General features: G+C 35.5%; 3 protein-coding genes across 12 annotated transcripts; 1 reads left to right on the top strand and 2 right to left on the bottom strand.

Annotated features, from left to right (window-relative positions):
* The first annotated feature begins 13196 nt into the window (after positions 1–13196).
* On the top strand, positions 13197–73060 carry LOC121411083 (SRSF protein kinase 3-like). Of its 8 annotated transcripts, none has more exons than XM_041603586.1 (17): positions 13197–13678; positions 27027–28223; positions 42301–42446; positions 48348–48456; positions 50791–50878; positions 56837–56924; positions 58165–58271; positions 59482–59644; positions 60625–60780; positions 60946–61173; positions 61873–62184; positions 63158–63562; positions 64274–64362; positions 65933–66040; positions 66609–66678; positions 67262–67354; positions 67770–73060. In XM_041603586.1, exons 2-17 carry the CDS (start codon positions 27829–27831, stop codon positions 67952–67954), a joined length of 2742 nt encoding a protein of 913 aa, XP_041459520.1. In that variant the 5' UTR covers positions 13197–13678; positions 27027–27828; the 3' UTR covers positions 67955–73060. The 8 variants fall into 8 exon arrangements, with proteins under 8 accessions (XP_041459520.1, XP_041459521.1, XP_041459522.1 ...); XM_041603587.1 differs by having other exon boundaries at positions 13197–13598; XM_041603588.1 differs by having other exon boundaries at positions 13197–13590.
* A 2301-nt stretch (positions 73061–75361) lies between these two features.
* Positions 75362–94653, bottom strand: LOC121411084 (protein shisa-like-2A). 3 transcript variants are annotated; one of them, XM_041603596.1, is made up of 4 exons: positions 94301–94653; positions 86317–86488; positions 77963–78123; positions 75362–76703 (listed from the first exon to the last, which is right to left on the bottom strand). In XM_041603596.1, the coding sequence occupies exons 1-4, from the start codon at positions 94377–94379 to the stop codon at positions 76210–76212; spliced, it is 906 nt and encodes a 301-aa protein (XP_041459530.1). In that variant the 5' UTR covers positions 94380–94653; the 3' UTR covers positions 75362–76209. The 3 variants fall into 3 exon arrangements, with proteins under 3 accessions (XP_041459530.1, XP_041459528.1, XP_041459529.1); XM_041603594.1 differs by having other exon boundaries at positions 77867–78123; positions 94301–94624; XM_041603595.1 differs by lacking the exon at positions 94301–94653 and adding an exon at positions 87434–87706 and having other exon boundaries at positions 77867–78123.
* An 8925-nt stretch (positions 94654–103578) lies between these two features.
* On the bottom strand, positions 103579–118771 carry LOC121411086 (dnaJ homolog subfamily B member 9-like). The gene is made up of 5 exons (XM_041603597.1): positions 118598–118771; positions 117775–118049; positions 116878–117293; positions 112098–112131; positions 103579–107631 (listed from the first exon to the last, which is right to left on the bottom strand). Exons 2-5 carry the CDS (start codon positions 117998–118000, stop codon positions 107561–107563), a joined length of 747 nt encoding a protein of 248 aa, XP_041459531.1. The 5' UTR covers positions 118001–118049; positions 118598–118771; the 3' UTR covers positions 103579–107560.
* Positions 118772–131565: the final 12794 nt, after the last annotated feature.

Consider the following 131565-nt stretch of genomic DNA (forward strand, 5'->3'; position numbering starts at 1 on the left):
CTCGATGATATACTTGCAATTAAGCCTTGTTTTACAGACTTTCTCATGAAATCAGTGTTAACTGCAACTACTGGAATTTCTCTTTAAAGGAGAAGTCCACCCTAATAAAACGTTTGTTATTTTACATCAATTTCATTGAAATGTTCAGTGTTATGCTAGTTTGATTTTCCCTATTTAATAAAGTCAACATTTTACTGGGGTGGACTTGCCCTTTAATGTTGTAAATGTATTTGCAGTGAGAAAGCAAACTATATTGTAAGAATTTTATACCCTTTTTACACAGGATTTTCTTAACCCCGGACTATCGCTAACCCCGTACTATCCTTAACCCCGTACTATTTTTTTTTCCTTTTCACACATGCCAAATTGTTATTGCTAACCCTGGATAAGGAATGCTTGCTTTTTACACACGAAACTCGCTAACCCCGGACTAGTGGTTTTTGTCGATCATTCGTAGTACAAGTACTTCACTCGTACACTTTTTACACATGCTAAAATTTCCTTAACCCCGTACTATAGATGGGGCTAAATTGCTATTTAGTCCCACCTATAGTACGGGGTTAAGCTTAGCCCACTTTCGTTTTACACAAGCGATCTTAGCCCCGTACTATCATTATTATTGTTTGGCGTCACCTGTGCCTGGGAGGCGAAAAGCGAACTGAATCACTATGACCCGCAGGTCTCTCCTCCCGATATAACTGATTGGGGGGAATGCAGGTGGACCACTACACCGGGGTTTCCCCCTATTGCTCTTAGCACCGCAATTGCTGGGATAACCCTGCTTTTTTGCAGGGCCAAATAATCCTGTACTATAGGTGGGGTTAGCCCACTTTGCAAAAATGCTGTGTAAACAGAAAGTGGGCTAAGCTTAACCCCGTACTATAGGTGGGGCTAAATGGCAATTTAGCCCCACCTATAGTACGGGGTAAGGAAATTTTAGCCTGTGTAAAAAGGATATTAGATGAGAGGCAAAATAAATACATAGGAATACAAGGGTCTGCTGCTGGTGCTTAACAGCATGAACTTTATCTGGTTTAGGAGGGTGTGAATGTATGAAATCTAGTACCAGGTGTGAGGTATTTGATGTCTGATTACAAACTACCGTAAGTAACGGTGTATTAACCGCACCTTTTTCTCGGCGGGATAGAAGCAAAAGTCGGGGGTGCGGTTTATACACGGTGACGGGTCCGAGCCAGCCCGCCGTAACCCCTCCCGTACATGTACGATGTCTGCCAGTTCACAACACGTCGAGTGGCCGGGCGTAGCCGCCCAGGCAATGTCGTTTAGAGGGGTATGAGCCGCGGGTAATGGGAAGCGAACGATCTTAATTAAATGATGTCCATAACAAACGCACCCACCTTCATGACACTAATTTTGACTTTATTCTCGATTCAAAGTAGTGAAGTTCCCTGGCTAATTTAAAAGGGACGCCAAGCATACTCGGTAATATTTTTGTCACCGATGAGCGAGAGTTGAGTGAGCTTGCTTAGAGATTGCGTTGGAATGTGGTTATAGTGCGACTTAAGCTGGCGCTATTCAAAGTCCCGTTTCGCGCCAGCTTTTTTTTGCCTTCCTGTTTGCTTTTCATAAGATACCATGTAAACCATGCACGAGAGAGACGGCACGAAGCCGAAAAAAACAACTGGACAAAATGTCAATTTCTTTGTTTCTTGAATCTTCCTGTAATCCCGTATCCAAAATTCATGCTAAGACATCAAATTTTCGAAAGTGATTGTGAGGTTGTGATGCAAGAAATGTGAATGTTTCTTCCTCCTACGCTGGGAAAGACACAGATCATAATTTGATGTACTGGCATGACTGGTACTGTATCGTAGTTTGCAATGTAATGGCAGTGCTATGTGTGTGCGTGTACACTGTGACTGTGAGGTGAGTGTGTAAGTTGCCAATATTGGCGGGACCGTTCTTTCTTTCTAACATTTGTAGATGAATTGATCAAGAACAGCAGATTTCCGCATACCGGTGATCTCTTTGGATACTGTGAAATATTAAAAACTTCGATTTTGTTTCTTCGTACCTCAAATATGCATGTAAATGTAAGATTTTTTTTTTTTTTTTTTTTTTTAGTCCAAAGTTGGGGGTGCGGTTAATACACGGGTGCGGTTAATACACCGTTACTTACGGTATGGGTAATTTTACAGGTGGGTATGAAAGCAGCTTAGAAATTTATTTGTGTGAATTGATTTTGAATTTGTAGGATAGAATCCCTCAGCATCTCGGCCTGGCAGGTGGACGACTCGCGAATCAATTGATAATTTATGAAAGGTGATATAACACCATGCTCATAGAGCATAATGGTGATCAATTTTATTATAACAGTGGATAGTGTCTAGATAATAAAATGTAGTTGTACATGCATCTGAAAGTTATATATTCAGAACTTCTACAGCCAGAATACAAGTATGGGGCACAACTGTAGAATGGAATCAGTGATTGTGTGTCACTGTATCACACATCAATTTTAATTCATTTGTTTTTATTTCTTGTAAGGTATTTGAGGTGTATGTATAAACCTTGAAACTATCCTACAATTTGTAACCTTGAACATTTTTGGTCAGAGACAGGGAGTTAACCCTTTGAACCCGATAGGCCGGAATACCGGCCTGCCAGAAAACATGCGAATACCCGATAGGCCGGAATACCGGCCTCCAGCCATGTGATTTCAAAAGCATGGATTCTAAATGTCAGGTGATCTTCTAAAATGACGTCATCTTTCTCGTACGTGTAGGAATATTTAGTCGATAATTTCAGTCAATGTCGGCAATGATTTCGGAAGGATTTAGCTTCAAAAATAGCCAAAATATGCCACTTTTTTGTGATTGCTCGTGTCGTAGGTGCGGTAATATGTGGCGAGTCACGTGCTTACTATGGGGAAGCAATTGGTATATCTCACTTCAATGGTGAAAACAGTGATTTTGAGCCCAAAACTGACACTAAATTTGATATTTCTGATTGTAGACTAGGTCTACGAGAAGCCAAACAACTTCAGCCGGCTCGGGCCGGGTACTAGTGGGGGAAGGTGCCGTTGCGTCTCGAATCATGGGGGATTGTATGAATGTGGTCGAGAAGTCATTTATCATGTTTATGTGCAAATAATTCAGGGTTCAAAGGGTTAAATCAATGTGTACATTTCAGGGTTGGTGGATTTAAATCACGTTGATTTAAATCGTGATTTAAATCGCGATTTAAATCACCATGATTTTTTTAAAAAAATCATTGATTTAAATCACTTCCATTGAAAAATGTACAAATCATGGACAAAGTATTTGTTCAATGCAGTTTTAATTCTTCAAGTCAACTGAAAAACTTTGAATTAACTTTATATCAATAAAAGATCAACAAAGTCTTCATATCTACTTAAAACAAATTAAAATCAAATTAATAAAATCAGGTAATTCCTTAAAAACTACAGATGTATGTTGTCAATAGGTACTCATTTTTTGTAAATTATGTCGAGTTTTTCTTCTGAAGTTTTACATTCTTTGTCAGTTATTATTAGTCAATTTCTTTCTTAACATAAAGTTTTCACATAATCCATAGACTTTTCAGAGAGCAGTTTGTAAAAAAAAAATATATAATATATAAAAGTCAATGAGAAAAGGTTTGTTGGCAGTTTTCCACTTTTGATCCTTCGCCTACACATAACTACTTCTAGCTGTCATGTAAAATAAAAAAAAATGATACCTGCATGTAATCAACATATTTAACATGCCTCTTATTTTGTATTGTTACATTTATCATACATTTGATGTTTTAAATAACATAATTATAAAAATCACATTAACATAATGTAGTACAGTCATAAGCTTTCTCTTATAAACCTTTTAAGTCACTGCAGCCCATTTTATGTTCAGTGCTACAAATAATGGAAGTTTTGTATCTGCATGTAATAATGGAAAGAGCTCTATAACAACAATTTGCAAAACTCAGAATAAACATTTAACACTGCATTTTAATGTTAAGATGCAGGTACTTCAGTTACAATCATTAGCAGTTGTAAGCTGTGTCTCATTTAAAATAAAATACTTCTTTTTGTAATAATATATATGTTGTAATTTAAGCAGTTTTGCAGTTTTTATCCTTTAAGTTAAAAGTAAGTAGATTCTTTTTCATACTTCATGGATCAAACAGATTTTTTGTAGAGAATATGGGAATGAAAATTGTAGATTAATGTAAAAAAATCACAGTAACAGAATGTAGTATAGTCACCCTTTGACTAAGCTATCTCCTATATTGTTCTCCAAAACTGAGAGTTTTGCATCTATATCTGTAGCAAGAGAAGAGCTTTTTATCAAAAAGATCCTAAACATATACAGTTGTAGTCTCTCTTTGACTATTGTAAAGCTGTGACTAATTGAAAAAATCATTGATTTGAATTATTTCTCTTACAATATACATGAATACTAGTAATTGGCAAAGGGTTTGTTGGCAGTTTTGATAAGGGATTTTTTCTCTTGGATTTTTAAATATTTGAATGAAAAATCCCAGAGGGGAATTTTCTCTACTCACTGGGAATTCCCTATGGAATATTCCTTCATAGGCCTATGTATGATAGAATTAAGTTCAGATACATGATTCCTCAAATTTATTTTTAATTTTCCATTTTTACTAAATTTTAATTACAAAATATGTGGTTAAGAACAATAGTAGGGGTGAAATGTATAACATCAATATTAATGTCATTGTTAGAGTAAGGGGGGGGGATAATTACCCTTTTTTTCGAAGGAACTTTTAAAAAATCAAAAAAATCTGATTTAAATCAAATAAATCCGATTTTTTTGATTTTTTAAAAAAAATCAAAAAAATCGCCAACCCTGCGTCCTTGTTAAAGGTTTACATACATACTTAGGTGGTTTCAAACCGCCTCGATCACAAGAATCCCCGTTAAATTACGGGAACTGTTTTCAGCTAAAAAATACCCATTAATTATTCCTGCATTCACACCGCCCCGAAACATACCCTTCGGGATAAGTTCCTGAAGTTACGAGCATGCGCATAGTATGGTCTGATAAGCAGGCAAGGTGCGAGATTCAAAATCACTAGCCCAGCAGCCACCCACGGCGCCGCGCTGAACGACACGCTGGGCTAAAAGTTCCCGTAATTTGCTTTCACATCGCCAAAATACCTGCGACCTTGGAAAAATCCCCGTGTAATTTCGCCAAGTACCTACTATTTCGCGGATATTTTCTTTCGGGGAAATTACGCGTAGTTTGCTTTCACATCACCAAAATACCTGGTATTTTCTGATCGGGGTAAATTTCCCGATCAGTGAATGCCTGGAACTGACGAACTTCGAGGCGGTCTGAAACCACCTCTTGACTTTGATAGGAAGTTCAAGGTATGCAGAGTTTATTGTATTTATTGCCTATCATTCCGATAATCAGGGAATATTTGGTCTGCATTACTTGTTTATTTCTATTTTTCTAGTTTTTTTCTACAGTTGTACACATCAATTATATGGTATTAAAGCTGCAATTATAAACTTCAAGTTTATCATGATGCAATGTGTACAAACATGTTTCTCATAAACACCGTTAATCTTATGTAAGCCTAATTTTTCTGGAGAACTGCGACTTATCCATGAATAATTAAGTGATACATGGAGTGCCCAAAGAGTGTTTTGAAGGACTTCATGAACCTGATCATGTGCTAAATTATTAGTGCTCATGATGATGCAGATGCCGGTTGTAATCAAAACGGACTTGGACTATTTTTAGCAAACAACACCTCTTGAGCCTGTAGCAATATATTGTGATCTATCATTATTGACGTCTATGATGCTACACTATGCATGAGATGCGAGCTTCAATTTCACATGGTCTTGGCATGAGTGAGTCCATGATCTGAGATTCCTCTGGGCTATGTCATGGATTTGGATAATATGATGTCTTGGGTGGTTCTTGAGTGCTTTGGCTTTATAACTCAAGGACCACAAGAAGGATTGAACACAGATTCTTGTTTTTAGCTAGTGCATAGCAAGAAAAATACAAGTATAAGATGCTGGAATATGTTCCTTCATGGCAGGAATTATAGTTAAGTTAAATAGAGCACACCTATACAGTCAAAGGCAGTATACTTTGACTAGGATTCAATTTAGAAATCATTTATTCAGCTGCTTGTTCAATCATAATTGCAATCCTTTATACACATTGATCATATAGATAGAGCTTTAAATGCTGTGTAAAGTGTATTAGCCCTATAGAAAACAATAATTCTTCTACATGTATAGAGACTATTTATATGGTATTATCCGTCTCTAAGAACTGCTTATTATTATTATCATTATCATTATTCATCAAGATATGATGTTGTGTCTAGTCTATTTTTTTGCTAATAGTTAATTCCTAATAACGGAATGACAACTTTCATTGGAACGTGATCTTTCTATCCAAACCAGGGAGCTGGGATATGGAGACATGAATATTATTGTTTTTTGGGCTAATTTCAAGCTGAACGTTGCAGCAGCTGCACACAAAGTCAAGCCAGGTGAAGCATGAAAAGTCTTTTGATAAATCAAGGGCACATGGTGAAGTTCATTATGAAGGGAAAGCAAAAACCCTGAGAACAGTTAGTTATTCGGATTAAATCTCACTGCCTCCATATACATACAGGTATATCTAGCAATGTACTTGGGTATCGAGCCATATCATTCATGAACACTAAAATGTATCTGAAACATTGTATTTTATGAGACATAATCTAGAAAAAAAAATCAGTTCTGTATTGGCTTTGTTTGCACAGTGCAAATATATTTCGCCTTATTGTAGTGTGCATTTGCAGTGTGCAAAGCCATCCAAGATTTTTATTTCAAAGACAGTACATGATAGGGATACTGAATATTCCTCTTCAAACAGCAGTATTATCTTTTATTAAAAGTTACATGTAATATCCGGAACAATTGCAATAGAGTGCTAGACCTTGCATTATTGATTGGTTCTAGGACTGCTACAAACACTGCAGACTGATTCTAATTTTGAAATGATAATTCATTTGAATGCTTGTATCACTCACATTCAATGCACACGGATACAGCAGTTTTTTTTACTGCATATAATGTAGATATGCATGGTCATCTGATTCATTGGATTTTTCTTTTACTTTGGTTGGCCCAGCCCTACATGTTTTCATCAGGAAATCGTAATTTTTGCATGATTGATAATAATTAGAATTGTTGATGTATCAGAGTAAAGCCAGATACAGAAACTGATTTCCATTTGGATTGTTTCACCCCACAAATCAAAATCGATACTTCAACCCGAGAACAATTGACACAAAAAAATTGGGCAAATACTTACAATATCGTTTTCACAGATATCCGTTTCATAGAACTTGTTATAATTACAAATTTGCAATAACAGTTAGAAGCTACTGAAACCCGATTGGCTGATTGTTACAGAAATTATGCATTTGTTATTGTAACAAATCTTTGTGAAACATAACCCTGCTCTGTATTACAAGTGTTCTGATGACTACCTACAGATCAATAAGATTTGAGGCATTTTCTTTTTCATTTACCATTTTTTATGCCTGAGTGGTTGGCGGAGGCATTATGTTTTCAGGTTATCCATCCGTCTGTGCATCTACACACCAAGGTATACCTATGTGTGTAACGAAGTGGACAGTCAAACAAAAGAAGTGACTTCATTCCATTAGATTTAGGTGTCTTGAATTGACATCTAATGATTTCTACTCCTTATGATATTTCTCATTGCTGTTGATATTTATTTACAGTTGTATTGTTAACGAGGATATATCTTTGGTCAGTTCGACAGTTCGTCTTTCTTTTGTTCTCTTTCATCAAATATCACCAATTTCATGCTCAAATAGATGGAGCTGAGAGAGAGAGTACCTGGTATTTTAAATCAGGTCTAAATGGTTTATTGCTGACTGCTGCTACCAACGCAACCACGCGTTTGTTCGTAGTAAAATCCAGGTACATGTACAAATTTACATCTCATTCCAACACTATATGTGTGCAGAGTCTATAGCAAAAGGCTGATGGTGGAATGCTGATGCCCTGGAAAGAATTTCACCCTGAATTTTTTCTTTAGTTATTGAAATCGAGCAATGTGGAAAGAGGGGAATGGACAAGGAGATAGACAGAAACAGTCAGGCATAACATTGTTCCTTCATCATATTATGTTATCAAGACATGGCATGAATATTTAGCTCAAGTTAGATGATTTTATTTTACCTACAGACTATATTGCATGTTACAATGAAGTATATGCACAGTCTAATCTTGTTTAATCTCGCTTTAAATTATTGTTAAAAAAGGCTAGTATTTCTCCATCTCCATCTTGATTTTGTTTTTATTTTTCAAAAACTAAATGGCATCTCACCCTATTATTTCATTTGTCAGAAAACATGCAATATAAGGTCTATACAGATTCATCCAACAACAATGAAAATTAGTTGCTGTATGTTATAACGATTGACCACCTACCATATAGTTTTCCATCAAAACCTGTTGTATTACTCTTATACTCGTTATTAGATATGCAGATGGGTTTAGGTCCTGAAGTGGCTGGATAAACAGAGAGAGTGAAGAAAGTCTAATTTTCCTAGCAGCATTAAAAATTGGAATACATTGCTTTTCAATGTACTGGTAATTACAAGCTTTAATTGAATTTCATTAGCTCAATGAAATTGGGCTGAGAGTACTATTGGTAAAAATGGTAAAAAAGAGATCCTTGTGGCACACCTGCAATGCCTTTCAAATGCCTCCTGGAACATTTAATTTTTGTCTCACTTCCATAGCAGAGCGAGATTATAGTGGCCATTTTTTCCGACGGTGGCGCCATTGTCAACATTGAAATCTTAACTTAAGGTTAAGTTTTTGAAATGTCATAACTCAAAGTATGTGGACGTTGTTCATGAAACCTGGACATAATGGTAATCAAGTATCACTGATTTTTTTTGCCTGAGTTAACGTCATTTAGGGTCAATGAACTTACTGGGTAGACCATGTTGGGGGAATCAACCTGTTCCTTTCTCTATCATGTTGAAATATCTATAAAGTTGAAGCAAAAGAAGCATTTTGAAATGAGCATTAATTGTACTTTAAATTGTTGATAGGATTTAATATAGTTGTTTGCAGAAAGTGGTAAGAAATTAAAAATTCTAAATCAAATGCATGGATTGAGATAGGGAAGCCTGTTTTGAATAGTGTCACTTATGATCTGGTAAATCACTGAATAGAGTAAAACGCATTTCCATATACATCGTGAAGTAAAAGCCCAACTTTCATGCTAATTCTAAAACAGAATGATCGTGACTCTGTACATACAGTTTTTTTTAAGGCTCATCTTTGATTTTGTCTCTTATAGCGGTAATTGAATTGCCCTCCTAGGCTCCTACTGCCTATGTAAGCATTCATACATGAAAATCCTAATTATTGTTTCCTCAATATCATATGTATCATGTATTGATCTCCATTTGCTTACACATTTTAAAAGATTGATCTGCATCGATTAATACCAGCCATTGAATAATTTAATTGAAGTTTAATATTGATTTATGTGTGTTTTTGTGCTTGTTATTGCATTGAAGATTTTAGCTGTTGTTAACAACAATTGTCAGTCTTCTTATCAGGCATACATCCCTATTTTTCCTTTACTCAACTATATTGCTCATTTGTGTTAGCCTCACTTTAGAGACATATTTATCCTTACCCCTCCTTTCACTGCAAGAGGCATGAGTAAATGTTGTAAGTGTATGGAAAGGATCCTAGTAAAGGTAGTCTATTATGTACCAGGTAATTATATGTATCGTCTTATTAATGTCCTTCACTATTATTGGCCTTTTCTCTTCTTCCTCCTGTTGTCTTTGTTGTCTTCTTCTTTTCTTACTTACAAAATTCTGCAGAACTGATGTCAAATGTTGTTTAAAATGTTGCAATAAAAGAGTATATAAATTATGTCCATTTGCATTAAACACTCATAAAATATGACAATAGATCAAAAGATAGAGAGCAGTGTGTTATGACATTATGCAAGTCCATTGCTAAAGAATCTCCATTCAAAATGAGGATGTAGAACACAGTGGGCTGCTGATTTGTTGGAATCTCTCTCAATCAAAAAGGCCAAGGAACCCTGGACATGGTACCCAGCCATGTTTCCTGACTTGAGCTGTGTTCACTTTCCACATTTACCATACATTCATGGTTTTCAAAGATGTGTTGCTCAAGCCACAGTGGTGCTTAAGTGATTTTTTTTTTATAAATGTCTTACAACATACAAACATGAAAATGCTGAAAAGGATGCAGAGATCCTCTCAATAAATCACAAAGTCTCGTTTGGATATGTACAGTGGCTAGTATACACTCCAAGTTGTTCCGCACTTATTTGGTCAATGCTTTATGTATGGTGCACAGTGGCTGGGCTGAAATGAGGAATAGTAAAATTAATGAAATACATGCATATCTCCTAATCACCATCCAACAGTATTCATGTTTGTGTTTAATCAGTTAAAGATGCATGTGTATGATCATAGTTTCAAAAATTTGATTGAACGTACCCCAATATAGCGACTGGCATACTTCTGAAAATTGGCGTGCCTGCAGAGAAAGCTATGGATACTTGCAATGTACAATATTGCAGAGAGGGGAGGGGTTGGTTTAGGTCATGGAATGGGAAGGGAGGGTGGGGGTGCAGAGCATTAGGGTAAGGGGAGAAAGATTACTCTGGAAGAGGGCACCATATTAGGCGGTGCTGCACCATCCCGAGTTTGCTCAATCTCGAGATTTTAGCCCGATCAGCCCTCTTCGCGATTAATCTCGAGATTCAAGAAACCCCGTCTCCACCATCGCACGAAGAGCGATTCTTGCTCGAGCGAGGCAACAAGCCCGATATTCCGAGCATGCACACTTTCGATCTTGGAGTTTCAACGGCCCGCGCTTTTGAATAACTTCCCGCGATATGCAATCAAGTACGTGTACTCTTTCGCCGAATTCGACCGTTGTTATGCAACAATCCTCTCAGCTCAGCCGCGCTTTAATTATAAGCGAGTGAAGTATTCTTCGTTTAATATGATGGCGGACTCCGAGGCAACGACAGAGGGGGAGAGAGAGAGGGGGAGGAAAGAAATGCTATTTGCTCACATTTTGCGAAGGAATAAGACGACAATGCTGTCAGTATTGTTATTGACTATGACCATCGTCGATAATGAGCGCCTCCCCCATCGATCTGGTCTCTCCCAAAATCCATTCACGGGGGACTTGACACCATCGTTGCTGATTGGGGAATTGATGAACGCTATGATAAAGTTGACTTTCGCATGCGTTCGGTAAAATCGCTGTTTATGTTTTTACCAAGGCGGAAATGGAACGCGAATTGCATTATGGACTGAAGGTCATGAATAAATTAACCCGAGTCCAAACCCGAGTGCGTCTGCACCTACGAATTAGCGCGATAATTCGTAAATAGCGCGCTATTTTGCAAATAAACCCGAGTTGACTTGGGATTGCAATCTCGAGATTAATCCTACGAACTAGCGCGATAATTGCGTCTGCATTACAAACAATCTCGAGATTTTTCAGATCGGGATAATTTGCCGGATCAGAAATAGCGCGCTAATTTGAAAACTCGGGATGGTGCAGACGGCCCTATTGAAATGGAGAGGATTGAAGTCAGGATGGAGATATGATTTAATAGGTTGGGGCAAAAAAGATAAAAAAAAAGTATCGAGGAACTTTTAAGCAAAGAAATTTGATCAAGAAAAAGAAAAGAGCATTTATAAAAAGAGAACAGATGAGGTTGGGAATGTGCTGGCTATGAAAAACATCTTAAATTGTATTTCTTAGAAATACATATATATTATTGGCAGTGTCAAATATGTTTCTACCAGATTTCTTCCATGTAATAGACTGTGAACAAGGTGAAGCAAGGTGAAGAGGTCCAATGAATTCAAAGGGTTCTAAAGAATTGAAAAGTAACTTTTTAATGTATGTTTCACATTTTATTTCATTTATATTTTGAATTATAGTTGTGGTCCTCTATTTTGAAGGGGTTGTGATGTTTAAATCACTTTTTTAACCATTGTTCATTACTTAAAGAAGTGGGGAACATTTTGGGAAATTATTAACTTGATGAAATCAAACTGATAATAGGAAAATGGTAAATAAAAAACTAAAATATATTTTGAAGAAAGTGAAGAAAATGTTGATGTAAAAGAAATGTATTGAAGCCTTTCTAAGGCTTCAATCCATTTCATTGATTGATTCTTTAAAATTTTGATATTGCTGTTAGCAGGGGCGGATCCAGGAATTTCCAAAGGGGGGGGGGGAAATTTTTCGAAGGGAAAAAATTTGACAAGGAAAAAAAAAGGTCTTCACTTTAAAAAGGGGGACACACCTCTGTTTTCATGGCATTTTTAAATTACATATTTCTAAGTTTGCTTCTCAAAAGGGGGAGGGGGGCATGTGCCCCCTGTGCCCCCCCCCCCCGATCTGCATCTGGCTGTTAGTTTTACTTCATTTTCATTCACCAGGTAACATTTTGCATAGTGAATGCTGAATGGTCAATTCAGAAGGTGATGTATTGCACAAGAAATTGATTATGCTCTAGCTCCCTCTTGTGTTCAAATCAACCCCCAGTGTAGGGTCCCTTGTTCAAGTGCACTAGTGTGTATCTGAGATCACATTGACTAACATGTGAGGTATGCACTGTTTTCATTTTGACAGAAAGGTGACAAGTTGAAGCAATTGTTCCTTAGATTTTTAAAGAAAATTAAACATTTTAGTCATGTGTAAAAGCAAATATAGGTGGAACAATATAAATGTGGATTTCAAAGAATTGTCAATTAAAAATGAAGAGGAGAATTTAACACTCGGGTTTAAATGCTTGCATGCTTTATATGTTGAGGACTATTAGCCTATTGGTATATCAGCTTTCTATGAAAGATCCCCATTCAATTTCAGGAATTATATTAAGCGTTTATGGTAGATTATCAATCTCTTGAATGGAGCTTTACCAAGGGAACCACATACATGTAAAATTGCAGATACTACATTATCTGTAGGAGTAGAAATAAACACCTTGTGTGTACATTTAATCCCTTTGCTATTCAAGCTGATATGTGACCGGGTCATACTATTGTTGTGTACCTCAGTGTCCAGTGTTAGCATGATATACTTATCACTGGACTATCCTTTACCTCAGAAGTACTACAAAAGGTCTTTTGGAATGCGGCTATCCAAGCATATCCAAGTAGAGCTCTATTCAAGCGCTACCTTCATCAACACACATCACGCAGTCAATACGCCTACTGCTTCTCGCTCCCCTGATTGTCCAACAATATAGAGAGCAGTTGTTGTGGAATGAAGACGCCACGAGGCATTGCATTGACACTCCACTTCTAAACTGCATGGATATGATGTTAACGACTTGGGAACATCTATTAATGGAATACATTTGATTATTGCACAAGGAGAAGCATTCATATTTTGATTGTGGATTTGTGAGCGCTTAATAACGTCTGAGGCTCTGTGCAGTGCCAGTTCGGCCGATGCTACCGTGGGCCATCAGCACATGAAGATTCATTCCACTCGATCTTCAATCTGTTTATATGCCGGTACCACAGTGAGAATTATGCTTTTGCATTGTCATGCTTCAGCGCACATTTGCACAGCTCACTCACCAGCCTTTCTGCTTTCTAACACGTAAGTTCTGCAATATACTAATATCACTATCTGTCTTTGCATGACAGTACTAATCATTCTTCACCTCTGCATGTTAAATTGATATCCTCCGGGCTTTGGTATCATTTGTCATTGCACTCTCCCTCGGGAAATATCTTTAGATCTTTTTTTTTCTTTTCATCTTCTCCTGTAACTATCAATTGCACCATAGTAATATATACTTTTTTCTGATAAACTCACATGTTCATATCAAAACTAACTATTGGTGCAATGGTGAAGGAACACTTACAGGAAGAAAACAAATAATCCCAACCCAAAAGATGATGTTACATCTAGTACCTATATAATCAAGAGCACACAATATCAAGATTTATACCAATGTGTACATACAAAATATGATTTTACCACATTATCTGCATTTTGGAGTGAGAATTAGGCCTACTTGATTTTTAAAAAAAATCCGGGGGGGGGGGGGGTAAATAAATGACAAGGTAAAACAAATTTTATTCATGCTGATCATCAGACAAATATCATACACCTGTAATGTCTGCTGACATACCTAAAATTTATCATTTTTTTAAGTGTTGCAACAGGAGTTCAAACACCTAGTAGTCACAACCCCTTCTTACACTGAACCACATCTTACAAATCAAATATTAACAATGCCATAGCTTTTGTGGAGTACCTGGGTGTAAAAGATACAGATGGAAGTTTTTATTTCCAGTTCACAATGATTAAATTTGTTATATTTTGTTCAGTCATACAAGCTTTCATGCATTCAGGTCATACATGAAATTTTGCAAATGCTATCATGTTTTGAGTGTAAAATGATACAATCTCTAATCCTTGCCTCTTTTCTATACTCTGTATATTGTAATGTGTTCATACAGTTAAAGCTAATCACAACCAACAGGACAAAAATCACCCATACCTTACTTTTGTACTCTCAGATTGTCTAAAATTGAAAGCTATAATTTGAAGGAATTACTATAATGAAGAAATAATTAGTCAAGTATGCAATTCATTGGGTTAAATGTAATCACTAATACCCTTTTCAAAAACCTATCCTCCAATTAGCCGCCTAAGAGTAATGCGGATAATTCAATAAAAATTGCGTTCATAAACTCCGAAAATAAGTCGCATTATTTTTACGAGCGCCCGTCCTGAAAAAGGCGGATAATGGCCATGACAACTGGACACGCCCCTCCGATGCGGTTGTGTTGGAAAAGGGTGACCTTGTGACCGCACCATGGCAATTATCCGCATTATTTGGAAATGCGTTCATAAACTCAAAGTCTTATCCCGATGCCGCTATTATGCGGATAATAGCAGCATCAGAGTAATGCGGATAACTCTTGTCCTCCTCCAATTTTACGACCAAATTATGCTGCTATTAGCCGCCTAATTCATAGTAATTGGGTTTATGAAAGGACTGTATGATAGCACCATGATGATACTATACACTGTAATCTTAACATCAACCTTTTCTTCATTTTTTCCAAAATATATTTTAGTTTTTTATTTACCATTTTCCTGTTATCATTTTGATTCATCTAGTTAATAATTTCCCCAAATGTTCCCCTCTTCTTTAATCTCCCCTATTCCAGAGGTATATTACATGTTTTTGTTGTCACTCTGTAGGCCTAATAATTACTTGTGAAGTTCAATTTTCCAACCTTGCCAAGTTTTTCTTCAGTTGGGTTCAGAAATCTTTTCTCTAATAAGATGTATGCCCGGTAAATTTAAAATTTTCTCTAATATATAAGAGATATACCCTGTAAATTTATGTCTGTAGCACTCAAGGAAAACAAATGTTTGGAAATCTGCTATTTTAGATTTAATGTCAATTCAATGTGTTCTTTCACCGTGAGTATCTTTCTGTAGGGCATGTTTGTCAGGCCTCCCTGCTTGTTCATACTCGAACCTCAGATCTATGCTAATACAAAGACGTGGAATGGAATAAGAAAGTCATCTTAATGCATTTTATTAAGCATTCTCTCAAGACTTCTGTCACGTACAGGCTCGGCTGCTCTAAAATGGGTCCTCAAGATTTATTTAGTCTTGTGTCGAAGACCATTTTACTCTGCAGTCTGCATTTACATGTACATGTAATTAACTCCATATTCAGATTTTGGTTTGATTTGATTTTATTTCTTTAATTGATATTGTGGATTTCTTAAAGGTTAAATTATATCGACAAAGACTCAATGTCACGTAACATGGGATTGAAAATATCTGATTTTCTTCATATTAATGATAAAAAAAGCTAAAGCTCTTTCCATTCCCCAAGGATTTTATTCATTAGTAAATAAAACTTTTTTTTAAATTAAAAGCAATAAATGTAATTTTGTGAGATAAATTTTGAAGAAAATTTACCTTTCCTTCAAGCTGAACCTACAAAAGCTTTGTCCTTCTTGTTGCATTTTCAAGCAATTGATTTTTTTTGCCTGCCTTATGATTCCTGTATGGATTGTTGTTTCCCTTAGTATTCTTCCTTTATGTATAAATATGACACTGGACAGACCCTTATAGCCCATCGAGAAAATCAATTCTTTTCCAGTGGGCTCACATGTAGGTTGCCATTAAAAGTCATCTTGGCACAAACAAAATTGCATTAGGTTCACTTTAACCAAGCCATCGGCAAGCATTGAAGATTTTTTCCCTCCAATAGGGCCCATTGCACGCTCTTGAAATATTCACCTATCTTGAGATGTATGCATGTGTTATGGTACATGGTATGTGAAAGTAGATGTTTTTCAACTTGCATGGCTATTTTAGCTAAGACAGATGCTATTGCATTTATAGAGTGATTGGTTATCAACCATGAATTGAAATAATTTTCAAGATGCTTTCCACTTTGATGATTCTTTTACATCTTTGTGATCAGGATATGTCTACTTTCCTTAAACCTTTAAAGGTAAATGCTAGTTTTGGTAACGATATCAAAATGAGTTCGTACAGAATCCAATGAAATGACCACTAAAGTGTCTGTTTGTATAAATAAAACGCATGTGCCAAAGGATTCTGGAAGAAATTGTGTAATTGCTGAGAATTCAGCAAATAAGCACGGGATTCGGGTAGGGCGTCGGGCCCGACGCCCTAAGCAATAATTATACTTTGTCCCACGTGCGCTTATCTGTGTTGGGATTTTCGGTGTGAACATTTTTCAGCGTAGATTTCAAGATTTCACAAAGTCCAGTTAATGTAACTGTACCAGATCTAGATCCTCGATGATATACTGGCAATTAAGCCTTGTTTTACAGACTTTCTCATGAAATCAGTGTAGCTGCAACTACTGGAATTTCTCTTTAAAGCGGTCGCGACATTATCAGGATTGGGGGAAAATCAACAAAGTACATGTAGCTTCTACATTCTTCACAGGCTATTTTGACAAATATTTCCATCGATTGGTCCATCATGAAGGATGAAATGGTTTGGCCATAAATTTGTGTGTAGACCCATGCATGCTTTTCTGTGTCCAGTGCATATACTCTCGGCACATTCGAGTCCAATTTTTGAGTTCCTGATTCCAAAATCTTACAGCATACACTCCTAAAGCGCTTTATGATCAACATTTTCTAATTTTCAAAGAGTTTGTCCATAATTCAGTCTCTTAGATATAACTAAAATCAATACAATAATTTAAATCTCAAGGAAAAAAATGTTTTAGTATGTATCATGTACTATGGAGATATGTGTCAAAAGTGAACTAATCCAAATTAGATTAATTGAACTCTTTCTGCCTAGGTATTTATCCTCAAACTCAGAACCTATTCTTGATGTATAGCTGCATCTATTGCAATAACAAGAGTGAAAATTGGTGTGTTTTTTTAATCAAAAGAGTGAGCTGAGACCAATATTCTAAGATTTCAACCCCCCTCGTTGTAAGGGCTCTTCAAGTTTGGTGTGAGCGATTACAAACGTCATCCTGTGCGAGCGGGAATTGCCAAGTGCCGATAGGAATTGATGAATTTTAAGACCATTGATCAAGCAGCTGCATGTGCACAGGGCCCAGTAGAGAAAGTAATCCTTGTCCCCTCTGTACCCCTTTGTGAATATTTTGTGAGATTTTAGAGATGACTGTTCATGATGGCTCAGTGGTAGAGCCCCTACCTCACGAGCTGGAGGTTGTGGGTTTGATCCCTGGCCAATTCAAATACCGAATACTAATTGGGACCTACTTCCTTATATTTGATATATTAGAATGGAGAAGGGTAATAATTACACATGTTAAGCAGGGCCCACTGGATGATCATCTAAAAGCTGAAACGACTACCCTGTTGGGTAAATGATTACTCTTTCATAGGAAGGAAGACTCTGAAACCCAGGATTGAAAAAGTAAAAGATCTTGGGGAGCATTGTGGCACAGTGGATTAGTCTACAGACTTTGAAACAAGGCTGCATCGGTTCAAATTTCAGCCATGGCGTAGCTTCCTTCAGCAAGAAATATATCCAAATTGTGCTGCACTCGGCTCAGCCCCCAGGTGAGGTGAATGGGTACCTGGCAGGAATTGGATTTCTTGAAATGCTGAAGTGCTTTGAATAACTACGGCCGCCATTCTTAAGCTTGGATGATAGTATCAAAGTCCTTTATAAGCACATAGAGACATTAAAAGCATTTTGTGATAAACGCTATCAAAGAACGGATTATCATTATTATGTTAATGTCTTTCATTTTATCTGTAAATGCAGAAGAGTGCCCAGTAACATTTTGTATGGATCCAAGTAAATTTTCATCTATGTTCTCGTTTGTCAGTTAGTTTCTCATGGAAAGACTTCAATCCATATGGTTTGATTTGTGTGATCAAACACACTTTCGCTTAGCTTCACACTGACTGTGAGGAATTAAATTTGCAATTGAACCTGAACTAATATGTTCAATGGCCCTTGGGAAACTGTGAAATTGATATGTTGACATTACATTTAACTGGGTTTATTCATGAGGTTTCAAAGTTAATCAAGCCCTTTGCTGACTCTCTCCCTTACCCCTCCCAGCCCAATAAACAATCTGTGTGCGGACCACTGCCTCTGGTGCTTCCAATTGTCTGGCCTGTCAAGTTGTCAGTCATATCATTATCATATGAATGCTTCAGAACTGGTGTAATCATCCTTTTTGATTTGGAGGATGACCCTCCCCACACACCCCAAAAATGCACATTAGAGGTTGATATAATATTGTAATATCTGAGCCATTGTACATAAACTTAAAGGTCAAGTCCACCTCAGAAAAATGTTGATTTAAATCAATAGAGAAAAATCAGAAAAGCACAATGCTGAAAATTTCATCAAAATCGGATGTAAAATGAGAAAGTTATGACATTTCAAAGTTTCGCTTATTTTTTAACAAAATAGTCATATGAACGAGCCAGTTACATCCAAATGAGAGTCGATGACGTCACTCACTCATTATTTCTTTTTTTTTTATTGTTTGAATTATACAATATTTCAATTTTTACGAATTTGATGATTAGGACCTCATTGCCTGAAGCACAAAATGTTAAAATAATGGAATTCCACGTGTTCAGGGAGGAATGAAACTTCATTTCACATGACAATGATGAGAAAATAGAAATATATTTCATATAATAAAATACAAAAGAAATAGTGAGTGAGTGATGTCATCAACTCTCTCATTTGGATGTAACTGGCTCGTTCATTTAACTATTTTGTTGAAAATAAGCGAAACTTTAAAATGCCCTAACTTTCTTATTTTACATCCGATTTTTATGAAATTTTCAGTGTTATGCTTGTCGAATTTTTCTCTTTTTATTCAAATCAAGTTTTTGTTGGGGTGGACTTGTCTTTTAACGATTAGACAAGTGATTTGACTGCTCCTATTAATAATGGTTAATGCAGACCAAATCAGCTAACCCCCTGATCTTTTGCTAATCATTGAATTAAAGGGTACTTAACTTTTTACCATAGATTAGTAGCATGTATATCTTATCTTTAATGTTTAAAATAATGGTTCTTCTTCATTAAAGCTAGATAAATAAAGCATAAATGCTATCATCTCTCATTTATCATCCAATGGCAGAAAAAAAATAAAAGAAACAGTTCTCTGTATGCTAGACCATGCTTTACTTTGTGAAACATGCATTTAATCTTTAATCACGACAATAGGATGTCATCATAGTCTCTCACGATGGCTTAGTTTATTGGATTTGATATGCCAAAAGCAGCTCATGAATTTGCACATTCATATCCACATACTAGGATTTATATCCAAATATGGATGCAGTTCAAAATTTCCTTGCACATACTTGGATCTTATCATATTTCTGGTATAATATATGGGGAGTGATGTTACAACATCTGTGGGACAATCATTGCTTTATTTCACTGCATTAACCTTTTTGATATAATTATCTTCATAAATATTTCATACATTTTAATCAGAGTGAGGCAAACAGAAGAGAGTCTGTTATGGCTTACATACAAGTATCTTGATCAAAAGTATATCTATAATGCATACATGTACAACAGGTCCAATGGTATGTAAGAGAAAGCCCAGGCCACAAAGAAAGATAAAACAGTTTTAGGGAATATAAGTGCTAAACTAAACAAGTTCATGAATTTTTCTTGATATTTCATACCTCAAAGTGTCACCATTGATCATGATGCCAATAATAGAGAGATTAAATCAATAGATACATGTAGGCCTGTATCTTTAAGAATGGTAAAGTAAGTTTATGAAGAAAAGATAATTATACACATTAAATTTCATTTTTGATTCATGTATTTGGAAACATGTCATACACTACTTTATAATCACAGACACCCTCATGAGATGCACAAAAATATAATATCACTGTTGCTGTGTTTTAAAAGGTCCATCATCGTTAGCTATCTATTCTCATCCTGATCTATTTTTCCCCTGTCTAGCAGGATGCAGGGACCTTGAAATTGATGGATCTTAAATTGGAACAGTAAATCATACCTGTTGTGAATAGTAGATATCCATTAGTCCATTTGTAGTGCCTTTTCAGTTTATTGCATTTGATATTATTTATTTCTTAAAATGTTTTATTCATCATGAACTACTTTAGAAAGTGCAAGGAATGATATAGAAACAATGTAGGCCCTATAATTCATATTTCATATTTGAATCATTGTCATAATGATGCATATTGTATTTTAATAAGAATTTTTTCTAGTTGTGTAAAAGACTTTTTTTAATCAAGTGATGAAATTATTTTGTTTCACTCTGCTTTGATTGCAAAGAAATAGGGACTCTAAAAGAAAACTCCTGAAAATCTACTAACCAAGAATTGAAATAAATCTGGTCAGTTTTACTCATAAGGTGAAGCCATATAGCTCTTTGCAGGAATAAAAGAGTGTATTTCCAACATGTTGAGTTTATTGAATAGAAGATACTTATATCATAAAAGTATGAATAAAGTGCTTTTGTTACATACCCAATGGGTTCAGCGTAAGGTCGTGGGTTGTAAACAGTGTTGGATGAATGTGCATTTTAATGCAGACAAGAGGTACAGAACTATCATACTTTATGGGGTTCTTCATCGGGGTTTATTTTCCTTAACAGAGTACAATACTTCCAAAATTTATTCACAATGAATCAAGAGATATGAAATATAATGCTGTATTGAAGCTTCAATATTAATTTGGGATTAAGTAGAGATCTGTATATCATATTGTAAAGTTAGGATTGAGGATGGGGGAGGGGTAAAGATAAGCAACAGAATAATCTCTGTCACAAATGAGATATGATTTCAATGGCATTGTTGGTTAATTTCTAGCAAGGTTCGTTTCTGTTTTACCAAATATTTTTATTGTCATATCACCTACATGTATCAGTAATTTAGAATGGCTAATTCTGCTCACGGACACTCCTGTCAGATGCCAACGGACTAGTGATTTTTGTATCTGTGATAGATTCAGGGGTTGGAACATTTCAAAGGTCATCTATAATTAACCCTAAACAATCAAAACTAGATAGACAAGGAATGGGGAGAGATGTGCAATGCATTTTGCGAAACTGTTCAGGAATTAGTCACCTGGTTTGCTGTTCCTCCGAGAATGCTGTGTTCGTTCCGGCTCAAGCATACATGAACTTCTCATTAAGTTATCTTCAAGGTTTTCATGTGTTTGTACATAGTACCATTAAATATAAGGTCTACAAGCAACATAGAACAGCAGGGGAAGTTCTACATCATTGCCTTGAGAGAGTCAATGTTCTTTCACATACTTGTATACTTTTCTCTGGTGGGGTTCTTGTCAAGAGAACAAAGTACTTTTTAATTATGTGACTAGTTAACAAAGTGGAGGTCCTGCCGAGGAATGGCAACATGGAAATCTGTGTGGAGACGGTATATGAGTATGAGATTGTCATAGAGGAGACAAAACAGCACCAGCAAAAAAATGAAAGGTCAAAGATCTCAAGGTATTTGAATTCATGCATCATTAAATCATGTTATTAAATGTGCAAAAAATAAAGTATAAACACGTCCCATGTTGTACTTTTCATAAATAGAGATTAGCTCATTTTGTTTGAATCAAGTGCAGTGTGGCTTAGGGTGTGTTTATCCGCCACTTTTTTACCCTATAATCATGATCTGAATTATGATTCAAATCTGCAGAATCACAATTGCGTTTAGTCGAAATTGAATATAATCATGATTAGAATCACAAACATGAAACATGAAAAAGGGGCGTTTGGAAAGACGTTTCTGCAGAATCACGTACGAAAATGTTCGAATAATCGATACCGTGATTTGAATCATGATTCTATGACCTCACTGTGTCGGGCTATTTTCGGTTTGACTCTTGCCAAGCTCAAGGCGCTTTATATGCTCATTGTATTTACATGATTATGTGCTATGCATGCATTTCTTGTCATGTTCGGGTTCTGTGTTGGTCATCGCATCTTCCACTACTTTTCATTTGTGGTCATGTCTTCAACTTCACGCTCTAGTAAATGAATTAACTGGACAGACAATGATCTCTGAAATTCACTTCCAAACACCATTTTGGATAAACTAACAAGATGAATAGAAGCACATGGACCCTATATGATAGAAGTAAACAAAAATGAGTTAGGGCCTATAGACTGAATTCTGGAAGCAAAAGATTTTTCGAGAGCCGAAACACGTGCGAAAAACTTCCTGTCAAACTGCGCACTAGTGATGCGCACTGGATTGGCCCGAATCTGAGGAGAAACAGCATTGGAATGAAGGTCGTCTAAACGCTGATTCTGTGATATTGTGATTCATGTTTGTGTTTTGAATCATGATTCTGGCTTGAGGTCGCATAAACGCAGCCTTAGAGGACCATCGATATTCCTTGTATTTAAATATGCCCTGTATAAATCTTTGGAATAGACAATGGTCTATGTTTTGAATAACAATGATCATAACATGTATGTACCCTGGGTAACCACTTCAGCCCTGAGCTGATCTTCTAGCGGGCCCTGTATGATATAATAGTCCTATGTGTTATTATTACACTTCTCAAAATTGATATGTTGAGGACCGAGCAATATGGCAGAAGGCCCCATGTGTAGTTGTTTGGTATGACTTGGCAAAGGATCAAACCCATGACCTCCCCATTCATGAGGCACATGCTCTACCACTGAACTACAATTGAAAAAAAGTAAACAATGAGTTTTAGAGGTAGAGTGCTTTACATTTTTTAGAATTGAAATTTTATTCAATTCTGTAAATAAAAATGTAAACTAAGTACTCCTGCTTCACTCCTTGAGGAGTGTTCTTCCCCTTGAACATGGTGCGCAACCTCCCATCTTATTGTATGAACATTACCATTGAACCAGGCTACCATTCAATACCTAGATAGAGAGAGTGAGTTGTTTAGCCAAACAAATTAAAACCAACATTTAATTGTAACTGCTGGTGACTGTAGTCTACTGACATACATGTATTCCTCTGAAAAAGTTGATATCTACATGCACCTTCATTTCACTTACAACGTTTGAGAAAATTTACATGAACTGCAATTTTAATTTAGTTTATTATCTTGATGTTTGTGTACTTACTACTGTACAAACTTGCCGTTGGCTGATTGTGATAACAGACTGTGGAAGGAGCACATTCAAATTGGAATTCAAACTTTACACAGTTAATTGTCCCTCCCTCTTTTTTGTGTCTAATGCTGCATATTTGCATTATGACGTCACATGTCTTAACTTTGTAAAGAGTGTTGAATAAACAGAAAGTAAAGTGTACATGTATATAAGATCTACCTCCAACCCATTATTCTCTATTTTTTCCTTTCGAATTGTAAGATATATCACTTATATTACAATCGTTGTGGAATCAGATAAAGAGTAGACACCCCAATTAGAGTAATTAAGCCTACCTTCAGGAACGATTTCTGTCATTTTCTTTTTCTGTCCTATTAAATCTATGAGTCGACATCTACAGGTCTCTTTATTTTAATTACAGCCTTTGAGAAATTCCCCAAATAATATGGGAAAGTTGTGTTTTAAGTTGCGTTTGATTTCAACTCTCTCTGCATTGAAGCCCTTTGCATAAAAAAAACACTTTATAGCCTTGTGTGATTGTTCTTCAAGTAAACTAGGAGGTATCAAAGCATTCCATTGGTTGTGTGATAACCATAATATAATGATTAGAAATCAGATTCGCTCAGAGTCCTTTACTCCGTGTTTACACATTGACTCGGCTCCGGGGTTGAACACGAGAGCCGTGCTCAACACGGCAATTTCATGTTTTGTGAACGCGATCAGAGTGATCCGCGAGCCGTGTCGAACACGGCTTTATCGATCTTACAAAATTGAAGGTTTCAACCCGCGACCCGAGTCAGACTCGGCAATTTTTTCGTGTTAAACAGAAAGCCGTGTCAAACTCTCTTGACCTAGGTCACTGCGCGCGCTTTCACTTTTGGCATTGTTGTTGTTCGCACGGACAAGATTCGATTCCGGCGGTGAATTTCCCGCGTTTAATTTGCGACGTCATAATTCTTCTTCCGTTCGAGATCCGAGAGCCGTGTTGAACTCGCCTTTTTATAAGTACGTATGAACGCGATCTCTGATCCCTTCTTCGCAGTGTTCAACCCGGCTCGCGGATTCAACACGCAAGGCGAGTCAATGTGTAAACACGGTATAAGTTGTTTGGAAGGAAGGCTATTATACTAAGGAATGACAAGGGAGTACACTGTAGTATAAAGCTTGGTAGATCAACAAAAAAAAGTATTTAATTGTTCAGCCAACTTTCAGTTTTTATCCAACTGCTTGTACATGTAACTGAAAGAATCACAAGTACAATTGCATGGCCCCCCTCTGGAGACATTCCTTTTGCATTTTAAAAGCTTTTGAATATTGTAGAACAGAGAGGTCGTGAATGAGACCGCATCATCCAATCTGTATTGAATAGATCACGATAGTCTGTATGTGCAGACATCACTCTACATGGAATACACATTTTCAATTAACAATATGAATGAATTGTTGCAAAATGATTGATTTTAAAAATGATATATTCATGGAATATGCAAGTCATTTGTAATTATGTGTAGTGCAGGGGGGCTTTCACCTGTAGAAAGGTGAATATGATGGACAGGAAAATAGGATTCACAGATATTTTCCATGTACTCGAGTTAGTTTTTTTTCCAGACTTTATAGGGCTGTCTGCACCAGTCTGAGTTTTCAAATAATCACGCTATTTCTGATCCGGCATATTATCCCGATCTGAAAATCTTGAGATTATTTGTAAAGGCCATGCAATCATCGGGATAGTTAGCTGGATTAATCTCGATATTGCAATCACAAGTCAACTTGGGATTATTTACAAAATAGTTCACTATTTACGAATTATTCCAATAATTCGCAGATGCAGACGCACTCTGGATTATTTATTCACGGCGTCACACCATAATGCATCGATGCTTCGCTCGAGCAGGAATTGCTCTTCTTGCGCTGGTGGATATGGGGTTTCTTGAATCTCAAGATTAGTCTCGAAGAGGGCCGATTGAGCAAACTTGGGCTGGTGCAGCACACAGCCTTTTGAATTTATTCACATATTATGTAGTTTTGACCAATTAGATGAATTAAATTTTACATAATGATTTATGGACAAACTTAAATCTTATTTCACTAGCAATTACACATTAAGTGGATACTTCTGATAAGCAATAAAAACCTACTTTCACCCTTCATTAATTTCCTTGTTTCACTTCCTTTCTTGTACTGGTATAGTTAGGCTGGGTTCAAGTTACACGTTCATGTATTTATCTTCAAAGGCGAGTAATGACTTTGTGTTTAAAGACATTTATTCACACAACCATACATGTAATTGTAATTGTGTTTAAGGGATTTTTTTTGCCATAAAACTAAATGTTATTCAAAATATGAAATATTAAACACAGGAAAACGTACATTCTGAAAGAAAGCAAATATTTTGCAGAACAACAGGTGTTTGATTGAATTCAACAGAGATCTCTTTCATGATTACATTAATAGGCTTTCCCCATGCTATTCAAGTTGACCTATTCTACCTGGGTCATCTTGCACAGTGGATGGGCTTGAAATCAGCTTTGCAGATGAAAAAGTGCTTTAAAATCGGCCCACATTGACCATCTTTTGCATTTGATCTGTGATTCTTTGTTTTTAAAGCAATTGAACGCACTCCTATTTGGAATAAAGCAATTAATGATATCCTCTACAACCTTTTAATTCTCAACAAACAATACATAGTGTGCTGTAAAATTCTATAGTTTCTTGATAGCTAAACTAATCATCCTTCCATTTAAGATTCCATTTGCACTATTCATACTAATCCCTTTTTATCTTCAAATCATCTTGCATACTAGAGCATATTAATCATTGGTGGTGGGCTGTCTCTTGATTCCTCTGTGACCTGTATGGATTATATGACCAATTCTTTTAGAAACATTCTCGGTAATTCTAAGAAAATGTTCATGAAGGAAATGCAAAATAATTGGATTTTGTATTTGAATTAGGCCTATCTATTTGGTAGTTTTCTTCAAAATATGAATCAGCAAGATATACTAGTTTCATAATTTGTTTCGATAAAATAATATATGACATCTTATCTAAAAAGTGAGCTTTCATGTACATGGATTGCACAATTTTGTGTAAAAAGGTAATGAAGCTTATGAATTGATTGAATTAAAGAGTTCGGAATTGAAATTGCTGAGATAAAGAAGTACAAGTAAATTCTATATATCTATAGAACTTTTTTTAAAAGGAAATGAAGGATTACAATTGTGTACAAATTGTTACAAAGATTAATAGTATGGTGCAGAAGTTATGAAATAAAGTTAATGTGTGGATTTTTTAGATATAAGTTTGGTTTTGAAAAAATTGGTCATATAGTACATTTTTTGTAGTGTTTTTCTGCTCTCATAAATTCAGTGTCGCTGTCGCCTAACTGGTGGGACTGAAGTTAAGCCTGTCATGGTGGCAAAATGTTGTTGGGGCTTATTAGTTTCCACATTTTGGAGCATCAGGATAGAGATAACCTGGAAGAGAGATGATGACAAGATTAGTCGGAGAAATGACAGATATTACATGTTATAATATTGCAACATGGCCATTCACAGTTTATTAGTTTCCATGGAAACTTCATATTACATATAAAGCCTGGCTTTTCATCATGTGGGGTATGCCTAATAAGAGTGGCTGCACCATGGGGTAACTTTCATCGCTAGACTTGGTGAACTGACCTTTTGTTCTTGACCTGAATCTTAAGTGGGGTCAGAGGAGCCTATCTGACTAACTTGGGAAGGAGGGAGGAGCTCAACTCAGTACTGTGGAAAAACATCAACTGCCCTGCACCAAGTGCGCTCTTGATGCCAGGGGGTCGTAAGACGTGCATGTACTGGAACCACGCTCTCCCTCGTGTTGGGGGGTACATTACCGACCTGCCTTTTTACCCCTCACAGGAGTAGCACAAAACTTGAACCCGACATCAGTTTGGAATCAGGCCAGCTTTGAGTCAGCTATGTTACACCGCAGCGCAGCCGTCTAGATATTGAAAGAGTGAGATGGAACATTGCTATGTTTATGGTAAGCAGTGATGCAAACATTTTATATTACATGCTGACTCCTTCAAGATCAGGTGGTTGTCAACCGTTGCAGCATTACGGACCTCTGAGAATCTTCAATGCAAATCCCAGTAAAGGAGTAGGAGTTTTGGAGAGGGAAATCTGCTTGAATGGAATTGGACTGCCTTTGGATGAACGAAAACAACGGGCTCCGAAAACTGGCAGCAACTGCTGCAGCCAGACTGTCCTTCATTGACAGGGAGCGTCTCCGGCGGACATTTAATGTTAAGAAAGTGAAAGCTAGGATTTCAAAGTCGACAACAAGGATGAGAGAAAAGATGCCATCTAAGCTTGCCTCTTTCAATCCAGACTTGGATCTCAGATCCAAATTCACACAGCTTGCCCTTAAATTTCGGGGAGGGGCAGGGAATGAGATAGAAGGTTGCTACCCCTATTCCTTAGGATCAGACTCTGACACTGTGGACAGTATGTCTGGGAGCCCCTCCCAATCCCATCAGGACTCAGACTATGAATTTGTTTTTGTTCGGAGGAATAAAACAAAATGGTATGTATGCATTTCATCCTTATACAAACATCAATCTTTTTCCCATCTCTGAAAAATCTCAGTCTAATTCCCTTTTTAGATAATTTTTTAGTCATATTGTTTTGTATGATTTTATGTGGTTTTGCCCTGGAAGTTTTTTGACCTTTTATCTCTATCTAAACACCATTGTTTTATTAAAGAAAGCATTGATTCTAAAATTAGTGCAAGAAAATATGCAGTCTTTATTAGCTTGTATTCCTTTCCATCTTTCATTTTTAACATTACCAATGTTTGTATTCTAACTCTGGATGTAACTGTCCTTTTCTTTATAGGATGGTGTTATGACTGTTAATTACATGTATAACAAATGAATGAAAGAATATGACCATTATGATTATGATAGAAATTGCAGACATTGATATTGTAGGAATGTTGTCAACGGAAAAATTGAGAGTTGTTACATTATATGCCGTATGAAGCTATGTATTCACATTGTTTGATATCCATAGACTCAATGGTAGATTTGTTTCAAGGGGTATGGTTGGAACAACCCCTTATCGACCACCTAATTATCTAAGCAATGTATTTGTGAAAATATTTTTCAGTTTTTACTATTAATATTTTTTTATCAGTATTTTATTTGGCAGAATATCAAACAAGTCAAATACAATGATAAAAGATAATTGTTACAATAATACAGTAACACAAAAATAACTAAACACTGGATTCACCTGGATGAGCTGTCAGGTATTGGGCAAAGTTAACCAAATAACTATAGTCCGCGGACTGCCCTACCTAGTTTTTGTTTCATTTGTGCAGAAAATTGCGCAGATCAGATTCCCATGTTTCGATCGACAACTCCGATTCTATTCGCATATATATTGGCAAACAAGGAATGCAATGATTTTTCATTTTTCAATTCATTTTTACCAGGCTAAAAATGATATGATGTGAACAGAAAAAGAAGCACCAAACAAACAAATACCTGTAATGAAAATTTCATCAAAATTAGACAAGGAAAAACAAAATTATTGCCATTTTAAGATTTGCATTATTTTGGTAAAACAGTTATATTCATGGCTTCATGGATATTCAATGAGCAAACTGAGGATGTCATATCCACACTTGTTCTTTTCATTTTATTACATGAAAAATGGATTAACAATTTATCTAATGTATTTAGATATTAACTGCTGCAAGTTATTTTATTATAATGGAGACATATCTTACACACATGTATGAAAATATGAAATAATTTATCATTTCATGTTATAAGAAAAAAGGGAAGTTGGGATGTGACATGATCAGCTGACCTAAATAATATTCATGACTAGGCCCGGTTTGAAAGTCCATTTTTGATGCACGTGTACACGGCATGTTTTTCGGTCGTGTACACGTTGTAAACACTGAGTGAGAGTGAGTGACAGTATGGTTTTCAGTGTTTCCTACATGTAGCCTAAGTCACGGTTTTAAAGCTTACCTGAGACGTTAGAAGTATCAATCCAAAAATTGGTGCAATTAAAAAGTTTACTCAGCTTAGCAGCACATTAAATTAATAAAGAATGCAAAAGTAAATCAGTGCAGGGACCTAGTTAGCGCCGACGTTCGTTGGATGCGCATTTTACATACTGTACCGTACATGCATGCACAGATCGCTGCAGAATTAAGTGTAACTGAAGTTATCGATTAATTTTCATTATTTTATTGCCAATTTGAGGAGCGTGTGTTTGTAGGCTTGTAGCATATGTTTCTGAGCGTATAACACGTAATTGGAGCAATGATCGCTGTCGCAATTGGTGATTCTCAAATTGGCTCTAAAAGTGATTGAAGAACGCTTAAGAGTCTCGTTACGTGTTATACGCTCATACACATGTGCTACAAGCCTACACACACACGCTCCTTAAATTGGCAATAAAATAATGAAAATCAATCGATAACTTCAGTTACACTCAATTCTGCAGCGATCTGTGCATGTATGTACGGTACAGTATGCAAATTGCGCATCCAACGAACGTCGGCGCTAACTAGGGCCCTGCACTGACCGGAGCATACCCATTTCGTGTGGTCCAGAATAAATGTGGATTAAATCGGCGATTTTGGAAGTAAACTCACTCTAGGTTAATTGAAATATATTGACATATTAGTGATTAAAACATGTGCAGTGTCTTAGAACTAAGAATTATGTGAGGCTGTGAGCTTGTTCACTGACTTCACAGATTACAGAATACAGTCCCACGCAAGCTTTATGCAGATGCTACCGTGTACACGGTGATGGAATTTAGTACACGTGCACTGACTTGACCGTGCGTGTACACGTGTACACGTGTACCCGAAACGGGCCTATTCATGACAACATTCATATACATAAACTCTTCTCACAAAATATTGCCAAATTTTAGAATTCAATATCTTCATTTTGATTCTCCTGATATTCTAAGGATTCAGAAACTTTTCTTTTAATCAATGTTTTCCCTTGTGAGTGTCAGTATAAAGGTAAAAAAGGATATGTCTAGTTAATAGTTTTCATTCTATCAAATCTACAATGTAGGTCACTCATTCAAACTGGTACAATGTCAAGGTTGTAATATAAATCTTTCAGAATTTTCCTTTGTTGTTTCAAGCAAGAAGTGAACTCCCTTTGGTCATTAAAGGCAAGGAGGCAACTCTTGTTTATTCTTGACGATGCAGAAAATGTGATCTTTCTAGTTCTATGACAGGTACACTGTATGCACGAACTTTCAAAGTTTATTGGTATTACCTGTGTGTAAGCTTTCATCTCTTTTCTGTCAACGCTAAATGACCTTTGACCCTAAATAACATCAATCAGCGCTTCTAAATAAGAGGTGATAACTTTGGGTTGTGTCCATACATGTCCCTGTGTTGTCAGAATTACGACAGCTTTTGAAGTATGAATTTGTCTTGATACAATTTTGGAAGATTTCAAATAACATCCCTAGACTATTAAACTAAGGTGATTGATGCTGAGTGTGATGTTATACTAATGGTATTATATAGTTAGTAAGTGCTAAAGACATGTAGATAACACTGATATTTCATTCATTATTTACAGTGAGTGAAATTTTTGGCCCTGCATAATTTTGGAATTTACTTTGTGATATAAGACCAACTGATCAGTTAATATACATGTTCTACATGTACAATATACTAAAAGTTGTTTTGTAAACAAAACTTGAATATTTTTGTAAGTATTGTAAGCATCTGTAACACTAAGTAATTTTAGTCTGTCAAAATATGTATTATCTGTTCAAAGCAGATATTCTTGGCTAAATTTGAATGTGAACATTCAAACATGGCAGCAGTTTTCATGCGCTGTTTGTTTTGGTTGGAGCTTCACTGCTTATGTTATGGGTGCAGGTTCAAGCACGTGACAGCTTTGTTTTCTCTTTGGATTTCATCAGTTATATTGAACATGTGGGTAATAGTGAATTGGAACCTGTTTAGATTGAAAAGATTGTTATTGCTTTATTTCTATCGAGAGTTCATGTGCTATGTAAGCATACAGACAGTAAATGTTAATGTGTAAATGAATATGCCTCTGGTACCACTCCCAAGAGGAGTGCGCATAAGGGAATTTTTTTTAAAGATGGGCACAATGTCAGCATGTGCCCACTGGTATGAAACATTGGACAGGGGCTGGGGCACTATTGTAGCACTTGCCATGCATTGGTGCAATTTTTCATTCATACACCACTGACCTGCAGAATGGAATGAAAACCTTCAGTTAAAATGAATATTGTATATTAATGTAGCATATTAGTACAGGGCAGGTGGAGGGCAAGAAGGGTGTTAGTCCTATGTAGATCCGTATGATTTCATGCCTTTCTGATTATTGCTGATAACAGATGCTTCTTTTCAAGGTCAGAGTCATATACCGATAGACATCACAAGCAAATCATATTTTATCTCCCAACCAGCTGCCTGGCAAATGCACATTAATGTTCCACATGGATCTGCTATTAAGTTGGCAAAAGTTTGAAATATTACACACAAGGGCTCAGATTAGGAAGCTGTCGGCGAAGATGGTGGATGAAGGATGCATTGCGACAGGAATCTAACTAGAAAGTAGCTTTGTACAGCATTTAGATAATCTAAAACAGGAAACACACTAGAAAAGCCATATGGTTTCATAATGTTTAGGTTTGTTCATTTTAAGAATTCTGTAGAAGAACCTCGATAGGATCCTGTTCACTCCAGGAAGATGTTTGTCCTGTCTTATTTCCGTATTTGGCAGGGGTAGGATTGAAGCTACGTGAGTGATGGGTGAATACCACTTACAATGTATGTTGATTCACCACAAGGAGGAAATCTTGTATTGTCTTGGGTTCCATGCTCTGAATCTGTTAAGTAGAATGTAGCATTTAGCAATGCAACAATTTGTTTTAAAAAATAACGATTACAAATATGTCAGAAAGTGATGGATGTCATGTTTTATGCATTTTAAGGGTATTTTCATACTTTTCAAAACAGGATTTTAATCTGTTTCAGATGTAAGATACTGCGCCCCTCTATTTGTTCCTCACAATAATTCTTAACAATAACATGGACTGTATTTTGTAGTTATTTTTTTTTTACATGTTCAAATTACATAAGTTTCTGGTTGTATTTCGGCAATTGAAATTGAAAATTGATGAAGATGTCTATTAAAATTACTCAAGTACATGTATATAGGTTTTTGGTTTTATATTTCCTCCTAAAGATTCCCTTCCTGGTTGTATTTCCTGACAGACCAGTACAAAGCGAACTTCCAGAAATCAACTTCAGGAAAGTAAATGAAAAGCGAACATGATTACGATAAAGATTTTTTATACACATGTACTGTAGTTCTTTCTTGATGAAGATCTATATCAATTTGGCCTTCAACTCCCAAGTACATCTTTGTAGTTTACAAGTTATTCTGCTTTTCTACGACTACTAGTCTCATGAAGATGTAAGTGCTATTTCTGTATGTTTTGAGTACTGCTTGAGTTTGTATCTGGGCTGCTTTCAATCATGGACCTATGACAATCAACACTGCTTAATCTAGCCTATAATCTCAGCAGAGTCTGCAGCTATTGTCTTTGCCTTCCAAAGTTTTTGATGCTGTTACGATTACATGAAACATCAGCAATACATCTGATGTGTAAAACACTCTAGTCTTGCTTTTCAGAGTTGTTTTCTTTTTATTGACAAATGTCCGAAAGCATTTTTTGTACAATGAACCTTCACCAAATCCTTGTTGATGAAAATAAAACAACAACTGATGCAAGACTAGTGTAGACGTTTTACTTATGTTTAGTGTGACAGCAAAGCTATACCTCCACCTAGATTATCTAGGCTATTTTGGACCTCAAAAAAATTTGGTTCAAACCAAGCTTGTGTCCAAGCGATTTTTATTCATTGGTTATAAAAATTAAACGAAATCACAAACATGAACGACTGAAAAAAGGGTGTATTTTGATAGGTGATTCTGTATCTCTATAGGTGGTGCTGCACTATCCCGAGTGTGCTCAATCTCGAGATTTTAGCCTGATCGGCCCTCTTCGCGATTAATCTCGAGACAACAGGCCTGATATTCCCAGCATGCACACTTTCTTGGAGTTTCAACGGCCCGCGCTTTTTAATAACTTCCTGCGATATGCAATCAATGTACTCCTTTCACTAGCACTTTCGCCAAATTCGATCGGTGTTATGCAATGCAACAATCCTCTCAGCTCAGCCGCGTTCAGCAAGTGAAGAAGTAATGTATTCTTCGTTGAATATGATGACGTAGAAGGAGGCAACGACAACGAAAGAAATGCTATTTGCTCACATTTTGCTAAGGAATAAGATGACGCTGCTGTCAGTGTTGTTGACTATGACCATCGTCGATAATGAACGCCTCCCCAACGGTCTGGTCTCACCCAAAATCCATTCACTGGTGGGACACCATCGTTGCTGATTGGGGAATTGATGAACGCTATAAAGTTGACTTTCGCATGTGTTCAGTACGATCGCGATGTGTTTATGTTTTGACCAAGGCGGAAGTGGAACGCGAATTGCATTATGGACTGACGTCATGAATAAATTACCCCGAGTCCATCTGCACCTATGAATTAAGATAATCGTAAAATAGCACGCTATTTTGCAAATAATCCTGAGTTGACCTGGGATTGCAATCTCGAGATTAATCCTGTGAACTAGCACAATAATTGCGTCTCCATTGCAAACAGTTTCGAGATTTTTCAGATCGGGATAATTTGCCAGATCAGAAATAGCGCGCTAATTTGAAAACTCGGGATGGTGCAGACGGCCCTTGTGGTCGCAAAAATGGCTTGAGCCCAATGGAGAACTTAACCATGGCTTATGAAAATATGTTCAGTCCAAGTTTAACTTTACTTGGTCAACCTCTGGCATATGATGCTCAATGGCTTGGCTCGAAGCGAGGGACAATCAGTGCTGATTACAATTTGCTGAAGTGCAATCCTAAACCCTTCTGCTGTAAGATGTTTTGTTTTGATTTGAGATTCATGTATTTATTAAGAAAATAATTGTTTGAACAACACTATGAACTTTCTTACAGTTGAGAGTTCATTTAAGATTGAAGATGGAACTGAACGAGTGAAGGTCACTTTCCTATCTCAGTGGAATATGAGCTATCAGAATAATATATCATTGACAGCTGGGTGGGAGAAGTTTTGATAAGACTTTTGTGAGATTTGTGATAAAGTGCAATAGTCGGTTCTTGAGGTGAAATCATATCCTATTCATAATTTCATTTTTACTAATAGGGTGCTATGTCTGTATCGTTCAGTCTTTCTAGATCTTTCTCATCGATCATAAACAGAATTTAACAATTCTGAGTTCTGGTTAATTTGAGGGATGAGTGCAAGTTTTGGTCAGTGACAGCCCAGATGAATCCATCCTTTATATTACTTGAAAATAGTTTAAATTGTTCTACTTCAAAGTAGACTGGAAACTCATTGTTCTTGGACTTAAATTAAATTCTGTAAGCTTTGAATTTTATGCCTGAAATGTTGCATTGCAAAGGTAGGTCTGGCTTTTTTTGTGATGTAATAGTATAGGTATTTTTGTGGAGGTTTGCTTCAGTAGTAGCCCATTGTTAATTTCTTCTTTGTTGTGGTTTTTCGAAAAGGTCACTGAAACGTTTAAACCATTCATGATAGTTTCCTCGTATTACCGGCATTGGTTCAATAAACCTTTTGGGGTAAAAGTCCTGAAATAGATTTAAATTCTTCAAAAGTATGTGAAGAGAAACAATGGCTTAGCAAAATATTGTATAGAATCATTGTGGATAAAAAGAAAACCAAGAACTAATGCAAGACCAGAGTATAGGCCTATAGGCAGTGGCTGCCACTGTTTGTAGATGTAGTGTTTCAGCCTCGGACTTATTGCTGAAGACTTCTAACAAGATTCCTGTCTTGGTTTGTTGTCATTTTATCGACAAGTGTCCGGTGGCAGCTCTATGTCCAAAATTTGTATTGAATCTTTGTGGATAAATAGAAAACAAGAACTAACGCACATCCAGAGTGTAAAGCAGTGGCTGCCACTGTCTTTACATTCTGCGTTTCACAGAAGAGCATCAGACTGTTATAAAAGCCTGGTACTACTGAGTTTTGGACAAATGAGATATGTCAAATAATGCATTTTACGTATATGAATCGTTTATGTGTCAATATTATAAATCATGCTGTGCACAGTCATCAGCACCACTATTGTGATTGTGATTTACAATCATTCTTTTAGTCAAGTAGAACTTTGCCTTTTATCTGTCCAGTGTACTTTTTCTTGATACAGTGAGATAGTAAAAAATATAAAACTAGTCCCCTATATGGTTTAATGACTTCTTGGATATTGGTAGGAACTGAGCGAAGGACAACTCATCCCTCCCGAGGACTAGATTCCCCTGTTAACGTCCCTGGATCAGTTCCTGTCACAACCCTCGACCTTGGCTTACAAACTCAAAATGGGACTGGTTTGTGTAGACTTCTCCTTTTGTCATAAGGCTGTGTTCATACTACTTATTTTACTCTTATTGATATTACAAACTCTCTGAATCTTTATTAAAATGAGGTCAAACTCTGCATTTCAATGCTAAAGATCTACAGGTATTTTTGAATCAGAAATAAATTCAAATCTTAAGTTTAATTTTAAATCTAATCCCAATGTGGCTGGTCACTGACTGAATTTGTTGTAAATCCATGAAATATAGGTTCTAGAGCCTCTATATGCCCCTACATAGTATGAAAATGGGACCTCCTCAAAACTGTCTTAAATGTAATAGAGCACTTCATAACCTTGCATATTAGGCCTGTTCATTAATACAGAATGAAATCCCAACATAAGTAAAATTTCTATTGATTACATGTACAAACTTATCCATTCAATGAGTAGCAAAAATTGAAATGAGCAGAGTATTAAAGGGAGCGTAAAGTAGAAAATCGCGGTGCTTTGAAGCTTAACCCAGCTCGGGTAACTTTTGGGAATCGATTGTTTGTGATAGGCGCATGCATGATTTGTGTGTACCTGTCTATGCAGCTTGCTCTCGACCGAATAAAAGGCTTTTTCACACATGAATCTTGATTCATCATTGTAATGATAATTGCAATTTGTCTTTAGAATCATTGGACCTTTCACACGGAAAATTTGTACAGTATTTTGAGTGAAACTGAAATAGAATTCACCTCCGGATTAGAATTAGAATTTGTGATTGTGATTGACGTTCTTGATTCTAGTTTAGTTTTACACATGCAAAAAATTCGTCATTAACCTTATTTTTCACTGGAATCATTCAAATTATGATTTTTTTTGGCGTGTGAAAGGGCGGTAAGACGAATCAAACAAGCCACTTGACAATATATCCCACTCTCAGTGGCAATTTTGTTTGCAGCTCCAAGATCGTTGTGATGTACGGGCTTGCCGTAGGGATAAGCGAATGAAATTGATCGTACATGGATATCGAGCAGGTGCTCCCTTTAATGTGCTATGATATGGCTTGGCAAACTTGACAACCTGTAAATTGTGAATTTACCTTAAAGTACTAGTACATCACATAGGCCCTATTGAATAATATTTTGTGATTGTAGTGACTTTTCTTTTCTAACTCCTGATTGGTGATAATGAAAAGCCTGTAATTATGCTTGTAATCCAAGTAATTTTTTCTTTGTTATTTGAATTACCCCCCCCAAAAAAAAAAAAATCAAAATTTTGAATTAAAGAAACCTACTGCCTTCAAGTTTTTCTCCATTGTGTGAATACACCTAACCGTGCCCATTTGTTTCCTGTCCCTTCCAGACCTGTGGTATATCTCAAAATCATATCCTATTTATGTCAAAGTAGACATCAGGGAAGGGCCCCAGTAATGTTCTAGGTTGCTCAGAGTTATCAAACAATATGATTCCTAAATATGAGAAAGGGGAAGCAAACCCTAGTGGAATCCTGTTACAAAAGAAAAAGAAAGAAATGAAAAGAAAAAAAAAGAATATAGAAGCAGATACATCAATTTTTTTAATGTTTTATAGTTGTAATCTCTTTAGGGATTTGTCAAGTCGTTTTTAATGGTAGGGAATAAAATGACATATTTTCCCAAAGTGTTTACTCGGATTTATATTTTTTATTTTATGAGGACATATAATTTTATGCTATCTTAATTGGGTTTTGATTATCACCCAAGTGTTAAGGTACGAGTTCAGAATAAACCCCAGTAAGATTGGAAAGTACTTCCTACCAAAAATCACATTCTACATTTAGGCTACCCATCAAAATTGCAAATTACAGATATTTGTGGTCTTTGTGATCTCATTTGGTGTGACCGATTTCTTTCAGAATTGCCATTCTGTTTTTCCTATTTTGCTTTTTTTCCACACATTGTGTAGGGAGTGGAGTGTCAGTATGGATTGGATAGGAGATTGGTAGGAGTATCCCCCAAATACATTTGAGTAAAGGCAATTCACTGATCAAATGTAAAAGTACATTAGCCCCATCAAATTGACATTGAAAAAACAGCAAACAAGTAAAATGCTATTTTACATGGACAGTAGGGAAAGAAAATATCCCCTGACTTTTCACTGGGTAGGAATGATTTGGTCCCAATATCTTGATAATATGATTATATTCTTAAGTTCTAGTTCTCTTAATTTTTCTTCAGTAGGCTCTTCCATGTTTTCATCTTGTGTAGAAGAGGTTGCTTGATTTTCTTTTGAAATCCAAGTACAAATTCAACACTTCCATTCTTATTGGCATGTTGTATCAAACTCCTCGCAGGAAATTGAATATCGAGTCAATTTACACTGTTCTGTTGATTGGTCCATTCTTATTAGAGCTACGTGCAACAATGACATGTAAGTACTAACTTTGTTGAAAACCAAAGTATGGAGCACAGAAAAACAAAACTTTTACAGCAGAATAAAACGTCCCAAAATTATGACTTCAATTTGTTTTGTAATGTATGCTCGACAGTTCACGGTAAGGCAAAAAGTTCAGACAGAGTTCGAGTGTATTATATAGGTTTTGATTGGTAGTTGGTTTGGTTCTGAGCAAATGAGTGGGCCGTGTCTAATTGGGATAAAGCTGTCAAGATACCTGTTCAATCCAAAGATGATGAAAACAAAGTCTTTTTTTTTGCAGTTTCCTTTTCCTTTAAGTTTTTTAGAAGAGAATCAGTGGTGCACAACTTATGAAAATGAATTGCATGATTTATTTATTGTTTGTATTGATTGGGAGAAGAACGTGATAAACTGTAAAGTGTTCAACTATTGGCTAAGTTGAGTCTGATATATATATGTTGACTGATTGGATGATTGATGGGAAACCTTTTTCATTGTCAAGAAAAGAGACAGGAGGAGAAAATAGAATATCCTAATACTTAAAGAGAGAGAGAGAGAGGGAAAGAAAGAGAGCAGAGGACACAGATTTTGACATATTTTTCTCCTTGGATTTGCCTTTCCAGCTACTGCCAATTCCAATAAATGTTACTGTATGCAGAGTAAACAGTTCAAGTGAAAAAACAACAACAAACAATACAGTCCTGATCAATTTATGTGGACCAATCATACACTTTGAATGGTTGCTATCACCTTGCCCTACTTTTATCACTTTGCATCTGCTGAAGATATTGCTCTGCATCCAAAATAGCTTCTCTGCAAATAGTACAGCAAGAAAGGAAGTGTTATCTAATCTGTTGACAATTTGCTTACCTATTTGGGATGATATTGATACTTGAAGAGAAAGAGAGGCTCAATCGGATATTGATGCACATCCAAGAGTATCTGGGAGTAACAAATGACCTGGGTCACTCATGGGAATGATGGGAGGAGGTATGATGTCATGGGATATAATTGTCTCCATCTGTTTGTCCAAGATGTATAGACTTTTTGACATTTTTGAATGAAATCTCAGGATGGAGAAATGTTTTATAGGGTGCTCCAGGCTGAAAATATTTATACATCAATAAATAGAGTAAAATTCACAAAGCAAATTGACAAAATTTGATCAAAATCGGATAACAAATAATAGTTATTGAATTTTAAAGACTTGCATTATTCCGGTGAATCAGTTGTAGGCATGTCTTTATGAATATTCATTAAATGGGCTGATGATGTTGTATCCCCATTTGTTCTTTCATTTCTTAGTGTATGAAATCTTTTTTATTCAATATTTTTTTACCAAGAACTGAAACAACTGAATTTACAAGTGATTAAGAGCATTAGTTATTTATTGCTGCATCTTATTTCATCATAATGGAGACACATTATTGACACATTTATGAAAAATGAAACAATTATGATTTCATGTAATAAAAAAGGAAAGTGGGATTGTGACATCATCAGCCCGCCTCATGAATATTCATGATACATGTGCTTAAAACTGTTTTCACAAAATATAAATATTGCTAAACTTTAAAATTCAATAGCTTTCTTATTTGTTATCTGATTTTGATGAAATTTTCAGCATTTTGCTCTGTGAATTTTACTCTAATTGTTTAGATATAAATATTGTTGACCCGGAGCAATCCTTTAAGGGTACTATTCTGTGGACCAATTGATGTTTGTAATTCTATCCAGCTAATATGAAAATTGAGAACATGTTGTGTAAGGTTATTAAAGGCCATATTACATGAAGAACTTATGGTCCCTTCCATAGTCAGGAGCTTATCAGCCATGGTTGTTATATTATTGCAGTAAAGGAAACTGTGATCGGTAATTCCAGACACATTAATTGACAGCACAGACAATCCTAAATACGTGCGAGATGTAATTTCTTGTTTCATTATGCTGATGTTAAACAAGTAGGAAATGTGATGAATTTAAACTTGTCTATATTTGGATGAATATAGAGTATACCCTCATTAAAGTTGATAATGGTAGATTTAATCTTGTTTGACATGCTCTTCACCAGGTGACGACAATTTGAGTCCAAACTCCAAAGGCGTGTATTCATGGAGCGGGATAAGTTCTTAACTCAGCCATTATTCATGCACAACTGAAGTTGTTTCGACCGAAGTTGAAGTAACTGTTGGATATATCTATTCCAAATCCACTTTTTTTGTTGATTTGTACTGAAATGAGACGGGACGTGTTGAATTCATTCGTAGATCGGTTTTTCGACAGGTTGCGCAATATATTTCTTAAAAAATACTACCCGGCTCTCAGAAATAGGTAGGTGATTTTATGGTGAACCAATGTCTTGCTTAGTGTTGAAACTTGATTTGTACTGTAGTTAGTTCAATTGGATGTACATTAAGTATGACTGACTATGAGTTGTTGTCTACCATTGGAAGTCAACACACTTGTTGTCTTTAGTAAGGTGATAAAGACATGAAAAGAAGATTTTCAAATTAAAGTCACAACAGGAAAGATAATTTCAAATATGCATTGTTCTGTCTGGAATGGGAACTGCTCTGTGAATCATGACATGACTTTAGGTTTATGAAGAACAAAGCTATGTCATGTTTATGTGCCTGCATTATTAGAAATATTGTACTACTTGTATATTAGGTCTTTACAAAAGATCAAGAGCAATAAATGATGGTGATGATGATTGTGCCTCTCTTTAATTTTGATGTGAGTACAAGTACATGTATATATTGTAAACTCAGTGTTTGGAAATACAAGACAATATGAAATTATTTTTGTTTAAATTTGGTATAGAGTGGTATATTTCAGTTAGTCCAAAGCAGAATGGTACATGTAGTTCATACATTGTAGGATCTATTTAGCTGCTGTAAACCATGCCATCTCCATCAAAATACAGGTCCTGTTCTTGAATCCTGTACTGCACCTTGGAGTAAAATCCCTGTAGTTTAATTAGTGTAAATGTCAATTACTCATTCATACTTCACACGGCTTGCCTAAAGCTATGGATGGCTTACAACCCTTCCTCACCTATCAGTCGTGTGGCATTTGATTGTTTGTGAGGAAAGTGATGTAAATATTTACAGTGTCTTGGTCTGGATATTCCCCTCTGCTGTCAATCAGTCACTGTCTAGTTTATTATTTTATGATATTCTATGACTGAGATCAGGAGTGGAAGGAAATGCCTGCCTAAATGCTACCTGAGTTTATGACAGAAACTGTATCTAAGGGTGTTAGAGGCTACACTTTAATGACTTTGTCAGGAGATACAGTGGGTACTTATAATTAAATTTTGAGCTGCGGAACTATACACAGAGAGATTGAAATGTATCTCTGTCTTGGGAGTCTTTGTAAAGAAAATGCCATTTTTTGCAGGTATTTTCCATTATAATATAATGTAGACATGTATATATCCTTCTATGAATTTCCTTGTATCCTTTTCTATTCTTATCCCTCTATCCCTCTTATCAATCCAATTTATCATTTATTCTGATCTGAACTTTAGCAATGACCTACAATAGGAAGTGTGAAATATGTTTCATACCCTTATGCGACTATTAAATTTGTCCCCCCCCCCCCTCATACCCACATACTCTTCACACAATATCCAGCTTGTTTTATAAACCATGTATCCCCTACCCATGTTTATTTACCTCTTGTTTTACATAAAATAGGTCAATAAACATGCCCCCATTAGAAATAAAAACAAAAAAATATGTCAATTATTGAATGTACTCTTATTCTTACAGTGCCCATAGCAACAAGCCTCCACCCAAAGTATCCATAGATTCTGAGGATGAGGAAGAGGAGGAGCAGGAAGATCGCGAAGGGGAGGAGCAAGGAGCCTATGGATCTGACGAAGATGAACAGGAGGATCCTCAAGACTACTGCAGAGGTGAGGTGTTTGCAAGATTATCTTAAAAAAAAAACACTGGCAAATAACAGTAATGCAAAATGCATTTTTCATTAATACTGTATGGTAAAAGAGAAGTGCATATAAATGCCTTGCCTGAGGTGCCATCAGTGGGAATCGAACTGGTCAATTTTCATATGTCAAATCAGGTTCCTTAGACCACTTGACCATGACATCTCCACTTCTCTTTTTGATAGAGGTTACCTCCCAACAGAGAGATAGAACCTGGGGGTGTTTCACACTTTGTTTAATTATTTTCGATTTTAAATAATTTTAAGTTTTGTAAGGAGGTTTTTTTTTCCAGTTTAACTTACAAGAATTTTGTACCTCCAATATAGCATTGGTGGTATTACCAAATGTTTCTTCAGATGAGGGAAAATGCTATAACTGGAAAGTCCAATGAGTATCTCTCCAACACTCATTTTGTTCCAGTTCCTCACTAATTTCCATCATTTTTGCCACATCTTATCTTGAAAGATTAAAAAAAAAATTAAAAAGACAAATACATTCTTGTCTGAAGAGGGACCATTTGAAGCTACTGGGTTGGAGTCTCTTTAGGACAGCATCCAAGCAGTAATAGAATGTTTTGAGGCTCAGCTTTTGTTGTGTAGCTGGAGACAGTTTAACAGGGGATATGGATCACCCTCTCTGATCCTTAAAATATGAGATCAGTCCCAGGAAACGTCGTTTGGACAGACAATCTCGTGAATATTTTTGTGTGTCTGGGATATGCAAAGAAAAGGATTCTATGCTGCATTGTGTACATTTAAAGAGTATTGTTGTTTTTGGACTTGGAACACAAGCAGTAGCATCAAGGTAGTATAATCCTGATCATTATTTGGCCCGATCTTATTCATAAATTAGCAGCTGCAACTTGGCATTAGCTAATTATTTGCAAAACCGAAATGCTTTTAGACACGACTGAACCCTATAAAACTATGCTTGAACCAAAGTTATAGACTTTATTGCCCAGGATTATTTTGTTCTCTCAAAATAATTACTTTAACCTGGAAGGTTTTGTCCGAGGATTGAACCTATTTTTATAAGTACTGATATTTGATGTGCACTGTTAACCTGGATTTAGAGTGGTAAGCCTCAAGATACATATTGTAAATGTTTTATATTTGACAATATGTCAATTAGTTGTTGCATCCTTCAATAAAATATGCTGAAGTGAAATATTTCAGAGACCTATCGCTTGTCAAACAAATTCCTCCTTACTTGGAAAGAATAATGGTATTTGACCCATCTTTGATGCCCTACCTAAAAAAAAATGAACTAAGACACAAGACCCTGGGGTAAACCTAAGGTTATGAATGTGAGTGGATTAGATTAGCAGTCTAATCTCACCTGTTACGATCCCCATCATTTCTTATTTTCCCTTTGTAGATAAAGTTGTAAGAACCTGTCATCTATAAACTAACCCAGAAATGATGGTATTTGCTCTGTCTGTGAATTCCTATTTCATGTGAAATGTTGTGACTGCAGATCTTCTAGAGAAAAGAGATTTTTCGTTCAGACAACAGACATTAGGGAAATGTTTAACAGATTATAACAACTGTTTTATAAGAAACCTACCTCCAGTGATTTAGATGATGACATGTTCACGTTGAATAGTAGCCCCCCCCATTAAAAAATCAATGAAGATCTCAGGAAAAACTTCAGAACTTGATAAATGTAAACAAACTGGAGGGTAATACCGCTGAAAATGATTTAAGTTGGTAAGTATGATTGCATTTCAGCCTTTTTTGTAAGTTCAGTGATATTGATAGCATTGTTGTTGAAATGGATTGATTTGGAATTTTTAAGCATTCATCCCAACATAGATTTTGAGGCAGTCTTTTCTCTCATTACTTACCATTTCCTGAATTCAAATATCTTCTTTCTCCTCTCGAAAAAATCTAAATGTCAGAGTGATCGGGTGATGCAAACCAGAGAGGAAAACTGCTTAAAACCAAAATTTATACTACCCGTTTGTGAGAGGTAGTGTATTGGGAAGTGTTTTTTTATTCACAATCGGTTGTGTTGCATGTCTTAAATAGAGACAAGCAGTAAAAGTGGACTTGGTAGGATCTGTGAAGGCAAGTCTCTTTGGGAACCTCAAACTTGTAATTGAAGTATAGTTATAGCTTCAGGTCATTTTCATGTATAATGGAAGAGGGTATGGTGTTGGGGTGGTAGGGTTACTAGTATTGTAATAATTTCTCTTGGTGTAGTCCCACCTTCACCAGCCACAGTTTTTAACTTATCCCGATCAGAGCAATTTCAAGATTATTTGTCATGGACTTGCAGTTATCAAGATTTTTTTTTAAATCTTGGGATTAAAATGGCAAGGCAATTTAGTATTGGCAAAAATAGCTTGTTATTTTGTGAATTATCCAGATAATTCGCAGGTTAGACTTGAAACACACTTTTGATTTGGCTTGGCATATTTGATGGCACCATACCATCACACACCACAAGCTCAAATGCTCCACAGTCTATACAATGTATATTCCAATTGAATCCGTTTTCATTTCATTGAAATGTGAAAATGGTCAAATATCATTCCTTGGAAGATATAAACCCTGCATTGACTCAGCCTGCACACGCAGCTGTATGATGGAAAGGGGAAAAATGAACCATTTATTAGGACAGGAATTAAAATATTGTAACGAACTTCATTCTACAACAATGCAAGTGTCCTAATTTAAGATGCAATAATTGGATTGTTTGTGCAGATGACCACTGGTAAACTCACTCAGGTGGTGGAAAAGTACCAACTCTGGCTACGTGTATCATGGATGTGATGTCGTGAGCTATATACCTTTGATGCAATCACCCTAAATACGATAGGCCTTCTTACCGGGGGAGGCATTAGGTTTAGGCATTTTGGAAAATCCCTCCCCGTGCAGACGATGCATTAGGTAGAGATTGGATGATGGTGTGGGATAGAGAGAGAAACCCTCAATTTAGCTGTAAAAGCTGTCTGCTCACGGCAGATAGTCGTGCAGAATTTTGCCAGATTTGTGATTGTTCAGCAATCACTAGTCCAACCTACTCTCTTCATTAGGGGTGCATTACCTTGGATTGCCTGTAGTTTTGAGGGATGCCAATAATGCTTGAGGTGTGCATGTTAATTTCCATGTCACTTTATCCCAGATTTGCAGAGATAATACCTGAAAATAGCATTTTTTGAATAATTTTTGTATAATTCAAATGAGTGTTCTAAAGATTACAGGCATGTTGATATTCATCACAGTGTCTGAATTTTAATTTGATGAGGGCCTGAGAAATATGATTGGTAATCAATCCATCTGCAGGCAGATTAAGAGGATCAACTATGTAGGTTTTCGTCCTTGATATGTTATCATGATCTCATCTGGTATAGGTTTGGGAAGGAATATTTTTTTTGGTAGTTTGCTTGAAAAGAATTTTGCATGATTGAATTATCTCAAACATTCAATAATAGTATTACACTCAAGGGCCATTTATTTCCCTATCTAAGATTTTTAGAATGTTTGCCACATAAGAGGAAAAATTATTCAGATACCCAAAAGTTTAATGTATTCCTTTCACATGATCAGGATTTGGCCGACCAAAACCTCTCGCCATCATCAATATTTTGGTCAGGCATAACAAAGATCTTTTTCAACTGTGCTTGACAATGCTTTTTGCTGGCATAAACTCTGTATATCCATTCAAACCAAAGTTACTTGCTCTGGGCGTGTTCCATATATAATAAGGCCTACATTTGCACTTTATGGAAACTTAAAAAGGCACAACAACCATTCAAAATCAAGGTTTCCATGGTAACAATGGAAGTTATAATTGATTGTAAGTCATCTAACATTTGGGCCCCAGGTCACATCTGAATGGATCTTGCTGTGGGTATGCATCTATCGATACCATCACCACATAGTAATGATCTTTCTACATTTTTTGGACAGTGATGATTGTAAGGATGTTATGATATCATCAAGCAGTATGACTTCCATCTTTTTTTGTTTGGGGGGAACATAAAAAGTTACGACTGTTGTTAATTTGTCATTATGGCAACTACCATGTTAACCTTGATTTTGAATGGCTGCTCAGCCCTGTTGCCATGGTAGTTGCCAAAGTTACAACAGTTGTAATTCTATGAAAGGAGGGAGGGGGGGGGGGCTGGTCAGGGGTCCATTTCATAAAACTTGTTATTGTAACAATATTAGATTTTAAAAGGTAAAAGTTACTGAAATCATTCAGTCTGATTGGCTGATAGTAAAGTTGTTTGTGCATTTGTTATTATAATAGACAAGTCGTTATCAAACAGGACTCTGATCTATTTTTGAAACTGATATATTGAAATTTACATATTGATCAACCATGTCTGTAGACAACTAATTTCAAGTGCATTGATATTTCAGAATAAACTTGTTATTATGGTAATCAAGCAGACATGAAAAGTTCAGGAACCTTTGCAAAACATCAGATTTTCAAAGTTCAAGAAAAGGGCAATTCCTTTGGAGAACCAGAGTTAATTTGAGACCGACCTTCAGTAGCAATCAGGCGTGCATATATCTGTCTGTCAAAAACTGCTGTTACACTTGAAAGTTGTAAATCTATATTTACTTTGTACCAGTATAATACCAAAGTGCACACTGTAACTTACACCCCCTCCCCTTTCCAGGGCTCCACACTAACCCTTGTTCGACACGAACAGGTTGGACCAGTAGATACAGTTTTTCAATTTTTTACAGGTCAAAACTGAAAATCTATACTGGTCCCCAAATATAAAGAAAAACATGAAAACAGACTGATTTTATTTTGCTGTCCTGTATTACTTTAATTGCCTCCAAATAAAAACATACTTGTACAAACAAAGAGTACACAACCTAATTCATGAAAGCCATTTCTCAAGTTTAGATAGCCATTTTTTAAGATGCCAGACCCATTTTTACAATTTACAAAAGAAGAGGAAATATCACTTGTATCAGTTTGATATACATTTTGACTGGTCATGTTGGACTAGTGAATCTGGCAATTTCTTAAAAATAACTCGCCCGTCAGCAATTTTTACTGGTCTGGGACCGTCGGACCAGTGCCAGTGTTGTGTGCTGCCTTATCAGTCTTTTTAAAGGACAAGTCCACCCCAACAAAAACTTGATTTGAATAAAAAGAGAAAAAATCAACAAGCATAACACTGAAAATTTCATCAAAATCGGATGTAAAATAAGAACGTTATGGCATTTTAAAGTTACGCTTATTTTCAATAAAGTAGTTATATGAACGAGCCAGTTACATCCAAATGGGAGAGTTGATGACATCACTCACTCACTATTTCTTTTGTATTTTATTATATGAAATATTTTTATTTTTCCGTCATTGTCATGTGAAATGAAGTGTCATTCCTCCCTGAACACGTGGAATTCCATTATTTTAACATTTTGTGCTTCAGGCAAGGAGGTCCTAAATCGTCAAATTCGAAAAATTGAAATATTGTTTAATTCAAACAATAAAAAACAAAAGAAATAGTGAGTGAGTGACATCATTGCCCCTCTCATTTGGATGTAACTGGCTCGTTCATATAACTATTTTGTTGAAAATAAGCGAAACTTTGAAATGTCATAACTTTCCTATTTTACATCCGATTTTGATGAAATTTTCAGTGTTATGCTTGTTCAATTTTTCTCTTTTTATTCAAATCAATTTTTGTTGGGGTGGACTTGTCCTTTAACTTAAGAAAATGAAGTGGGGTGGGATATAATAGAAGGGGACATTGTGTGTTTTCTTTTGAATGTTGTATTGTTAGCACTTGAATCAGCAGTCCAATTTGTACTTTCAATTCACCCACTTCCCATTGAATTCATGAAAATGAGATGATTATTTTTTTAGTTTCTTTTCTATTTTCTCATTTGTTTTTAGGTGGTTATCATCCTGTGAAGATTCTTGATCTGTTTAATGGGAAGTATCATGTTACACGTAAACTTGGATGGGGGCATTTCTCTACCGTGTGGCTGGCATGGGACCTTACGTAAGTATCTAAGTGACACATGGTATCCTAAATTTGAGATCTTGGACCTACATGTATTTCGTAAAGGATTATGAATCTTCTCATTTATGAAGTAGAGATAAATCTGATCTTTTCCTACAAGCTTGGACTACTTTCAGAAAGAAAACCTCAATCAGAAGGCCAAAAAAGAGCTGGGAAATTCAACCATATTTTAATGGTTATTTTACAGTAAATCAGAACGATATAGATAATGTATTGCATCATCTTCTACATGAAAAATTGTATTTGAAGCAACCCCTGTTATGAATGTTTGGATGTGTCTAAGGTGTAAGGAAAAAAAAAGAGACTCCCTCCTGTGATGTTTGTAAAGAATGTTAAAGTTCACCTGAGCTTGTATTCTCAAGCTCAAGGCCTTAAAGCTTGGTGTTAATACCTGTATGCAGCTCAATTACATGGTGGAATGCAGGAAATTTATTGTCAAAACATGCTAGAGAATGAAGGGTATAAAACACTAAAGTGTATGTTTTATTTGAATTTAAATGATTTTCTAGAGAGTCCCTCCAAGAGCAGTATGATTTTCGACTCTCGCATAAACCTTCTTGTACTCCAAGCCTGTATTTGGATTTCCTTGATAAACTTTAAATCTGTCTTTGATTGTGACATATAAATGTTGTTCACAAATTCCTAAAGCTCATTCAATGAAGTAAATATTGTCATTTAATGTGCTATCCTTCTAAACTTTCAGAAAGTAATGTAGGAGTTATAATTGTCGATTAATTTGATATGTGTAAGTCACATTCTATAATACTCTGTAGGGATAGTAAAATCAATAGCCTATTTCACATAAGAATAAAAAAAGGCACATCATGTGGGGGGGGGGGGGTTAAGTTAGCAGTCAGACTAGATGTAGTTTTTATTTTGATGAAATTGATATTCTTGTTAAACATTTATCTTAATTATTTTATTCATGAATCGTAAGTCACTCATACATGGATTGCCTTTGTTGAAAAAGTAACTTTTACAAATACATGATGGAAAAGAGAGATTGTTTTGTTTCAGGGAAAAATCTTCCTAGTTCAGTGAGTGAACTGTTCAGTCAGATGTTTAAACAATAAATGGCACTGTTTACATATTTCAATTGTTTTGTTGGACACTGCATTCCTATAGAGTTAGTCACAAATTCATTGAAATGAATATACAGATCAATAACTCTTGTTAATTTTTTCTCTGATATTCCTCCTCCCTCAAATGCAAATCAACCAATGTTTACTGACACGTGGAACTTTGTTCAAAGTTTGCTTTTAATTAGAGAAAAAGATATGTGTAAAAAGTTAATTTCAAAAACCTTTCAGAGAGTTTGTAAAAAGCAAAAACGCATTCAAAGTCTCTAATGATACAAACGACATGTAGATGATACTCAAGTAATTTTTAAATCATGGTGATAAATGGTTGAGTCCTAAATCTTGAAATTATATAATGTCTGGATATTTAAGCCTAGGCAAAAGGTATTCTTGATTTAGCAGCAAGGTGGCAGTTGTCTTGTTGACATGCTAGCTGGGAACGTGAACCTGACATACGAAACGAATAGCACTATGCAAATATTGTCATCTCAATCCTATGCCACCATCTCTGTTAGTACATGATCAGACACACAGCCATAGAGCCGGATAGAGTGCTTCATTATGTGGTATAGCATTGGAATCATACCACCACTCGAAAGCACTTTGAAAGACAGGGAATTAGTGCCTACTTAAAACAAAGCTTTATGTAGATTGAACTTTACTCTGTCAATACAGTAAGACTCTTTGTTTTAATGGAAAATATCTGTTGGGTAGACAGATAATAATGCATCATTTAATGTATTAACCAAATATATTTATTATGCTGTCACTTCCTTGATTTCTACAATTAGTTTTTGTGTTAATAGATTTAAAAAATATTGTTTGAATCTTGCAATCATAGTTATATTCTTTAATTCATGAATAATGTTATTATGTTGTAATAGGAAATAACAAAAAAATGGGGCCTGGGGGTTGTGGCGGATCCTTCAGTTTCTAAAGCGAACAATATACATGTACATGAAGTTCTAATTAAGTGACCAGCAATATAATCTATTACTCAGAATTTCTCAAATGAAGACATTCTTTCAAGGAAAATAAGAAAAGATGGATTGTTTTTTTTTTAAATAAAATTAATCATTCTTTGTTCTTCAGACATTGATTATTCTGTACATTTTTTTGTTTCGTTTAAGCCTGCCAGCTCTCTCTTATTGATTTGTTTTATATAATCTTTATCTTGTATTGCATCTGAATCTTACCGAGTTTTCTTTTTCTCTTTCTCTTTTTTTTTAAACAGGGGAAGGAGATATGTTGCACTGAAGGTTGTGAAGAGTGCAGAACACTACACAGAGACTGCTCTGGATGAGATCAAACTTCTCAAATGTGTAAGCAAACTCATTATAAATCTCATGTTCTCATAAAAATAGAAAAAAAATCTGTAATATTCCGGCCTCCGGACTGATGCCTATTTGTATAGGCAAAATGGCTTGGTATACATGTAATAGCAATATTGCAAATAGTAGGATAAAATGGAAATTTATAGGGTCAAGGGGGGTCTAAAGTAGAAGATCCTTTTAGGGAGATGTTGATGATTCCAAATTATTGATTCTTAAATTCATTTCAATTTATTCAAGTCCATAAAGGAAATTTGTTTTGGGATTTACATACATACATTTCATGACAACATCTAAAAATACATTAGTGAAAGACATGCAAATGTTTAAACGGCAATTATGAAGAAATAGTGCACCATTACAAATATATATATATATCTATATATATATATATATATATATATATATATATATATATATATATATATATATTTATATATATATATATATATTTATACAAACATAATATCAAAAAAGAAAACTCCAACAAGGCACCATCTCCTCCCCCGTGCTCACCCAACAAGAAGGTGAAACAATGTGTCAGTGTGAAGAGACAGAAAAAGAGAAGAGGAGAGAAAAAAAGAGAGAAAGAGGGGCAAAAAGTGCAGAGAGAGGAGATTACCCCGGAGAGAAAGGGAGGCAGCGGGAGGGGGGCAAGACATAGCACTACCTATATTGCACACTGCATTGAGATAATTTGATATTGCATTCATTTGAAGTATAGTTCCGTACACCAGCGACTTCCAAGCATAGATCCCAAGATACAATACAAAGCACGAATAAGCTATGACCAAGGACCTATATGTAGTATAGTAGTAGAAAAATAAAAGTGAAGTAAAGTATGACCATGGACCTATTATAGTAATATAGTCATAAATAAAAGTAAAATATGAAGAGGTCCATGGTCAACATCTTACAATCTTATGATTGCAGATGCTAGCGACATTTGCATAATCTCTGTTTTTCTTCCCAGTTGCAACAACGTTTATAGATTTAGAATAATTATTACAGCAAACATGACTAATCCAGAGCAGAAGAAGTAAAATACGAAGAACAAGAGGAATGAAGAGGAGAAGGAGGAGGAGGGGAGAAAGTATTAAATGGGGGCACAAGGAAAAGTACATACTCAGAACAGTCATGATATAAGAGTTTCTATAAGAAAAACTCTGGGGGTTGTTGGATAAACTATTAATTGAAAAGAGGCGATACCATTTAATGTGAGCTGTTAAATGCCCTAATCGCAAATGGTACAAAACTATTCAGATAGCGGTTCGTCCTACATCTTGCAGACTGGAGTCGTTTCCCTGATCTCATCCAACAAAAATATTGATTAAGAGGGTGTTGTTGATCTTTCATGATATTCTCAACTTTCTTAAGGATGCGGGCAGAACAGATTTCATCAAGTATAAACCTATCCCCAACTATTTTTCCTGCTTGATTTAACAACCTCTGAATTTTTGTTTGGTCACATTTCCTCAAACTGCAATACCAAGAGAGGCATCCATATAAAATGGGGCTCTCAACAACTGAAGAGTAGAAGAGTTTGCGGATGACATTGTCGACATGGAAAGACTTCAGTTTGAATGAAAATAAAATCATAGGTTTAAAAGACCTTCAGCTTTTTTCTGTCCAAATACATTTTTAAGTTTATCAGGAGAAGCGGCATGTAGTAGAGTTGTCTGGGTAAATGAATGAAACTGAACTTCATTTCATTTGGTTTGGGAGTAATTAAAAAAAAAATTATTTTTTTAAGCATCTCTTGATTTTCATTTGCTTATTTTTGAAATGATTAGTTCCATTTGACAATGAAATTATGTGCAGTAGTCCACGCAGGATTTTTCTGAATGAAAATTTGACAAGCAAGAGTTGCAATAATTTTTTAGGGGAGCTTTGAACCCCAGTAAAACACCTCCCTGCATACAAAAAGGGTTCAAAAAGAAATGTAGGGGGGAGGGACACCTGTAACCCCCCCCCTGCATATGTTACTGTGGATAGCCATGTGCTCATATTATTGTTTTCTCCATATTTTGTTCACTCAAGTCACATGGTACAAGGACAGGAAAGATACATGTGCAGTTCCACAAGATATATCGTGTCTGATTGTTGAACCATTAGCTTATTCGGGCATTCAGTCTGTCTGTGGTGTCAGTGCTCCAAGGCAAGAACCTTTATACAAAACCTTTATGTTCTTGTAAATCAATGGATTCCCCTCCAAAAAGTTTTCATGTAGATTCAGTGAACCAATAAACAACCTTCAGCATCAAAATGCCTACCTACCAAAGAAGAGAGATATTCTCCAGTAGAATGTATGCTGCATTTTGTGTGGGCATTGATATGAACGTGTCAATATGGAAGAAAGCAAATACAAGCAGTATGGTATAATTGTCCTAAGACTCTTGTTATTGTCTATTTGGATGTTCTGGCATGAAAATGGATGCATGAAGATGTGAAAACATAGGCCCTGTCATACCAAGTTTTACGATCAGTTAAAATTTTCATGCAATTATTCATATAAATGGTTCATGGTTGGTACAAAAATGTATGTTATAAAATCGCAATGATCATGATTTGCCATTATATTTTGCACTGACAAGTTTAATACTCTCTTTCTGTCTCTCTCTACCTTTCTCTAACTGTTGCTGCAGTTATTGACCCATTGATTCTCTACCAATTGTAAACAATACTTTTATAATTGAAATTAAAATGTCAAGGTATACCGTGCTGTTGAACTCCATTCCTTTAAAAGAAATATACTTCTCAGGGGAAAGGAAAAAGGTAAAACGGGGAGGTGGAGATGTCTGATAGAAAGCGAGGTGTGATGTTAATGACAGCAGAGGAAATGAGATTGACATAGATCTGGAGTGTGACATTCTAGATGACAATGACAAGAGAGGGGGCTGGGGATAGATGTACTATTTTTCAGGAAATGTGATGAGACTGTGTTGACACCCTAGTTTTACCAGTGAGACCAACATCAGGACCTCATACCACAAGCCTTGAGGATTGATTGAGTGTTGGTAATGATTGATTTTTTCTTGCAATTAACTAAAATTTATGGTATAACCCATTGCTAAGTTTTGTGTTATGGGGTCCAGATGAATACTGAACAAAAAAGACCTAAACAAGCTATGGCAATGTCACGAAGGACACATTTTTTATCAATTTCAAATGGGTTTTGAAATAGGTGGTGATATCAGTAAAGTATAGGCCTACATGTTTAAGGGTAATTAGGTGCCCATTCAGTTTGAAACCCAGCCAGTGCACTAACACCCTTTGGCAAGGCAGCTTATCCTCCTTGCTAGCCCTTTCAGTAAGCCCTCAGACGGCAAAGCATTTTTTTTTTAGAATAAAAAGGCAAAGTCTGAGGACAGCCAGGTGATTGAGGTGAGCTCCAAAGGCAATTACCTTCACAGCCTTTGGTTACCAAGTCTTTATGACAAGACCCGAAGTTAGCAGTCAGTCATTTAGTTTGTAACTAACAAGCATTTGCCAGGAACAACTAACCCACATAACTACACCATCACCTGTTTGGTAAACAATTAGGTGGTAATTAGTAAAAAATTGCAAGAAATGAATGATTTGAATAAAAAATATGCTGTCAAGAACTGAGTATTAAATATGAAAAAAATAAAATGCCTTTATTTACTGTGTACCTCCTGTCAGCGATGTTATTCTACGGCTTCAATCCAGATACGTGCTTTGATATAAACAACATTTGATTGGATGCGGGTTCCTTGGGGATCTCCCTGGAGGCAACATACCATTTAATCATCTCTTAATGTAATTACAATGACAGGGATGATCACTAGCTTGGCTGTCTACTGTCTTGGTTCAAATGGCAGTGGGTGCTTTCATCAAACATGAATGAAGAAGTGAAAAGTTGGAATAAGAAGAGAGAGAGAGAGTGGTGGAATTTATAGAAAGGATGGAGTTAGAAGTAAGAGAATAGAAAAGAGAGGAGAGAGAGAAGGTATGAGAATCACGAGAATTACTTGAGAAAAGCTTAGAAGAAAGCATATTTCAACTTTTGTCCTGCTTTGGTGCATTCATGATACCCCTCAATTTGTAAGAAACCAAAATAATGGCCATTGAAAGGTCTTCATCGGTTATTCTCTCTTCCGAATTGACATCTAAGAGAGGCTGGCGCCATTAGAGCAGCTCTCCTATGATTAGGGATGCATGCATTCAGCACTCTTGTGTTGTTTGCAAGTGTTGGGTTACCCCAAGCCTTTCTCAAGGAAGCAGGCAGTGCAAGAAGTTGGCTAAAGGCAGTGTCATCCTCATTATGAATACTGGCAGAAGAGACTTGAGGGATCACCCATGAATGACTGGTGTTAAAGCTCCTCGTCAGGCATCCAGCTGGATCTGTATTCACACCATGTTAATGTGAATTTGATTTAAGGAGTGAGATGTGGTGTTCACATTGCAGGAAGATTTATCTTGTACTTTTTCAGGAGATGAGCTCCTGGGGATAACCTTTTAAATGACTGGTGTTAAAGCGACCTTGTCAAGCATCGTTGTCAAGCATCCAGCTGGTTCTCTGTTCACACCATGTTAATTTGAATGTGATTTTCAGCAAATTGGGTGTTTGCATCAGAGAAAGTTGTATATTATACCATGTTATCTTCATTATTAATACTGGCAGATGAGACTTGAGGATTCACCTTTAAGTGACTTACCAGTGTTAAAGCACTTTGTCAAGCCTCCATCTCGCTCTGTGTTCACATGGTATAAAAATAAGGTGTGCTTTTCAGTTGTTAGGATGTGAGGTGTTTGCACTTCACACAGCAGAAAGTGTCATCTTGTACCTCATCATCTTCATTCTGAATATTGACCTATAACTGACCAATGCTATAGAAACAGAGATTACCATTTACAGTTACACTTTTATAAAAGTGCACCTTATCATGGCAGAATATGATGATTATGAGCATCCAGTCACCATTTTGTAAATGGCCTGTGTTCACACTTTATAGAATAGATAGTGGTGTGAATCCTCATTATGGATACCGCCAGATGGGACTTGAGGGATCATCACTCATCACTGATGTTCAAGACCCATGTCAGCATCCAATAGCTTGTGTTCATATAACATGAACGACCATTGCAATGAACTCAACCAAATGCAGTGATATATTCATTATGAATGCTGCCAGGCAGATGGGTTTGGGTGGATTATCAAATTTAAATGGTATTAAAGTGCTATAAGCCCTCCACTAGAAAACCATTGTCACTTCATAGCTATCACTTTCAGAGTGCTGTGGAAGAGATGAGTACTTTTATTATTATGCAGGTAGATTGTGAGATATAAGGATATTTTAAAGCTTTGTCTTTTTTTCCAGTGACTGATTTGAATTATATGGAATAAATGAAATGAAGATATGTTCATAGATCTTATCTTTAATTAAGGGGAAAAAATGGAATGTATTTCTTTTTTATTGGTCACCGAAAGATGCGAGCTGATTGTAAATAGACAATAAGAATTGAATTATTTTTTTTTTTCAGATTTCGGGGATTATTACACCTGTTGATATATAGCTTCATAAAAAGATTTTTGTTTTCAATACAAGTATGGTCTAAATACTGTACTATCATATTTTGCTTGAATGTATGTTTATCACAAAGAACACTAGTCTGATTCTTCATAAGAATCAACAAATATGCTGAACCAATGTGTTATTTCCAGCCATATGACTATGAATTACAGTCAATCTTAGTTTACAATCTTTGCATTTTGTGAAACTTTGACGAAAATAGCTGTCAATTATTTAATGAGAGCTTTGTATCACATTAACAGAACTTGCTTGTTTTGCAGTGATGCTGATTGCTTCCAATAGAACTTTCTATCACAGAATTTTTTTTTACATTGATATCAATGCAGATTTTTATTGCCTTATTTTAGTGTTTCTGGTAATTAGAGAATTAATAATAATTTTTTTCCATATTCAGGTACGAGACAGTGATCCTACTGATATACACAGGGAGAGAGTTGTTCAGCTCATTGATGACTTCAAGGTTACTGGCGTCAATGGAACACGTATCCTTTCATTAAAACAACTTAACATTATTTTACATGGCCATGAATAGACGAGAAAATGGCTGCTGAAACATGACATGTGGGTGGTATACTCTTAAAGGGGTAGAATAGCAGAGGTGATGGCGAATGAAACCTTGATGAAAGTAATATCATATTACCCTGCATGCCTTAAAAAAAAAAGAATTCTGCAGAATTCAGTTTTTTTGTGAAAGATGAATATAATATAGTGATAAAATTCACTAATAGTCTCAGATTCCTCTATGCATGTATTGCTTAGTGGTAAATGGTATAGTGCTTCCATTATTTGTATGGGCAATGGAATTCACATTGTGGATACTTGTGTGCATGTAGTTGAACTCAAATAGCCATCTTGATCAAATTTGCTCTGAAATAAATGGAGAAAATATTCTAATTTACCAATTCAACAGAGTGTGTGTATGAAGACAACGTATTTGGACAGAGGTGGATTACGTTTTGAATATTGTGTAAAGAGAGAGAGAGAGAGATGGAGAACATGGATGAAGGGGACAGGAAAGGAAGGGAAATCCCCTATGTGCCCCTTCCCAAGAATAAGAGAAACAAGTTAGAGTTACCATGCAGAGGATAGTTCTGTTTTGCTTGATCTATGAGTCATACACCGTCCATTTTGTCGCCTTGTTATAGTTTTTTCCTCCGATGGGAGAGAAATGAATTATTCTGTTCAAGATATCCCATCCTTAAACTGGGGCCATCTATACATTGTTTTTTTTTCAAGGTAGCTACAAACAGATGGCAATGTCGTCGTTAGAATTCAAATGTGCAACATTACCCTTTTAAAAGTAATTTCAGCCTCAATTTTGTGGAGTTCTTGCAACAACATTAGACTTTCATATTTCATTTACTTGATCAAAAAAGCCACAGCAAGTTTTATTATTATTGTGCAGCATAGAGAAAGCAAGTTCTTGAGCAGCATATAATGATACATTGCTACCTCCCCCCGATATTTTTATCTAATAGGGCGTTTCTACTGCTTTTTGTATTTATAGATTTGAATTAGGAACATGCAAGTTGAATAATAATTTTAAAAAATCTATCCTGTTAATTGTAATTAATGAATCATCATAAAAAAGAAAGGGGATGGATTTATTTTATATAATTTAAACCAAACTTCTTCCCTTTCCCCATTATTGGAGAGACACAGGTAACTCATTACCCCTCACTTGGTGACATTGTTTTACCTTAACCTGTATTGATATCGCAGATGTATGTATGGTGTTTGAAGTACTTGGTAACAATCTTTTAAAACCCATCATCCAATCAAAGTACATGGGACTACCCATCAGACAGGTCAAGAGCATTATTAGACAGGTATGTAATCCTCACTGTAAAGCCACAATAAGGTGGCCAGAATGAGTTTTGTAATTTTGATTAGAGGTTGAAAAGGCAGATCTTGAGCTTTAAAGTGGCCTGAAGTTTAATATATAAAAGGATGGAATAAATCTGAAATAATTTGATTCAATGCAATCCTGTGCTTATTTGCTGATTTCTCAGCAATACACAATTTCTTCCAGATCCTTTGGCACATACGTTTTATTTATACAAACAGACACTTTGGTGGTCATTTCATTGGATTCTGTACGAACTCATTTTGATATCGTTACCAAAATTAGCATTTACCTTTAAGATAATTTCGGACACGTGATTTTGAAACACAAATAACTCTTGGCTTATAAGAACATTCCTTGTCTTGCTACTGATTGCAGGTTTTGAGCTGAGTGCTTGTATACAGGGAAGGAAGATTGTGGCTGTTGGAATATCTGCCTTTCCAAGCCCACACATTAATTTGCATATATATTAAAAACACGGTTCACATGAAACATGTGTGATCTTGCTATGGCTTTGTAGTGAAGTGAAGTAAATAGAGCAAACCATGTTCAGAATTATTCTATCCCTTTGTATGATAATGCAGTTATGAATAAGGATCTTTCATGAATTTTCTTTCCACTACACTGACTTCTCCAAATTTTGATGTGGCATTTTATAAATATTTTTCTAAAGGATTGTTCTTGGATACAGTTTTTTATAGAGAGGTCAGATTCTATTATTAATAAATTGAAGAATAAACATTTTTTGCAGTTTTTGGTTTATGTAAGATAAACAGAAAATATTAAGATGTATCAAGCAGGTTTATAAGTTATCAAAGATATTAACAAAATAAAAAAATAAATGAATTAATCATTACTAGATAAATCAGAAAATAAATGAATATATGAGAAAAAAGATGAATAGGTAGAAAAATTGACAATGTTTTCAGCAATGAAAACAACAATTTCGTCAATAAATTTATAGTCACCAGGAAAGGAACATACACAAAAGAGAAAATATACAAATCTAACATGTTAACAAAATATCTGCTCCATGCTCTATTTTAGATCTTATTTAAGTTGTGGAGTCATGGTTCAAACTATATGTTTAATAAATACATGTTCCTTGTCTAGTACAGTTTATTTTGTAAAAGGTTGACAAGTGTCCAATTGCCACGAGATTTCATGAAGTGTTTGATTGGTTGTTTTTGCAGGTGTTGGAGGGTCTAGATTACTTGCATACAAAGTGTAAGATCATTCACACTGATATTAAACCCGAGAATATCTTACTATGTGTTGATGAGGACACTATCAGGAGACTAGCCAGTGAGGCCAAGGAATGGATGAAAGGAAAAGCAAAACCTCCAGTTTCATCAGGTTAGCAGTATGATATAAAGTGTGTTTACTCCGTAGTTTCAGTGGTATCTGTGGTGAATTTCATGAAGAGGGGATGATAGTAAGGATGATGGTGATGATGATGATGAGGATGGTGATGATGATGGTGATGATGATGATGATGGTGATGATGATGGTGATGGTGATGATGATGATGGTGATGGTGATGATGGTGATGGTGATGATGATGATGGTGATGGTGATGATGGTGATGGTGATGATGATGGTGATGGTGATGGTGATGGTGATGATGGTGATGGTGATGATGATGGTGATGGTGATGATGATGGTGATGGTGATGATGATGATGGGGATGGTGATGATGATGATGGTGATGGTGATGATGATGGTGATGATGATGGTGATGATGGTGATGATGATGGTGATGATGATGGTGATGATGATGGTGATGGTGATGATGATGATGATGATGGTGATGGTGATGGTGATGATGGGGATGGTGATGATGATGGTGATGATGATGGTGATGGTGATGATGATGATGATGGTGATGATGGTGATGATGGTGATGGTGATGATGATGGTGATGATGATGATGGTGATGGTGATGATGATGGTGATGATGATGGTGATGATGATGGTTGTGGTGGTGGTGGTGGTGGTGGTGATGATGATAACAAAGATAATGGAAGTGGTGAAGGCAGTAATGACAATTAGTCAGATGATAGTTATTCTGATTGACAGACAGAATGGTGTAAACGACGGTGTTTGCAATTTTTAGATAGGTAAAAGTAGTGAAATACAAAGATAACTCTTTTCATTGTTTGTTTTTGAGAAATCTTCTAAGTAATTTGGCCCTTGAATGGAAATCGATATTTTGGCAGGTAATAACAGGCATTTTTATTTTTGTGGTAATTCATATACTATGCAGAACTGTCAAAATGTTATTTATGCATGCAGTAAATAAAGAGTCAATTGTTATGTTCATTCTTCTTTTACAGTGAGTACAGCTCCAGCAGAGAAGAAACCTCAGGAGAAGATGTCTAAAAACAAGAAGAGAAAAATGAAGAAGAAACAAAAGAAACAACTGGCTCTCCTGGAGAAACAACAACAGCAGCTCCAAGAGATTGACCAAGAAAAGATCAGGAGACTATCAGGTAAACAACTATATGATCTTATGCATAGAGTTTAACAATTGCATCTTTTCCATTTCTTAATCTTAATGTGGATAGAGGTAAATGGTTTCCCCAGAATACATTGTTTTCTGTAACATACACCAATGAATCCTACACTCTATCTTGCCTTGTACAATACCTTTTCAGAAACAACTGAACCCGATGCTGATAGGGATGGTGAGGACGTCACAACGGATTCACCCCAGAACCAAAGCAACAACGGAAACCAGTCATTGGGAGCTTCGGGAGACAAGATGGTTGAAGTACTAGAAGAAGCTGAAGAAGGGGAGGAAGATGGATCTGTTTCGAGGATGAAGTCTGCCAAATCTCCAGAGAGAACTTCAGAGAAATCAAGTCCTGAAGAGGAACAGAAAGGTAACACCGGTTCAATCAAGCGACCTCAATTACTAATGTTTCCTGTAATGTCAAAGAATTTGCCAACATTTTCTGTATTGCCACAAGCCCACCTTGTGGTTTTTCACTTGGGTATTGCTGTAGCATAAAGGCTAGAGTTAGCAGCTTGCTTATTTTAAGATTACTTATAAAAATTCATTAGCAAGCTTGGCAGTATTGCCTCTAAGTGGAGCATTATTGTTTTCAGCTAATCTTGCCGAATTTACATTGCTTAATTTTGTTGTCATTTGTTTAAAAATACAAAACCACAACTACATACTTTTGATATATTTTTGTTCTTCTGTAGTTTCAAACTCAACTGATTTTTTTTTAGTAACACTATGTCAGTGATTCCTATCTGTGGAAAATCAAGTTTTATTTTAATAGTTGCAATTGATTGTAACTCCTTCTGGAATGGGTCCTGGATTGTACCAAGCATATGTTGTTTTACCTCTTCTAAGTATAATTCAGCCTAAGTTTAACCCATTGAGAACTGCATGATTTAACTATGACACGTTTTTCCATAGACTCCAACCCACATATATGCGGGCTCTGTCACCTGTGGGTTAAGGGAATTCGGTGAGCCCATGAGATTTGGCTAAGGAAGCACTTGTTTTATATTGCATATTTTGATTCATCATCCGAAGGTGTCAATTATTTCTAAATCCCTTCTCTATCCAGGAGTAGTTGTGGGTGAAACTGCAACCAATGGGAATGATGATGCTGGTTGTAGAGGCGATGAGGCTGAAGAGGCAGATGTCTTCGAGGATGCATCCGAGAGGATACCGTCACCTGTCAACGAGAAAGGGGACGGTCCTGGTAGGAAGGAGGAGCAGGAGAAACAGGAGGGGCTTTGTAACGGGTACGGGGAGGAGAATGGTGATGGAGATTCAGATATTGACCTGCCTCTTAAACCAAAGCTCCCTCTAGATGTCAAAGAGAATGGACTGGATTCAGCCTCTTCTACACCTACCAAAGAAAGTCTCAAAAATGGTAAGCATTGTTGGGGAATGATTATGAAGGATTCTTTATTTTATTTATATGAATAATTATCTTGAATCATGCTTATGGTTTATGAGCCTTAAATGCTTTTTTAATACAATATTATTTAGTTCTTTAGTTCAATCATCTACCAGTTATCCCTAAGTTGACATTTTGATGGTTCCTCCTTTGAAAGGATACATTGCATCCTGGAATGAATCTTCCTCACCCACTCTCTCAATAATCATCAGAATGTTAAGGTCATATATCGGTTAAAAAAACAATGTAAATCTAAGATTACAAGCATGTCGTTGAATAAAAATGTAAAGTTGAAATCTGCAAAAAATAAATAAAATAATGGAAAACTTAAATATCCTTAATACATGAAAGCTGTTTGCATTTGCATTGTTTTGTGTATCAGATGGGTTGTCAAGCATTACAACTGAACCTTTAATAACCTTCCATTGTTGTAAATTTCTCTTTCTTCTGGGAAGGCTTCCGTGGCGTCATAGAGGAGGTTCTACTCCATTGGAATAAGAACAATATTTTCTGCGTAGAACTATGAATTGATCATAAGAAGGCAAATTCCAATGACACAGTTATCCAGTCAGTATTGCAATATTTAGAATATGCTGCTTTCTGGTAGAAGATTGACCTTTTTCAATCGGCAGGATATATTGGGCATGGAATTTAACAATGATTTCAATCTCGGGAATATTCATAATCCGAAAGGAATTAGTTAATTATTCCCTCCCCCTTTTATATTAGTAATTTTGGCTGACTTGCTTTGATGGTACTGTTATATTCATACATTTGTATTAAAGTCTAAACTTATTGGCTAGTTTACCATATGAATCTGTGATGCCATTTTGGGAGCATCCACTGGGACCTTCCGTTTTCATATCCCTATTGAACAGAATCCGTGTTAAAGATTTAAAGGCTGCATATTTTTTAACCAAGTCATCATTGTTTTAACTTCATGCAGCTGCAAACAAGGAAAAAAGTGAAAACAAAGGCAGCGACCCCAACGAGAATACCATTTCTGAAAACTCTGACGAGAGCAAAGACAAAGAGACTCTTAACAATGGAGCAAAAGAGAATGGAAACCACACAACTGTAGACAATAAACCCTCAGACATAACACAGGAAAACAAAGACATTGAACTCAATTCCTTGGGAGCTGATTCCATGCTGAATGGAGGGATGACCCCTGAGAATGCTCTGGCAGATGATGTGCAAAAGGAAACCTCTGGCGATGATAACAGGAGACAGGAGATCGATCGCAAGTGGAAGGAGTTGGAAAATTTTAAGGTGACAAATAGTGGGAGTGAAGACAGAAAGGAGGAAGGGAATGAGAGTGCAGCCACCACCCCTGACGATAGCAATAAAGGTAAAGGATTTTGCTGCAGGATGTGGAGAAAGGAATCATTTTATGAAAATAAGAAATACAAGTGATAATGTTCTGCAGAATTATGTACAATGGCATTAAAGTTGAGAATATTTCTTTTTATGAGACTTCAATGACAGAGTATCCTAAATTTATGGATTGATATGATCCAAGATTGGTCACATGTGAATACACAATGCAAACCCATGATAAGTTGACGAGAGTGATTAAGTCATAAACTTTGAAAAAGAATTGTATCCTAATTTTGAAAATGATATATAACTTGTCACAATTGATTTTCTTTAATCCATGTGAATACTTGATTCAAAGTAGAAGAATGGGGGGGGGGAGATTCACAAAAGAAGTAGAAGATGAAAAACCATATTGTCGATGCTAGAGAGAGTAAATCAAAGTCACATATTTCAAGGAATTCAAGATTTATTGAATCTGTTCATGTAAAAAGTAATTTTTCTCTTCCTCTTTATTCTAAAAATGAAATTTTTGCATCAACAGCAACAACTAAAAACATGAAAACTTATGTGTTTTGGACAAACATGTTTAACTGCAGAAGCTGCTTTCAACAGATCTTGCAGAATATGCTTTTTGTAATACTATCTTTATCTTCAAGGGAAACATTCTATAAATTATAGAAAAATATACTGTTGGATGATGACGTGGATAATGTTTGAGGATAATATTTGATGTCTGTTTCAGATGAAGAATTGATAGAAGGTGCCATTTCTCCCGAAAGGAAGGATGAACTACCAATCAAACTGGCTGACCTCGGCAATGCATGCTGGACTGTAAGAATATATCATTTATTTGTCGTTCGCTTATCTTACCAAAAGTCAGAGCAATATTTGGCCATTTTTACCAAGCATTCTGTCTCAGCTTCTTTTCCTTTCTAATCCTATTTCAGTATAAACTAAACATTTATAGAATGAGAAGGAAAAGGGGCTGAACAGAAGTGTCTTCCCCTTCCATTACGCCCATTTCAGCATTGAAAAATGATATGAGAATTAGAAAGAGATGCTGAAATGGCATTCCTGCAGAAAGATGCAGACAAAGTTGCTCTGACTTGTAGAATAGATTAAGAAATATTCTAATGATCTTCTCAGGAGTTACTTAAATTACCATTCAATGTTTGTTTGACTTGGGTTTGAGATAATGTCTTAAATCTATGCCCTCTGCAATACTACTTTGGCAAAAGCAAGATACTGTAACACAGCTTGTGATATTTAAATGATTCTTTCCTTGATCAGTTTGCATAGATTACAATATCTGGAAATGGCTTTTAGGCCTCCTATATGCTTTTCACACTGCATTTCCTTAACCCCATACTATCATTAACCCCGGACTATCCTTAACCCATACTATCTTTTTTTCGATTCACAATGTCTTTCTTAACCCCATACTATCTTTTTTTCGATTCACAATGTCTTTCTTAACCCCATACTATCTGCTCAACCATGGTTAATGCCTTAACCCCAGACTATCCCTCAGCTCATGAATACTGATGATTTTACCATACAGAGCGTGATTAACGTGCAATTCGACTTCAGTGATTGGTTAATGCTTAGCCCCACTTTCCTTAGCCCTGTTTGTTTTTACACTGCATCTCTTAGCACCGCAATTGTGGTGCTAGCCCCACAATAAGCCGGCTAACCCTGCTTTTTTGCAGGGCCAGATAGTACCGTACTATTTACCGTGCGAGCCCACTTTGCTAAAACATAATGTGAAAACGAAGTGGGCTAAGCTTAACCCTGGGAAATTGGTGGGGCTGAGACCCCCCCCTTAGCCCCACCAATTTAGGACAAAAAGCGCAGTGTGAAAAGCATATATGACAAATTCTTGTTTACCCAACTAATGTAGAGTAATAAAAATATAAAGGGATTTGTGTTATTGGGTAAAACTGGAAGGTAATTTTTATGCTTTTGAGATTTAATACAAAGAAAGACACCCAATCATATATATCGAGGTTATTACCAGACAAATGAAAAATACACATGCTCATGCCTGATGGACTGTCAATAGTGAAAGAGAGGGTGTGAGGCTATCCACAATTGTCCTTGAATTGCAATTGTTAAATATTTATATACAATTTTTGTTTTCAATTCCTATAAATGATTTGGATGGCCTCGTATTTAGCAAGGAATTTTATGACTCATTTGATAATACCATTTTAGTTTGTCAATATGGAAATCAGCAATCCTCAGTCATTTGTCACCGATTCTATTAGTGATAGCGATACTGATGATAGTTATGAATTGATAATGATGTTTTAATGATGATGATGATGACGATGGTGATGTAGATGTTGTTGATGATGATAAAGAAGATGACACAATACTGTTGGTATTTTATTCCACTTAGTACCATCACTTTACCGAGGACATTCAAACCCGGCAATACAGAGCTCTTGAAGTCTTAATAGGAGCAGGGTATGATACAGCAGCAGATATATGGAGCACAGCTTGTATGGTGAGTACAATTACATCTTTATTTAGATAATTCATTGATTAAAAATTCTCCTACATTTTTGTAAATCCCCCCCCCCCCCCTATGTCACTTTTCATTATTACTGTATCATATAATAGGAATGTCCTTAAACTGTTATGGAGTTGATGATATGAAATGAAGTTTTTTTGTCGTGGATGTGTTTTGCAATTATACCTGAGAATTTATTTTGGTTGGGGTCCCCACTAAGATAATAATGAATCCATATTTTTCGGTTTGGTATGAAACAATCTTTCAAGCATGGAATGTGCTGAAAAGTTTAGAAATATTCTGTTTGTAGTCAAAGGACCATATAAGATGAAAATATACATTTCCTCAAGAGGTTGCTAAATAACTTAAATGTAAAATGAAAAAGAAAAAAAAACAGTATTAAACCATTTTATGATGTGCTACTCCATATGATTCACTTCTTGAAATCTTCACCAAATTTTTTCTAGACAGGTTTTATGTGTGCCCTTGCTATTGAGAAGTTATATTCAAATTAGTTATGTATTAGTGAAAGAAAAATATTTTTAAATATTTTATTTTTAAGGCCTTTGAGCTGGCTTGTGGAGACTACCTGTTTGAGCCTCACTCAGGAGAAAACTATTCTAGGGATGAAGGTAAGATGTGTGTATGTATTGTAGTAAATCTTATTCAATATGAATATTTAATTATTAAAATCTAAATCACAGACTTGGCTCATAATTCATTAATAATACAGTTGCAATCCTTTAGACCAGGCAGGATTAGCCAAAGCTGTAACAGCCAATCTAGGATTTCACAAAAATATAAGTATCATAAGAATTCCTAAGCTAATTATGGTATTTTGTCGTATTCTGCTGCACTGGGCCACCCAAGCAATCTTCCTGCTTGGTGCTCTCAGGCATGATGTTTGGCCAACTTCCATTATTTGTCACCTTTTTATTTTTTTTTTTTTTAATGATCAGTTTATTATTCAGATTTTCAAAAGAAAAGAAAAGGTACAAAAGCCCAGAACATTTCCAGATGAAAAAAAAAATGCATGACATTATCGTAGCCATTCATAAGAAATTATTACAGAATATATTGAGCAGTTTTTAAAGAGCCCAATGATAGAAAAAGAGAGACGATAGAAATCCAAAATTCATTATGTATTTTGTTTAGGTAAAAAAAATGTGTTGTCAGTGTAATCTTAATGTCAGTTTATTCTTTTTTTTTCTTCAGATCACATAGCTCATATCATTGAATTAGTGGGACATATACCCAAACACATTGCTCTCAGTGGGAAATACTCCAGAGACTTCTTTAACAAGAAAGGTGAGTTTGGGAGAAAAAAACATGCAGTCAGCGTTTTAGAATTATTTATATAATACTGTATCAATTACACCCGAATCCTTGATGGAGATTTGAATTAATTAAATTTGGAAACACTCTATCATTAAAGAGAAGAGAAATTACAAAAGAATTCATAATATGTAGCCTCAGTAAGGCATCCTTTAAACAATGATCTTGCTTATGAAGACAAAAGGAAATAGATTATTTTATATGTATATGTTCTTAAAAACTTCATTTAAAAAAACATTGAGCAGTTTTTTATGCATCTCCATAATGGAAAAATAGACTATAGATGTTAAAACTTCAGAAAAGTATACACAGTCATTTGATAATTATAATAATTAATGTTTGTTGAGCAATATATAGACAGTTGTCTACCTTTACCATTTTTCCTCAGGTGAGTTGAGAAACATCCAGAAGCTGAAGCCTTGGAGTCTCTTCCATGTCCTCACCGAGAAGTATGAATGGCCGGAGGAGGAGGCCAAAGAGTTTGCCAGCTTCCTTCATCCAATGCTTGAGTTTGATCCAGCCAAACGTGCCACAGCCAAGGAGAGCCTATCCCACCCATGGCTCTACTCATGATGATTGTTGTCTTCTGACCACCACCGCAACCATTGTTTAGAGTTCCTTCGTTGTCATTGTGTGAAACCGTACAACCTCATCTAGGTCTTTTCTCCTTCCGTTCATCCACCAAGGGTTTCTCCCTCTTTTTGGCATTTACTTAGTCTTTAGTTTGGTTTAATAGGGTCAATGACATCCACATGTCAAAGGGTAAATGATTGACGTTCAGTACATGAAAACAAACACATGGGACTACATACTTGACACAAGATATTTTTATGTCCTGTTGGTAGTAATCCCATTTGATATCTCTTCACTTCCATGAAGTGTCTCTGTTTATATGTCACTATATTCTTTGACTTTATATTTCTAGCAATCATTCATACATCTGTTCTCTCTTAACATTTAAATATCCCATATTCTTAGGTAGGGGTTTCTTAGTAGTAATCAGAAAAAGGTTGAAATCAAATACGAGCCTAAACTCAAACCCAAGTTAATGTTTAACCAAGCATGAAAGCACATTTGTGACCTTTGGATTGAACACTTTTCAACAAACCTCATGTGATAAGCGCGGATGTTCCCATGTTAAGTCCTATGGATAAATCCCAATGATGGCTGAATTCTTTTTGTAAAAAAGAAGGGGGAAACCCAAAATGTCAACTTTGCTTCTGGCATCACCCATGTACTCAAACACCCCCTTGTATTTCCTGTGTGATTATTTTTGTGAGATGAATGGAAAGAATATTGAGAAGCAGTCAAGCTGAATGGATTAAATTTGAAATCTGGTAATTGATTATAGTCTGACATCAAATCTGGCTTTTATGGTAAAAGTTATCATCAAACAAAAACTTATATTTGAGAATGGATTCAGCTTGGTTCTAAGTGCTTATTTTGGTTGTACTAACATTGGGAAATGGGTTATCACTGTATTTTCCTCTTTCCTTAATTGTCCCTTTATTTAGCAATTTTTATGAATATTTTCTCCATTAATTTTTCTCTAATTTGCAACTCCCTTCCAGAGTGACATGGTATAATGTAATTATACCATGTATACCGAATAAGTAAAAAAAAATTTCCTATTCAAATAGAGTTACTTTTCTATTTATTATTGTTATCCCCATTCCCCTTTCCTGCACATTGCCATTTTTCCTTTCTGTGAATCATTTTCTATTTATTCGGGTGGTTTTCAATAAACATCATGTCTACTCATAGTTTTGAAAGAAATTGAATCAATGTTTAGATGGATATTTTGTAGGGGAAAAGTATTGTAGATTGTTGATTTACACTATATCTTTGTATTTCTGTGTGCTGAGCTTCCATAGTTATCCCAATCTGTTTCAGTTGTTTCTTCTTGTTTCAAGACCACTGTGTCATGTTGGTTGTTCCTGTCATAGAGTAAATATCCTTCCAGGCAAGCGTCTAGATGTAGTCGAAGTTCCTTTTCAGCTCAGAAAGTTTAACTACCATTTTTTCTGAAAATAAGCTATTTGTTGTCTGGCACCTTTTAGCAAGGAGTATTGACATGATTTTTTCTGAAGACCTGTACTAGTGTCAGGTGCGTGTATGACACCGCCAACTTAATACACCCAGTTGGTATGTGTTGAACCCCCATGAGCTACTAGTAACTTGGTGAAATAGAGTTGTAGGACTAATTTCACATGTTATTTTGGATGAAATAGAGGTATGATTGTGTCGTATTTCTACCCTGTGTGTGTGAGATAGCTTTGGGGAATTTCAGGTAAACATGCCACCGACTATGAGGGTATCACGTGGACAGAAAAAATGATGGTTTATATGGAGAGGAAGAACTCTCCATTGTCTCCAAATGAAAGGAAAATTGTGAATCTATGGTGTTGGCTATCAAGAAAGGGGCAATCCATTCTGCAGCACTCTCTGTCAATATCATCAGAAATTCTTTAAAACTTTTGCAAAGTTGTTTCCATTGATAACCTGTTGTCTCAATTTGGAAAATACCTATTCACTTCACTGAACTGTTCTATCTCTGTTTGTCTTCTTAGAAACTTGAATGTTGATTGGATATATATTTGAATATTGAAATACATGAAACAAAGCAAAATATTAAATGCCTTCTTTTAGTAGTTGAACAGGAGTGTCAAGTTATTGCCAATTGATTATCTAAATGTTTCTCTGGAAAAGAAAAAAATAATAGAAGAATGAATGAAAATAGAATACGGTATGTACAATTGTAAGAATCTTTTTATATTTGTAAAAAGTTTGAAAGAATCCATCCCAAATATTGTAAATAGAATATGTCATTGTAACATGTTTGCGTGCGATATTTTTGCAATAATCTATTCCAAAGCCTGTTTTCAGTAGATGAAATTGTCCATATATGGAATTCTTATGCATCTAACATAGTGCAGGCTTTGTAAATGGAATAGGTTTCATATTCCCTACTCATATATCTCTTAACTTATTGCATTATGTTGCCTTCTGTTTTCAGAATGATCTATATATATACTGTTCTCATGTCATGTGTAAATATCATCATTCATGTAGAAAGAAAACATTTTTGGTGCCTAAAATACCTAGAGTTTCTCAGCCTTATGAGTTGTAAAACTGCATGGCTTATCTTAGAGTTTGTCACACTAGAAATAATTAGGTTTATAAAAACATGAGAGGGTACTATTTAGATCCATTTTATTCTCCCAAGGTCCCCATCACACTTATTCAAAACCAACAGGAATCAACCAGAAATAACCAGAATAAAGATAATGGCATTTCAAAGTTCAAGAGTGTCTTTGACCTGGTGACTCCTTGATACTAAGTGATTTTCCAGCATCCTCAGGCCATGCTTTCATGATGCTTGCTGTTTTCAGATGTAACCTTTTTTCTCCCTCGAATGCAATCAAAATGTTTCAAATGATGTTAGGATATACAAATATAACAAGATCATTTCCTCAAATGACATCAAAATGCTTGTAGGAATTCAAATACAAATATCAGAAATACATTCAGAGTACAGTTAGAATGCATTTTGAATGCGTTATCTCTTATGATTTCACCTTGCAAGTTTCATGATTGAGCATAGCATTTGTGACAGGCACTCAGATTGACCCAAACACTTTTTGGTTGCAGTTGGAGTTATTGGAATGTTCATACTACTTGCAATCCTGCTTATTTCGCCTGTCATGGTCTTATTAAGATTTTGTAACAAATTAGTACAAACTTACTTCTATTTGCTCTTTTTATTTCATTAATGACATGAGATGCAGGTATTTGTTGATGTGTTAGGGTAACCTCTTGCAAGTTTTGAGAGCAATGTGAATTTTGGAAACTCCAAATGTTTGGATTAGGTGCAATAGTTCTACTGAGTGACCTATCATTTGCGAGGTACGTCTTCTGTTGAATGTTATCCAACGCATTTGAAACATGGAATCATTGAAATACAAATGAAAACAAAAAGAGGTATTATACTTAATTTAACTTGATAATGGTCCCATTTCATGAAACATCTTAGTACATTGAATCATAATTTGCTAAAAGCTACTAAAATAATGGTATTTGTTTGGGTTATAGCAAAGATGTCATAAAATGTTATTGATAACTACGTTTTATGAAATGGGGGCCTTTACAGCTTTGAAGTTCTTATTCTATTCTTGTTCATATCCACTGAATTGCTATCCACATTTACTTGAAAATTAAAACCATTAAAATTTGCTGTCACATAATAAAGCTTTATACATTTACAATATAAGCAAAGTCTATACCTACAGTTGAAAGTGAAGATAATGTGATGAAAGTCAAATGCTTTTGGATTACAAAGCCATTTTCTGCTTTCTCTTTAATGTACAGATGTTATGTGATACCAAAGAAACAAAATTTTATGTATTAGACTATTTGGCTGGCTTTTTACCAAATAAGTAAACGGAAATGAATAAAATTGTTTCAAGCAATGAAGAAAAAAAATCATCTTATTTGATATCTTTTTGAGCCCTACAGATCATAGACCCTGATCATTATATCGTAGATAGAACCCTATGCTCTTAATAAAACAGATACCAATGTGAAGAGAGTGTTACTCAAGGCATTTTGATATATTTGAAGCAATCAGTTTTCATTGCACACATGTATAAAGGGAGAGAGAGAGCTTTAGGTAAGTTTTGTTACAATCACTTGTATGTGTACAGTACTGTGTACATAAAGAAATAATGACATATTTCAGTAGCTATACAGAGAAATATTGTTGGATATTGTTGTTAATGGACTATTTTTCATTAATAAAAGTAAATGGCTTATTGCATTCATGTTTAGTTGTATTCGATGAGTTTGAATTCACTTGACTCACTAATGCAGAATATTAAGGATATCATGCTGATTGTTTTCTTTTAATTATTATGCCTTCTTTTCTAGTATTTTGAGTGAGTACATTATTTATTTTAAACAGTTGATCTTTGTTTTTTCATATTATTTGATTGATGAGAATTGGAATGACAATATCCTGAGAATTCATAGGACATTTTCAATAGTATCCTCTATGTCAAATATAAAATGTGTTGTGCTCACATATATTATGCAGAATGAATTGCCAGTTTGAATATATTTCTGTTGTCACTCGAGTACACTTTATTACACATACATGTGTAGCATTGCATATCAGGCATCAGTGATAACATTACTTTGTTCCATTAATAATTGAATCATTATCTGTTTTATAGCAGTATACAGTTGAATATTATGTATCCTATTGTTAAGCAATGTTTGATAAATCTTTAATTTACTATCTAGAAATACACTAATGTATTGATAATTGTACAATACAAACACACGGCATAATAGCACCTAGCTGCATATGCTCCAATTCCCTCCTCCCTCAAATTATTGAAAGTGATTTCTAGTTGATAAACTTTTGATTGCTGTCGTTGATAAATTAGATCAGACGTTAATGATTAAAAACATATTTTAAGTACAGTTCAACGTATGACTCATCATTATTTTACAGTTTTTGTTTTGTTTACAAACCTCAAATACTTAAAGCTAATTTTTGAAATGTTCATCTGCAGGTGTAAGCAAATAATTCTCATATATGCTCATTTTCTGTAGGAATGTGTTGAATTGTCGATCTGGAGTTCGACAATATTAAAATATGTAGTGCTGGAACAACCATTTGAACTCATGTCTGCTTTTCATGTGATTTTGCTCTCAGTGTCTTCTTGATTTAATGATGCAGATTTTAATTGTTAAACATGTGTGTGAAGTTTGTGTGGTAATTCCAAATAGTGCTTGAAATTGGGAAACAAAAATGCTATTACTCCATTTAAAGATTGAAATCAGAAAAGCTGGACTGAATCTTGAATTACAAGGTCTCATTTCTTCAAGACTTGTTATAATGACAAATGCACAATGTCTATGACTAATATACTATGAAGTGGTCCCCAGTACATAAATACAGGTTGCATCCTTCCTTTTTTCAAATAAATAACACCACCCCTCCCCTCCCCCCCAAAAAAAGAGGAAAACCCTCGATATCAATGAGTAGATCATGAAGGGGGAAATTGGAAAGGGTGGAATGGCCCCAGTAAATAAATTCATGTGGCATTCTTTTCTCCTTTTTTAAAAATAAATAACAGCCCCCTCCAAAAAGGGGAAAACCCACAATATAAAAAAGTGAGCAGATCAGGAAGGGGAAATGATACAACCAGAGAGAGGAGAGGGGGGGGGGGGGAGGAGGGAGAGAGAGATTAAAGGATGAATGAGTTATTTGGCGGTGATTGGCAAATATGAATTAATGCGAGAATATAAGATAAAAAAGTTCATACTACCAATTACAAATAAGACTTACAATAAGAAAAATCTACACAAAAAGGTTCAATAATTTAAAGGTTTCATTTTGTAACAATCAAGAATCATAGAATTTATTATACATTGAGTATCTTACAAAAGAAAGAAAATTTAATATCCATTAAATAATAACTGTTTTTCATTAATAGCAATAGATCATTTATTTCATTCTTAGAGCACATTAGTACAATACATCACATGAAAACATGATTTAATTCTGAATATCAAACAGGCATCACAGTTCGCCATCATAACAATGCATTTTTCTTGATACCAAATATTCGAATCCCATTGTTATTCATTTGCTAGATTATATTCGTTAGACAATTTAAAACGAACGGACACGGAATTCAATGAAAAAAAATCATCTCCAAGGTTGAAAATACCAATATCTATCTTACAGTTTGATGATAATATCACGAACTGACCGACCTAGAAACACCCTTCGTCACCGATATTCGTTTCAAGAGTAATTAAGAAAATAATTGACCCGCCGCCGTAGGATACCTGCTCTAATTACAGCCTTCTCTTCAAGTGCTCCAAGAAACTGTGACATCATGTGATACGATGGTGTCACGTGGTCACTTTCACCGCTTTTGGAGTCGTCTGCTTTCGTCTTTACTATTTGGCGCTCACACGGATACTGAACTTGATATGGGCGGTTTAATCCGTTTACCGCCCCCGTAACTCAGGGGACCGCTCGCCCTGTTGCATGGATGTGATAAGATTACTCCCTTCCAAATTGTCCTTCCTTGCCAAACACTAATAAAAGAAATCGGATCTACATATTTTCTGCCTTCGTAGATCGGGTTATGCCAAAATTACTGGACTCTACACATATACATGTAGTTTAATTTAATCTTCACACCGTTAATAAGAAATGAGAAACATGTTAGTCTTAGGTGTTGAGCGTAATGTGTAGTTAAAGATGAAACAAGACTAATAATGATCATAACAATAATTCAATTATATTTCGTTTTTATATTAAAAAGAACAATGCATTAGTCCAGATATTAACAATGCAATTCTTACATCATATTTTGCAACTAAACACAAATACTATACACTTATGGCGATAAAAAAACATTTATAGGCCTAATAAAAGTCACATGATGATCTGGGGTGCATTCTTAAAATTATTTTTGTTCTGTAATTCAACAGTTGCTCAATCATTTCAAAAATTAAAAATATTACTTTTTCAATTTCTAATAAGTAATCACATAGGCTATACACAACGCAAAGTACGGTTACTAATACTGAAAATTGGTGTAAAACGATTATCTAAACTATGCTTAAACTATTGAGATACAAACAAAATTAGACCAAAGGAATATTACAATTTTATGAGTAAACATTTATTTTAATTTATGTTTCCGAACTGCAGTATGCACTCGTATGAACAGTTTGCCTAGTATCCTTACTTAATTTCTCATGCAGGTAAAACAAACCAAGTTTTATCCCCGCGGTTTTACGTTCTGGATGGTGTGCATCATTCTGTTTTTTTTTTCATTTCTGCTCTAAATAAGCTTTTGGATTAATAAAGCGCATCGAGGGTTTACTGAAGGCCTTGTCAGATATTGTCGTCAAACTAAACCGTATGAGAAACGAGTGCTCCATTTTTTTGAAGGTATTTTTTTTTCTCCAAATTGAATGTATATCTAGTTCATACAAAGGCGACTGCAGTCATTTTATGGGAGGCAAGACGGCCTGAATTATACATATTTTTTAAATGACACCGCCTCTGCATGATCCAGCAAAGGCAACCTCGTTTTTTCCTCTGTGGAATAATGGTGGTATATACAATGAGTTCAGTTATATACCTAGACCATACTGGACTATCTTTTTGGCATGCTACTTTTATCCTTCTATTTTCTTGCCGTTTCCTTCCTTTTCCTCTGGTTCTTTTCTGTAAATATTTGAGATTTTTTTATAGCGGCATGTGTGGACTGTGGGTGTGAGTGTGTGTGTTTAAGGGGAGAGCTCCTGTCTTTATAAACTATCTACAGTAGATGTCGACAGACAACGCTAGTCGTTTGATAATTTGAAAATGTTCGAGTTTGCGGTCGTCTATAACAAAAATTGTAGTATGACGCGGTATAAGACGATAATAGGTGACGGTGCCGTTTGACTTTCCGATATGTGTTGTTCATGTACCATAAAAAAATGTTGAGAGTTTTGTCAAATACATAGTGGCAAGGAAACATACTGCAGTCTATATAATCCATGATCATGTTGCCAAACTAGTTATTGAACAACTTTCGTCATAACAGTCATAAAATAAAGACACAAGTGTCTTATCATGTAAATTGATCATGCATATTCTTATTCACAAAATAAAAAGCAAAGGGTATCCGGTCTCTGTTTGTCAGATGCAGTCCTATTGCTTTTGATCACGGCACGAAATATTTTCATATTGCATTCACATTACATACTATTGCTCAATGTTTGCTGCTCGAATCTTGGCCATCATCAATTCAGAAGTTGCCTTGATAATGAGGATTGGTTGCGGGAGGTGGATCACTGCGGACTGGCGGTGCACTCGGTCCGCCAACACCCCCCTGCACGTGATATCCACCTTTGTCCAATAACGGCGGCGCCTGCATTTGCGCCGGTGAAACTGTCGAAACGTAAGGCGGTGGTTGGTCAACGTGGGGTGCGAATCCAATGTGATGGGGTGAAGGGTAGCCCCCTGCTGCACCTGCCGAGGTGACGCCTGGTGGTGCTGGGGTGCCGATAGGCGGTGCTGTATAAGGCTGTTGATGGTGCACAGGGGAAGCAGCCGTGGTGGCGTGGTGTGGGATGTGGTGTGGTGACGGTTGATGATGTGGAGATTGATGAGGACTTGGGACCACGCCCACCTGATGGGGATACTGCTGCTTGGGATACGAGTTAGGTACCGCTGAGGGTGGGGCTGCTCGGGGAGTTTCACGAACGACTGGTGTAGCGCTCACCGCTGTTCTAGGTCCATCTATTTTAGAAAAAATGCAATTCGACATTAGAAAGGCAAGGACTTTCTTCCTTTTTAAATTTCATAAGGAATCTTAAAATTATTCATATACGTGACGCAAAATAACATTTATCTCTCCCTTTCCCGTTAGTAGAATAATCTTTATAAAAAAGGTGTCAATTAAAAAAAAAATGAGGATGCAGAACTAATGTAATGACAAGATAGTGTGTACTTTCTTTTGGGTGCATAAGAGATTTGTATAGTAATGAATGAACGAGACCCGGGTTTCACAAAGGCTCGGGTAATCGAATGTGGGGCTCATTTTCTATTCTCATTCATAACTGATATCCCTTTATCCTGTCCTTCATTGCCGCCGTACAGCCCAATAGAGAATCATTCATAATTATAGGGTTGTTTGTGATAACATGCAACAAGTTCGATGCGGGTAATATAGGCGGGTAAAATGAAACATATTAAAAAATAAATCCATGCAGGATGCTTTCAATAAATAACATGTTCCATCAAAAAGGAGGACACCCCAAATTAAAATAATTCAAATAAAAGAAACCGAGGCCGAAATAGGCATAGACGATCAATCAAAAAAATGTACATTGTGTGATCACGCCGATTGAAATACTCGGAGGCCATGCTTTCCTTCAATATTTGACCAGGATGTGTTTTTTTTTCGTTCAGATGTTGTCGAAGTAATGAATGAATATTCATGAACTGTTACGGTTATAGGATGTCCTGGGCGGGAGTACCCTGGGAAGCTATCCCCCAGGACTGGTCGATTGTTCGTCATGTTCGTGGGGAATCTTATTATAATTTAAATTGGGGAGTTGTCTTACCGGAGTAGCTGTCCGGTTACGCTAAAGACCACTTCAGTTGAGGCGCTGTTTTTATGGTTATTTCTAACTGAGGACTTTAAGCATGCCTAACAAAAGAGAGTGCATGCACATACATAGCAACACACCTGGGTACATTACATAACCCTTGGAAAGTGATATTATTCAATGAAAGCCTACACCCCTCCCCCGCTTTGGCCACAATTAGTATATTCATCTGCATTGATTAACAAAATTAAAACATAAAGCATGCATAACGATGCTCATACAAACACAATTCCGTTGCTTCTTCGTTCCATCTCGTTCTTGCATTCATTCATCATGCAAACTGTCACTTACGTAAATGTCTGATTACAGGTATGTGAGACAAGGGGATAATACGACCAAAGAGACTTGGACCTCGAGCCCTCTCAACACCATTAGCAGAATACGTACTGTAAGCCACGGCCGATTGTCCCGGTCCGTTGGCTCTCATACTCCGTCTTCGAGTCTGTTTTTGTTTCCAACAGCAGCAAGAGCAACAGCAGCAACATAGGATGATGCCGATGATGAGTGCGATGACGATAGCGATGGACCCACCGACGAAAGCACCGATGCTGTATAGGAAATAAAACGTGAGTTAAATTGATTGAAATTCAACTGGTTAACTGACTTACAATATTATCGTCCTGAGTGGAGGAGGGGAAGTTAACACGCCCCAAAAGATATGTTTATTTCTGGCATTCCTTTCTTCTTTGATTCATTTAATTTCCTTAATTAATATATAATAGTTTTAACTCTAATACCATGCAGAGGAGCCGAATCTATGGCAGAATCATCCTAATATATCTGAAAATATTGATCTTTTAGCTTGCTCGTTATGCTCTCAAGAAGATTTCATGAATGAAGCATTAAAAGAATGTTTGTTTATATATATTTTTCTTCTTCTTTTTTCATGATTTTTAATTTTGTATCTGTAATTATTTTGTAACTGTTGACGTTAATTTATATATTCATTAAATATTTAACGATAAAAAAAAGATTTTCAGAATGAGTGCATCGCATAAAGAAAAACGTACACTAAAGTTTCTATCGCGTAGATTCGCCAACCTTTTGTTTTTGAATGACCAGAGCTATTTGCGAGGCTATTCATATGGCTTCTTACAACTATTTTTTTTTACTTCTTGTTATAGAATAAGGGACAAGCAAGTAAATGACACACCAAGTGCTTATTTTGATCAGAATACCCCCATCTCAAATTAGACCCATAACCATTACCTTAATGGGATTTGGAAATAAGTGTAAACAGTGACACACGGGTGGGGGCGAGAAAGAAAAAAGATACATACACACAGAGAAAGAAAGTGTAATACAAAGTTTAAGAGCAAGAATGATAATAGAGGAAGAGGGAGAAGAGGAAGAAGATGATGATGAAGAAGAAGAAGAAAAAATAAGAAGAAGATGAAGAAGGAAAGAAGAAGAAAAGAAAAAGAAGAAGAAGAGAGAGGAGACAGAGAAGGAGGAGGAGGAGGAGAAGAAAAGGTGATGATACTGTTGAGTTGAGTCTCAGCATGCTGCAAATAATTTCCAAATAAACCTGATTACAGCCATGTGGTTTATTTAGACAAGCAGGACCTGAGCAGCTGAAAAAGTAGTTTCCCATGTGAATTTGACAAGTCAATTATTATAAGCAACTGCTTCTCCAACTCATGTTCTGTATACTGACGATGCTTACTTGAAGACAACAAAATAACACGAGTATTCAATGTATTTAATCGTGTGATGAGCTAATTCTTATTATTAGAATATACCCGTAATGAACACGAGATGACATAATAAAGAACACTGAATGCAGTCTTTTATTTCAAAATGCAAAATGAGACCTTGTGCTGTTAAACTGAGAATAAACATGATAAAGGGTGTCTTACTATGATAATTCAGTATTGTTGCATTTATGTAGTTACGAATTTGCAGTTGAATTTTAAAGGGGAACGAAACCTTTGGAACAAGTTGGCTTATGTGGAAACAAAACAAAAATCAAAGAATAACATAAAATCGGACAACATAATTAGAAAGTTATGAGGACTTGAATATTGCGATCAGTAATGATATGGAGATCATCTCATTGGTAATGCAACAAAGATGTGTGATGTCACATGTGAACAACTCTCAATTTGATGGACTATCTGTATTACATGCCCTCCTATAGAAAGATAATACGATCTACTATTAGATGTGATAAAAGAGGCATTTTAAGTGAAATAAATACAAAATTAATGGGAAAGTTGTTCACATGAGACATCTTTGTCGCATTGCCAGTGGGAGGATTCACATTACAATAATGATCCCAACTTCAAATCCTCATAACTTTCTTATTGCTTTTTAATTTTTCTCAGACTATCGTTGATTTGTTTCTTTGATATTTGTGTTTTCGAACAAGCTATCTTGTTTCAAAGTTTTCTTTTTTTTATGAGGGCAAAATAAGTAAAATGTTAAAGAATACATTAAAGCGAGGGAGCCCCCCCCCCCCCGTGTACCTTCCGCTGCTATACATGTGCGGTCATTAATGTATCCACAACGGTCCTCTGTATTATACAGGCCTAACCAAATATATTTTATTTTACACAAATTGCATTCATATTCTTGTCGATGGAATAAAAAGATTTAGAATATACAGCGAAGACAAGAAAGGAAAGTCTTACACTCATGCGCTATAGATGACTACCAGTCTTGGCATCGACACAACATTTTACAATCTAACGTAGATAATCTAGCAAGATCAAAACATGGTATACAAGAGGGTGATTATTCTCACACGCGTGGGTGCGACTTCCTACATGAAGACATCCCTCAAAATCCACTCTTAAACTGATATAGATTAGATTAACATCCACGCAATGTGCACTCCTATACGATGGTATGTATTTATCATCTAAATTATGTTTTGTTGCGCGTCTTCATGAAAAAATGATTGTCCCTTTAGCACGTGGGCATCATTATTTGGTTTTCTGGAAAGGGATGATGATAATGATGATGGTGATGATGATGATGATAATGATGATGCTGCTGCTGCTGATGATATTCAGGTCAAATATATATAGAAACAGATCAAAATTATCAAGAAAACAATCAGGACAAAAGAGTCCACCAAGAAAATTGGAATGTCAGAATGATTTTGAAATGAAAAAAAAAAAAACGGAATGTAGTGCTTCTCATTAAACAGGGATGCAATTTAAAAAAATGATACAATTTAGAAGTTTCATTGTAAGTGTGCATTTTGTAATTTGTAAGACGCGCAAACACACATTTTATCAAAACATGAAAATATTCCAAGCTGAGGACAAAATCGCATCAGGCGAACCTGCCCCTTGATCTGTTACTAAAATGTTTCAATACAGGGGGGGGGGGGGTAATGAGCCTTTCAGATTCCCAACCTGGTCATTTCTATATACTTTTCAGTATGGCTTGGGGTAAACATGGTGATTGGCCTCGTACAATCGACCGGAGATGAGCTCGTACACATCATGTTCATCAACCGCCTGCCGGGGGCTCAACATTAGGAAAACACTCTTCATTCTATATTATTCTTTCTCCGTAATGTCTTTATCTTGTCAATGTCTGCTGTCCTTTATCTCTTCTCATATGTCGTATTTATCATTATCATTTCTCTGTGCCCAGCTATTATTTTTCTTTTCTCGTCTCAATCTTGTTCCCCCTTTTAAAACTTTCTTTCCTTCTATCTTCTATAGTCCCCTCACAATATTATTTTGTCTTGTATTCTAATAACCCCCTCTACAGTATTTTATATTTCCCAGTTTATGCTGCCCTACCTCGATTTCTTTCTCTCTCCCATTTCAGTTCGTTATCTTTCCCTTTTTTATCCCCCTTTAAGAAATTCTCCTCCAAGTCATCCTCGCGCCATCTTCGAACACGATCTCTATCTCCTCTGTGCAAAATGACTTTCTTCCCTAACATAATAATATCAGGAGCAACTTCGCCTCCTCAGCATAATCAAATCGCATGCTGTGATTTGAAGATGACATGGCATATAGCAAAGAACGTAGTTCAGTGAATGGGATTATGATGAAGATTAATTATGATGACGGCTATAATGATGATGATGATGATGATATGATGATGAAAATAATGATGATAACTATGGTGATGATAACTATGGTGATGATAATGATGACGGCGATGATGATGATAATAATGATGCTGCTGATGATGATGACGATGATAAAGATGTTCATGATAAAGATATTGATGACAATAAACTACGGTGGAATTAATGATGATGATGATAGTGATGGTGACGACGGTGATGATAATGAATATCACGCTATAATATCGGGAATATTGATAGGAATATCAAGATAAGTTAATTTTGGCAGGAGGAAAAAGATGACGAATTTGATAGCAAATTGCTCATGACAAAGGATGATAATCGATGATGAAGATTACACTATTGACCTGACTGTACAAAATTATTTATTACTATCTAAATCCTGCCTCCTATTTCCAAATACATATCTAACGGTCTGATTTTTAACGAAATTCACCGGAGTTTTGCTCAATTAGTAACCTTTATGTGAAAATGTAATTGACCCATCAGTATGCATGAGTTCAAGTGTACGGAGTGAATTACTTTTAATATTGACATAATGTACAATTCTCAATTTAAAAAAAAATGTTACCCCTCTGATTATGAAAAAAAGATATTTGATATCAAACGAACTGCATTCTCTACTAACTTGATATTTTTGTTTCCTCGAAACGGATGGTTTAGTTTTTGTATCTCTCTTTTAAAATGATCTTCTGATAAAAGAGATCAAGCTCAAATTGTTAGATTTCCACTGATTTTATCGATATTGTCTTAAAAAAAACGGAAAATGATTGAGGATTCACCCCACCCCTTTAAATTGAAGCGTACAACGTGATTGCACGCGATGGAATAGTTGGTTAAAATGAGAGCGTAGGAGGACCGGCAGGGTCGATTTCAGAATTGATTAATCCATACCTCAGAATTTGTCTTGAGGTAAAGTTTAATATCCCAGCCAGGAATCATGATGGTCTGATCCGAAGCTTGTATATATATTGCGGTTTCATAAACATAAAAACCTTCATGCAGGTTTATGTACATTGATATAAGTGCATAAGATTATCGACATAACTGGGATTTATGAAAGCGGGAAGCTTGCGAGAGGAGGAGGAGGAGAGAGGGGGGGGGGGGGGGGGGGGGTGGAAAGGATGGATTGGGCAGAGATGAAATGAAGACTGTGAGAGCGAAAGAGGAGATGGGTCGCATTTTTAAAATATCAAGTCTATTTAATATGGACGTAACGAAAAAATCTACTGTTTATCATAACTGCATAATAATTTCATTGTTATGCATTATAGTTCTTATATACTCATCAGCGAGATGAGCTTTGATCTGACTGATATTGACATCATAAATGAGAGTGATAGGCAATGAACACGACGGGGTGCTTTGGGGTCAAGTGCTCCGACTATTTGGGATATTTCAATACCAACCGATTACTGTGACGTATAACTTCTTCGTGTTCTAACCCTTAAAAGAAAAAAAAAACTATACCCTTCGTCATTATGGAGATTATAATTATATTGTTATATTTACTTTAAAGTACCACTTTGTTGGAAAATGAACTTAAGATTGCTGTTTACGATAATTAGGAAACTGGTTCAATTAGTCGCCCCGAAAATAATCAAGTCCCTTTCAGAATATGACGGGGTGATTTCCCCAAAGTAGGCTGAACCGTGATACACGGCCTGAGACAACCTTCCACATAGAAGAAGATGGTTACATTATTTGTGAGAAGGTGTTATGGCAAGCAGCTGTCCCGGTATTTGATGAGCATATGGACTTTTTTCAAACATGGTTAAACAGTGTTCTCTATACAGAGGACGCAACGCCGTCGCTTTGATGAGGCCTGACTTACACCTAAATAGTGTAAACGGAATTTGCCGTCTGCTTGAAATAATTGTTGGTTGAGACTGTCAAATGAATTTAGGTTATGATGATTACTCAATTGAATGTGTTAAGAACAGAGAATGTCATCAATTATTTTGGTAAGAAAGTAACATCGTACGATAACCCCCCCCCCACTTTCTCAAGTATTTAGCTATTTTCGAAATAATACTCTGCTTTCTGTATGTTACTTTTTTCATTTTCCTTACTCTTCTTAATCTAGAGAGATTTGGATCATTTTTTTCTGATGAATTCTCTTTATGAATAGTTATTTCGCTTATCATCAGGATCGTTGTTTTAAATTTCCTTTCTGCTTTTTTTTGTATTTTAATCCATCGACTGTTTTTTTTTTCTTGTTTGTGATTTATGTTCTGTTTCTAAATTCATGAAGAAGTATAATCTAGTAGTATATAGAGCCATGCCATGATTGCATCAAGCCTTTGATCACAGATATAATTGAATGACGTCAAAACCTGATATTTGTTCTTTGTCTCGCATTGCATTGTAGGAAGTTTGATCTTTCCAGAGGTCATCTGATTAGCGAGAGTGAGACCACATGACAACTTGATCAAATTGATTTGTTGGCCTCAAAATGACTTCGAAGTTCATTTAGTTGCTACTCTGATGACAAAGTCAAAATTATGAAAACTATAGTATGTAACCGATTAAAATCTTGCCTAAGATGGCTTCAACGAAAAAAGTTGCTAAAGAACATGGAGATGAATAGAACAAGGAAGTGAAATTGAGGCGCTTCTTTTTACACTTGTAGAGTCACTATTTCAATAAATTATTTTTATCATCTTAAAATTTACGAGGCCGCCATTATCATCAAGCCTAGTCATTCAGGATGGCGGTCTCGTGCATTCCTTTAAATAATCTTGTTTTGAAAAATTTATAATACATCTTGTTGAAATTTATTTTCATTATTTATACTATACGACTATTATTATTTTGTTATATATATATTACCTTTGTATATTGTATGCATGTAATTGTAATTCTGATACTGATGTGAATACAGAAAACAAATAAAATTAAACTTCGCAGTCGTTGTGATTATTATGGCGAAATATATATTTTTAACTCTAAATCTAATATTCTTCAGAAATAACTGCACATTTTTGTTTGAACGAACTATAGATGTGATGGATTTTACCAAATCTTCCTGAAAAGCGCGTTGCTTGAGACGGAAATGTTATGGATTTAATTTTACAGTGTCGGCCCGCAATCATCATGGTCAACATGGTCAACATATGATGTAGCATGACGATATTCCAATTAGAATGAGATGAAAATAAACTCAAATCACAAAGCACAAATAAAAAAAACCCCACACCTCCAGATGTAGTTGACAAAGAAGGCGATATTCTGAGGCACAAGGACACGATGAGCATAATAACAAAATAATAAGCATATATGTATGTGAACATTTAAGATATTATATAAGTAAATAAATTATTGTGATAAACCTCGGCAAAATATCTGTCTTCGAGTGACGTAAGTGAAAACAGGTGTGTGTAAGTTGCTCCATGTTGGAGACACAGGGACTTTGAGATCGTGATATGGCAGGCATCCCTCGTTACTTGTTCAAAACCAGGGCATAGACAGAATTTTCGGTATCTGGGAGGCAGGAGGTGACGGCAGCGCGTCGGCAGCGGATAAGGGGGAGGGGCGGATCCAGCTTTCGCCAGTATATGGGGGGGGGGGGGCAATTTTCTCCCACATTTCCCCCGATCGACCGCTCAAAGATGATTTGTGTTTGTTTCTTTGCAGGGGGAATTATAACAGTCACTTCTTAGCTTTATTCTTATAAAACAACTTTTAAATTTCATGAATTTTGTCCTGAAAATTGAACATTCTGTGCAATGTTTGTGCTCCTAGGCAAGATGCATCATAAGATAAGATTTACCGCGAGCATGAAGCACGCGCAGAACATTTTAATATTTCTGGCCTGATCGAAAAGGGCCCGTTAAGGACTGTTTGTAGTCAGCCATAAAGACGATAGTATTTAGTAATCAAATAATGAGAGCACGAAACGCAAGCTGATAATTTTTGATATTCCGACCTTAAAATCTGACATTCTAAGCTCTTTTTGTAATTTTGAACGATGATCGGTGTATAGCTTAAGAACTGGTGCGAACGCGCGAAGTGTTTCTCTCAAGTAAAAAATGACATCTGTTGGGGGGTTGCCAATTAATAAGGGGGCCAAGCCGGCCCCCATTAGATCCGCGCCTGGGGGGGGGGGGGGGGTGATCTGAAAAAACAACTATTCAGTGATTATTATGTCAGAGCGATGATGAGGGTTGGGTGATTTTGACCTCATAGTGAAGCATCAGACAAGCATAATTCCCTTTAATATTCTCCACATCGCCGTGTGCTCTGTACAATCCGCTCCTATAAGGGCATGACATAGCCACCCTATATCACGTAATTCATTAATTATCATGGAAATCATTCCCTCAGTCAATTAATTTTCATGTGATTTCCTGTTTGAACCCGATAGAATCTCATCGTCATAGTCACGAAGAAAAATACGGAGTGGAGGTCATGATAACCTGCTCACAAAACATCCTAAATTTCAGTACATAATTATGCAGAAATGATAATAATGGTGAAAGTACATACAATCGGAGTGACATGGGGGTGGGGCTATTGAAAGGGTGTCCTAAAATAAACGACAATTCCATCATAACTATACTTTGTGTGCCCACAATCAACCCTTTGAGCAGCTCCCTGGAAGGCATTCTCCTAACCTGTGATTTTCATACCGTTTCCAAGATCATGATTTATGATTCAGTGTGGAGCAATTATCAATACTTACTTGAAATGTTCTAAGAAATATCCAGTGGGTTTGCTGCAACAGTATTTGTATGTTGCCGAACCACAGCAGTAGATGTTCTTGAGAGCATCTCCTACAGCATCTGGTCCTGGACAATGTTTACTGGTGTGGTAGGTCCCAGCGTCATCCACGTAGGCTTCACAGAATTCACCCGCTATCAAATCGAAAATATTGATATTCACAATAGTATTTTCATAAAAAGAATAACTAAACGAAAAAAAAACACACCCGAAAACAAGAAAGCAACAAGAAGCTCGATCCGAACGGTGGATTTGGAGTGAAAGGGGAAAAAGTCAAAGCCATTAACCCCAGACACAAGGAGAGAGAAAGAGGGAGAGGGGGGGGGGGGGGGAGGGGGAGGGGTAGAGAGAGAGTGTGTGTGTGTTAGGGGCAAAATGATAATAATAATGATGATGATAATAATGATAATAATAAAATAATAATGATAATAATGATAATAGTAAATGATAATAATGATAATGATGAAAATAATGATAACAATAACGATGATTATAATGATGATAATACTACTACTACTGCTACTACTACTCCTGCTACTACTACTACTACTACTACTACTATATATACTACTATATATTACTACTACTACTACTACTACTACTACTACTACTACTACTACTACTACTACTACTACTACTACTACTGCTGCTACTACTGCTACTATACTGCTGCTACTACTACTACTACTACTACTACTACTACTACTACTACTACTACTACTACTATTACTACTACTACTACTACTACTACTGCTACTACTACTACTATTACTACTACTACTATACTACAAATAATAATAATAATACCCCCACCGCCGGCACTATATTATACTACAACTAATTCTACTATATTACTACTACTTCTACAACTACTTTGCTCTTGAAATGAATAAGATTGTTTTTAAGAAACTTACAAATCAGATTTGTAAGAATAGGACCCCTATAACTAAGGATAATAAGAGCCTATAACCTAATGAAAGAAAACTTCCAAAAGATGTCAGTAATCTTAATTTAATTTTTTTAAGGTCTGAAAAATAAAAATACGGCTTTTGTTGTTGTTGTTGTTGAAATTTACTTACTCGTGCCGCTATCCTGCCCTTTGAAAACATCAGGCAACTCCGGGAATTCAAAATCCATATTGTATTAATCCAACTTATATCTCGTTTAATATCCACAATGCACACTATTAAACACTCCAAGACAAGAAATTAGAGTGGCATTAAAAAATGTGAGCACATCACGTCATTAATGAAGATAAAAAGAGAAAGCATAAATGTGGCCTATTTGATGCAGAGATCCGTAACAAAAAACTGATAATTTAGAGATCCTACGCCACGAGAAATAACCATTTAGCGTTAATTATAACTACTAGTACTTTGATCGTCGACGATTCTTTGTGCGCTTAATTTACGTCCTCAAACTTTGCGGGGTGTGAAAGTTTCCCCCTTGCGTCATCAGGGGGCTTTACACAAGGCACAAAGACGATACGAGTAAGCCTCGATGGACTAGCTGAAGTTGAAGATATGCTGAATTTGTATATTTATTAATTTTCTGTTAAAAGACATTTCCAGGACAGAGTGTATTCTGTGCCTTAATTCATCATAGTGGTATCCAATCGTAGTTTGTTAATATTTCCTGAAAATAAATTTTTGTTCACATTTTTGGCTGTCGTTTTCTAGTTGTTTGTAAAGTCATGCATAACTATACGCAGGGTTTTATGAAACTGCCATCGGGATTTGGGGATCGAAAATGTTTGTGAGTCAACCCCATAACAAGTATATCTAAACTTCCTTGACGTGGATGGTGTGGGGGGCAATATTAGACCCTATTCACATAATAATTATGTATATTCAGTTCGGTTAAGGTTAATTAAGATTCATATCCTTTCAGGAGATGTTTACAAACACTTTCTGTTTCATAATTCCATTTCGTATTACACAGCTTACCTTACTTTATGTTGGGAAAAATTATTAAATGGAAAAAGTAAAAAAATATGGTTTGATTGGCTTTGTACGCACGCCTTGCTCTAGATAGACATTTGGTTCTTAAAGCATTATACTAAGTTGACCACGCTCTTATCATGATTAACATCAATTTGCACATTTTTTTTATGTGAAATAAATATCTTGTTATGCTTATGCATTTATGGACCAGCTTGGACTTATTGAACCAATATGGACTCAATGAAATAAAGATTAAATCGAACCAACTGGTGATCGGTATTTTCATGTTATTAATCGCTTCCGACATTAATGTCACTAAATCCATAATGTGAAGACACCCATTATGATAGAAGAGAGAGAGAGAGAGCGAGAGAGAGAGGGGAGAGATGGAGAGAGAGAGAGGGGGGGGGGGGGGAGGGGCATTTTAGGGGCAAAGAAGGGAAAGACCAATAGCCAAGGCAGGATGTTATTTTATTCAAGTCCGACGCTCTCAAATAGACGAAACAATTATGACGTATGTGTGTTTGTCTGATATGTACTAATTAGTCCTTTCCACGTGTAGCTCACAAAATGAACTTATCAACTGAGGCCATTTCTAAAGTGTTGGCCTTAGCATCATTATTATCCTTATTAAATGTTTTAAATGCTGTGTCACATTGATATTGTTATCATCTTATTACAAAATGACTAACTTCATTTAAAAAAAAGGAAAATGGGTTTTAATGATCTTTATTATGCTTTATGACTGATTGCCCAGAAAATCATTTTATTGCCTAAATGGCGCCACATAAATTGAAAGAATATTTTGAGATAACTATGTTCAATCGACGATGAATCATTTCAATTTACATCTTTTTGAATTATAAGATTTTATCAAACTTAATCAACCACAATTTGGGAGTATCATATTGTAACCGACTTTTTGCCTAAAGCAAATGAAAGCGGAAGTTCATTTTAATAGCATGTAATATATAGACATGGTATTATGTATTCAGTTTTTTTTATTCTTTGTTTTTTTATAATTTTATTCATTTATTTATTTATTCATTTTATTTGTTTATTTATTTATTTATTCACATTTTTTTATGGGGGGCAGGGGGCTGCTACTTAGGGCTTAGAAAGGTATGAGTTTGGTAATGTCAATATTAAAGCCTATACAAGAAAAATGTTCTGTGGATATGCATGGGGATGGTAGACTTCCGTAGCTGGGTATTATCAATTGCCCCGGCCAGGAGATAATCATTGATTCGAATTGTTATGTGATGGGGTGTAGCGACCCAGTGAGTACAGGGGCCGCAGAAGTGGGAGGGGGCTTCATCCCCCACCTTTTTTCAAAAACCGTGTACAAAAACGTGACAAAGTACGTGATTGTGAGAATGTGAAGAGTGCATGAACATTGGATGGTCGAATTTTTGCACTCTCAAGGAAGCCTGGTAGCAAGAAAAAACTGATTACCTGTCAACAAGACATTGACAAACTCTAATTGAGTAATGTGCCTCCTGGTTGTGTTTATGGCTCCTACTTTTTTATATTACATTGTTTGGGCTTGATTACATGCCCTTTGTTTGTTTGTTGTTGTTTTTTCTTCTATCTGTATTTTTCTCTCCTTTCTCCAATCCTTTTCATTTTTTTTCTCTTCTCCTTTTCTCTATATCTTAAATGTTTTCATTTCATATGTATTTATACTGTTAATAATATTGTTTGATATGCTACATGTGTGTTTTTATTGTAACTGTTTAGTGGAAATTGAAGATATAACATGCTCTGCTTGCTTACATGTAATCTCTGAATTTGATAATAATGATAAATGCCATTGTCTTTCTCCTGTTTGTATGAACTCTATTTTTGCATTCAGTGAACTTGAAGCTGACAGATTTTGTGCAATATTCAATGATAAACAAGTTGATGCTTTTGATTTTCCTCTGGCTTAATATATAGTGATATCTCTGATCATTTTCCAGTGTTCCAAATCTCCAAACAAAAACATTGTACTCAAGTTGAACCTTTATGCCACAGCCGGATTATTAATGATGTGGCTATCGAGTCTTTTAAGAAATCATTATGTAGTGTCAAGTGGGCTGAGGTGATTGATTGTTCCCATACTGATGAAGCTTACAATAGATTTTCAGATTTGTTTTTATCATTGTATAATGAAGCTTTTATAATGAAAAAGAATAAACCAAGGAAAAGTAAAATTAAAAAACCTTGGATTACTTGTAGTATTTTGCATCAAATTGACAAGAGAAACAGACTTTATAAGCAATATGTTAAGAATCGTAATAACTTTAACAAGAGAAAATATAATAAAGTACGAAATAGAGTTAACAGAATTTTGAATTCAGCAAAAAAGAATTATTATAAGTTTAAATTTAAAATTGCTCAAGGAAACATAAAAAAGACATGGGAAGTAATAAATGATGTCCTTGGCAAGTCTAAAAAAAGACTTCCTTCATATATTTCATTCAATGGTCAAGAAATTCATGATCCCAAAACTATTTCTAACCACTTTAACAATTTTTTTGTGAATATTGGACAGGAAATAAGTAAATCATTACCCAATACTGATAATGACTTTGCCAAATTCTTGCCGATACCTTGTTCAAAATCTCTTTATTTCAAGCCGGTTACTGAGAGTGAAATTGTAGATATTGTAAAAAAGTTAAAGGCTACAAATAGTTGTGGAATAGATGATATGAATCCTAGAGTATTAAAAAATGTTATCCATGTAATTTCAAAACCATTATGTCATATTTTTAACTCATCTTTGATATCTGGTGTTTTTCCACATAAATTAAAAATAGCTAAAGTAGTACCCATACATAAGAAAAATGATATTCATAATATAGCAAATTACCGACCAATATCAATTCTCCCTTTCTTCTCAAAAATTTTGGAAAAAATTGTCTATAACAGGACATATGATTTTATTTCCTCTCAGTCACTATTTACTCATTGTCAATATGGTTTCTTGAAGCATCTTTCTCCTGAAATGGCTTTAATTGATTTATATGATTTTGTTACCCGTTCTTTTAGTAAAAAAGAGCATACTATTGGAGTTTTCTTGGATTTAACAAAGGCCTTTGACTCTATTGATTTTTCAATTTTATTACACAAGCTTAAGTTTTATGGAATCAGAGGATTATCTTTATCTTGGTTTGAGAATTATCTTTATGGTAGAAGACAACATGTTCTGTATCAAAATACATTATCCGATTCACTAAACGTAACATGTGGCGTGCCGCAGGGCTCAATCCTCGCCCCCTGTTGTTTTTACTATTTATTAACGATCTTCCTAATTGCTCAGATGAGTTGAAATTTATTTTGTTTGCCGATGATACCAACATTCTTTACTCAACAAAAAATTACTTATCAATAAACAATTTAAATGACAAATTAATCAATGTTTCATACTGGTTTAATTGTAACAGATTATCATTGAATGCTGAAAAGTCTAATTTAATGTACTTTCATATCAAAAAATCTAAATTTCATACAAATATTTCTGAACAACTAAAGATAACAATGAACGGCAAGATTATCCAGAGAGTCCACTCTGTTAAATTTTTAGGTATTTTTATCAATGAAAACATGTCATGGACTGATCACATTATGTATATTGCAAACAAAGTGTCAAAGGGTGTTGGTATCATTGGTAAACTGCGAACAGTATTACCTAAAAATATATTGAGATTGCTTTACAATACATTTATTTTACCATTTTTGACTTACTGTAATGCTGTTTGGGCAAACACTTACAAATCTAAGTTGAAGTCCCTTTTTTTATTACAAAAGAGGGCTGTTAGAATATGTTCTTTGAATTCATACTATGCCCATAGTAGACCCCTGTTCAAATCACTCAAAATTCTTAACATTTATCAGTTGAATAGATATTGCATCTTGATTTTACTGTTCAAACATAAAATTGGGATTTTACCTTGTTTACTTAATAATATGCTTTCATTAAATATGTCGGTACATAACTATAATACAAGGAATAAAAATAAATATCATTTATGGGCAGTCGAAAAATCCTATCTGCTATTTTCATTCAGTCATAAAGCACCAACAGTTTGGAATGACCTGCCAAGTGATATAACATCAATAAAGAATTATAATGCATTTAAAATAAGTATAAAGGAGCATTTAATCAGTCTTCAACTTGTGTAGATTTATTTTCCACCTTTTACCTTTGTGTAGGGTTTGTATGGTTTGTTTTGTGTTTTTCTTTTTGATCTTGTGTTTTATTGTGGGCAAATAAGTTTCTTATATTTTACTTTGTCAATTTTATTTTGTCTAATTTCTTTGTGGGAGGTTATCTTGACAAACTCTACTTTGGGGTTTTTATAATTTCCCTATGTCCTCTGTTTAAATGTTGACTTATTGTATACATTGGTTTACATTTGCTCAATTATGTATTTTATGAATTTTTATATTGTGATTTTTATTTGGAAATAAATGAATTGAACTGAAAAATTACCATAATAATAATAGACAGTTCTTGTATAGCGCATAACACATTATAAATAACGTCTCTATGCGCTTCCAAAGGACTTGGATATTATTACCCTGGCTTTAGCCTCGCAGCCTTTTACAGCGCGATGGCATTTCAAGGAATAAATTCCTGCCAGGTACCCATTTACCTCACCTGGGTTGAGTGCAGCACAATGTGGATAAATTTCTTGCTGAAGGAAACTACGCCATGGCTGGGATTTGAACCCACGACCCTCTGTTTCAAAGTCCGGAGACTAATCCGCTGGGCCACAACGCTCCACAACGCTCCATAGGATTGTGATTTTTTGCATAGTCAGCCCCCCATTTGAAAACCGTTCCGCGGCCCCTAAAATAAACATTGAAACTTTTTAAGAATGCATTTTAGAACCTATTCGTATAATACCAATGGTACATGGTATTTAATTTTACAATGGGGGGGGGGACAAGAATAGCGATCAGAAAAAGGATCTGTATTAGTCTATGTGTTTTAATTATAAAGGCTATGCGAGAGAGTGTAGAGAACTAGCAATAATTTTTGATATTTTCAAGGGCGAAACTTAAAGGACAAGTCCACCCTAACAAAAACTTGATTTGAATAAAAAAGAGAAAAAATTTACAAGCATAACACTGAAAATTTCATCAAAATCGGATGTAAAATAAGAAAGTTATGATATTTTAAAGTTTCGCTTCATTTCACAAAACAGTTATATGCACATCTCAGTCGGTATGCAAATGAGGGAACTGATGACATCACTCACTCACTATTTCTTTTGTATTTTATTATATGAAATATGAAATATTTTTATTTTCTCGTGATTGTCATGTGAAATGAAGTTTCATCCCACCCTGAACACGTGGAATTCCATTATTTTAACATTTTGTGCTTCAGGCAAGGAGGTCCTAATCGTCAAACTCGTAAAAATTGAAATATTTTATAATTCAAACAATAAAAAAAAAATAGTGAGTGAGTGACATCATCGACTCTCTCATTTGGATGTAACTGGCTCGTTCATATAACTAGTTTGTTAAAAATAAGCGAAACTTTGAAATGTCATATTTTACATCCGATTTTGATGAAATTTTCAACATTGTGCTTGTCTGATATTTCTCTACTGATTCAAATCAACATTTTTCTGAGGTGGACTTGAACTTTAATATTTGATATAAATTTTAATATACAGTATACGGTTAATAGAGTATTGCAAAGAACGTGGTTTTAACAGCAATGCCACTTAAAAATAATTATTGATTCAAGGGAAGATGATGACCGGAGAGAGTGTTTTAAAGTGAAGCTTGGCATTTGGAACACTCTGTTATCGTATAGCTTTAATAGTTAAATAGCGGAATAATGGTATACTAGTATAGAAAAGTGTGATTTAAACATTATGATTGATGCATATATTGATGTTTGATAATAAATAACCAAGCTTTAGTCAGATTAGCTTACATATACAATTACCCCCCATCAATCTATTATTTAAGTTAGATATTATTACGTAGATAGCACCTTACCTGTTTGGATTATCCAAGATAAAAGCTGCGAGGTGATAAAGAAAACGCTTAAAATTGTCTTAAAATCCAAGAAAGACATCTCAACCAAGATCTCAATACTGCATCCAACCCTGCATCAATAAACTGCCATCCACCGCGTACGAATGAGAAACGGTGATTAATATATCCAAATTATCCAATCCGCAAAATGGGATGGCCCTTTTGTTCAATTAAGATCGGGACTAATCGATATTATGATGTTAAAAAGCAAGTCGACTGAATGTGTAGTGTATGCATGATAGTATATTTTCTACTACAACGCATCATCTCACACGCATAGATGCAGGTAATAATGTTGTCCACTTGGAAAAGTGATCAGACGATCGAAGCGAATTTATAGCTACTCCCTGAGGAAATAAAAGGTGCGTAAACCTCACGGGGCGCATCGAAGATGATGGAGCTTGCTGGAAGATGAACGCCAGCGATAGACATGCGTAGGCATAGAATTGGTGAACATAATTGCATTTTGATGCGATTATTGGTCAAAATTACCAGTGTGTTTGTGAGTATTAATTACGTTCGATTCTCCGGTGCATATCTTTCCAAAGGAACCTGCTGATTTAACAAGATTTTCTGGTAGGTTCCTTATATTGTCTTCAAAGTCACTGACTCTTCAATTGTATCTCAAATGGGCAAATGTGATATAATCATCATCAGTGGCGTAACTACGGGGAGCATGGGGGGCACGTGTCCCCCCCATCGGCTGCCCCCCCAAAAAAAAAGGAGGAAAAGGAGAGAAAGAGGGAGAAAGGGAGAGAAACGTAGGGTGAAATAAGAAATTATTGTTCATTATAATGTTATATTATATTGTAATTATATTATGTTATATTACATTTAAAAAAAATCATAACTTTATGAACATGATTTTTTTATGTGCCTATGTCTTCATTGTTCCTGGTGCTCGCATTGTCTGTTTAACGAGATATATATTCCTGTTGTACTAAAACCTCCCCTTTTCAAGTCAATATACACCAAATATATTTCCTCGCACTTCGAATTATTATTGTTTTATGTAGTGACATATGCATCTTTTTCATGACTACTTTAAGTGATTGCCCCATTTTAAGGTTTTAATATAAAATATTTCCTGTCCGTACTTACGTTCGCATTAGAGGATTGGTTAGATATGTCTGCTCTTCATGAATTCCTAAAAGCAGTCCTTAAATGTCCCTTTTTCTGATATGAATATAAATAATGAATGAATATAAATAATTTTAAAGCTTCACTGAGTGAGTCTAGCAACATCATCTACTTACTATTTCATTCCCTTCTTCTTGAAGCAACTGGCAACTTCCATTATAAACCACGTATAATTAATAACTGTTGCCTGATGTTAATTAACAATACTCCTGTTTTTTCTACACTCCAACCAGAAGCTACTTATAACTCACCTTGAATTATTACGATATATATTTGTTCATTTAAAACATGAACGCTCTTCATAATTATGTTTGTCACTATGTCAACGATCGTTAATCTGTTTAAATACTACAGTGTAATAATTTTGAGTGCTTATAATGCATTTTGTTTGTGTATAATATAGACATATTGACATTCTGATAGCATAGATACTTTTTTCTATCTGATGTTATTAACATAAACATTCTGATCTCTTTTTTGGCCAGAAATAACTCATATGTCTCTAACAATGGCTGTACAATTACAATCTATATATGCTTTTGGAACATTTCTTCTGGAGTGAAAGGTTCAATCCTATTGATATTTTAGCTATTCAACTCCTGTGGTTAAATTCGCAATGCTTGCCGATATATTTTCGGGCAAATCCTTGAATACCGATCATTGGGTTTGTTGTTTTTGGGCTTGTCATCTTTTCTAGATGAGGCTATTTACCACATGTAACATTTACTCACAAAATTATGTAATTCATATACATGTTATTTGAGTATCTTAATTGCATTTTCTATATGCAATATTGCATGATTTGTTGATAGCAGGAGATAGGTCTTCTTGCCGAAATTGTTCGGCTCTTGAAGTTGTCTTGCTCACAGATAAGCCTTGCTTGCCGAAATTCTTCAGCTCGCCAAGTTATCTTGTTTGGCTCTCTTAGCCTGTCATGCTCACTGTTTACGCATCTCCCTTTTTTCTTTTTCTTATACCAATTATAGCTATATCACATAAAGATGTTCATACGAAAGTAAAATATTTACTATTTTGACTTAATTGAGAAGCTTTTAGGATTTTGTACTTGCATGATTCTCAACTAGTTTCTTAGATTTCTGTGTTTCAATTTTCTTTTTGACCGTACCTATACTTATACAATAATTTGGCTGCAAATCTGTTGATTTATTTGCAATACAATGCTCAGGACAACATTTTCTGTGCATGAATTGTTAATATTGAATTTATCTAAATATATTTTTATTACTTTGGATGTTTCATCCAACATTATTGCCGATTTTTCATGGCTTTACATGTATTTGGTATTATTGTTCAGTCAGTGCGTTTTACAATGTATTTTCTCTCTACATGTATTTTGTGTCTTAATGAAATTGCCATTCTTATTACTTCTTGGTTTGAAATCAATTCAATTCTACAGCTTAATCACTTTTTATAGCATTTCATTGTATTGTTACTGCCTTACACAGTCTTTTCTTCTTGATGGTTGCTCAACAGTATTAAAGAGTTCGTCTTTTGATAGTCAATTTCAATCACCTCCACACATTCCTTTCTACATTTATTTCATTGTATATGGGTAATGAGTACATTGATGTAAATGACCGTGGTGATCTCCCACGGTATTTAAACCTCCAAACACCTGATCTTTTATTTGACTTAGATTCCAACGATGTACCCTTACACAAATTATTGTCCAGATACTTTTCAGTTGACAACATCATCAGTAACTCATTGAAATCAAAGGACGAACTCTTTCTCATGCACCATAATGTGAGAAGTCTCAATAAGAATGTGGATCACTTTCATTCTCTTATTCACCAACTCCATTATGGTTACTGTGTTGTTGGTTTATCCGAGACCTGGTTGAATGATTTTCAATACTCTCTTGTTTCTGTTGATGGGTTTACCTTTTATTCTAATAACAGAGAACATAAAAGAGGGGGAGGGGTCGGGTTTTACGTGTCTAATAATTTAAATGTCAGAGAACTAAAAGAGCTAAATGAAATGTCTGATTTTATTGAATGTATTTTTATTCAAATTGAAATGCCTGACAAGAAGCAAATGGTTGTTGGCGAAATATACAGGCCTCCAAAAGGTAACACTCAAGATTTTTTGGATTGTCTTCAAAACTTACTGTCATCTCCTGTTCTTTACAACAAGAATGTCTTTCTTATGGGCGACTTCAATCTAGACTTATTGCATTGTAACACTGTTTCTTCTTGCCAGGAGTTTCTTAATGTCATGTTATCTAGCTCTTTTATACCCTCAATTACCAAACCAACTAGAATTACAGACTCGTCGTCAACTTTGATAGACAATATTTTTGTAAATAGTTTATCTAGTACGTCATCTGGCATTTTGGTGTCTGATTTGTCAGACCATTTCCCAATTTTTGTTGAGGTGTTTTTCGGCAGAGATAAAAATAAATCTGCATCAATTAGTGTTCGAGACATATCAGAAGAAAATTTAAATAGATTTAGGGAGAGATTAAATGAGATCGACTGGAATGTAATCTATAACATTCAAGACCCGGATATTTGTTTTGACAAATTCTTGGATCTTTTTATGTCTACTTATAAAGCTACAATCCCCCTTAAGAAGTTTTCCCGCTCCACATATAAAAAGACACCTAGACTCCCCTGGATCTCTCAATCTCTCCTTAAGTCTATCAACCGTAAAAACAATTTATTTTGCAAATACAAGAAACTGCCTGGTAATGATAAACTTAAAAGGAAATATATTCGATATCGTAATGTACTGACAACTTCCCTACGTCTCGCCAAAAAAATGTATTTTTCTGATCAATTCAACAAGTACAAGAACGATATTTCGAGTACGTGGAGGGTGATAAACAAGGTCCTACGATCAAACAAAAAGTCCGAACCAACAAAAGAAATTTCACACAACGGGAGAATTATTCAAGATCCTACTGAAATAGCCGAGTTGTACAACGATTACTTTGTTCACATTGGTACTAATCTCTCAGGGAATATCCCTGAATCTGATAGAGAATTTACATCGTTTTTAAAGAATCCTAATCCGCAATCTATTTTCCTTACCCCTATAGTCGAATACGAAGTTAAAGATATTGTAAATAATTTAAAATGCAATAAGAGTCCTGGTGGTGATGGAATAACAAATTTTCTTTTGAAAAGGGTAATTAATGAAATACTCTCACCTTTGACATATATTTTTAATCTATCATTAGTAAATGGAGTTGTTCCTTGCAATATGAAAGTAGCAAAAGTTATACCTGTTTTTAAAAAAGATGATAAACGAGAAGTTTCCAACTATCGTCCAATTTCACTTCTCACTTCCCTTTCAAAGTTATTAGAAAAGATAGTATACTCACGCTTAATCAAATTTTTAACCGACTGTCAAATATTAAGTGACTCTCAGTTTGGTTTCAGGAAAAAACATTCAACCGTTCATGCCTTACTTTCTTTTATTGACAAGGTGGCATGTGCTGTCGATAAGTCATTACATACTGTTGGTATATTCCTGGACCTTTCCAAGGCCTTCGACACGATCAATCATGATATATTGTTATATAAATTATCACATTATGGTATTCGTGGGAAGGCCTTGGACTGGTTCAGGAGCTACCTCAGTTCTCGTAAACAATTTGTTTCTTATACAGGTATAAATTCTAGTTTGAAATCAATATCTTGCGGAGTACCACAAGGATCACTCCTTGGTCCCTTACTTTTTATTCTTTACATTAATGATTTTAAGAATTCTTCCAATATTTTGTCATTTATTTTGTTTGCTGATGATTCTAATCTTTTTCTGTCTCATCGTGACCCACATACGCTACTTAATACTTTGAATACTGAACTTCTATCAGTTCAGTCTTGGATTAGAGCTAACAAGTTGTCACTTAATGTTAAGAAAACTAATTTTATGATTTTTAGTAATTCTCTCAAAAGTTTACCTGGTCAAGTAGTCATGGATAATGTTAATTTATTACAGGTTGATTCCACCAAATTTCTTGGGCTCTATATTGATCATGATTTGTCTTGGAAGTGTCACATTAATTACTTGAGTAAATTGACTTCTAGGAGTATTGGTATTTTAAGCAAGCTAAAATTCTTTTTCCCTGATTATATACTATTAAACTTATATATGACTCTCATTTCATCACGATTAAATTATGGTATATTGGCTTGGGGTAATACAAACAAGACTGTATTAGAAATGTTATTCAAACTACAAAAGCGGGCAATTAGGGTAATTAACCAATCTGACTTTTATGCACACACAAATCCATTATTTATAAAAAACAAAATCCTGAAAATTCATGATCTTTACGAATTTCATTTGGGTACATTCATGTTTCAACTCTCAAAAGATGATTTACCGGAAATTTTTTCTTCCTTGTTTCAAAGAAACAACCTTATCCATTCTTACCCTACCCGCCAAAGGGACTCATTTCACCTTCCACGTACTCGTACGTTATTTGCTCAAAGAACAATTGTATTCGAAGGACCAAGGCTTTGGAATAATCTTCCAATCGAAATAACTAGCTGTTTATCTTTAAGTATGTTTAAATGTAAACTGAAATCATTTCTTTTGTCCAGTTATGGACACCGTTAAGACGCACTGGCTGAATATATGTAATATATTTGATTTGTACCTTTTTAAAGGTATAATGTGGTATATATTTTTTTCATTCTTCGCTCATCCCCCTCCTATATTTCACATTGTTCACTTTTCCTCTTATTCTTTACCCCTTGATTTTGTGCTAATGTTTGGCTTTTCCTTTGTAGTATAATTATTCTTTAGTGTCCGATCTCCTTACGAACTTCATAATTACTTTAAGGAACCTGCAGACACTACAAGCTCTGCTTTTCATGCAGGTTCCTTCATATTTCACTTTATTTACTGCCATTATCTTTGTATTTTTCTATGTAACCAAATGTATTTCTTTTATTATGTTATTATTTTGTTATATTGTGAAGTATGAAAATAAATTCAATTCAATTCAATTCAATTTTCAGCTTGCGCTTCGCGCTTGCAATATTTGATTTGTGACATGCGTATGATAATCATAATTTACAATGACTAAAAAAAGTGCTTCATGTGTTCAGATGTAATTCTAAAAAAATCAGCATGCGCTTGGCACTCGCATTAGATGACTATAGGGAGACATGTGTGCTCTTGATGGATTCCTTAAAAAAATAGTCCTTAAAATATCCCGACTTGGGGTCAATATATACAAAAATTTCAGCTTGCGCTTCGCGCTCGCATCATTTGGTTAGTGAAATACGTATGGTCTTCGTGAATTCCTACAAACAAGCCTTTAAATGTCCCTCTTCATGTCTGAATTTCCTAAATTTTCCGCCCGCGCTTCGCGCTCGCAATACTTGATTATTGAGGTACGTATATTAATCATGATTACAATGACTACAACTGCTTCATGTGTTTAGATGTATATATATAATTCTGACAAAATCAGCAAGCGCTTGGCACCCGCATTAGATGACTATGGTGAGATATGTATACTCTTAATGGATTCGTAAAATATAGTCCTTAAAATTATTCTGTTCGGGGTCAATATATACAAAAATTTCACCTCGCGCTTCGCGCTCCATTGTTTGCTTAGCGAGACAGGTACATATCATGATTACAAAAAAATTGTTTAAAATGTCCCTTTTTAGGTCTGAATATAAAAATTCCATCTCGCGCTTCGCGCTCGCATTATGTGATCAGTGAATTAAATATCCGTTTAATGGCATTGTCCTCAAAATGTCTCTATTAGGTCAGTATACCTGGCAACTGAGCGAGCTTCGCGCGCTCACTAAGTGACTCAATTTTTTTGCTCGTGCCCTCAATGCCGTGACCCACGGTACGCCACTGATCATCATTAATAACTTATGTACACTCTTAAAAAGGTTGGGAAAAAAAGGCCCAATTTTTAACCATCACCGTGATCACTGGGTACATATACTGTCCACACAACTATTGGTTAAAATCTGCCCAAATTGGGTAATAAAACCAATTATTGGTTAATAAATTTGCTCAATTGGATAATAATCGTCCAGAATTACCAACATACATTACCCAACACAGTGGAGAGTATGTTGCCCAACATTTTTTAAGTGTGTATGGTTTTTCCTTTACTTATATTATGTGCAAATAGTGAAGTATAGGCCAAAAGTGAATCAAACTTCAAATACAAAAAAGATCAATGTCTAACGTATTTCGAGTCATTCTAAACCAGTAATTTGGTATTAATGACCACATACATGTACAGCTTAAGATTTTTGATACCATCCCTACAGTTCTTCTATGGATTTCATTTTGACCTCAAAAAGACAATTGTGATATATTCAAATTGAGAGCATACTTAATAGATGAATTATTATGGAATAACCTCTCTGATTCAGACTCAAGAGAATACAGATTAGAATTAATGAACTTTTTTTTCTCATTTAAATGAAATATAATCAAAATATAACTGAACAATATTTAGATTTCAGAAATAAAAACAATTCGAGTTTCTATTCGAAATAAGTTCACTGGATCAAGATGTTAAAAAATCTAGATGGCGCTATACCGTATAGCAATCGTGTAGAAATTGGATTATACTCTTGCCTATGATGTCATGTATTGGTACTCTTTTCGCAGGACATGTTATATCGCGCTAGCCTTTTTGTTTTATCAGATTTCCATACAACCATCCCCCTTCACTCGCTCCCTCATCGACTTCCACTTTCTTTTCACTGTTTGTTCGTATTTTTTTCTCACGACTTCGTTCTGAACACCATTTTTTTTCTTTTCGCTCCCTTTGTCTTGTCTATCTATATTTTACATTTCCAGCCCCCGTCTCTCCCGTCTTCATCTATCAATCCTCCACTCTCGCTCCTCTACAATTTTCTGTCTCACTCGTCTTCTGCACCAATCTATATTAAAATGTCTATAAAATAATTATTCACCAAAAACACCTTTCATATGATAATAAAATACCATGTTCATTGACCCTGATGACATTTGACCTAAGACTTGTGCAAGATGACCAGTGATGCTTGATTACCCCTATGTCCACATATCATGAACTATGTCCATAAGTTTTGAAATCATAATGGCCAAAGTTCATTGACATTAAACGACCTTTGACCTTGATCGTGTGACCTGAGACTCAGGCAGGATATTCACTGATACTTTATTACACTTATGTAAAAAATACCTTTTTTCAGTTTTAACATTTCAAGGATATTTACCTCTTTTGAAATTTTGTTTTTATTCCTTAACATAATCTAAGTTCACTGACCCTAAATGACCTTGGGCATGTGACACGAAACTCAAGCAGGGTGTTCAGTATTACTTTCGAATTTCACGAACTATATCCATAAAGTTATGATGGCAATTTGGCAAATGCCCCCAACAAGGCCAAAATTCATAGACCCTAAGTGACATTCGACCTTCTTCATGTGACCTGTGGACCCCAAACATGTCCAAAGTTCATTGACCCTAAACGACCTTTGACCTTGGTCATGTGACCTGAAACTCAGAAAGGATGTTTAGGAATACTTGATTACCCCTATGTCCAAGTTTCATCAACCAGGAGTATGTTTTAAGTTATGATGACAATTCAAAAGCTTAACCTTAGGTTAAGATTTCAATGTTTTTCCGACGCCGCCGTTGTAAAACGGCGCCCAGTGCATCCTCGGGGGAGCGTTTCATCAACTTTTTCATCCGACAAGTTGTCAGACCTGACATCTTACCCTGATTTTGATTGGCTGAGAGGCATTGTTCCTATGGTAACTGTCGGATAAAATGAGATTTGTCAGATAAATTGTCCGACAAGTCCTTTCATGAAACGCCCCCCGATGTGTTTTTTTTAAGAGCATAGCAACTTCGCCTCTCGATTCCATGCCTCTTTCTCCCTCTCTCTATCTGTAATCCCCTCTTCCTACTCTCTCCGTCCTCTTTCCCCTATCTCTATCATTCGCTCCCCCCTCTTTACCCAATTCTCTATCTCTACCCTTCTCCCCTCTCACAACATCTATAGCATCTCACATCTGGTGAAAATGGCTAGGATTCTTATGAGACCGCTAAACAGAAATAATCACATTCTTGTGTAGACAAGGAATCACATATAAATTTCAAATATCAAAGTTTCTTTATTATCCATAAATCTTTTTAAAATTCCATGAAAATAAATATTTTCCAGCTCCATTCAATGCAATATACACACAAAACAACAAGAAAGAATCTGAAACACAGCAAATGATATCATACACCATTTCTGGAAGAGCAAACTGAGGCTTGTATATAAAGTATTGACCACATTAGCAAGGCAGCAAGCATGTACAAAATGTATATCATGATTATAGATAATTCAGACAAGTAGATTCCTTATCAGACCTGCTACTTATTGCACACCAAAGTAATATGGAAAAATATAAATTAGAATACAGATGAGATGGAATAATATTTGCTGATAACACTACAACAATCTCATCAGGCAATGTTACTCTCTAAATATAAAAGAGCTACATGTAATCTAGTCCCTAATCAAACTCTTCTTGAGGAGTGATAGTAGGGACCAATCCCTTTGGAATGAACTGTATATGTCCTTATAGAGTAAATTATAGCTCCTTCTGGAGAGTGAACTGTGCATTTTGAAGACACTTTCACTCCAAAAAGATCCCCTCTAGAAAGATGCATATCTCACTCGAAAATGAGCGAGTTCATCTCACTCCAAGAGGAATGTGATTATGGACCAGATGAACTCTTTTGCTATTAGAAAGTACTCCTCTTTCTAGAAGAGCAACTACTCAGTATATTGCTTTTGCCATAGAGATGAAAGCTATGGCTTAAAACTACTTCATGTCATGACATCTCCAATAAGACACAAACCCCATTACTCCATACGACTCTCATAAACATTCCATTTGGATGAAAAAAAAAAAGAAATAAATATTTAAATTTCCATGAACATTCAGAATAATGGGAGTCCTGATAGAATGTACTCTTGAAAAGCAAGCAATAAAAAGCAAGAAAATGGCTCATGGACAACACACACCCTTAACCAAAACCATCATTACAGTGTATACATGAAAAATGGACATAATGCTTTTAAAATTACTTGTAATGAAAACAGTGTTATTAAAAGATATCTAGACATGAAAAGTTTGAGATAAATGCAGTGTCCTAAAATAGACCCTTGGAATTTCAAAGAGGAAGGAAGTATACCATTCAAGAAGGGAAATGCAACACATAATGTTGTATCATGTGACTAGTAATGGTATTAAAACACAGGATAGGATTCAAGCCCCATCTTTGTTTTATCGGTACTTTGTAACTTGCTATAGGACAACAAAAATCATTAATAATTTTTTACAAATAAATAAATTGATTTCTCGTATGAAAGATGATGAAATGAAAAGCCTAGATCAGAATATAATGAAACAGAAACCCATCTCATATGAGCTACATAATACTGTTAACTACTGTTATTGCTGCGATTACTATTGGAAATTACAAAATAGAATATGACTCACAATCTCATATGCATAGCACAAATGTGAATGAGACTGATATTCTGAACATAATAATGTCAAGTTGATTTGACAGATGGTTTTCACCGATATATATCATTTTCCTATAAATGTTTTGATACAGGGAGAAAATAGTCACCTCCATACAGGATCAGCAGCTATATATTGTCATCTTGATTAGATTTGGTACTGAACGTAATACATTGAAAAGAGGCTTTGTATGCAAATGGCATTGATGTACATGTACATACTGGGTAGGAAAACAAACATAATGGACTCAATCAATAACAGACATGTAAACCCCTTCTTTTTCAAGTGTACTTGAAGAAGTGCTTAGATAGTGTTCATCAATCATGTCCATGCTATTCTATTAAAGGAAATGCATGATTTGATGTGAGAATGGGAGTTTAAACTCATGGCCCTGAGAAGCAGGGGTGCTGAAGCACCCCCAAGATTTTCCAGAGGGGGGGGGGGTGGGGTGCTGCATGTATTAAAGGACAAGTCCATCCCAACAAAAACTTGATTTGAATATAAAGAGAAAAATCAAACAAGCATAACACTGAAAATTTCATCAAAATCGGATGTGAAATAAGTTATGACATTTTTAAGTTCGCTTAATTTCACAAAACAGTTATCTGCACATCCTGGTTGGTATGCAAATGAGGAGACTGATGATGTCATCCACTCACTATTTCTTCTTTATTTTATTACATGAAATATTTTAATTCTCTCGTCATTGTCAAGTGAAACAGTGATTAATTCCTCTATGAACATGTGGAATTAGCATTGTTTCATACTATATGATTTAGTCAAGTCGGTCCCTATGGTCAAATCTGTAAAAAATGAAATATTGTATAATTCAAGCAACAAAAAACAAAAGAAATAGGGAGTGATGGACATCATCGATTGACTCATTTGCATGTCACTGATTTGTGCATATCACTGTTTTGTGAAAAATAAGCGAAACTTTATAACGCCATAACTTTCTTATTTTACATCCGATTTTGATGAAATTTTAAGTGTTATGCTAGTTTGATTTTTCTCTTTTATTCAAATCAGCACTTTGCTGGGGTGGACTCCGCCTTTAATCTCCATCAGCAGTTCTCCCTGGAATTCTGGTAGGTGTGAGAAAATGGAGAAATGTAACGTAATGTAGTGTTTTTTTTTTTTGGGGGGGGAGACCAAAAAGATCATTCTGTAGTGAACCCCCCTTTTTTGGGGCTTGAACTATCCGGGGGGGGGGGGATGGTGTTAACCTCTCTTGTGAAGTCTGCCAAATGCCTCTGACAGACACCTAATGTGTGCACACGCGGAGAGGTATCCCAGTGATCTCAAATTGTACCGTAAAATCTTGGACATATATATTCACGACAACCAACTTCCATGTTCAATGTGGCGGGCAGAGTCGACTTCAAGTTTGGTTCAGGTCTCAGATTAAAGGTTACATGAAAATTGTGAATAAGAGCATGGCATTTCTCATTTTTGTCTCAACAATTTTAATAAATTCATAACTTGTTGCTGGCACATTGATTGAAGGCCCTCTTTTGTCAAAACACATAGCAAAATCACAACCCTAGTCCATGATTTATTTAACTGAAAATCAATAAAATAAATACAAATATTTTCTTTATTCTCATGATCTAGTTTGTAATTTCTGCATAGAATATATTGTTCAACCCTATTCATCAAATGAACTAGTTCATATGTGCATAATCAACCGTAATTAGGCAGTAACAAATCGTTGTTTACGTCAAGAACAAAGATTGAGTCCTTTTTAATAGTTGATAATGCTCAACTAATATCTGAAACACTGAAGGTAATCATTTATAAAGACCATATCAAAAGCAAAATATGAAATTGATTAAGAATACACCAATAGAAAGCTAAGAAGTTAGAAAATGAATATATGTAAGATTAATAGATTTTGATATTCTAGCTGCCAAGTATTTGCTTGAGGAACACTGAAATAGGTAAGTCCCCCAAATGGGCTTTATTGCCATACACACCAATACCCTAAGAAATCATAATATGTAGTAGAGTTGTGATTATATCTCTTGTACATAATAAAAACCAAAACAATATTTTCTTGTTTTCCAGATTACAAATTTGAATCATTGAATAAATGGACAGAAAAACTGCTCTTGACCGCACATTTAGTGTGAGACTTTTGTTACTTATTTGACCATGACTGCTATGTCAAACAAAGTGTCACAAATATCTGCAAGATATTCGAGAGCTGGATGTTTCATCAATTTGAGCAGAAAATACTTCACTCTTCCGTGCACCTTCTTTTCAAATGTGGAATTAATGAACTGGAAAAATAAGAAATACATTCAAATGCATGTTTCAACAACTTTGTTTACATACAGTGACATCATAGAATTCGGTCGGGAAAATGTGCAATAAATCACAGTTTAGAAATTCATAAATCTGAGCATATCTTTTCTAAAGCAAGGAACTCATCTTTTTAGTGGTGAAATACATAAAGCTTGAATAATTGTATTTACTTCTTATAATATCATCTTTCCAGTGATGTATAGTTGTTTTGCCCTTCTGATATAATCTTCAAGGTTGAGGTTTAAGAACAGTCTGTATATGTAGTGATGGTATTACCCACTCTTTGTGTCACTGTCCGACAGCTCCTGCCACCTATGGAAAAAAGGAAGAAAATAAGGAAAAAGAAAGAAAAAAAATCAATAGGAGCTTTTATTTGTGGAAGGAAAGGTGTCTATATTCTCATATCCATCAATGCTATTTACCTAAAGGAAATAAAGGCAGAGAATGGATCAACAGCTGGCATTAACTACATCCACGTACTATGTACACTGGAGAGATCCACAGAAACCTCCTTTTAATACTGCAGAATACTGAACAATGGCATGTATTTTCTTGATAAAAAGAATTTTCAAATGCAGAATTTCAAAGGCAATTTTATTTAAGTTTCATTACTTCAGTCCATGCAAGGAACCTGAGTGCTATTTTAATCATCAAAAACTTAATATCAGGAACACTTATAATATCTACTTGCACGAAAATGTCGAAATTAAAGGCTATAACTATTGATTTTTTTCTCACTCAAGCAAGCAATACAAATATTGTACCAATAATCATGCAGTGTATGTTCAGGCATATTTGTATTCCATACAAGTAGGCCCCAGTTCATGTGCTTGCGTGAATTGTATACAGCTGGCTCATTCTTTGCCTTTATATAAACTGTGCTAATTGCAAGTATCTAAGTAACGATCAATTTTTTTTCTAACTGTTGATATACTATGCAACATGCAGAACTATGCAGAATTTATAATTCATCTTTGACCTCAGAGAGTGTGTAATAAAAGGTGTTCTATTGAAGTGGTGATTATTTCATTTGTATATTCATGGCACTAGTGTAATTCATCCCAGTTGAGTAATCATCTTCCAAATAAGTTGAGGGTACTATTTCATTTCCACTTCAAACAGTGGGGAAAAAAATCAGTAAACAAACCAGCTTACATTATATGTACGCATCACACTTACAAAATGATTTGATTTGGACCATTACATGTATATAAAAAAAATTACGATAAATGTAGATTTTAAAATGGAAAAATTCTACCTTCCTGGATAAGCCAGAAAAGTCTCTGATTTCAAACCATAATGATAAAAATATGTTATTTGTGTGTTTCTTAATACATGTAAATAAGCCAACAATTTTCATCACGAGAGGCTAATGGGTCAAATACTTTTTTTTATTAAAGACCTACAGGATAGCGCAGACTGCGAGGGAGGATTTAAAAAACTAAAGAAATATTTGAATAAATGAAGTATCTGAACTGCAGGGAAGAATTGTGAGATCCTACGAAATCTGAAGCATTTCAATGAGGTTTGTAATCACTTTGAAAGATAAATACATGTATTTGTGATTAATGCATGGTGTTTAGTAATAGAGTATGGTCGACCATGAAAAGCAGTAATTTCACTTCTGATATTCTGTCATTTTGTTTTTGTTAAAAGGGTAGTTTAATTGTAAATATTGTTCCCAAGTTAAAGTCAAACTGTCAACTCTACAACAAGCCTATTGCTAATACACCTGATCACCATTTAAATTACATTCCCAGAAATCACTTGTAACATAAACCAATTCTTTATGGTCAACTCATAGCGAAGGCCAGGAGGGTACATAACTACATGTTGGCCTTCTACATTTCAATTCCACTCCAAAAAAGGGAGTAATTCTGCCCAAGAAAAAGTGACCCGTCATCATCTCAGTTTCAAAGATGCACGTCACATTGTATACATGTAGTATTCTGATTTTGGTATCTGTTACATGTATCTATTTACACTGTACATGTGTCTAGCCTGTTCTGATTTAAGAAGAAAGTTGATGGTAGATATTATGTATCTCAACTTCAACCTCCCAAGGTTGACCTTGAATCCCAACAATCAACCTGGTATGTACACTTAATATTTAAGACCATTCCTGATCTGCCATCAATTCATCCCACCTTTTTTTTTACTGATATAAAAGCCTATATCTGAAGATCACCAAACTATTACAAACATACCAGATACCATACCACTGAGCTCTATTCATCATTCATTCCCTAACATGCAGCTAAAGGTATTTTCAGTAACTACGCTTTCAACTTTCTAACTACTTGAGGATAGCAGGCTTTAACAAAACCATCATCTTTTAATACACATACCGGTACTAGAATATAATAACAAAGTTCTGCAAATCGGCCCTTATAAATGCTCAATAAGACAACCAGTGGCCCGTAACACATTGGCTACAATGTACAATCAAACGTAGAAATAAAGCGTACAATTAATCGCTAACCCTTCTGTTGCAGGACCCAGATATTCCTTCCTTTCAGGATTGTCCTGTATTTTCATCATTTGTCCCGTGTTCTGTTTCAAACCCTCATGGGATGCCCTTTTGTCCTGTATTTCGAGATATTTTACCCACCATTCATGCAAAATATGGACATACCCCACTTTAGTCAATTACATAGAAATATCCAGATATCTTGACTTAAAAAGCATTTCCCTCACTTTTAATCTCACCTTTTTGTTAAGAATTCATACTGCAATTTTGAAGGTAGGTTTAGTTTTTATTTCCATCAGAATCATCTTAAAAATTTCATAAAATTCAGGCAGCATCATACAAAGGAATGATATTTATCGAATCAATCCCATCAATAGAAAGCCAGCAGTGTCATAATAAATTTATATACATGTATAACCGGTAAAGTGAATTGAGGTAATTCAAAGCTTGTAGCTTTGTATGTACAATGAAAGTACAGTAGGCCTACATGTAGGAAATGCAAATAAAAAAAAACTGTGAAAGAAATCCCCTAGTGAAATTGCCCGAGAAACTGGAATATTTCTTCGATTATCCTTTATATTCTGAATAAAAATATGCACAAATTCAGTCTGGGAATTTCTAATGGAAAAATCATTGTAAACTACATACTGTACATGTACATGACAGTATAGTGCTTCTCGATCTATATTTTATAAATTAAAAACATGGTACATTCAGGTGCACCTTTTAAAGGTCCAGGCAAAAATCAAGAGAAATATAATAGAGATTTCATTCAGGAACATGAAGGAATATTCTGAAAGACCTTTTCGGGTGCGAGTCGTCTTCTGGGTTACTGTTTTGGTCCCTTTATGCATAGCACGCATCCTTGCTACATTCCATGTAAACAGTATTTGAAAAAATGAAAGTAACAGTCTGCATGTGATTATTAATATAATTACCTATAAAATCTACATGTCAGGATAAGATGGTATTCCTGAAGCCTTGTATTTAACTCTCTTGAACTAGATTAGTGAAATGCAACTATGTACTTATAGGACTTCCGATTTGTAGGCTTAAATTAATAACCAAGAAATCCAGGCCAGAGGAAGTAATATTCAAATCGTGGCTGCTTAGCAATCCACAACCTCCACTCCCCGAGGAGTAATCCTTGACGAGCTGTATGATTGCTTACTCTTTTCAATTTATTCATTCATAATTTTCCCATCGAATGCAACTGTAACATTTGGTACAACTATCTGAGGATGTTAAATTTGTGATCCAAATGCATGAATTTGGCTAAGCATAGTATTTCAACCTACTTAAAGAGAAATGCCAGTAGTTGCAGTAAACACTGATTTCATGAGAAAGTCTGTAAAACCAGGCTTAATTGTCAGTATATCGAGGATCTAGATCTGGTACAGTTGCATAAACTGAACTTTGTGAAATCTTGAAATCTACACTGAAAAATGTTCACACTGAAGATCACCAACACCGATAGGCACACGCGGGACAGTGTATTATTATTGCTGGAATAAAGACCCGACGAAAGTGACCGAATCCGCGCTTATTTTGCTTATTTCTCAGCAATTACACAATTTCTTCCAGAATCCTTTGGCACATATTTTTTATTCATACAAACAGACACCTGTGTGGTCATTATTTTAGATTCTGTAAAAAGTCATTTTCAGATCGTTACCAATACTGGAATTTATCTTTACGGGACATGGCTCATCTGGGGATCATTTCAATTTTATGAAAGGACATGTCAGATGTATTATTTAGTTACTACATGTATAGTAACTATTCATTCAGACACCACAGATGCTTTGTCAGCCAATCAAAAACAAGGAAAGATGTCAGATCGGACAACCTATCAGATGGCAAATGTTGATGAAATGCTCTCCAGATACTACTGCAAGTGATGGATTTCCAACCAAAATTTCTTTGTTTGGGCAAAACATTCAAAACTCTTTAACATGTACATGATTACATTCACAACCTACTGGTCACTCATATCACATAGAGATGGAAAGTGGTTAATGCAGACTTTTATTATGCTGAGTACAACTCCCTGTCACACGTTGTGGAAACTAACATGGCTAATTAATCCACAATTTTCTGAAATAAATATGATATGAATGAACATTATTCCAATATAATGACTAAACAAACAAAGTAAAGGCAAAAATCTGACTGTATACCTGCTAGAATATAAAACATAATCTATAAGACATAGGGTTCTTTTGGCAAAGAAGAAATAAATTATTCTTAAGTTAAGATGAAACTGTGATGTTGTTCTTTCTATTCATATTCTAAGATGGAACCTTACCTCCTGCATGTCTTGAATGAAATGATTTTTGATGCTGCAAAGAAAAGAAAAGAGCAATAAAAAAATCAAGTTAGGCACAAGATAATCCCCTAATAACTATCTATGAAAATTATCATCACTGATAATTTAAACAAGAAATAAACATCTATGAAATGAACACATACATTTGCTTGTATTGTATCGATCCGAATTACAAAGCAAGCTTGAAGCCCTAGAAAAAAAATCATTTTTTAAGACTTCTTCTGTCCTACAGTATTTTGTGCTTCTGCCTCCAATTCAAATAAAAATAGAATAGAAAATGTTGAAAATTCAACTTGATCAATCATGTGTAATGACAATCTCAAACTTTATCGTATAGATAAGATGAAGATAAAATCATGGTACTTTCTATACTCTATTATAGGGCATTACATTGATAGAATGCTCAGATTTTATATAAAATCAACCATCCCCAAAAAGAAAATGGCTGACACAGAAACTAATATTTCTTTGAAAAATCTTGCTTTAAAGGATACACACAAAGAAAATTCACGAAAGTGATGATTATAGACAAATTATATATGAATGGAAAGGTCTTGTCTTTTTATACACAAATATGTCACTAAAAAGTCTTACAGATGTTGTGGAAATGCAAGAAATGACATTAATAGAGACCCTTCTCAGCCCCCCAGCCGCCCCCAGGCAGACATTCACGCGATCGAAAACAGTCGAGAATAATGACGTCACATGATCGACTACACACTATCTCTCTGTGCATAATACACTGATACACCTTCCTGGTCTCTATTTTTCTTCGAATTTACCGTTTTCTTCATGTGTTGTGATATCCGATTTCGACATCTTCAGACTATAAGAGAACCAGAACTGTGTTACTTTGTCCATTTTTATTGAATTATGAACTGGAAAGACCGATTTTGTCCACTCGACAGTCTTCGTTGTGTTGCTCTGATTCCAAGCTGTACGGTCCCATTCACTTGCTGCCGATGCAGGTTACGCTGTTTGATCCAGTCAAAAGTCAAGGTAAGCATGTTTGGAAACTGTAGTCTGTACTTGTTCTGACGATGCATTCAGGTCAGATGACAGATACAGATCTGATATAATTTTAGAATCATGCATTTTGGCATGACTACTATTAAAATTAAAAAGTCTTTATTTTAGAAATAATGTTTTTGCACAATTCCAGCAGATTTTTCTTCACAAAGACTTCAGTCAGATTTCTAAATAAACTGGTCAGGACTCAGGCGATTAAATTATTTAGGAGCACTGGCATGGACCATGGCTGAAAATATGCTGTTTCAGAGGAATGTTTGGCATTATCGTAGTTTTTGTCCCCAGTCCATTCACTGCCGTTTATTTCGTCAACGGCGGTGATCCACTCCCATTGACTTTGTACACAACGAGCGCACAAACACCAAATTTCACGATAAGGCCGAATGTTTTCACGATAAGGCCAAATGTTTAAGTTTTTATTATACACAGGTCTAGTACCCAATGCGTTTATGCTCAGGAGGGCCCTGTATCGTATACATCCAGATACACAGAATTATATCACCATAATGCCGATGTCATGAAGCAAGACAAATTTTCAGCAGTGGTTACCCTGATCATGCTGATTCCTGGCCAAAACTAGAGTCTGGTGTTTCTTTCTGATTAGAGTGCTTCTACATATGAATGCGTAGTGCCTTCAACATAAAACAATGAAGATAAATGCACTCTTTGTAATGACACAGAGTACCGTACCTCAAGTGATTCACTACCGCTAAGTGGTAAGTAGAGTGGGGCCTACACAAACATCACTTGAGCGTTGAGGTAGAGCACCAGTGTTCTGAGTGGAATTTTTCAGGTGTCTAAACCTACTATTATTTGTTGTTGACCGGGAATTACATGCCACCGCACGTCGTCAATCATCAAGATAATGAAATTCATACTTTGATTTGATTATTTAAATTATTTCTTTATTTTTTCTCTCTTCTACACACAGATCTGCACACTTGCTGACTCTGGTGACTTCTGGTCTCTGCTCGCTACTTCAATCTGGGAGATTCCATCATGTCTTCTTACTGATTTGGATATAGCCATTTTTTTTTCACTCTTTCCAGGAGCTACGATGCAAGTTTTGGACTGATAATGATGCAACAGAAAATTTATCTTTATCGATCTTGGAAACGATTTTGAGCACAGTTTTGGAGAGAACTAAAAAAATTGACTTGGACAGGAATACAGCTTGTCGAAAATAAGAACACACAACTTAAAACGAAAAAAACAATTTTAATGTTATTAGGGCATTTTGCAAGAAATTTTCTAATCAATCACACGTCCCAAATCAAGGGTAAGTCCTTTGATTAAAGACAAACATGTACATGTAGTTGAACTGCTATTGCAACTCAACCTTATTACGCTTGAATTTGAATTTAAGACTTACGCTTGATTTGCAATGGAACATAAGTTTCTTGCAGTGCCCCATATTTGTGTTTTGTTATCAGATATCTAACGTGCTGATTTTTCTCGAAAGGTATAATATATTTGTCCTTTTAAACGGTATTTGAATATGGGTACGCCTTTTATTTGTTTTCCACAATATTTATTGCATGTACATGTATGAACAGAAGTGAAATATTTATTGTGAAGCACTGAATGTTGTGTGCTGTTGTGTGATGGTTCATCATTTTTTTTTGTTCTAAGACTGTAAGCCTGGTGGGTGTGAGGAAGTGGCCTGGATGAAAGAAAAGTGAACATGTGCCCAATTACAGATTTGCATATTTTAAGACAATTTTGTTTCTGGATAAATATTGCTATGCATTCCCTACATTAAGAGTAAAGGAGAAGTCCACACAATCAAAAATTCATTTGAATTTAAAGAAAAATAAGATATTGCAGGAAATTTCATAAAAACTTTAATTCAAATTAATATAATTACTACTCTAACATTGAGAAATTTTGCCTAATTTATAAAACGATGATATGCTCATCTGTGTCGATGTGCAAATTACACTAACCGTTATGTCACACGCACTAAGTTCTTTTGTATTTTGTTGTTTGATATATTTACATGACATGTAGATTTGATATTTCATTTTCTATTTATTTTCTGAAAAATTTTCAGAGGGATTTTAATTCCTCCAAATAACATTTAGAGTTACAGTTCCGTAAATGTAACCTATTGTGTTCGGATGAAGAAATTCCTATACTCAAATCTGCAAAGAATTAAAAAACAAAATGCCACAAAAAAATTAGAAACGAATGTGATGTGACAACACTAATTTGCATATCATTGTTTTGTGACTGTTTTGAGTAAAAACAGCAAGGGAAATTACTCTATTCAAATAATTTTTAGTTGATGTGGACTTGACTTTTAACTCATCCTGTACCCCTCCCATCCCAAATAAGAGTAGAATCTAATCAAGAACTTGAAAATCAAAAGCAGCAATTAAATAAGATTTGATAAATACAGGTCTGAATGGGATTTCACAAGAAAAAAAAGCTGGGTAGGGACGAGAAGGAATTAAAAAAAAATAACCAAGTTAATCCGAGTTTTGAACCAGGGTCCTCGCACACGACAAAACGATGGCCAACACGTTTGGCCACAGACCACTCCCTACATTGTGGCGTGCTTTTAAGATATATGAAACAAAGTCCGCTCGCCGCTGTGGGCTAATCATGTTTCGGCAATTCAATTGCAATTTCAATCATTTCGCGATGGATATTGCCATGTTATTTTGTGGTTCCTGACTTTGTTACGTAATGAAATTTCATAATTTTTTTTCAGTCGTGACGAAGAATGTCTATGCTTTATATTGATTATAATATCAATTTGTCGCAAGTGTGATTTCTAAGTGAAAATATGCTTTGTTTATTCAAATATATTTCTTGAAAAAAAAATCATTTTTTCTAAGCTAAATATCGGTTACCAAAATACGTTAAATGTGCGCTTTATTTCACTGTTCAGTAAATTCAAACTTTTATCTATATAACAAGACCAATCTTGTGAGGAATAAACAATTCTAAGAGCAAAAAACGCTGATTGGAAAGATCGTCTTCAATGGGCTGCTGTCAGCTCAGCTGCTCACGCTCATTGTGTGACGTCACTCAGCTGGAGCTCGCAAGAGGACCGATGGAAGGCAGAAATATGGCATGAAAATAAATCATTTTTGAGAGCTGATTTCTGCAAACTCTAATGACTATTTTGAAAAGTGAAGTTATATATCTGATTAGTAATACTTCCCCTTTACAATGATGACCACAAAAAGGCATTTTAAGAGCAAAAAACGCTGATTGGAAAGATCGTCTTCAATGGGCTGCTGTCAGCTCAGCTGCTCACGCTCATTGTGTGACGTCACTCAGCTGGAGCTCGCAAGAGGACCGATGGAAGGCAGAAATATGGCATGAAAATAAATCATTTTTGAGAGCTGATTTCTGCAAACTCTAATGACTATTTTGAAAAGTGAAGTTATATATCTGATTAGTAATACTTCCCCTTTACAATGATGACCACAAAAAGGCATTATAAAATACTTTGGATTCTTCGAGTGTCTCCTTTAACTTCTTCCTTGTGGGTCAACTACTATTCTCTGTGCTGGATTGCTGTTGTAGACTTTGGTTGACATTCCACATGAACGAAAGAAAAATAACTTGAACTCAATTGCTCTCTAATCCTGTACTTTGTATTCTTGACTCACAACGATTCGATTCATTGCTCATTTATCACCAATTACATTAATTTCCGAATCAAACTGACTTGATCTCATGGTTGGCTAAGAACCTACAAAAAGGTTAAACTCACCTGTCTGTGTGCTGAAAATTGACCGTTTCCAAAATGTCCATTTCCAAATGCCGACCCAAACCCACCGAATCCTTGATTCTGGAAGCCGCCAAACCCGTGATTTCCAAAACCATCAAAAGCTTGATTTCCAAAGCCTCCCATGTTACCAAACAAACTGTCATCATCAAAGTCATTCCACAAAGAGTCAAAATCAAAGAATCCATCACCAAACTTCATTTTCTGTCTTTGACCTCTCCCTTGATGACCTCTCCTCTGGTGGTAGCTGTTGTCAAAACCACGGTAGAACTCGTTGAAATTAAATTGTGGACCACCACCTCTTCTTCCTCCACCACTATGTTGTCCCTGGTTCTCATAGGCACTGGCTCCTAATCTGTCATACTGTTTCCTTTTGTCTTCATCTGAAAGGACTTCATAGGCTAAAAAAAAGAGAGACACTTTGTGAATGCTTGATTTCTTGTAAAGTCTGAGGTGCCTGCCTGATTTAAGAGTTCTTTTCCCTTTTTTCCCCTTGTTTTGAGCTACACAAGATTATTATACTTGGTCTTTTATGATATTGATAGTCATCCTGCTTACCTCCAGACTTGATGTATACTTCAAGTTGTGAACTTTTGGGTAACGATCATAAAATCAATCCACAAATTGAATTAGAAAAGGATGATATTTTAATAATTATCTGTATCAAAACAAATAGAGCTGCCCTTACCCTAGATGTCACAATGACAGTGGAATCATTGTGATAAATTTGAATCAAATCCTGATAGGTATGACAATATTTCTACAAGTTTTTTTTTGTTTAATTAAAAACTTTTTTAATTGTTTGCCCAATTCCACTCATCTGCTCAAACACTAAAATCCAAAACATTTCCCTGATAAGTGACAGCATCCAGAAACCATTACCTTTAGCTATCTCCATGAACTTCTTCTCTGCATCAGGCTCCTTGTTCTTGTCTGGATGATACTGAATGGCTAGCTTCCGAAAGGCTTTCTTGATCTCTCCTTGTGATGCACTTCTGCTCACTCCAAGGATTGTGTAGTAATCCCTTGTAGCACTTTGAACATAGTCCACCAACATGAACGCTAAAACACCTACAGCTGCCAGGTGACAGCAATTGTGACACCTCATGGTTCAATTTATTGAGAGACTCCCTACCTTAAAAAGTTGACTTTGATTTCTGTCAATGAAAAAAAAAATCATCACTTTCAAAATGCAGAGGCAATTTTGAAAAAAACATGAAGAGAAAGAATAGAAAGTAAATATTATAAATTGCCAGTCTTATGCCAAAAACTCCATTGAATCTGTATGCCCTTTGGGGCATTATCACTATCAAACAAGTAGTATGGATGCGCATCAGTGTTACAACCGTCAAGGTCCAATATGACTCCAATCCAAAGAAAATCCACAAAAGGTACCTTAAAAATCCCCAAATTTTTCAAATCACAATAATTTCTGAAAAAAGTGAGGACTGTTTATCATTTTTATTGCCCAAAACTAGTTAATGCTGTAGAAAACTCTATGATAGTTTGATTGATGCGTCGAGGGCCAGGCCAGGCCAGGCGATCGGCGCGGCGGCGAGACTCCAGGCCAGGTGAGACTCCGGCCTCGGCCGCCCCGCGCCCGGTTGTTTGCTGGCGTTGGCTAGCCTAATCTACGCGTTAATAGTACCGTCCGCCGTCCTAGTTACCGTTACTCGTTAACACAGAAGGCGATTAAATTACTTACCCGTTTTAATGCAAAGCCGGTTAGAAATGAGTTAAAGATGGACCGTCATATACTTGATCTTGCCTCTAAAAATCACTACAGTTTGGTATGACTGTGACTTTCGGTATGTCAGGAATTGGAAATCACCCGGGGAAATCACGCCTCATTCAAGACTCGGCCGCCGTAAACACACGTACATGTACATATACAGAGTAATAATATGTATATAATTGATTGCACAACGCATGCGCACTATCTTGAAAGATTGCTATTCGTACGGGTAATGTTTGGATTGGTCGAAAGTGTCGCGGGATGTTTGAGTTTATGCTATGCCTATGGTGGGGGCATACACATTAAAAACCCCGGGGGGGCACTCGACCAAAAAAGTGGTAGGGGTGTGCCGCGGGCGAGACAAAAAACGGGGGCCCCGGAGCGGGCTTATTGTAAAAAGGAGGGTCCTCGGAACGGGCTTCGGAACTACAATTTTGTGAAAACGGGGGTCCTTGGAACGGATCGCCAGCAAGTGAGTACGTGCGTATGCACCCCTATGGAACGGTCAAGCGTGCCTGATGCAGCTAGCGCGGCCTCCGCCGGGTGCGCTCGCACAGAGACGATGGTCGGACAGCGCTCGGCGGCCGCTTTTCACCAAAATCGCAGCAGATCAATGCGACCGGAACGGCGTAACGAAAAATATGCGAAGCTTTGGAGCGGATTTCTATCTTATTTTTTCTCGATAAGAAGAAAATGGTATGCCTTGGAGCGGCTTTCTTTGTTCTTTTTCTCAATAAGACAAAAATGCTATGCCTTGGAACGGAATTTTGAGTGTAAAAATGGGGGTCCCCTCCGCGGCACATACCCACTATGCATTATATACTGAGTGCCCCCCCGGGGTAAAAACACTGTTTAAGATTTTATACAACGCTGTTTACTATATGAACCTTACAGCATTTGTTAAACCGTTTTAACAATCATGTCTAATTTATTGAAAATTAGATATTGAAAATTAAACTTTGTTGCTTAAGATTTAAACACTTGTTTAAACTGCTTAAAGGAGAATAAAACCATTGAAACAAGATAGCTTGTGTGAAAACAGAAAAATCAAAGAAACAGATCAACAAAAGTTTGAGAAAAATCGGACAAATAACGAGAAAGTTATGAGCATTTGAATATTGCGATCACTAATGCTATGGGGATAGCAAATTGGCAATGCGACAAAGATGTGTGATGTCACTTGTGAACAACTCTCCCCATTACTTTAGTATATATTTCACTTGAATTGCCTCTTTTATCACATCTTATCCATAGATCATGTGTTCTTTCTACATGAGGGCATGTAATACATATTTTTTAAGAATACATCATGGATAGAGAGTTTGTATCATCATAAGAAAAAGAAAAAAGAGACATTTTGAGGGTATTTTATAGTCCACCAAAGGGAAAGTTGTTCATCAGTGACATCACACATCCTTGTCGCATTGCCAGTGGGAGGATCTCCATAGCATTAGTGATTGCAATATTAAAATGCTCATAACTTTCTCATTATTTGTCCGATTTTTCTCAAACTTTCTTTATTCTTATTCTTTGATTTTTTTGTTTCTACACAAGCCTATTTGTTCCAAAGGTTTCATTCCCCTTTAAACAATTGCTGTAAGGTTCATATAGTAAACAGCGTTGTATATATATATTTTTTTGCTGTGTAGCCATAGAGGCGGATAAAATATCCATCTCTAATAAGGTCGTTGTTTCTGATGGCGGAACCCATGGAACTGAACAGTCAGACCGCAGGTCCCTTTGCTAATGAGCAAAAAGGCCAGATCCATCCAATTCATCTCGTGGCTGAATCCTCCTCCTTGCAAAATCTCGTAATTCGTGAGATTTTTTTCTCTAACAATTTACCTGTTTTAACCTCAAGTTAAATGAAATATCGTTACTCCATCAGATAGAGTAAAAGTTACTCTTTCATATTGGCCATTTATTTTGTATACAATATTTTGTTAATTAAGTAAATTTCTGGCCTGAAAGTGTGCCTCAAAACTGAATTTTCTTCCTCTGTTTTCTTTTGCAAATTGTGCAAAACTTTTTATTTTGAGCCTCAATGATATCTATATCACCATAAAGCTGAACTTCTGTACTCTCTCACAATGCCACTCTTGATATGCCGCACCTTTTAATCGGGTCAAGATCACACTTCCCACCAAGGTACGAGACGAGATTTCTGAAATTTTGTACTTGCATGAAATCCAGAGTTCTGATTGGCTGGATAAGGTTCACAGAACAACAGGCGCGGGGTATTTGAGGAGATTTTCACATGGGAAGTGTGACCTTCCCACGAACCCAGGCACTGGAACCGTTGGAATTTGCCAGTCTGTGGTCTCTTTTGTCAGGTGAAAATATTTATTTTGTAGCATATTTTAGATCAAAATTTTAACCAATATTACAAAATCTTTGAATAAATCCAAACACATGACCTGAAAGAATGATTCTTCTTCTTTACAATAGTACCACATTCATGAAATTCGATGCACAATTAGAGCAGCAATGACCGAATGAAAAGAGGCGTTTTGGTCCGCATCAAGCTCACTTGGATGAAAGAAGCCACTTTCTTGGGACCTGCAGTCTGACTGAATAAAATTCACCTCTTTTCTTTGTGTCACTATACATGCTGGGTCATTATATCTCAGCTCAATTATGCTCATTAACGATCATTTTTATAGTCATGTACCATTTTTTAAATGCTTTAAAAGTAATAGTTTATAGTCACAGACCATGGATTTCAAGTTCATTTCCTTTAAAGTTCACTGGCGAAATTCCGGTCCGAGCAAGGGAGGGGGGTTTAATGCAATATATTGACCTGAAAATTGAAAATTTGGGAGACACCCCAACACCTACGGGGTAGTATATAAAACCGTGTACATAATCCTTTTATCTTTCAATTAAAGGCCTCATGGCTGTAATAATGGATATGCTGTGATGTTATAAACTAATGAACTAAAATTAATTTTCAAAAATAGAAGACATGATTACCAAAATCTGTCCGATGAGGTGTGATTATTTGATAAGGTGTCGAATGAGCAAAGTGAGCGAGCAAGTTTTCAGTAGGTGAAGGAAAGAATGTTGCCCCAAAATCACTTTCAAGTGTTGTGTAACTATAGGGATATTACTGCGTGCATGATACTATATACCATCTGCACTTGGATGACTATCACAATGATGCTTATATTGTAATGGATTTGTTGTGACGTAAACTACTGGAACATTCCAAATTTCCAAATTAGTTTTGAAATTTGGAACATTCCAAATTTCCAAATTTCAAAACTAATTTATGAAATATTTATTACATTGTTGTGTTAAAAAGTCCGCTTGGATAAAATGGTAAAGATGAATTTTGTACAAAACTTTTTGGCCTATTGTATTCTTCAAGTCAAATATACGATGAGGTACTGATGACATTGATCAAATCAATGCCAATAATTATGGAAACCGACTCATTTTCAGCATCCCTGTGAAAAATATTGGGTAAATTTTAACCAGCACGATAGTAATTATGTGTCAAACGAATTTTGGGTAGTATTTTACCCAATGCGGGAAGCATATTGTCCATATATGTTAAAAAATTACTACAAAATTTTCATCACACTGGATGAATAAAAATGCCCAAAAGAAATGTCCAGTGATGGTTGGACACATGATTACCCTGATAACCCAATAATTTTTTTAGAGTGTAGAGGACTTTAAATCACATTAATTAATACAACAGCGTATAGATCCATACTTCTACTGTTCTGCTCTTTCCACAGCTGTGAACAATGCTGATTCAGCATCTACTCTACTGGATAAAGACAAACGGTACAGGAACCCATTTATGTTCACAGTATTCAAAAGTGTGATCTGTACGGTGGCTGATTTCCGCCACTTTTTTTCTTCCTAAATTACGGCGTTATAACGCCCTAAATAAATTACGGCGTTATAATGCCCTATTTACGGCGTTATAACGCTGTAAATTAGGGCGTTATAACGCCGTAATAGGGAGTTATAACGCCGTAATTTAGAGCGTTATAACGCCGTAATAGGGCGTTATAACGCCGTAATAGGGCGTTATAACGCCGTAATTTATTTAGGGCGTTATTACGCCGTAATAGGGCGTTATAACGCCGTAATTTAGGAAGAAAAAAAAGTGGCAATAATCAGCCACCGTAGATCTGACATTGGATTTGAATGTGCCCTCTGCCTATAAAACTTCTTTTGAGGAAGCTGTCTCGTGGTCATGGGCGCCGCCATCTTGACGTGATTACCAATATTTAAAAAATGAATTTTGCTCAAAATTTAGAATGTTCCATCATCTCCCAATTGTTTATGATCTTATTCGAAATCTTTCCTCTTCATTTGCATCATTGTTTTATTTCTATTTGAAAGTTAATATTGTCGCCTGTGATGGCCAATGATAATTTCATATATAGCACCCTGATTCCCGATAATAATGATCTTATATTTGTTTTCATTCTCACCACACCCTTATAGCCAGTGAGTGTACAACGAGTTTTCAGTGAACAAAACTCGACTTTTTAATCCCTATTTGCTCTTTTTCATGTTTTCATTCTTCTAAAGTTTACGTTATTGATAATATTGATAATGGGGGCGTCGTGGTCTAGTGCTTATGACTTTCGTCTTTCAAACTGACGGACTTAGTTTAGCATAAAAAAGCATGAAATACGTTTGTTTTCATTCCCTGTTTTATAAGAAAATATTAGAGTTCATCATGAAAAGGACCGGTATGTGTATCGGGGGTCTATAAATTAATCCTTTGATAATATTTTTAGAGTTAGAATTTTCAATTTCTATAAAAAAGACTATACATGTGATGATTTAACATCAAAACGAATCTTGAATTTAAGATTTTGTGAAATATAAACGACAACACCACTATCTCTTCTTCGATTTCTTTGGCATTATAAAGAGCATAAAATCTATACATTGAGACAAAAATATCAAATTTCATGAAAAATGGGTCTGACCCGTTTTGCAATATGAGCTCTTCATATACATACATAATATATATATATATATATATATATTCAACAGGCACACGCGCGGGCGCACCCCCACACTCACACACAAGCACATCCACACACACCCACCCTCACGCATGCACACTCACTCGCCTCACATGCCCACATGCACGTACCAACATCATAAAAAGAACAATCGAATAAGAGAGGGTATTGACATTTCACAGCATGGTAATTCTGAAACCTCTTCCAGGCTCGTGATCTATCCAGCCTATTTTTTTTTTTACACGAAAAAGAAAAGTATCGAGGGGCTTTTAGTGTTTCCTCCCTTTTGTACAGAACGCATAATGAATTCATTATCATCCTATATAGTGGATTTAATTTACATTTTTGGATTGCTCCATTTTTCAGATCCCGGAAAATCTTGCATGTGGCAAAGCTATTGTAATATTTTTATTGATGTCAGCAGATTACCCAAACATAATCATAAAGGGTAACCTAGAAAGCTACATATGAAATCGACCAAGCACGGATTTATATTTATACGGCATAATAATTATGAGTGCACAAATATCCCACAATGATAAACACCCCGGATAACCTTGATAAAGCTGGTCATGATAACATGAAACGACGTTGTATACTGTGAATTCAGCACAATAATGATTTTTCATTAATCAATACTCTAAACTCGTCACGGCATTTTTTTTTTCAATTATCATGATACTGATTCACTTCGTGTCTTCTGATCGTCTCAGTGAATTCTCAAAAACTGAAAAAGACCATATCCTTTGATGTATATATCAAAGGAATCAGAACATTAAAATTTTTTTGCTGTTGGACTGGCATTCTGCTTGAATGTTTGTTTTCAGTTTGGTTCTACGATATGCAAGCTGACTTGTGTGGAAGCAAAATGAAAAAATACGTTATTGTTTTCGTGACTATCTTTGTAAGCCTCATCGGACTGCGGGTTATTAGAAGCTTGATCTTGCTGGGAAAAGAAATCGTGGTCATCTTGGACAGTAACACCAGGTGGATCGTAGGATATATTCTTGATTATAACTACGGATTAACAATCTTATTGGGTTGGTATATATCAATATATATAACCTCTACTAGTGTCAAGCATGTCATTAGTGATAATTGGTAGGGAAAGGGCGGTGTTAGGGGCGTCGATCCAGGTTTCGAATGGAGGGGGGGGGGGGGGGGCAGAGTGAAAAAGGTCCATTTTTTGCGTGCTTTACACATCAAATTATAATAAAAAACAGTAACGCGCTGAAAAATAACAATTTTGTAAGTTTAATGGTATTTTGTAATTCCAAGTTTGATAGTTTCGTACGATCTTTTAAAATGCTTTTGATAAACACATACATGTAATTCCATTGTATATTGAATGCTCAAGTCATTTGCCAACATTATTGTTTATTTTCCACTGAGAGAGGGGTGTGCAAAACTTTTGTTTGCCATCAATTTCACGGGGCGGGGGTTGATTCCCTTTCCCCAGGATCGACGCCTATGGGCAATATATTGGCCTATGGTCAGCCAAAAATGGGTCAGTAGAGTAGAACTATAATGAATTGTCATTGATAACTAGAAATACGCATGGACATTAAAGGCAAGCAGCCAAGCACTATTAAAATTCTAGGATTTGGCCTCCCCTCCAGCATGATGATGCCAGTGGTATCTGGTAGACGAGAATAAAACACTGAATGACTCTGGAGTAAGAAATGGAGTTTGTCTTTGAAAATGAGAGTTATAATAATTATGTCAATACTCTTCTGCGATTGCAATTATGTAGGTATGTCTCGTATAAAACGTTTCCTCTAGAGTTGATGAGTAAATAGCGGGGTAAATAGTAACTATAGACATGATAGAATACTTGGAGCTATCAAAACCATTCGAATTGTGGATGGATGACGGTTGATGTTACATATCAGGATAGTGGTCGACAGCGGGGATCGACAAGAATAATTGAGTCGTAATTGAAGAGTTTCATATTTATAATCCCTTTGCAGGTGTATTCTCCGCTGTTTTAATAGTAGTCATGGTGATGCGTGTCTACCAGTCTCCATACGTGCAGACATATTTCATTGGAAGAGGAACCTTTGGTGGTCGTAAAACACCTTCCAACTCGGACTTGTCAAGATAACAACAGGTAGTTTCCAGCTATACCGGGTTCTATTACAGGCGGCTGATGAATGTTCGTCAAAGTCGGGTGCAATCCGCTGACGAGAGTGGGATGGCGTCACACATTTTAGTGCATTGACGAATTTCTCCAAAGCTCACTTTTGGAAACATTTAAGACTTTGCAACTTTGCGATGAACAGTATATTGGCGTCAGTCAAATGTCTCGTTTTACGACTATCAATAATTTGTTCGCATTTGAAATCTGTCATGCTGCCGTTTATATAATCTTAATCGGGCTGTTCAAGTTCAATTTGTGCGTCACGCTATGCCATCAATTGAGAACGAATCCAAGAACACAGTAGATTTATTGAAAATTCAAGTCAAATCACAATGAACATCTGGGAGATCTTTGTATAAAAAAAGGTAAGCAAAACAGCAGTTTTGTCCTTCGTTTCGGAGCTGACGAAAAATTGCAAATTATGTCGGTTGTCCATGGCGAAACAGCCGTATTGATCCATCGATATTTGACAAAGACTTCTTGGTTGCTTTTTGTCATGGGGGCATTTGACAATGACTGTGTTCTTGAAAGCGTTTTGCGTCGGGGTGCGATTTGATTCTCTATTGGCAAGAAGTGATGCTGATAGCTGACATCGGACGTCGCCTTCGATCTTCTACCAAATCAGTCAAACGTTATAAAGGAATCGATTTTTTTCTACATTTGATATCGTCTTTTATGTTTAGAGTGCTTATTAGATTACTCTTATTTTTATTTTATTTTTTCCTTCTTTCATAGTCGGAGGAGAGGGTTTCGCTTATGATGGTCATGGTCGTTCCCACCTTGCCTCTTGCTCATAGCATGAAGCTTACTCTGCGGAGTTGCCGTGTTTTTTTTTTTTTTGGGGGGGGGACGGGGGCCTCAAGTGTTGGGATCCCCTTTGGTGGGTGATTGGCTCCGGTGTTCGGCTATTTGTTTTATATCGTTTTTAATGAGTCTCCAGATTAGTTGTAAATTGATCTCCCTCAATGTGAAAGGAATTAGAGATAGTGATAAAAGAGACCGTATCTTATTTTGGTGTAAAGATAAAGGGGCCGATATTGTCTTTTTGCAAGAAACCTTTAGTACTAGGGAATGTGAGGATAGATGGGATTCATCGTGGGACGGCACCAGTTATTTTAGTCATGGTTCAGCTCATAGCAAGGGTGTATTAGTTTTAATTGCGCCAACGGTAGATATAGAGATATTACAAGTCTTAAGAGACAATGAGGGTAGATTTATATTCATAGATTGTAAGTTTCAAGGGGTTAGGTTGATTTTAGGAAATGTATATTTTCCTACAAGAATTTTGAAAATGAACAATTGCAATTTCTAAAAAAATACGAAATACCCTTAATAAAGATAGATACCCTGTTATAATAGGTGGTGATTTTAACATGATCAGGGACAATAATTTAGATTATAACGGACAATCTCTAAATAGGATTTCAAATAGATTTAATCGAGACTTTGGAAAATTTATGGAAGACTTTCAATTTTTTGATGTTTGGAGAGTTAGACACCCCCTGAAAAGATATATGCAAAAGAACCCCTTCATGCAAAGCAGACATGATTCCTGGATAATTTCAGAATGTTTAGAGGAAAAGTGCGATATAATTCCATCTGTGGCCCCTGATCATCATTCAATTTTTGTACACTTATTCGACAAAACAAAAAATAAAGTTATTGGTAGGAAGAGGTCATATTGGAAGTTTAATAACAGTTTATGTGAGAATGAAGATCATGTTAAAGAATTAAAGAAAGAAATTCATGAATTGAGAAATGAATTGCAATCTGAAATAAAAGATAAAAGGTTGTAGTGGGATTTTCTAAAAATGAAAATTCGAAGGTTTACACAAAAATTCTCGAAAAAATTGGCTGATAAAAGAAGAACAGCTGTTGTATAAAAATGAAATTAAACCTTCTATTTTTGACAGAATTAGAACGAATTATGATCTTACCAATAAGGAAATAGTATATTTTTAAGACTAACATATTGCACACTGAATAGTCGATTAAGGGAGTTCCAGTATAAACTCTTGCATAATATTATATACACTAGCCACCACCTTTTCCGTTTTGGTCTTATTTCGACCAGTTTATGCTCATTTTGTGAAAAAGAAGAATACTGGTGAATTATCCAAATCACTTTGGGATCTGTGTGCAAGAAGTTTAAATTTTGAAATAAATATATTTAGTTGGCAGGAAATTCTTTTCGGGAAGCAGGAGAAAAGTAAAGGTAAATATCAATTAATTAATCATGTCTTGATTTTAGTTAAATATCTTATTTACAAAAACCGAGAATTGAAAAAAAACCTCCTTCATTGATTGAAATGAAAAATAGTATCAGGGGGGATCAAAGAGAAGAAAAGAAATTAGCAACAAAGAGGGGGACTCTTACAATCCATTTCTCTAAATGGGAAAACTTAAATATTAGACCATGTATTGGAGCCCAGAGCCAGTTCTCCACCGGAAAGGGGATGGGGGTGTTTAAGGGGGGGTGGGGGGGGGGGGGGGGGTAAGGACCAGGGCTGAGTTTGTGTTTGAGTTTATTTGGGTGAAGAGGCCGAGGTGATGAGTTAGTTAAAAAACATATATGCTGATGGCTTCAATTCGTGTAGGTTTTATTCATGATTTATTTATTTATTCATTTTTGTATTTGGAAAATCTCTCATATGTTTTTTGACACTGAAAAAGAATCAATATGTTGGAATTTTCTGTAGAAGTTTCTTCTTGATGCATATAATTATCATCAATGTTATTTATAATTATGTATTGGAAGATGTCTGACGTTGTGTTTTATTGTAACATTCATGAAAAAAATATGTTAAAATTTATGAGTTGTCTAGGTATCTGTAAAGACATCAAAGTTCTATTTGTTATATATATTTTATTTTGTATATGAATTGAAGTTGTCAATAAAAAGTACTCAATAAAAAAAATCGTAAAAAAAATTATGGAAATATTGTTAACGGCTTCATTTCGACTAGGCTTTATAAATGATCTAGTTTTATGTATATGGAAAATCTCTTTTTTATGTTGTAAATATTTGACACTAGAAAAAATTGAGTACGTTGAGTTCTTTAGGTTTTATGGTAGCGCTCAATAAGAAAAAGAGAGAAAATGTATATGGGTTTTCAATGTATCTATAGCCTATATTACTTTGTAAAGAGATTATATTTTATTTGATGAATGTATTTTATTTTGTATGAGAACTGAAGTTGTTGACAAATGAAAACTTCTTAATACAAAACAAAAAATGACATGATGTTTGAAATTTCCTTGTTGGTCACATCAAGTACAATATTTATATTCGGATACGTTTTTATTCTATAATCGTCAATTTGTCTTTCTTGAATCATATCTATAACATTAGGACGCCTACATCGTGGATGTATATACCTCTGTGGTACAATGTTTGGGCCAAAGTTTTCCAACCATGGTATTAAAACCGACGAATGCTGACATTGGTGCGACGTCAATTGACGAGTTGGGCACTAACGTCAAAAATTATTTGCTATATAAAAATTAAAAAATCGATAAAAAAGTTGAGAATACTCTCTAGTCTTTGTCAACAATAAAAGAGATCGTAAAGCAGTTATTCATTTTGCCCCAATATTGATGGGGTTTGAATTTATTTGGAATTAATGAGCATGAGCTGCGGAACGGATTTGAAAATGGAGGGGGGGGGGGTGGTGAACATGCATAAACTCACATTTTGTACATAGTTACGGAAATAAAATGTTTAGTGGAATCTGAAGTCCTGCAGCCCCTGGTTCCACAGCCCCGATGACAATATTGATTACTCAGACTAGGCCTACCTTCTTTTCATTAATTCAAATTATAATAAAAAATCCTTCATATGTTTCTTCTGAATATTCTAGATTATTGTATCTCCTTTGAGAGGAAGTGAGTGCTGTGCAGTTATACGTAAAAGAAAAATGAAATGAAATGAGAATCTCATGAATCTCATTGAAATGATTTCATAAATATATATGTATAAAGATGTTCACCTTTTCGCCTCCTATACAGCTTGAATAAAATGAATTCTGACATTGATATCAGTTCCTAAGTCTTTGAGGCATATATTTTGTACTCTGTACTTTGTACCTTGTTGAAATAACCCAGATGCGGCTTATAGAACTTTAATATTAGGTTATACAAATAGTGTCGGGCCAGAGAGTCATTGTCTAATATCGACAATGGCTGACTATTTATTTACAATAAAATGATAAAGTGTTATGAAATACGGTGCATGGATCACATGACGGTCACGCGACCAGCTGTCGCCATTTCCACGACTTTCCTCCGTCACGTATAATTATGTATATAACAATCAGAAGAACATGAGATTAAAAGATAATTCTTTAAATGAATGGAAAACAAGAAACAGGCCTATGAAGTTTCACATAATAATTTTAAGACTGCAAATAAGCGAGCAAATTGCTCATAACAGTAAGATTACCAAAATTAGGAGGAAAGACCAGCATTACCAAAATAATAAAGGGGATGGGGAGTGGCGGGGGGAGGCAAAAAAAATAAAACCATCCACATTTGCAGACTACAAACAAGATTAGACATTTTATTTAGACGACATTTTATAAGGCTTAAAAAGATCAGGCTATTCGCGAGATTATTATTTTTTTTGTTTACATTGACTCGATATTATGAACATGACACTAGTCTCACTAAACAAATAATCCTACCGAGACTGAGGTGCAATCTGGAATTTTTGCGAACTGACCTGCTATGGGAAAGAAACATTTTATGAAATTTTGTAAGCCTCTGTAAATAGTATACGTCAAGCAATAAAAAAGATATGGGCCTTAAAGATGTTTTTTTAATAAGAGCGAGACATTTTTTTTGTTTGATGACTGGGAATTGAAATTTACAGGCCTTTCATGCCCGATAAGAAAGTGTCCATGACTCGGTTACATTTATCATAGCGCCCATTTTCGGGAACATCGAAAGACTTCTATTTGAAAAAGGTGTAATTTTTATATTGAAAGTCACGGGTCGTGTGGTCCAGTGGTTAGAGCATTGGACTCATAATCGCAAGGTTGTGAGTTAAAAAAGGCCCGAGAGTAATATCTGTAGTCTATAACGTCAGTCACTATGACTGATTAACCTAGACGTAAAATGTTTCATAGGTAATTGGTTATACACCAGCTTGGCGTTTAATGCTGTCCTGCCGAGTTCCTACGGGAGTTACCACAAACATGAACAGAAACAGAAAGGAAAATTGAAAGCCGGTGGGTGGTCAATGATTTCATGTATAAAAAGCTCTAGAGTTGGAAACTATGCTATATTAGAATGTTGTCACTTCATATAGGCCCACTTCAATAATTAGAGACGACAACAATGAACACACACACACACATACACAAATGACCGTGAGAAAGACATAATCAATCATTAATTTTATTTCGAAGTTTATAAACATAGGACTCGAATCATTCCCGATTTGAAAGCGATAAGATAGGATAGTAGTAGAGAATACGTTTTATACGTAACATAATTGCTAAATGATAATAATCATAATAGTAGTAAAATGATAATGATAATTATAATGATAATAACAATAAAAAGAATATCATTATTATCAATACTATACTACTACTACTACTACTACTACTACTACTACTACTACTACTACTACTACTACTACCACTATACTACTACTAATACTACTACTACTACTACTACTACTACTACTACTACTACTACTACTACTACTACTACTACTACTACTACTACTACTACTACTACTACTACTACTACTACTACTACTACTACTACTTCTACTACTACTACTACCAGTG

The sequence above is a fragment of the Lytechinus variegatus genome, chromosome 3 (assembly GCF_018143015.1).
Source record: "Lytechinus variegatus isolate NC3 chromosome 3, Lvar_3.0, whole genome shotgun sequence".
In the NCBI taxonomy this organism is placed as follows: Eukaryota; Metazoa; Echinodermata; class Echinoidea; order Temnopleuroida; family Toxopneustidae; genus Lytechinus; species Lytechinus variegatus.

Coding starts and splice junctions, on each gene's coding strand:
- LOC121411083 (XM_041603586.1), top strand. CDS start 27,829: ATGGAATTGGACTGCCTTTGGATGAACGAAAACAACGGGCTCCGAAAA. Junction 48,457..50,790: donor TGGCTGGCATGGGACCTTAC/GTAAGTATCTAA, acceptor TTTTTTAAACAG/GGGAAGGAGATATGTTGCAC. Junction 62,185..63,157: donor CAAAGAAAGTCTCAAAAATG/GTAAGCATTGTT, acceptor AACTTCATGCAG/CTGCAAACAAGGAAAAAAGT.
- LOC121411084 (XM_041603594.1), bottom strand. CDS start 94,379: ATGTCTTTCTTGGATTTTAAGACAATTTTAAGCGTTTTCTTTATCACC. Junction 78,124..86,316: donor TATTTCTTAGAACATTTCAA/GTAAGTATTGAT, acceptor TTTCCTATACAG/CATCGGTGCTTTCGTCGGTG. Junction 76,704..77,866: donor ACCTGTAATCAGACATTTAC/GTAAGTGACAGT, acceptor TTTCTAAAATAG/ATGGACCTAGAACAGCGGTG.
- LOC121411086 (XM_041603597.1), bottom strand. CDS start 118,000: ATGAGGTGTCACAATTGCTGTCACCTGGCAGCTGTAGGTGTTTTAGCG. Junction 117,294..117,774: donor GTTCATGGAGATAGCTAAAG/GTAATGGTTTCT, acceptor TCTTTTTTTTAG/CCTATGAAGTCCTTTCAGAT. Junction 112,132..116,877: donor AATTTTCAGCACACAGACAG/GTGAGTTTAACC, acceptor TTTTCTTTGCAG/CATCAAAAATCATTTCATTC.